This window comes from Pinus tabuliformis, chromosome 6, assembly GCF_031772625.1.
Source record: "Pinus tabuliformis cultivar Carrire ecotype Pingquan chromosome 6, CPIR1, whole genome shotgun sequence".
NCBI lineage: Eukaryota > Viridiplantae > Streptophyta > Pinopsida > Pinales > Pinaceae > Pinus > Pinus tabuliformis.
This window is the reverse complement of record NC_142292.1, coordinates 766,224,666-766,368,844: the sequence shown is the minus strand read 5'-3', so window position 1 is coordinate 766,368,844 and position 144,179 is coordinate 766,224,666.

The window sequence follows — 144,179 nt, the reverse complement described above, 5'->3', positions numbered from 1 at the left end:
GGGAGTACGTGGTGTTAGATATACCACTAGGCATTCATGTCTTTTAACAATCGTTCTTCAACATCCTTCCACCAATTTCTCTGCCAAATTTGGCTATATGCCAAAAATAACTATAGCTAAGACCACCACTCTATTTTTTGTTGTAACCTTTAACCATAGGATCTCTATCCTTTTACTATGAATATTTTATGATACCGAAGGCCATTTTCTGACTTCCATATACCACTGGAAAGCTATTTTAGAAATATTTCCATCTAGGTGAGTTTCACTTGACTTTAAGGTGCTATTTTGTACTAGAAATTCCTTCAAAGTCACTGCACCTTCTCCATCGATGATTTTCTCATCTTGCAATAATCTTGTATTTTTCCATCATCTATCAACACCTTTGACATCCTTTGCCATCAATGACAACACATTTCTAACATTCTCACCCTGTGGAATTGATGACAACATTGTGTTCAAACAAAACATCATCATGAAAAAATAGTAGGCTATCAAATTTTGCGTGTGCTTCTTATTTCTCCTTTGTATGCATGCATCATCAGTTTTTCACCGCATGGATGTTGCACCCTCTTGGGATGGGGTCCCATAGGGTCAATTTTGGGGCAAAAGCCCAAGTTTTGTTGTATAAAGATGAAAATTCCCCGCAAATTGTGGTTGCGGAGTGCATAGATACTTAAAGAGTCATAAAGGGTTTTATCCTTCTTTATGTAAGTTGAGTCAGCTTGTTGAGGATCTACCCATGGTCCACGGACCATGGGATTGTATAAATAGGTGTGTCTTAGAATGTCTAAGGAAAAATTTATGAAGTTTGGTCTATGGGAGAAATCTAGAGAGTTAGCACAGAAGAGTAGGAAGAAAGGCTCTGCAACTGTGTGCGCAGAGGCCTAGAGTAGAGTCTATAGCTGAGTGCGTGGACCCCTGCAGCTGAGTGTGTAAGGAGGTCTTGAGTCTATAAACTTGAACTGATTATCAATAAAGAAGATTATTGTAGAAATTATTGTGTTTTGTCTATTTACTTTTGTTATGAATGAATGCGCTTATGCTGTGACGAATGATGGGTTTATGAAATAATATTGTATTGATGTGTGACTTGGCTTAATTTATATTGTTATATGAGTGCAATTAATGTTAAATATTTACGCGAAGATTATCTTGTTGTATGTTGAAGTTATCAAACACTTAAGCCGATTTGAGTAATTACTAGGTTAAATATAATTCCTGAGGCGCGTAAGTATTAGATTAGCCTATTCAAGGTCCACGAAAGACAATCGTAGACCTTCGTGGAGGTCTAGAGGCTGAGTTATATCGATAATCCTTTAAGGCTTATCATTTTGTGTGAAGGCAGATTTAGGGCATAAAACGACATAACGCTAATCTTTCGGTGCGAAAACTTGGTCCCGGCATCTCCCCATACCGGATCAGGTGAGACTTCAGTCTGCGCTCCCCGAATTGATGCCGAAAGGGCCACTAGTGTAGGGATTTTTTTGGTGCAACTAACTCTGAGCCTGGGTTAGGACCCACTAATCCAAAAAATGGTTCCATTGCCAGGATCGGGATCTGCATAAAGAGATGTGTGATGTTTCATCACTGGAAACCAACAAAGAAATAAATTGAGAAGTGATTGGATAGAAAGATCCATGAATTTGCAGTGCAAGAAAAAAGAAATCCACACCTAACTAAAGAATAGTGGTTGGATAGGTATCTATACACAGAAATACATGAAATGTTCTTTTGCACCTTCCCGATCGAACTGTACGAGTTGATCGCTAAATTGGCAGACGGCCAAGAAAGGTGGAGGCTTGACGGTCCAATAGTGTGGACCTCGGAGCTAGTGCAAAGGTTGGAAGCTTCTAAAGATAAGAACACACGGGATATCGATCACTGGCTTGATCGAGTCATAGGAGGATTTGTGACAGAATTCATGGTTGATACGTCAGTCAGCTACAGTGAAGCAAAATGGCATTTTTTCAAGGGACCACAAGGTAAGTATTTGAAATCTTTGAATACTTTGATTAAAATGATTTTGTGTGAAAAGCAGGTTATGCCATTGCCTTGATGTTTGGATCTACGCGAAGTGGATGAATCTTTAGAAATAAGGAAAGAGTGGGTCTTGAATATAGTCCATTGATAGATCCTCCTTAGAGTGACAACAAGGGAGTGGTACAGGCCTCACCGTGAAGCGCTATACAGTTGATAAATTAGGGTTTTCTAAGAATACCTCATCCACTCACACCACCTCCACCTTCACCTCCACAACATACAACTTCACCCACACCACCACCACCTCCGCCACCGTTCAACATGTCGAATACCATGAAGTTTCCCATTTTCAAGGGCTTGGGAAGTGACAACTCGAACCAGTTTTGATTCATTGCGAAGGCTGTATGGATGACACAAAATATTACAGATGATCATATAAAGAAGGTGCAGTTGGTTACTACTCTACAAGATCGTGTGTTGACATGGTACATTAAGTACTGCACTGATAACCCATTGGCATCATTAGCGAACACTCAGACTGCTCTGAATAAGGAATTCGGTAGGCCCAAGTCTGAATTGCAATAATTCATTGGATTCAGGGAAATCATGATGAGGCTTGGAAAAACACCTTGGGAGATGGATCAGAGACTGAAGTGCCAGATCTGCGAAGCTAACATGAATCTCACAGAAAAACAACACCGCGAATGGTTTGTAGCTTCACTCCTACCCCACCTAAGGGTTTCTTTATCGCAATTAAAGATAGGGACCCAGGAAGAAGCATTGGAGATTGCGATGATATTGCATGAAACACCTATTCAGGACACTGATTTTGGAGTTCAGCAGATTCATGCGGAGTTGCAGAACCTCTTCTTGGAGTTGTAGAGCCTGAAGAAGGAAAAATTGGCTCAGTGAGAGGTGCATGAAGAAGTTTGGTGCCTAAAATGTAAAAGCTAAGGGCATGATAAAGATCATTGCCCTATTTTTGCGAATTCTATTACAGGGAGAGGGCTAATGCCCTTGAGACGGGAGGCTGCTGTGGGACCAAGTACAAGGCCCGTGCTATGGTGCACTATCTATTAGGTAGCTGGAAAACATTTAATGGACAATTGTCACTTGTTGCAAAAATTTGTACAGACACCGCAACAGTGATTTTGCAATTTCTGTAAATCAGTGGGGCACGATGAGCGTAAATTCTGTAGCTATGAATTAATGATGGAAAGAACACTCGCGTATCGAATGAAAATAGAAACTCAGCCTCCGGATCAAGTCACAGGGGGAGTGCAGGAAGGATATCAAAGGTGTGGACGAGGCTGAGGAGGAGGAGGACTTGGTAGAGGTTGAGGACAAGTTATTTGCTACAATTGTGGAGTGTCAGGACACTACGCGTGGGAATGTACGATCCAGATGTGACCTTCGTTTCGGTACTGCACTTAGTTTTACCATGCGATAGAATAATGCCCTATACTGATAGCTAAGATGCAGGAGAAGAAGGCGCAACCTCAGCAGCCTACCCAAAATCTACAAATGATGAGGGTTGAGCCCCGTGAAGAGGATCCCAATGAGAATATTGTGTTGCAAATTGGAATGATGACTGGTGATGATAAGGGAAAGCAACCTGAAGAAAGTGAGTGGGTTCACAAGGCTCCAAAAAAGGAGGTTGGGTTTTATCTGGAGCACACGAAGGAAACGTTCATGGAAGAAAAGAAAAGCTTCGCTGAGGCCTCTACCTCAGGAAGTCAGGACAAGCTATCTGAAGAAGTTGACCCCTCCATGCTTACCACTTTCTTGGAGACATGTATGAAGTTGTTGAATGATAGTAAGGCTATGAAAGGGCTTCAAGAATTGATAAATAAGTGTGCTAGTAAGGAAGGTGATCTTGAAGGACACCACGCAGTTAGAAAGATAGATAAACACAAGACAAGAATAGGGCTCAAGATGAGGCTTACCACGCAAATAAGAGAGTATGAGATGGATCAAGTGATTTTGGATCTGGGGTCGGATGCGAATGTTTCGCCTAAACAGACATGGGAAATAATGGGAAGACTTGCACTGCAATGGTCTCCAATTCAATTGAGAATGGAAAATCAACAGAAGATTATCCCTATGGGGAGATTGCATGGAGTGACCGTAGATATAGAAGGTGTGAGCACATTGGCTGATTTTGAAGTGATAGAGATTGTTGATGACAACAATCCATACCTTGCGCTCCTAGGAATTGATTGGGCTATCGACATGAATGGGGTAATCAATTTGAAGAAGCAGACAATGTCGTTTGAAAGGAAATCACTCTGTGTAGTAGTACCATTGGACCCTGCAGAAGGACCACGCTATACTGAACCAGTTTGTGACTATGAGGAAAGCGATGATGATTTGGACCAGATCTATAAAATAACAGCGTGAAACCAAGATTGGGTTAATCCAACAACTGATGGACGAATTGCATGGGAGCGTGGAAGCTACTGCACCTCAGATTCAGACGAAGAATTAGAGCACTAACAGAATAGGTTGCACGAAGTATCTACGTTGCGATGTAATATGATGACTAAATCGTTGCACTGTGTATCATCTGAGGTAATAAGTTTTCCTTATTATGATGGTCTAAATGATGTAGATAAATTTCTAGATGCATTTGAAATGGAAGTGCTTGAGAAACATCGCTTCCAAGCACTAGATTTGGCGTTGCGCGCTACGCCTGCACAATGGTGGGGTGCGCATAAAGGAAGTTTTGATGAATGGCATGAGTACAGAAGAATGATGAGATTATGGTTTGGTCACCCGAAAGTTCAACTAACTGAGAAATATGATGGAAGAAATGATCTACGCAATCATTTAGCAAAATGGACTAAGTTTATGGAACGGAGCCACAGCCAGAGTGGGTGCATATTTTTTGTCACACTTTGGACATCATTCCTATGAATTGGTACTTGGAAATAGAGCTCCTCCATGATACCCGCGGAGTGGGACATCCTAAGAGAAGGATTTTTAATGACCTTTATCTTTGAGGATGGGTTCAAAATCATCGACGAAGTGGTGCAGGAGGTTAAGGCAGCAATCTTCAAAATACCATAGGATCCTTTAGAATTGATTCAACCGGATTGGAGCACCCAGCTGTGCCATGTGCTGGAGTGCTATAATGTGACCGTTGAAGGAGATGATGAGGATCCAAGGAATATTAACATCCCAAAGACCGAAGGCCACCACAAAGTTGAGGGACTACAGATAGAGAATCTAGACATCACCACACCATTGAATACTAGACAAGTGAACATTAGCACAGAGGCAAAGCCAAAATTTGCAAATATTGGGGATTACTAAGATGATGATATAGTAGATAAAGTCGCTAAATGGCTTCGCGAATATTAGGATTTGTTCCCTACCAAATTTTCAAACTTGAAAGGTATCATAGGACATTTGAGAGTTATGAAAAGTACTTTCAAACTAGATGCGAAGCTCGTTAAGCAAAGGCCATATCGCCTTAATCCCAAATACAAGGAAAATGTCCACTTGGAGTTGGATAAGATGCATGCAATGGGTATTATTGAACCGGTGGAGGAATCTGATTGGATAAGCCCAATGGTAGTTTAGGAAAAGAAGCAGAAGGATGAAATAAGGATTTGTGTCGATATCAGGAAGTTTAACGATGCTTGTGTTCATTATCCTTTTCCAACTTTGTTCATAGATGAAGTACTAGATAATGTTGGTGGGAAGGAGGCCTATTCATTCAATGATGGGTTCTCTGGATACCATCAGATTAAGATTGTGCCAAAAGATAGGAGTAAGACCACCTTCATGACAGAGTGGGAGTGTTTCTAGTATACAATGATTCTTTTTGGACTTAAGAATGTGTCGGTGATATTCTCGCGCATAGTCATTGCGACATTCAAATAATTAATTCACAAGTTCTTGGAGGTATATTTAGATGATTGGACAGTGTTTGGGCTAGTAAAGCTTGATGTTGGATACATGTTGAAGGTATCATATTGCGCTAAACCTAAAGAAATTCTTGTTTTGCATCCCTTTTGGAATCTTACTGGGTCATGTGGTATGCAGGCAAGGACTTATGGTGGACCCTGGTAAAATCGCGGTAATAATTAATTTGGAGGCACCAAGAAGTGTTAAACAACTGCGCCCAACACTGGGCCACACTCGGTACTATTAGAAGTTCATCAAAATTTATGCTCAAATTATGCACCTATGGAAAAGCTACTAAAGAAGCATGCTACATTCTATTGGGGATGAAGAATGTCAGTGTAGCCTGGATGTACTAAAGGAAAAAATGGTCATTGCATTGATCCTAGTCTTCTCAAATTGGAAGAAGGAATTTCATGTGCATGTGGATGCCTGTTGTATTGTGCTAGGAGCAGTGCTGACACAGGCTGGCGAAGAAGAAATGGACCATCCTATAGTGTTTGCGAGCAGGAAGTTGTCTAAGGCTGAAAAGAATTATTTGACGATAGAGTGCGAAGGCTTGTTTATGGTGTACATGCTCTAGAAGTTCAGAAATTACCTGCTAGGTGGACATTTCAACATGTACACAGACCATTATACATTAAAATATCTGGTTAATAAGCCTGTGTTTTGGGGGGGGGGGGAATATGGATATTGTTGCTGTTGTTTCAAGAATATGATTTTGAAGTAATTATGAAGCCAGGAAGATTGAATGTGGGACTAGACCATCTGGCGTGGATTGAAACAAGAGAGGAGCCTACTAAGTTGGAGGAAGGGCTACCTGACACACAACTCTTTGCAGTGCGCATAGCAGATAATCACTTCGCGGATATTATCCATTTCTTGACCACAGGAACGACTCCCGAGGGATATATCAGTCATCAAATGAAATAATTGGTGGTGCGCATGGAAGATTTCTCTGTAAATGTAGGGCATTTGTATAATATAGGATCGAATGAGATACTTCAACATTATGTGCCTGATTTTGAATGCAATAGTATCCTTGTTGAAGTTCATGGAGGAGCTGCGGGAGGGCCTTATGCAGGAAAAACAACAACGCAAAAGAATTTGCACGCTAGGTTGTGGTGGCTGACACTGCATAAGGATTCTAAAGCCTATTTTAGGGCATGTGATGAATGTCAGAGAATGAGCAGGCCATCATGGAGGGATAAGCTACCTTTGAATCCATAGATGTCATTGCAGGCATTTGAGAAATGGGCAATTAACTTTTTAGGACCGATTCAGCCTCCAGGCAAGAAAACAGGTGCGCGGTATATCATCACCGCGACTGAATATTTGACCAGATGGGTGGAGGCACAACCTGTGAAAGACTATACGAGGGAAATAACAACAAAGTTCTTGTTTGAATATGTGTTGATTAGGTTCGATTACTCGAAGGTTCTGATGAGTGATCGTGGCACGCATTTTCTCAATGAAATGATCAACTCACTGATAGATGAATTCCACGTTTACCATTAGAAGAGTAGGCGATATCATCCTCAAGCCAATGGGATTGTTGAGGCTTTTAATAAGATATTGGAGAATGCGTTGATGAAGGTTTGCAATGCACAGCGGAATGATTGGGATGTGCACGTACAAGCAGTGCCATGGGCTTAAAAAACTACTTGTCAGACACATTTTAGGTTGGTCTATGGCATGGAAGCTATCATGCCTATGGAGTATATCATGCTTAGTCTATGCATCATGGATTTCATAGGAATGGCGAACCATGGAGCCTTAGAAGTAAGGCTCCCGTAGCTAACAGAGCTCGAGGAAGATAAATTTTTTCCTAGAATCCATCAGTAGGTTCAGAAGGAACATGAAAAAGCTTGGCACAGTCGACACACCAAACTGCGCACCTTCAAGGTAAATGATTTGGTTTTATTATACCACAGTAGCAAGTTTGATAAATTTCTAGGAAAATTTCAGATGCACTAGCTAGGGCCATATGTTATCAAAGAGATTACAGATGGTGGAGAAGTTCAGCTTGCGAAGCTAAATGGAGATCCATTTCCTAGAAGGATAAATGGAAGTCGATTGAAGCCATACACCGGGGATACAACCCGATGACGACGTGATGGTAGCATAGTCTTAGTGCTCCAGGAAGTTGCAAGGAGGTGCGGGACCATAAATTACACTACCCAGTATGTAGAGCTATGTGAAAGAGGGGCTACGTGAAATGGAATGATGTCACAGTACCAAAGGAAGCGTGAAGGGAGCTGTGCTATAAAGGGAGAGACCACGCAACATAGCCATAAAGTAATCGTTATAGTCACTATTCATGATTTGATTGTCAGGAGACGGTTAAGAGGAGAAGAGGGGCAGCATTTAAGGCTGAATTTAAGAGTGAAATCTTTAGAAATTTGCCGCCAAATCAAAATTTATAGATGGATTTTGGGGGGAACAGTTGAATTTGAATTTGAATTCACCTATAAGTTACGTGTGGCCATCTAGCGAAAAACACTTTGCATCCTTAGAATTTCTATGTTGAGCTGTCAACTATTTATGAATCCTCAATCTTTTGCTGATTTAGTTGCCACTTCTGTATTTGATAAGTTACCCAAGGATACCCAATGGTTTATTCTCAGCATGATGTCTAGACTAGGAGAGAATGTTAGTATTAGATTAGTTTTCAACTCTGAGGGATTTACTCCACATGTAGTGAGGAGGGAAGCTCCCTCTGCTGTGCCTATGGCTTTGAGGCCACCTAGGCGGAAGCCTACACCAGTGAGAGAAGTGCCCAAACCTAAGAAGGACAAATAGAAGAAGCCCATGCTAGTGCGCGAGTTGCCGAGGAAGCATGCTACTACATAGGCCCAGAAGAAAGAAGAACTGAGTGCTAAGGATAAGGGGAGGCATAGACACTGAGGGGGTGGATACTATCTCCAAGTTACCAAATTATATCCCTCCACACAAGAGAAAAGTGAAGGTGCCTAAGGACCTAGATGCATGACAATTCCTCCTCAATACACCCCTGTTACTAGAGAACCTCACTTTTGAAGGTCCATGCTTGGTGCGGATTCTTCGTCTCAAGCTGGAAGATTGGGATTTGGCAGCCCACAAGAGGTTCCCCCACTTGGCAGCAGAGAACTATATGAAGAGGGTATTTTACAAAGAATCAGGTGTCACCGCGTTGGAGCCTATGGAGTGGATTCGTGGAGTGAATCAGTCAGGGTTGTTGAACCTATTGTGGGTACCCCACTACCAACGCTCCAACATCAACTTGATAGTTATCAAAGAGTTGTTTACCCTAGTGCATGACGGATGCTTGTGGCTGAGCGTGTTTATCCCTATTAGCGATGTGCTGATCCATAGGATCACGCTGTTGCCACACTCAGCGTTGAATTCAGCTAAGGAGTTTGGTAGAAAGATGGGCGAGCATGACCTCGGTGAAAATATGAAGGACAACTTCAAATTAGTAAAGAATCCATGCGAGTACTCAATCACCTCTATCACCAGTCCCGTGGTGAATATTTCCATGTAGATCCTTGTAGGCAAAGTCATGAAGAAATTATGCACGGACGAGGTTTGGTGCCAGTGATTTCTTTGGCTACATAGTCCACGGAGGGCGCGCAACCTTTGTAGTGAGTTCCTTGTGAACCGTCGAGAGGCGTAGGACGAGAGTAAAACATTCCACTATTTATGGTTGTTTCTCTCCATTGTGATCGTCACCTAGGATCTACCAGAGGACAATCAGTTTCCTCCCGTGGAGAAATATTTGCCAGAGGCTGCACAGTTTGCATCCCTCTTGGCAACAAAGGACGTCGTGTGCGTTACAGAAAAGTCTTCTGCGTGATAATGGAGGTGAGCATTCACATGGCCATCAACCAGAAGCTACGGTTTTCACCAGTCGTGTTTGAGAACCTTTTAGAGTACGTCGAGTTTAAAGCTGACTTCCACCGCGTATACATCTAAGCGCGGAAGGATCCACAACAAAAATGGTTTGACCTACCTTACCTCACTACAGAAGACGCTATTTAGGAGGTCATTAAGCACTGGCTGACAAATTGGCATACTCGATTTGATCTAGCTGCAGGCACCAACAAATCTGCAAAAAAGAAGAAGGAGGCAGCAAAGCAAAAGGTCCAACAGTTGGCTGAGAAGCAGAGAAAAGAGGCCAAGGAGAATGCCCAGGTGGAAGCAGAGCATGCCACAAAGCAGCAGGCAAAACAACAATAGCACGGCTTCGAGTGTAGTGGTAAGTATCCTTCTCCCCAAACAGAGGAGGAGGAGTAGTCAGAGCAGGGCGACGGTGGTTAGGAGGAGCAGAGCGCCCCCTTATATATCAAAAGGTATAGGTAACAAGGAAAGTAAGGGTTGCAGAATAAATCGAAAGTGACCAAGCCATTGATGGACCCAGTCACTCTGATAGATGATGACCTTAATGAGATTGGAGACAAGGTGCGCGATACCATCGTAGAATTGTTGCAGCAGTTCAAGCAGCAACAACAACAGGTGCTAAGTACCATTCAAAAGGATTTGTGCAAGCTGTAAATTCAAGCGACTAGATCTAGGTAGGTGCAGGGCAGATCAGTGCTGCATTGACGAGTTTGGCATCGGGGACCACTCAGGCAGTAGAGATGGTTCAATCAATGGATCTCCGGGAAGTCGCACTGCTAGATGGATCCTTGAGTGTGGAGGCAACCGATGACAAGTTCATCATAAGTTCTTTGAAGAATATCGGCTTCAACCTAGTTGTGCTCCCTAATGATTACCTTCACACACTTTAGGTAGGTGTGACAACAAAGTTTAGAGCTCGGGAGTAGCGCGTGCTTAGCCTCATCAGTGAGTATCATGTGAACAATGAACAAATTTTTGTTGAGAAGACAAAGGTGTTGAAGGCCGAGGAAAAAATCTAGGGGCAGAGCACCTAGATAGCAGTTGCAATGGTAGAAGCATGTAGAAAGGTGTCAGAATTGCATATCTTGGAGGACGTACCATTGGAGGAAAAGATCAGAAAACTTGTTACGGGAATGTGCGATGCCAAGGCAGAGGTGGCTAGAGTCCAGTTTGAGCTGAACTTGAAGATAACAGAACTGGAGCTCAATTTGCAGCCTTCAATTCCACAAGAGGTAAGGGAAAATCGTGAAGCCACTGTGAAAGATGGAGTTGCAATGGTGGATGTCACGGTGGTGGACTGCACCGCACTGTTTAAGTAGGATAATGAGGTAGTCACGACCCTGCAAGAAGATCCCACCCTGTAGGTCTTACATACAGAATTTTGCGAGCTCTAGTAGAAATATGATGAAGTGAGGGCGACGATGTGTACCATTGCTACAACATAACACCTTGCCAAGTTGAAGGAGGAAAAGCAACTGCTTACACAGGTGGAAGCATCGTAAAAGAAAGAGGTCATTCTTAAGGCTAGATTTTGGCCCTAATTGGATGAGGCCTACATTGTCTCCACCAATATTCAAGAGAAATTGGTGAAATTTTAGAGTACGCAGCAGAAAATAAAGTAGGACAGTACATGAGTAGCCACAGATCAGCTAGTGGAACAGATCAAGCAGGCAGCCAAGTAGAGCGTGGCTGAGGTAGCAGTTGCCCAAGTAGAGCTGGGGGATCTTCACAGTAAGATCTCCATGCTAGTTGAGTGACTCGAGGACAAGTCACGATCTTTGTGTTAGGTGCCTATTGGGATGGGGTCCCCTAGGGTCAATTTTGGGGCAAAAGCCCAACTTTTGTTGTACAAAGATGAAAAATCTCCACAAATTGTGGTCGCGGAGCGCGTAGATAGTTAAAGTGTCATAAAGGGTTTTACCTTTCTTTATGTAAGTTGAATCAACTTGTTGAGGATCTAACTATGGTATGTAGACCATGTGATTGTTTAAATAGGTGTGTCGTAGGATGTCTAAGGAAAAAGTAATGAAGTTTGGTCTAGGGGAGAATTCTAGAGAGTTAGCATAGAAGTGTAGGAAGAAAGGCTCTCCAGCTGTGTGCACAGAGGCCTAGAGTAGAGTCCACAACTGAGTGCTTGTGGAGGTCTTGAGTCTGTAAACTTGAACTGATTATAAATAAAGAAGATTATTGTAGAAATTCCTCTATTTCATCTATTTACTTCTGTTATGAATGAATTCTCTTATGATGTGACGATTGATGGGTCTATGAAATAATATTGTATTGATGAGCGACTTGGCTTTATCTATATTTTTATATGAACACAATTAATGTTAACTGTTTACGCAAAGATTATCTTGTTGTATGTTGAAGTTATCAAACACTTAAGTTAATCTGAGTAATTACTGGGTTAAGGATAATTCTTGAGGCAAGTAAGTAACAGATTAGGCTATTCAAGGTCCGTGAAAGACAGTCATAGATCTTCGTGGAGGTCTAGAGGCCGAGTTATATCGATAAGCCTTTAAGGCTTATATATCTATGTGAAGGAAGATTTAGGGCATTAAACAACATCACGCTGATCTCTAGGTGCAGATACTTGGTTCCAGCTTCCCCCCATATGGCTTCAGGCGAGACTTCAGTCCACGCTTCGTGGATTGATGCCGAAAGGGCCAGTAGTGTAGGGATTTGTTTGCCGCAACTAACTCTGAACCTGGGTCAGGACCCACTAAGCCAACACACCCCCTGCGATGTACTTTTCTTATACTATTCTATTTCTATGAAGTATTCTCACCTCACCACCAATACTACTCCCCCATTTTATTTTTTTGGTTGGAGATACTTCTGTATTTTTTTTATCACCAAGACTTATCCCCCTTTAACATCAAAGGAAAGGACACCAACTTTCTCCCCTTATCATCAATCTCCCTCTTTCATGTTGATCCTATGGGCTTGACAGATTTATCTGATATGTTGAATTTATATTTCCTACCTTACTTCCTCTTGAGGGAAGATATAGTGGAGGGAGGAAAGAGGAACAACTCCTAATCTCTACCTTAAGTACTCAAACTCATCCCTTGGGAGTGGTTTGGTAAAAATATTAGCAACCTACTTATTTGTAGGAACATACTCCAGTTTCACAAACTAATTTTCAACTTGCTCTCTCAAGGAATGGTACTTGATTGGAATATGATTTGTCTTTAAGTGAAAAACAAGATTCTTTGACATGTTGATGACACTTGTATTGTCACAAATAATAGGAATAGGTTGATCATAAAAAAATAGTACATCTTGTAAAGTATGCTTCATCCACAATAGTTAGTGCAACAAGAAGTTGTTGCAATATGTTTTTCTCTGGATGTAGACAAATAGATTGAAGCTTGCTTCTTTCTCAACCATGAAACTAGACATTCTCCAAGAAAGAAATCACCACCACTAGTGCTCTTTCAATCATCTACATCACCTACCCAATCAACATCAATATAAACAATTTGTGAAAAATATTTACTACCACAATCCATAATCCATTGTGGCTCTAAGATATCTGAGAATCCTCTTGAATACTAGAAGATGGCTCTATCTAGGGGCTACTTGAAATCTTCCAACGATACCAACTACATGCATAATTTCTAGTCTTGAAGCTTTCAAATATAATAGGTTGTTGATGATAGTTCTGTATAAATTTTGTTCCACTTTTGGTGATTCATTAGTCTTGATAAGTTTGCATCCTGTAACCATTAGTGTGCTCACTAAAGAACACTCCTTCATGCCAGATTTATTCAATACTTCCTTGAGATACTTGCTTTGTTAAATGAAAACCTCTTTGGTATTCTTTACAATTTGTAATCCAAGGAAATAAGAAAATTCTCCAAGCATATATATCTCAAGCTCGACCTTCATATCAACTACAAATTGGCATGTTAATGAATTTGAATTACTGGAAAAAATAATCCCATCAACATAAACAACCACCACTATTAGTTTTCCATCATTAGATTTAATATATAAATTGTTATCAATTTCACCTCTTTCGAAACCAAATTTCAGAAAATAATTTCCCATCTTGGAATACGAAGCTCGAGGGGCTTGTTTAAGACCATACAAGGCCTTCTTAAGCTTGCAAACATAATTAGGATTATCTGTCAGCTAAAAACCTTCCGGTTGTTCTATGTAAACTTCTTCCTGCAACTATCAATTTAGAAAGGAATATTTGGCATCCATTTGATATATCTTAAATTTCTTAAAATGGGAAAATGTGAAAAGCATTCTAATTGCCTCTAATTGAGTAACATGAGAAAAATTTTCATCAAAATCCAAAACTTCAATTCGAGCATAACCTTTGCATACCAAACTTGCCTTATTTCTGATTACTTCACCATGGTCATTCAAATTATTCCTGAAGACCCACTTAGTTCCAATGAAATTCTTGTTTTTTGATCTAGGAACAAGTTCCCATGTGTGATTTTTCTCAATTTGGTCCAATTCTTCATGCATATATTTTAAGCAATTTTCCTCTTGACTAGATTGTGCAATATCCCTAGGTTTCTCCCTAGATAGCAGAGCTACATGTGCTTGCATAGGGGGATTGAGAAACTTCCTTCTTATCTACACACATGTATTTAAATCACCTACAATTTGATCAGGTGGGTGGAATTTTTTCACATACCTTGAAGGGTCTTTGGCTTGAGGACTGGAGGGCTCTTCATTGTCTTCTTATGGATGTGGCTCTTCAACCTTTTCATCATAATTGATTGGATCAGGGAAGCTTGTATTTGTTGGATGATTGAATTCAAGTTCAACATATTCATCCACTTTGACATCAATACAATCAACAATCCTCTTTGTGTTCTTATTATAACATCTATATCCTTTGTTGTTTTTAAAATATCCAAGAAAAATACCTTCATTATCCCTTGCATAGAAATTACCAAGCTTGTCATCATTCCTCTTTATGTAACACTTACTTCAAAAAACTCTAAAATGATTGATTATTGCATGTTTGCCATACCAAAGCTCATTGGGAGTTTTATCACTATTTGGTCTGAAGTGAGCCTTGTTAAGTATAGACATTGTTGTGTGAATGGCTTCAACACAAAATATATGTTGAACTTTCCTTTTAGCCATCATAGCTCTAGCTAGTTGTTCAACAAATCTATTTGCTCTTTCTACTAAACCATTTTGGTGTAGAGTCTATGCTATTGTGAATTGCCACTTAATGCCATTCTTCTTACAACAGTCATCAAACACTTTTGAAGTAAATTCACCTCCGTTTTCATATTGTATGCTCTTTATTTTACAATCAGTTTCGTTTTCATCCATAGCTTTGAAATATTGTAACTTCTCAAAAGTTTCAGATTTTTCTATGAGAAAACCAACCCATACCATACTACTGAAATCATTAATAACAAGCATGAAGTAAATTTACCTGTGAGTGATTGGGTTATTTATGGTCCACATATGTCCATATGTATTAGCAGAAGTGGATTTGATGATGATCTCTCCTTAGGATTGAATGGTACTCTAGTTTTCTTAATTGGCAAGACTTACAAATCATATTCTTTGGTTTTGAAAACCTTGATAAATCCTTTACAACATTGTTCTTGCTCAATCTTACTATCTCATCAAAATTCAGATGTCCAAGTCTCCTATGCCACAACCAAATTTCAACAATATTTGACGAGAAACACCTCTTTGTTTTCTCTTTCAGACCATAACCATTATTATATGTTTTCACAAGTTCAACCACTATTTCACCTGTGCCTACAGACTTGATTTGACAATTTTTGTAGTTAAAAATCACAACATAGGCTTGATCACACATTTGAGACACACTAAGTAGATTGTGCTTCATCCCATCAACTTAAGATGCATTATTAGCTTTACCTTTTCCATTTGAAAGACTGGAAACTCCTTTACCAACAATCTTACCAAGTGAATTATTACTAAAGGCTACATTATCGTTTTCAAATGGTTTCCATGTCAAGAAATTAATTCTATATCCGAACATGTTTCTAGAACAAACACTTTTCACATACCAGTAACTACCTTCATTATGAGCATACAAAATAATATCGCATTGCTTTTTGTTCTCCTTTTTCTTTCCAAACCTTGAGCTCTTGTCTATTTTTCTCAATAACTAGTTCAACCCTATTATCCTTAAGTCTACAAACAACTGCTCTATGCCCAAAATTTTGACATTTAAAATAATTAATCAAATTATTCAAAGGAGAAAAAGAATCGTTGTACCTAGATCTTCTATTCCTTTTCTTGATTAATTGATTTTTTTTTTTTTTTATTTCTTCTTCTTGCTCTAAGTTTCCTGTAAGATAAATTCACTTTTCAATTTGCTTCTTTATGTCCACAATTAGTGCAAATGAAGGAATAGCTCGGAAATATATCAGCATGCCTAGAAAACTATCTTCTGATAATTGGCTGGCTGATTTTTATTTATTTTTATTTTCCTCTCCAACTCTATTCTTTTGTTGTGAAAAATTTATCCCTTTAATTTATTGGTGTTGATCATTATGTGATTGGGTAGTGTGTTGTGTGTTGTATTTGTATTTTTTATATTATTGTTGGCTTAGTGGGTCTTGACCCGGGTTTAGAGTTAAGTTTTCCAAACAAATCCCTACACTACTAGCCCTTTCGGCATCAACCCATGGAGTGCAGACTGAAGTCTCACCCGAAGTAGTATGGGGGGATGCTGGAACCAATTTTCCACACCTAGAGATGAGCGTGATGTGTTTTTATGCCCTAAACCTACCTTTGCGCAGACCGATAAGCCTTATCGATATAACTTTCATTAATCAACCTTTAGACATTCGTGAAGGTCTATGACTGTATTTTGTGGACCCTAAACAGGTGAATCAACCATTTATGCGCCTCTGTGATTACTCCTAACTCTGCATTTACCAAAATCAGCTTAATTGTTCAATAACTTTAACATGAAACAAGATATTCTTTGTGTAAACAGTTATTATTACTTGCGTTCATATGACAATATAAATCATGTAAAATCGCGCATTAATACAATATTAACTCATAAACCCATCATACATCAAACATAATAGTGCCTTCATTCATAACAGAAATAAATAGACAAAACACAAGAATCACTGGAATAATCTCTTTATTAATACTTCAGTTCTGCTTACATACTCAAGACTTCCCTGTGCACTTAGCTGTAGGGGTCCACGCACTCAATTGCAGACTCTACGCTAGGCCTCTGCGCAGACAGTTATGGAGCCTCTCTTCTACTCTAAGACTTCTTCTCTTTTTCTTCTATTGACCCATTACATTCATCTTCATTCCTCGTTATATACTTAGACTCTATAAGAATCTCATTTTTATACAATCCCATGGTCTGTAGGTCTATACAAGCCGACAAAACTTACATAAAAGAAGGGTAAAACCCTTTATGACACTTTACTATCTATGCACTTCTTGAACACAACTTGCGTAGACTTTACATTCTTTACAACAAAACTTGGGCTTTTTGCCCCAAAACTTGGGCTTTTGCCCCAAAATTGACCCTGGGGGACCTCGTCCCAACAGGCCCCCAACACAAATATCATGACTCACACTTGAGTCACTCTGCTGGCGTGGAGATCCTATTGCAAAGACTTCCCATCTCTACTTGAGCCACTGCTACCTTAGTCGTGCTCTGCGTGGTTTCCTGTTTGATCTGCTCCACCAGCTGCTCTGTTGCTGGTCCTGCACTATCTTCCTTTATCTGCTACTGTGTTCTTTGCAAGCTTGCCAACTTTTCCTCAATGGTGGCAGAGATAACATAGGCCTCATCTAGCCAAGGCCCCAATCTAGCCTTGAGGACTGCCTCTTTCCTTTGCGCTTCCTCCACCTATTCGAGCAACTGTTTTGCCTCATGCATCTTGGCCAATCATTGTGCTATAGTGACGGTGCGTGTCATCTCTCTTGCTTCATCATACCACTGTTGTAATTCACGGGCTTCTATGTTTAACCTCTGCAGGTTAGGATCTTCTTGCAGCGTCACAACTACCTCCATGGATTTCTCAAAAAGCACCATGCAATCCACCACCATGGCATCCACTGCTGCAACTCTATCCTTCACAATGACTTCACACTATTCTTTGACCTCTGGTAGAGTTGAAGGCTGTGAATTCAACTCTAACTTTGTAATCTTCAAGTTCAGTTCAAACTAAACCTTGGCCACTTCCATCTTTGTGTCATGCACAACTACAACCAACTTCCTAATCTTCACATCCACCGGTGCTTCCTCCGGGATATACAATTCAAGGATTGTTTTGCATGCCTTAGCCACCATGGCTATAGTTTGTTCATTTTGTGCCTGAAATTTATTCTATTCTTCCAGTGTTGTTGTTTTCTCCACGAACATCTATTCATTGTTGACCTTGTACTCGCTAATCATGCTCAGCACGCGCTGCTCCTGGCCCTTAATCTCTATGATCACACCTGCTTGTAGTGTGTGAAGGAACTCACTTGGGAGGACAACTAAGTTGAGGCCCACATTATTCAAAGTACTAACAATAGCCTTGTTAGTGGCCACCTCTGCACTCAAAGCTCCATCAGGCAACTTGACTTCCTGGAGATCCATTGGCCAAACCATCTCCACTGCTTGAGTAGTCCTCAGTGCCAAATTGGTTGATGTAGTGTTGCTCTGTCATGCACCTACCTAGAGTCTAGTCATTTGGATCCGCAGCTCACTTAGACCCATTTGTATGGCGATTAGTGCTTGATTTTTTTTCTGCTCAAAATTCTGCAACAGTTTTGCTATTGTATCCCACACCTTATCTCCAATATCATCCAAGTTGCCCTCTGTCAAGGTAATTGGATCTAGCGATGAATTAGTGGCTTTTTTCTTTTTGCACAGTAGTTCCTTTTCCTACTCCCTGTACCGCTTCACTCAGAAGGGAGTGCTTTCCTGTTGGTCTCTGCCACCCTGCTCTGACCGTTCTTCTTCCTTTGTTTGGGGCGAAGGAAACTTCTGACTTATGTCGGAGCCGCGCTCTTCCTGCTCTGCCTGTTCCTTTGCGGCGCACTTCACTTCTATCGAGGCCTTCTCCTTGACCTCTTTGTTCCTCTTCTCAGCCAACAACTGAACCTTCAGTCTGGCCACTTCCTTTTTATTTTTCTCTGCGAATTGGCTAGTTCAGGTGGCCACATCAGATGTAGAATGCCACTCTATTGGCCAACGCTTGATGACTTCTACAATAGCATCATCTGTAGCCAGGTAGGGTAAGTCGAACCATTTCTGCTCGAGGTCCTTTGCGCCCAGATGTAAACATGGTGGAAGTCTTCTTTGAGCTCCACGTACCTCGAGAGTTTCTCAAAAATGGTTGGTGACAATTGTAGCTTCTAGTTGATGGCCATGTGAATACTAACCTCCATTAGTACCCAAAATATTTTTATCTTTGTGACCCGCACAACATCTTTGGTGGCCCAAAGAGATTCAAACTTTGCTGCTTCTAGTAAATCCTTCTCCGCAGGAGGAAATTGGCTATCCTCTGGAAAATCCCATGCGACCAACACAATTTAGAGCAACAACCACGAATAGTGAAAGGCCTTACTATTTTTTTGTGCCTCTCTACAGTTTGCGAGGAACTCGCTACACAGGTAGCGCCCCCAGTTGAACTGTACGCCCTCTACGCGCTGGGCCACCAATGAAACCACTGGTGCAGACACCTTGTCCGTGCGACACTTTCTCATAACTTTACCAGCCATAATCTACATGGAAATCTTGACTGCGGGGTCAATAATGTTGGTAATCAAATACCCACACATCTTTTTAACAAGTTTAAACTTGTCCTTCATCTTCTCAGTGAGGTCACACTTGCTCGTCTTTTTGCCAAACACCTTGGTTAGATTTAGTCCTGAATGGGATAATAATATGATCTGATGGATCAGTGTATCTATGATAGGGATTGACTCATTTAACCACAAGCACCCATCATGCCCCCGGCACAATAGTTTCTTAATGACAATTAGTTTGATATTTGACTGACGATAGTGCGGCACCCATAACAGGTTTAGAAACCTTGACTTGTTGACTTTGTGAATCCATTCCAATGACTCTAACATAGTAACACCAGACTCCTTGTAGAAAACCCTCTGCATGAAGGTGTCAGTAGCAAGGTGGGGGAACCACTCGTGGTCTGCCAAATCCCAGTCTTCGAGCAAGTGCGGGACCCGTGCCAAGCGTAGACCTTCAAAGGTGATGTTATCCGGTAATAGAGGTGTGTTGAGGGAGAACTAAACTGTCTGGCATTTGGGTCCTTTGGGACCTTCACCTTGCCCTTCACAGAGGGATATACTATGGTAGCTTAGAAATAGGGTCCACACCCTCAATGTCGATACCTTCTGTGCCGTCCTTTTCCTCCAGATCGACCACCTTCCTCTTCTCCTTCGCACTCGACTTTTCTTTTCTTTGAGCCTACGTAGCTGCATGCTTCCTTGGTGACTCGCGACCCGCATCAACTTCTTTTGTTTATCCTTCTTCAGCTTGGGGACCTCTCCCGTCAGTGTAGGCTTTGGCCTAGGTGACCTTAGTGTCGTAGGCATGGTTGTTGGAACATCCATACTCATCACTTTAGGAGTAGCTCCCTCACAGGTGATAGCTCCCCCAGTACTAGCAGTTTCTGTTGGTCTTGGTCCTAACATGATATCATGAATAAAATTTCTGTCTAACTCGGGATACTGATCAAACACTGGGCTTGCGAGCAAATCCTCAAAGAATTCACAGTTCATGTGCAACAGACAGCACAACACATAATTTCTCATAATACAAAGTGTTTCTTGTTGGATGGCCACACGTATTATATAGGCGGATTTAATTCAAATTCGACCATTCCCCCCAAAATCCATCCATAAATTCTTGATTGGCGGTAGATTTCCAAAGATTTCACTCTTAATTTCAGCCTTAAATGCCTTAAATGTTGGCTACCCGCACCTCTTAATCGTCTTCTAGCAGTCAAATGATGAACAATGATGGTAATGGTCACTTTCTGGCTACGCTGTGTGGTCTCTCCTTCTATAGTGTAGCTCCCTTCGCACTTATTTTGGTACTATGCACCCTCCTGTTTCACACAGACCCCTTGTCATGCATATCTACAAATTGACATTCCTCTAGATCCTCGATGCATGGCTTCAATCAGCTACCATTTACCTTTCCCGGAAATGGATCTCCATTCAATTTCACGAGTTGAACTGCTCCACCATTGGTAATCTCTTTGATCACATATGGCCCCAGCCAGTGCATCTGAAATTTTCCTAGAAAATTATCAAACTTACTATCATATAATAAAACTAAATTGTTTACCTTGAAGGTGTGTAGTTTGATTTTCCGATCGTGCCATGCCTTTCGTGTTCCTTCTAAACCTGCTGATGGAATCCAAAAAAAATCTATCTTCCTCGGGCTCTGTCAGTTGCACGAGTTGTTCTTCTAATGCTCTGCGGTCTGCCATCCATGTGAATGCCACTATGCATAGACTAGGCACTATATACTCCATAGGCGTCACAACCTTTATGCCATAGACCAACCTAAACGGTGTCTGACCGGTAAGCTTCTTATAGGTAGTTCTATAAGCCCACAACATAGATGGTACATGCACATCCCAATCATTCCTTTGCGCATTGAAAACCGTTTTCAGTGAATTCTCCAATATCTTATTAAATGCCTCAACCGTCCCGTTGGCCTGAGGATGATATGGCGTACTCTTCTAATGATAAGCTTGGAATTCTTTTGTCAGCACGTTGATTGTTTCATTAAGGAAATGCGTTTCGTGATCGCTCATTAAAATCTCCAGGTAACCAAACCTGGTCAACACATACTCAAACATAAATTTTGTTGTTGTTGCCTGTGTATAGTCCTTTACAGATTGTGCCTCCACCCATCTATTCAAATAATCAGTCGCAGTGATGATATACTGCGCACCTATCTTCTTTCCTCCAGGCTAAATCGGTCCTACAAAATCAATTTCCCATTTCGCAAATGGCTACAACGATACCTGCAGATTCAAAGGAAGCTCATCCCTCCACGATCGAATTTCGGTTCCCTGACATACATTGCACACCCTACAATATGCTTTGGAATCCTTATGTAATGTTGGCCACCACAACCCAGCCCGTAAAATCTTCTGCACTGTTGCTTTTCCTACATAATGGCCTCTTGCAGCCCCTCCATGAGCTTCAGCTAGGATACTGCTTTGTTCAAAATCAGGCACATAGCATCGTAGTATCTCATCCAATCCCATCTTATACAAGTGACCTGCAATAACAGAAAAATTTGCCATGCACACCACCAATTCCTTCTTCTGTTGATTGGTGTATCCTTCTGGAGTCCTTCTCGTAGTTAGGAAGTGGATAAAGTCTACAAAGTGATTGTTTGCTACTCGCACCGCCAAGAGTTGTGCATAAGGAAACCCCTGCTCTAAATTGGTAGGATCCTCTCCTATTTCAATGTGCGATAGATGATCTGGCCCTACATTCAATCACCCGGGCTTCACAATTACTTCGAAATCATACTCCTGAAACAACAATAGCCATATGCATATTTTCAACCCCAACACATGCTTGTTCACTAGGCACTTTAATGCAGAATGGTTTGTATACATCTTAAAGTTTATACCTAGCATGTAATGCCTGAAATTCTGGAGTGTACATCATAGCAAACCCTTCGCACTCAGTCATCAAGTAATTCTTTTCAGCCTTAGACAACTTCGTGCTTGCAAATTCTATCGGGCGATCCAATTCTGCTTCACCGGTCTGTGAGAGCACTACTCCCAACACAATACATGAAGCATCCACATGCACATGAAATTCCTTCTTGCAATCCGAGAAGACTAGGATTGGCGTGGTGACCATTTTTTTGTTCAATACATCCAGACTCTGCTGACATTCTTCATCCCAATAGAATATAGCATCCTTCTTTAATAGCTTTTCCATCGATGTGGTAATCTAGGCATAGCTCTTGATGAACTTTTGATAGTATCAAGTATGACCCAACATTGCGCACCATTGTTTAACACTCATTGGCACCTCCAAATTAATTATGACCACAATTTTAGCAAGGTCCACCATTAAGCCTTTCCTGCACATTACATGACCTAGAAAGATTCCGAAAGGGACACAAAATAAGCACTTCTTCAAGTTTAGTGCGATCTGATACCTCCAACATGTATCTAGCATCAAGCGCAAATTAGCTACATGTCTTTTTACTAGTCCAAACACTATCCAATCATCAAAATATACCTCCAAAAACTTGTGAATGAAATCTTTGAATGCCGCAATGACTACGCGTGAGAAGATTTTCGGTGCATTCTTAAGTCCAAAAGGAATTACCGTATACTGAAAGCATCCCCACTTAGTTGTGAAGTTAGTCTTACTCCTGTCTTTTGGTGTGATCTTTATTTGATGGTATCCAAATAACTCATCAGTGAACGAATATGCTTCCTGTCTGCCAACATTATCCAATACCTCATTTGTGAACATAGTCGGAAAAGGATCATGAACGCAAGCATTGTTCAACTTCCTAAGATCTACGCAAATCCTTATCTCATTCTTCTGCTTCTTTTACTGAACTACCATTCGACTCACCCAATCAGATTCCTACACTAGTTCAATAATACACGTTGCCAACATCTTGTCCAACTCCAAGCAGACCTTTTCCTTGTACTTAGGATTAAGGAGATATGGCATCTGCTTAAGAGGCTTCGCATCTAGTTTCAACATTATTTTCATCACTCCCAAATCGCCTATTATTCCCTTCAAGTATGAAAACTTTGTAAGGAAAAAAAATTTATACTCAAGGAGAAACTCTTCTACCTTATTGACTGTAGCATCATCCCAGTAGTCCCCTATCTTTGCAAACTTTGGCTTCGCCTCTGTTCCAATGTTCACTTGTCTAGTTTTCAGTGACACAGTGATATCTGGATTCTCTATCTATGGTTCTTCAACTTCGTGGTGACCTTCTACCTCTGGGATATTAATGTTCCTTGGATCCTCCTCTTCTTCTTTAGCAGTCACATTGTAACACTCCAGTGCATGGCGCAGATGGGTGGTCCAATCTGGTTGAATAAAATCCAAGGGATCTTGCAGTATTTTGAAGATCGCTACCTTGACCTCCTGCAATGATTCATCAATGCATTCTAATCCATCCTCAAATCTGAATGTCAGCAAAAATCCCTGTCTCAAAATGTCCCACTCTTCAGTGCCATGGAAGAGCTCAATTTTCAGGTACCAATTCATTGGTATTACATCTAAAGTATGACAAAGTAAATGTACCCAGTCAAGTTGTAGCTCCACTCCATAAACTCAGTCCATTTAGCTAAATAATTCGTGTGAATCACTCCTTCCATCATATCTCTCAGTTATTCACACTTTTGGGTGACCAAATCACAACCTCATCATTCTTCTGTATTCATGCCATCCATCAAAACTGTCTTTGTGTGTACCCGACCATCTTTTAGGCATAACGAGAAATGCCAAATCTAGTGCTTGGAAGTGATGCTTCTTAGGAACTTCCCTTTCATATGCATCAAAAAATTTATCTACGTCAATTAGACCATCATAATAAGGAAAAATTCTTACCTCCGATGATACATAGTGAAACGATTCAGTCATCATGTTACAACGTGATGTAGATACTTCATTCAACCTATTCTTCTAGTGTTCCAACTCCTCATCTAAATCTGATGTACAAGAACTTTTGTGGTCCCATGCAATGTGCCCATCTACTGTCGGATTCATCCAATCCTGGTCTCACACTGTTATTTTGTAGATCTGGTCCAAATCATTGTCACTTTCATAATCACAGACCAGTTCAGTATAACCCGGTCCTTCTGCATAGTCCAAAGGTACTACTACACAAAGCGATTTCCTCTCAAATGACATCGATTGCTTCTTCAAATTGATCACCCCATTCATGTTAATAGCCCAGTCAATCCCAAGGAGTGCGGGGTAGGGATTACTGTCATCGATAATCTCTATCACTTCGAAATCAGCCAACGCACTTGCACCTTCAATATCTACTGTCACTCCCTGCAATCTTCCCATGGGGATAATCTTCTGTTGATTTTCCATCCTCAATTGAATCAGAGACCACTACAGTGCAGGTCTCCCCATTATTTCCCATGTCTATTTAGGAAAAAAATTCACATCCAACCCAAGATCCAGAATAGCTTGGTCCATTTCATATTCGCCTATTTGTGAAGTGAGCCTCATCTCTCGCCTTGTTCTTGCCTTATGCTTGACGATTTTTCTGACTACGCGAGGTCCTTCAAGAGAATTTTATTTACTGGCACATTTATTTATCAACTCCTCTAATCCTTTCATGGCCTTGCTATCGCAAAGCAGCTTCATACATGTCTCCAAGAACGTGGTAAGCATGGAGGGGTCCATTTCTTCAGATAGCTTATCCTGACTTCCTGAGGTAGAGGCCTCAGCGAAGCTTTTCTTCGCTTCCATGAATGTTTCTTTTGCACACTCTAAAACAAATCCAACCTCATTTTCTAGAGCTTTGTAGACCCACTCATTTTCTTCAGGATTCTTTCCTTTATCCTCGCCAGTCTTCATTCCACTTCATAGCACGATATTCACATTAGGATCTTCTTCATGGGGTTCAACCCTCATCATCTGGCTGTTCTGGGTAGGTTGTTGAGGCTACACCCTTTTCTCCTACATTTTAGCTATCAATATGGGGTAGTGTCCTGTCATGTGGTCAAACTGAGTATAGTATCGGCACGACAGGCATGTTAGGTTCATACACTCCTGTGCATAGTGTCTTGGTACTCCACAATTATAGCAAATAACTTGTCCTTGGCCTCTTAGAGGTCCTCCTCCACCTTGGCCTTGTCCACGTGCCTGATATCCTCCTTGCACTCCCCCAACACCTTGATCCGGAGGTCGAGTTTCTGTCTGCATTCAATATGTGAGTGTTATTTCCATCATCAACTCATAGCTATGGAAATTATGCTCATCATGGCCCACTAATTTTCAGAAGTTGCAGACGAGCTATTGTGGTGTCTATACAAATTTCTGCAGCAAGTGACAATTTTTTGTTACATGTTTTCCAGCTACCTGACAGATAACGCACCATAGCACGAACCCTGTACTTGGCCCTGCTTGAGCTTCCAGCCTCAGAGGCATCGTCCCTCCTCCTGCCACATAGTTCGCAAAGATAGGGCAGTGATCTTTATCATGCCCCTGACTCTTACATTTCAGACACCAAACTTCTTTGTGCACCTATGGACGAGCCGCTCTATCCTTCTTTAGACTTTGAAACTCTAGGCAAAGATTCTACAACTCCACGTGAATCTGCTAAACTCCCAAAGTAGCATATTGAATCAGTGTCTCATGCAATCTCAACTCAATCTCCAGGGCTTCCGCCTGGGTCCCAATATTTTGCTGTGATAAATAAACCCTTAGGTGAGGCAAGAGCGAAGCTACAAACCATTCGTGGTGTTGCCAATTCGTAAGATTCATGTTAGCTTTGCGGATATGGAATTTCAATCTCTGGTCTAGCTCCCAAGGTTTTTTTCGAGGCCTTGTCATGATTTCCTTGAATCCAATGATTAATTGTGATTCATACTTGGACCTATTGAATTCCTTATTCAACGCAATCTGAATTTTGCCAACAGAGTCGTTGGGTTATCGGTACAGTACTTAATGTGCCATGTTAATGCATGATCCTATAGAGGAGTAATCAACATTGCTTTCCTCATTTGATTGTCTATAATATTCTGGGTTGTCCACATGGCCTTTGCAATGAACAAAAACTGGTGTGCGAAAAGGTGTATGTTGTAGAGGTGTAGATGGAGGTGGTGTGGGCAAAGGTGTATGTTGTATAGGTGTAGATGGAGGTGGTGTGGGTGGATGGGGTATTCATAGGAACCTTTACCTTATTAACTGGACAACGCTCTACAGTGAAGCCTATGCTACTCCTTCATCGTCACTCATAGGAGGCTCAATCAGTGGGCTATATTCAGGGCATGTTCTCCCTCTATCCCTTAATAACTTTCCACTTCATGTAGCTCTAAAAATCAAAGTAATGGCATAACCTGCTTTTCACACAAGATCATTTTAATCCAAGTATTCAAAGATCTAAAATACTTACCTCGTGGTCCCTTGAAGAAGTGTCGCTCTACTTCGGTGTAGTTGACTGAGGTATCGACCATGAATTCTATCACAAATCCTCCGATGACACAATCAAGCCAGTGATTGATAGTGTGTGCGATCTTATCTTCAGAGGCTTCCAATCTCCACACTAACTCCGGGATCCACAATATTAGACCGTCAATCCTCCACCTTCCTTGGTTGTATGCCAATTTAGCGATCCACTCGTATAGCTCTATTGGGAAGGAACAAAAGAAATTTTTGTGTATCTTTGTGTACAGATACCTGTCCAACCACTGTTATTTTGTCAATCACAGATTTCCGTTTTCTTGCACCGCAAATTTGTGGATCTTTCTATCCAATCACTCCTTAATTTATTTCTTTATTGGATTCTAGTGATGCAACATCACACATCTCTTTACGCAGATCCTAGTCCCAGCAACACAACCATTTGTTAGCTTAGTGGGTCCTGACCCAGGTTGAGAGTTAAGTTTGCCAAACAATTCCTTACACTATTGGCCCTTTCGTCATCAACCCACGGAGTGCAGACTGAAGTCTCACCCGAAGTAGTATGTGAGGATGCTGGAACCAAGTTTCTACATCCAGACATGAGCGTGATGTTGTTTTATGCCCTAAACTTGCCTTCTCGCAAATCAATAAGACTTAAGGCTTATTGATATAACTTTCATTAATGAACCTCTAGACCTTCGTGAAGGTCTACGACTGTCTTTCGCGGACCCTAAATAGGTGAATCAACCACTTATGCGCCTCGGTGATTACTTCTAACTCCGTATTTACCCAGATCGGCTTAAGTGTTCAATAACTTTAACATGCAACAGGATATTCTTTGCGTAAACAATTGTTATTTCCTGCGTTCATACGACAATATAAATCATGTAAAATTACACATTAATATAATATTAACTCATAAACTCGTCATTCATCATAACATAATAGTGCATTCATTCATAACATAAATAAATAGCCAAAACACAGGAATTGCTAGAATAATATCTTTATTAATACTTGAGTTCTGCTTATATACTCAAGAGGGGTCCGCACACTCAGCTGCAAACTCTACTCTAGGCCCCTGTACACACAGTTGCAAAGCCTCTCTTCTACTCTAAGACTTCTTCACTCTTTCTTCTACTAGCCCATTACATTCGTCTTCATTCTTTGTTATCTACTTAGACTCTCTAAGACTCTCCTTTTTATACAATCCCATGGTCCACAGACCATGGGTAGGTCTATACAAGCCGACACAACTTACATAAAAGAAGGGTAAACCCCTTTATGACACTTTACTATCTACATGCTCTGCAACCACAACTTGCGGGGACTTTACATTCTTTACAACAAAACTTGGGCTTTTTGCCCCAAAAATTGGGCTTTTATCCCAAAATTGACCCTAGGGGACCCTGTCCCAACAATTATGTAGACCCTTCTTTTGTTTCACATACAAAGGTGATTACTGTTTTACCTTTTAATTATGTCGTTGAGGTAGATTTAGTTGCAAATCCAAGAACAATTTGATCTTTGGAGACTCTATGTGCTTCCAAAAGCTCATTTAGATTAACAGTCATGTTACTGCTCAATCTAGTAGGGGCCCTAAGAGGAGTGTTGTTGTAGTGGCTACAACCACCCTCCAAAATTTTTCCTTAGCCTGTTTTGGAGCCTCCCTGCCAACCTTCACAATAGCTTGCCTTTCCTTGTCAAGTCCTCAAGCTTCAGTGTCTTTCTTGCTCAAAGGAAGCTTGTCGATCACAGTTTGATATTTTCTCTTCACAGGTTGCTCACTCGGACTTGGTCCAGCTATAGCCTAAGTAGCTTCCCCTTGAAAATTGTGTATTTTTGGAGGGAAGCCAACCTTCCCTCCAGAAATTGCGCAATCCTCTCTCACAGCCTGCTGGGCTCTAGGATTGCGCAATCCTGCCAACCAACCCTCCCAATATGATTTGTGAAAATTTTCCTAGCAGCAGGCTGCTAAACCCAAGATTTCCACAAATTTGGGCAGCAGTTAGCAACTCAGCCTAGAAATTGTGCAAATCTCCTGGGCAGCCAACCTAGCTCCCAAACAGAAATGCACATTTTTCTCCAGCAGTCAAGCAATCTATTGCATGTGCAACTGAGTTGACCAGTTCCCTCTCGGACTAAGCAAAATAGAATTACATGCATGGGTTGCTTCTCACAAGGCAACATGCAAAGGTATCCCTTGTTTTAGGGATCTATTTTTAGCAATTGGAGGTTACATGCAAGGAACAATTCAGAAACCTCCCTCCAAGCGTCACTTCCCCTAGATTTATGGCATGCACATCACAACCTCGATGTTATCAAAAGTAATAAACCGGATGCTGCAGAGTTCATTCCTCACATCAACCTTATAGCTCTAGCATCCCACATCACATCTAGGAGAATTTGGCACATTCATCCCAGCTGTTTTGGGGTAAGCTCGCTTCCCATGCCTTGTGGTGCATTCTGTCGCTTTTTGTGTATTCTCTTGTGTGAGTGTTGTTTTCTTGATTTCTTTGAATGACTACTGTCGTTTACATGTATTCTAGCTTGTCCTAGCTCTGTTTCATTTTTCGTTGCTATCTCACTGTTGTCGCATCCATGAAACTGTTTTGCACAGACATTTGTCCAATTGATGAACTGCCTCACCCACATGCATGTTGATATGTTTGTTGAATATTTCATTCATGTTTTTCATGCGCTATCAATCACCTCTGCTATCACTTATTGTCACCATGCATTTATTGTCTTAGTTTCTTTCAGTTCCCTATCGGCGAGTCAGGCCAACCTTGGCCCAGACTCTACCTTCACTAAGGCTGCATTGCGCAATTTAGGGAAGGAAGGCTCACCTTCCTCTCCAGATTTTCACATTCTTGCCCAACACTGGACTCTAGTACTACTTTGCGCATTTATAGAGGACAACGACTACTTGGCTCAAGAAATTGCGCAAATCTATCCCTGGGCCAACAGTCCTTCCCAGCTAGAATTGTGCAATGCGCAATCCTGGTAGTAAGTAGCCAAAATGGAGTGTGCATTGCACAGTTCCAGTAGTCAGATAGTCTCTCAATAGCTTGGATGGTGCCTTGTGTAGTCTTGGTAGTCGGTTTCCCGACCTTCGGGCCGAAATTGCGCAACCTTCATGATCATTCACCCAGGTATGTTGCAAGTCAGTTCTCATGTTCATTCTGTTTTTTGATTGACATATTTCTTTCTATGAGTGTTGCAATGTCTCTAGGTATCACAAGTGTTCATCTGCCTTTCAGCAGTGCAAGTATAATGGTTTCCAAGAGAGCAGAGACGAAGACACTGTTCAGAGCATGCTTGGGGATGAAGTCAATCAAGTTCCTATTAGCTTGCCTACTCACAAAGACATCAGGTTGGTCGTGGACAAGGACATCAAGCAACAACATCACAACGAGCAACATCATGAACAACAGCTGAAGGTAGCATACCGAATGCAGAGAATGAAGAAAACGCAGCGAATGCAAGAGGAAGTTTGTTGACAACATAGAGGCAGAGCAAAGTTGCAAGATCAAGCAGATCCAATGATAATGAAACCAAATTTGGAGACTCAAGCTATGAAGTGATGGTGTGAAATGAAGATCACACAAAGCTAGAATATGGAACAAAGAAGGAGTTACATGTGCTAAAGTAGCAACTCAGGAAGAACATGTAGCTGCACAGACAATCCAATGAGTTGCAGTAGGAATAGGAACAATAGTGGGAGAAACATTCACTCACGGATGAAACTGTGCCAACACAAGCCAAGGATCCATCCCAGTAACTGACACAATGCAAATATGGTGAGAAGTGTTGTTGATCACACGGAAAGGATCCAATAGCATGCATTTCATTGGGCACATGCATGCAATCCAACCCATTCAACACACTCACAAAGGCAAAGACAAGAAACAAGTCCAAATGGGGCTGAAAATGCACTTCGGCAAGTTGACACGCATGACCATGAGCACACACTTGAATATCGACATGGACACTATGCATCAGTGTGTTGCCAGTTCAACCGTACCCAAGGAGACCATGCGCATGTGAGCAGACGAGTTGGATGAAGGGGCCTAACCAATGCACCGGTTGCAGCAGAGGCAAGAGTTTGCTTCAGGAAGATGTCACCATGAGGTACATGCACACCATCATAGACAACCAAGCTTGGCATCAACTCACTAGCTTCACTATCACAAGCATGTCAAAGAGTTAGTCTCACCACAGTGGACCAAGTGTCAGTGATGTCTTGCAAGGCTTGCTTAAGCCATATTGTCTCACATGAGTACATGTGCAATGTAATGTTGAGTCATGTCAAGTTTAAGTCGAGTGTCAATGGTTGGGTGTAACAGTCATAGAGTAGGTGAAGAGTCATGAGGGTATTTGAACTATCACAAAGGGGAATGTCAAGGGTCACCCCACCCTTTGATATAAATAGCCCCTCATAACTCATTGTTAGGGATTTTGGTCAACCAAGATTCTACTAAGACTATCTTGAAGAAGACTTGGACAATATTGTAATGCGCATTGGATTCTCTACTGCACGGAGCTAGTACATCTCTTTGGAGAAGGCAGATGTGGTTGTAACGTTCCGCTGTTGGGGCTAGCAGGTTTAAATGGTGTATTGTATGATTATGACTTGCACTTCTTTAATAATAAGAGCTAGCACATTTCCATGCATATGTTGTTATTATATTTGGACTGCTCTGGTTTCCTTAATGATATATGTTGTTTAACTTACGTACTTGTGTATGAACTAATTCACATGAAATTATATGAATCTTGTTGTTAATGTGTTGCATATGTTGTTAATGTTTTCACCGTCCATGTTGACTGCTCTGTCAGACATCAAACAGACCTTTCACTTGAACCTTGCTATATTAAACGTCACACTTGTCTCAGACTGATCCATGAGTGTTGTTCGTGTTATCTTACCTTGTATGTTGTGATTGTCGCATCTGAGTGGATTGCTTTACCGAAAGCTGTGCATGTCCTTTGTGTGGTCTGTTCCTAGTCAGGTTAGAACTGATCCCTTTCAACTTGGAACTCACCTTCACCTTCCTCTCCCTTCGAAGTGTTGGAACCTCTCATACACATTCCTTGACTCTCTGCATCAGTCACACCCTTGATACTAACATAGTTATATTACTTGCCTCTTTGCGACATCGCGGTCCAGGCATTATCTTACGACCCACTGCTGGGACTCCTACACCAAATGGTCCGAGGTCTAATCGGGACTTCTTACCGGGGAGATCCCCTTGACATGTTGGCAGGTCCAGTACCGTCAACATTTATGGTGCTAGAAGGAGGGCCTGATGGCAAGCAGTGTCCTCTCATCCAATTTTGAACCTTTTCATATCTTTCATGGAGTCTTGCATTCTTCTTCCCCCGAGGTGTTTTTCGAATCATGAAGATGTCTCCATCTCGGGGAATCGTTTCAATCTCTTGTCCAGTCACACATATGATGGTGAAGGCGAAGTGGCCTAGCCTGAGCACTTACATAACTTTATTTCCATGATTCATGAGGAAGATGAGTTTACTGACAAACAAACCAGTTGGCTACTTGCATTCACACTTCACGAATCTCCATTTCATTGGGTGCTCAGCCTATCGGCTGACACCGTGCACTCATGTGAGAACTTCTCTGATATTATTGAAGGCGCATTCTATCATTTTGATCCAGTCCATCTTGACTGGAAACTATTATAGCAACAGAGGGTTCTGCATGAATCCGTTATTGATTTTTGGCAACGCTTCCGTGACTTGCAGTTTCAAGCTCCGAGGAGCTCGATGAAGTTTGCTTATCTCGAGGACCAGTTTGAGTACTTCCTTAAGAAATCTACCCTTCCCAAGAGGAATTTTGATGTCAAGCCTAGCTCAACCTTCTTTGCTGATGGAATTGCACATTCTCATGTGGGAGAAGGCACTGTCTCAATGGATTGTCCGCCTCCCTCTCATTCAACAATTCCACCATCACCCAGTGATGTTGAGGATCATGTTTGTACACTTGTTTAACCTTCACACCCTCCCAACATCACTCCACTCAATTTTCGCATATATTTGGTTGTGAGTCCTTCGAGTTCTCACATGCATTATTTTTTTCGACCTCCGTCTTTGCACTTGGGTGTTCCTCCGAATGATGTTGTCTTGTGTTCATCCATTCCGGACTTTTCACTTGTTGTGAACGAGGAACAACCCATTGATGGAGTTGGTGTTGCACAACCAACATACGCTATCATTCATGGAGAGTATGAGTGGGATATTTAACATTAACACTCGGCGAAGGTGACTCCCCTCCGTCCGTGCCCCCTCCATACTTTCCTAGCCTCTTTGGTGAACCTACCATCCATGATTTTGCATGTGTGTCTTCGTCCACAAATGCACCCATTGTTTATCACTCGTAGGACTCACCAGATGTTTGTCCATCATTTGATAATTGATAGGATAAGTTATTCATTGAAAATCCACTTCATCCTTCATATGTCTGTTCTGGAAACAAAGAGGGTGAGTTTGTTCGCTTTTCATCAACCCCTGTATTCGATTCATCTGATCATGAGGATGCTGAAGAATTCATTGTTTTTTCTAATCATGGTGGTCGTGATCCATTTGCTTCCATTTTTTATCACGATCATGAATCTATCATAGTTGATCTTTCAAAGCCACCGGTTTATGATGATCTACCTGATGATGAAGTTTGAGATACCCAAGACTGTCGAGGCACTTCAGCCCAAGTTGATGGTTATGTCAGGTCCTCGTTGTCTTGGGGTTAGTATCACTTCCGATCTTGAAACTGTTCAATCACCCAAGGCTCCTCATCACTCATCTGTATGCATTGAAGATCCATCTCACACACAGATCACACTTCCTCCACTCAAACTCCATGATCCCATTTCCCATGCATTGGAGGAATCTTACATTGCAAGCACTCGTGCATGATGCAAGTTATCTTTTTTTCTTTTTTTTTGCTTTCATGTCACAGTGAAGAGTGTGCTTTTGCTTCAAAGTTGCATGTAGTGTCACACAACACCACGATAAGTCCACGGACTACTCGTCATGCACATGCACTCACTTATGTCCTGTGAGAACTTTGAAACACGGAGTGTGGTTGTCTTCACTGTTATATCTTTTTTGTTTTCCAGTCCGCACAACTGGGTTACTTGCAGACCAAGCCTTCACCAACAAGGTTTTACCAATGTGCTAGTGGTTGCATTGGAAGTATCACTTCACGTGATCAGGCCCATGCATCGTTAGTGTAGGAATATGAATAGTGTTTGCTTTCAGTTGTTTGCTTGCATGCTTGTTTTCTTACATGCTTTGTTTTCTTGGTTTTTTGCTTTCTTGTTTGTTTACTTGCTTCACTTTCATTTTTGCTTCTGCTCTTGCATTTCTTTTTTGATTGCTAATTCGTTCACTTGTTTCGTTCGTAGGTTAGTTTGCATGAATCCATTTGTGACTCATGAAATGAGCTAGGTAAAGTACAAGAGGGATTTTACAGCTATGACTACTTGGTTATTTTTCATCTTGCCTCTGTATGATGAGCTTGTTAATTTTAGTCCATGATACGTCGAAGGAAAATATGTATTGTTCAAAGTGAACCTTAGTAAAAACACAATGCTTGCGCCCTAACTAGTGTCACCTGCTCTAGTCGGTTGTTTTTGGGTTAACCCTTGTCAGCTCAGTCAAGTAGAGTAATGTGAGGGGGAAAACCTTAACAAGCACATCAGAGATACAGTAAACTACTTCTCTGCTGGAACAACCTCTGCTTCTCTCAATAAGTCGGGATCCCTCTTCTGCCTCTGAAATGAATAAGTTCTATGCATAGTGAAAATTCAAAATGAAAAATGAATAAGGTGAAAGAAGATAAAGGATTCCTGTGTAGGGAGGTGATGCAAGTAACTCTATCGAGGTATTGACCAGGCTTGCTGGTAGCGGGGCCATGCTTGTGTTCCAATGTGACTCCACCGGGGTACTGTCCAGGTCTGCCAGTAGTGGAGCAACACCAGAGATGAAACTTAGACTCTGATGACTATACTGCTTGTGCACTTATATACCCCTAGCACCAATTAAAACAATTGTGTTTCCTTAGCTTGGAATGTGTGTCAATCGACCAAGAGTCTAGCAGATGCTACATCTTACAATCAAGCTAGTTTGAAGCCAATATGAGCTAAGAGTTGAACAATACTTCTAGAAGTGTTAGACTTGATTTTCACGAACAAGGTCCATTCAGAGAGTTAGAGTTCTATCAATGTGTTGCCAAGTGTTGTAGTGGCTACAACCACCCTCCAAATTTTTTCCTTAGACTGTTTTGGAGCCTCTCTACCAACCTTCACAAAAACTTTCCTTGCTTTGTTAAGTACTCAAGATTTAGTGTCTTTCTTGCTCAAAGGCATCCTATCTATCACAATTTGATTTCTTCAATTCAATGGCTGCTCACCTAGACTTGTTCTAGTTGTACGCTGAGCAACTTCCCCTTGAAAATTGTGCATTTCTGGAGGGAAACTAGTGTTACCTCTAGAAATTGCATAATCCTCTCTAACAGCCTGCTGGGCTCTAGGATTGCGCAATCCTACCAGCCAACCCTCCCAGAAATATTTGTGCAAAGTTCCCCAGCAGCAGGCTGTTCAGCCCAGAATTTGCACAAATCTGGGCAACAGTCAGCTACTCAACCTAGAAATTGAGCAAATCTCCTCGGCAACCAGCCTAGCTCCCAACCAGAAATACAAATTTTTCTGCAACAGTCAAGCAGTCTCTTGCATGTGCAGTTGAGTTGGCCAGTTCCCTCCAGGACTGAGAAAAAAAGACTTGCATCAATGGGCTGTCTCTCCCAAGGCAGCATGTAAAGGCATCCATTTTTTCAAGGATCTATGTTTAGCAGTTGGAGGTTACATGTAAGGAACAATTCAGAAACCTTCCTCCAAGTGTCGCTTCCCCTAGATTTGTGGCATGCACGTCACAGCCTTGATGTTATCAAAACTCATCAACCAGACACTACAAAGCTCATTCCTCACATCAACCTTGTATGTCTAGCATCCCACATCACATCTAGGAGCAACCGACACATTCTTCTTAGTTGTTTTGGGGTAAGATTGCTTCCCATGCCTTGTGCTGCATTTCTGTTTATTTTTGTGTATTCCCTTGTGTGAGTGTTGTTTGCTTGATTTCATTGAATGACTGTTGTCTTTTACATGTCTTCTAGCTTTTCCTAGCTTTGTTTCATTTTTTGTTGCTATTTCACTGTTGTTGCATACATGAAATTGTTTTGCACGGATGTTTGCCCAACCGGCGAACTGCCTCACCCACATGCATGTTGATCTGTTTGCTGAATATTTCATTAATGTTTTGCATGCATTTTCAATCACTTATAATGTCACTTAGTGTCTCCATGAATTTACTGGCTTAGTTGCTTTTAGTTGCCCGTCGGTGAGTCGGGCCAACCTTGGCCCGAACTCTACCTTCACCAAGGCTACATTGCACAATCTGGGGAAGGAACGCTCACCTTCCTCTCCAAATTTGTGCATAACTGCCCAACGCTGGCCTCCAAGGCTATTTTGCACATTTCTAGAGGACAGTGGTTGCTTGCCTCAAGAAATTGTGCAAATTTGTCCCTGGGCCAGCAGTCCTTCCCATCTGGAATTGCATAATGCGTAATCCCAACAGTTAGCAGCCAAGATGGACTATGCATTGCATATTTCTAGTAGTCATTCAGTCTCTAAGCAGCCCGGACTATGCCTTGTGCAGTCTTGGAAGTCGGTTTCCTGACCTCGTGGCCGAAATTGTGCAACCTTCATGATCATTCACCTAGGTATGTTGCAAGTCAGTTCTCATGTTCATTCTGGTTTTCGACTAATAGATTGCTTGCTATGAGTGTTTCCATGTCTCTAGGTATCGCAGGTATTCATCTGCCTCTCAATAGTGCAAGTATAATGGCTTCCAGGAGAGCGGAGACGAAGACACCGTTCAGAGAATGCTTGGGGATGTAATCGATCAAGTGTCTATGAGCTTGCCTACTCACGAAGACATCAAGTTGTTAGTGGATGAGGACATCAAGTAACAGCATCATGAACAATATCTGAAGGAAGCATATCGAATGCAGTGAACACAAGGAATGAGGAAAATGGAGTGAATGCAAGAGGAAGGTTGTTGACAACATAGAGGTAGAGCAAATTTTCAAGATCAAGCAGATCCACTGATAATGAAAGAAACTTTGGAGACTCAGGCTATGAAGTGACAACACGAAATGAAGATCACGTGAAGGTAGAAGATGGAACAAAGAAGGATTTTCATGTGCTGAAGCAACAACTCAGGAATAACATGAAGTTGCACAGATATTCCAATGAGTTGCAAGAGGAACAGGAACAATAGTGGGCGCAACATGCACTCACGGATGAAAATGCGCTAGCACAAGTCAAGGATCCATCCCAACGGCTGAAACAATGCAAAGATGGTGAGAAATGTTTTTGATCGCATGCAAAGGATCCAACATCATGCATGTCATTGAGCAAGCACATGAAATCCAACTGATTCAACACACTCACTAGGGTGAATACAAGAAGCAAGTCCAACTGCGGCTGAACATGCACTTCGGCAAGTTGATGTGCATGACCACCAACACACACTTGAAGATCATCATGGACACTATGCATCAAATTGTTACCGGTTCAACCATACCAAAGTAGACCATGCGCATCTTAGCGGATGAGTTGGATGAAGGGGCCGAACCAATGCATCGGTTGCAGTGGAGGCAAGAGTTTTCTTTAGAAAGATGTCACCATGAGGTACATGCAAACCATCACGAACGACCAAGCTTGGCATCAACTCACTAGCTTCACCATCACAATCATGTCAAATAGTTGGTCTCACCACAGCGGACCGAGTGTCAGTGATGTCTTGCAAGGCTTGCTCAAGCCATGTTGTCTCACATGAGTACATGTGCATTGTAATGTTGAGTCATGTCAAGTGTAAGTCAAGTGTCAATGGTTGGATGTAACAGTCATAGAGTAGGTGAAGAGTCATGAGGGTAGTTGAACTGTCACAAAGGGTAATGTCAAGGGTCACACCACCCTTTGCTATAAATAGTCCATCATAACTCATTGTAAGGGCTTTTGGTCAGCCAAGCTTCTACTAAGACTATCTTGAAAAAGACTTGGACAGTATTGTAATGCGCCTTGGCTTCTCCACTGTATGAAGCTAGTACATCTCTTTGGAGGAGAAGGCAGATGTGGCTGTAACGTTCTACTGTTGGGGTTAGCAGGTTTACATGGTGTATTATATGATTGTGACTTACACTTCTTTAATAATAAGAGCCAACACATTTTCATGCATATGTTGTTATTGTAGTTGGATTGCTCTGGTTTCCTTAATGATATATGTTTTTTAACTTACGTACTTGTGTATGAATTGATTCACATGCAATTATATGAATCTTGTTGTTAATGTGTTGCATATATTGTTAATGTTGTCATTGTCCGTGTCGACTGCTCTGTCGGAAATCATACAGACCTTTCACTTGAACCTTTATATATCAATCGTCACACTTGTCTTGGACTGATTCGTGAGTGTTTTTCATGTTATCTTACCTTGTATGTTGTGACTACCACATCCGAGTGGACTTCTCTACTAGAAGTTGTGCATTTCCTTTGTGTGGCATGTTCCTAGCCGAGTTGGGACTGTTCCCTTTCAACCTGGAACTCGCCTTCACCTTCCTCTCCCTTCGAAGTGTTGGAACCTCTCGTACACATTCCTTGAATCTCTACATCAGTCACACCCTTGCTACCGACAGAGTTATCTTACTTGCCTTTGTGCGACATCACAGTTAAGGCATTACCTTACAATCCACTGTTGGAACTCCTACACCAAACGATCTGAGGTCTAATTGAGACTTCTTATCAAGGAGATCCCCTTGACATGTTGGCGGGTCCAGCACCATCAAGAAGTACCTATTGGAAAACTACTAGAAGAAATGGAAACAACAAGACATGGACCCACTGTCACCCCAGTCGATGTCCCCTTCTCTTTACAGGCTTTGACTGATGGAAGGAGTCTTTGTATGGAGAAAATCACTTGAAAGATAGGATCAATGCCAATGTATAATGTGATTTCCAAGGCCCATTAAAAGGAGAGGCTCAATTAATGGTTTAAATGCTTAAATAAAATATGAAAGGAACAATGACCTCGGGCTTAGGAATATTCAATAATGATGAATGCCTGTCAAAACTTCCAAAAATACCTCACTTGTGATTGATGTGTTTATACTAGGGTTCAGTGTGAGGTAAGGATGGCTCATTCAATGGAAAGATTCAAGTAAAGTGTGAGCTTTGGGAGAATCTAGGTTGACTTTCCATGAAAAACCCCTTGAGAGAAATACTATAAGAGACCAAGGGTTGAGAGATATATTGTGATAAAGGCTCATCCAATGATCACCTATAGTTAAGAGAGAAGGTTTTGAATGATGAACTACAAAGTGAAAACCTTCAAGAAATCCCCAAGTCAAAGTAGCTTCAAGGGTTCCCTCTTGGTGTGATAGTTGTTGCATCAATTTATTTGAAATTCCATAGTTGGAATTGTTTCAAAACTAGAGGATGCCTAGAGGAGACATAAATGGAGAAACTTGTTAGGACGAAATCCTATAATTCCTCCTCCCTAAAATTTCACACCAAGCCCTAGAAAATCTCCTTATCCTTAGAGGACGAAGAAAAGATGGATAAAATAGGTGAAAGAATGATATTTCTTTAATTTAATGTGATCACCAAGGATTTAGGACCAGTGCCTAGCTATTGGGAAGATTGGAGTCAAAATGATCAAGATTTGGTAATTTTTCTCTTCAAGGAGGTCTAAAGAAGAAAGTTCACTGATGAGGGATGCAACTACATGACAAAATTATACTTTTATACTTTGATATGCAATCTTTTATGGAGTTTAAAGGTAAAATGTGCACAACCTACTCCTAGGAAAATTCTTTCTCCTTACCAGTATGAATAACATATGCAACAATCCATGATTAAAAGTGTCTCATAAATTTGTATTAATTTTTAAGTCACAAGAAAAATCAAAGCATAGTATTCCATGCATTAGACATAAATTATCAAGAAATTTGCATGAAAAAATAATTTACATGAAAAGAGAGTATATCCATCCATCACATTTGCAAAATAGAAGCTCCAAGAAAGATAGCGAAAATATTCCACACATAAAAATGCATTTAATCATCCAAATCATTCCACAAATTGCAGGTCTGAAATATTTATAAATATATATCCCAAATCCAAGTGATGATGAATGAGAGAAAATCTCTCTTATATTTATACAGTCCTGTAAGGGGTTTGAATAGCCTAATTTAGCCTAATGATGCATCTATAATAAAATAATGTGAAAAATAACAATACTTTTGGTGACAAGCCTAACAAATAGATCCATAATAAGAATAATTAGCCTCTCAGGAGGGCCAAAATGATAGAAAGATATCTACAAGGGTTGTTAGAAGGCCAAATGAAGTCCCTCATGTGTGGAAATTAGTAGGATGGATCCAATAACGATGATGAAGGGGGTGGCCCCTTGATCTCCAAGCAAATGACCCGTGTTGCTCTCAAGTGGTTGTGGGGGAACAAAGAACATCCTCATGGGTCTTGAACTGAATTAATCGAGAATGTGATCCATCTGTAAGGTTTGGAATAATGATGAAAGCCCTCCCTTATCTCCTTATGAGAGACAAAACCCCATCTTGGCCTTGGAACAACTACCAAGTGTGTGGTGCAAGTGTGTAGCAGACTAGGATAGGTGGTCCAGTTTCATCATCATCATTAGACAAGTGGTCCATGAGAAAGAAATAAGTAGTGTTGAGTGAACCCATGGCGTGGCTATCTTCTCTCTACTATAGTAGAGGCCCATGAATCTCAACACTCACCCTATAAATTCCATTAATACCCTCTAGAGGGATTAGATCCCATATAGGGAGACCAAACCCCAAGATGAAGACCCATTTGCAATCCTGTATAAGATCCAATGTTTCTTATCGCCTTCCAATACAACAATTCATTAGTGCAAATAAGAAAATGAGCTTACAAATCATGGAACCAAGTGGGCACTTCATAGTGGCATGTTCTTCCATAATGGGATTTATAATGTACATGTGTGCCTAGGTTCAAGAGGTAGGTTAATCAAGGACCCTATTATGTGGTTTCAACCTCTAAGGGAATGACAAGTCCATGGTATGTCCATTATATGGTAGGTATCACATGAAATAATGATGGAATAGAGTGGGACAATAGGGAAGGCTCAAAGCCACAAGTCATGGTACAAGGGTAGCTATAGCAAGGGAATCCCACACATGGGTGTATAGATGTAGGAGGGAAAATTCATGGTACACGATTCAACCTGGCCTTTATTTTTCCACCCTTCCTCATATGCCTTTTGCCTTTTGTTGAATTTTCTTTTATAACAACTTAGGGCTCTAGGGAATGAGAGCATGATGTGAATGATATAGTAGAGAATACCCCCTTAAGGTTGGGTAGTTCATCTCCCACCAGGGGTTGGGACAATCATGGGTTCCTTAATGATGTATGGGGCTCACATAGGGTCCCTAGGAACCAGGGTCATGGCCATGATAAAGGGGTAGAACTCATGTTTGGATTTTCCCCACGTGCTAATTTTTTATATCCCGGCCATATTTTGCATTTTATGGTGAATTTCTTATTTTAAGTGGCCAAATTATGTTTTTAACTTTATTTTTAGCTGCATCAACCTCTAGGGCAATGTTTCAAGCCCGATCCAAAGTGTGGACAAGGGAAGGGAATGCTAACCCCATGTGGACCTAATGGACAAATGTGGACCTAGATGGGAAATATGCAAAAAAGGGTTATAATGAGTGGAGGGGAGTGATGTATGTGATTTCGGGAAGTGGGACCACACAACCAAAATCAGTTTTTCCCATGTAATGCCATTCCTAAGGCTAGTAGCATATAGAGGAGATCCCTCAGGACTAGTATACAAGGTTAACCACCAAGTTGGACAAGGGGATAAGAGTACATAACAAGCCCATTATTTTCTCCAAACCCCCCACTAATCCATGCCCAGAAGTGTCCATGATAAGAAATCAAAAATACCCATTTACATAATGAAATCCATACCTTCGGGGTTGGAAGGCCTAGCTTCAAATATACAATCATGAAATATGTGTGAGGGTGCATAATGGTTGGATCAAGTGGAGGGGATGATGGCACATTGAGCTATCTGGTGGTTGTAAGGGGTTGCTAGTTGCCAGTTGAAGACAATGTAGGAGAAAAAATTATCCTATGGGTGTCACCAGCAAGTGGTGGGTAAGAAGCCCATTTTCCAAAATTTTTATTAAGTATCAATTGGGATTTTTCCTTTTCTAATTCTTTTCTCAACAAAACAATTTCACCCTCTAGCCTTTCACAAGCTTGATTCTTCTCAATCAGCCGCTGATTTAAATATTCTTGAATCTTCTTACCTTCCTAAATTTTCAAGAGAAATGGTTCAACAAATTTATCCTTTTACTTGATCGGTAACTCCTTTTAGTATTTATTTTTCTTTCTCAACCTTTCAATCTCTTCAAGTACACTTAACAACTCTCCTTCTAGGTCAACTTCAACCTCTTCACCATCAAAATTGATAGCTTCAAATTTGAGATTTTCTATGGCCATGAGCATGAATTATTTTGTACTTTCATCATCTCTATACTAATATGAAGATTGGCTTACTTCACTTTCAGAGGAGGTGGCTTCTTAGATATAGACACTCCTCTTCTTAGCCATATTTATTTCCTTTTGAATTTTCCTAAATTTTTCTTTTGGATCATAATCCTTCTTCTTCTTTTCAAGATACTTTGAAGAATAATGACCAATTTTTCCATAGTTAAAGAACTTAAAAGGTAACTTACCTTTATAATTTCCTAAGCCTCTCTTAAGCTTCATCAAAAACTTGGATTCTTATTCATCTAATTCACAACATGAATCATCATTCTCTTTCTTCGTTGTTCATCATTCTTCATCTAATTTTGTTGTTGGCTTGCCATTTGAAATTCTCATCTCATAGGAAGTAAGGATGCTAAGTAATTGATCTAGACTGAGAGTGTTGATATTTGTCATCTCTTCAATGGATGAAACCTTGGGATTAAATCTCTCAGGAAGAGATCTCAACTCCTTTTTAACTACTATTGGTTCTTCTAATTTCTCATCAAGACTTCTTATAGTGTTCACAACTTCATCAACTCTAAATAAGTAATTTGTAACATCTTCATCATCATGCATCTTCAAAGACTCAAATTGCATCCTAAATCCATGAAGTTTAGCTTGTTTTACCTCACTTTCACCTTCATAGTAGCTACTCAACTTGTCGTAGATAACTTTGGCAGATGTGCAGTTAATTACTTTGACAAGTTCTAATATAGGTGGGTCAACAAGCAAGGCATTCATGGCTTTATCATTGCATATAAACTCCATCTTCTGATCTTTCGTAATCATTGTTGGAGGATTTTTCCATATTAATATTCTGCTACATCCTGTTATCACTCAGGTTGTCCTTAAAGCTCCTTAAAGGATACGGCCGAGGTAACCACAAACCAATCTTCGGACTGCCTTGTTGAAGATAATATTAGGCTAGCTAATGAGTTCAAGGGGGTTTTGTTTATGTTTGGTGGGATGGGGGATTTCTTTCAAACAGAGTTGGGATGCATAGTGTGAGAAGTTCAAACCATTGGGCACAGAGTCATGGATTAGGCTTGTTGTTGTGTTTTCTTGGTCACAAGAGGAATACAGAGCAGGATAGCTACACATAAAACAATATCAAGCTGGAATAAGGATGGAATGAAGGTCAATGAATGAAAGGCCACTAAGTAGCTCTCATTATGCTAACAGAGGGAAGGTGAATGAACATTTATATAGGAGAAATCAAGGATTCCTAAACAACATTCATATATGAAGGAACTAGTGTAAATATGAGCAAATTGTAGGAATTTACAGGGTAAGTTCCACAGAAAGAATACCAAAAGGACACCGCTCACAACCAGATCTCAAATAAATACACCAGTATTTTGACGTGGTTAAAACCCTCAGAGTGCAAGGAGGGAAACAGTCCACGACCTGTCCCAACGTGGGTACTACAGGCAATTTATTAATCAAAGAATGAAAATTTACATAAGCTTCTCTCATGCACGGATTACCCGAACAATGACCCTCCATGCGCTTTAAATAGAACTCATGGACCAATCGGGTGTCAAGCCACGGATCAAGTGTCGGTAATACCGAGGTGAGAGTGAACCGTCAGATCACTACATATCGTGACCGTCGGATTGTAAGTTACAAAATGTACAATGGTAAAGAAACACACTTTACCTAACTCTAACCTAACTCTATACTAGACCAAGTTGAACTTAACTATATCCTATGTGTCGGAATATCCTAACATCCCCCCTTAAGAACAACTTGGGATAGGATTGAAGGATTTACAAATATGACACAATAGGAGAAGGAAGGAGGCACTAGAGCCTATCCCCCCTTAGTGACAACTTCCTGAACTCCAAGCATATATCGAAGTTTAGTGAACTTCGCCTCTGTGAGAGCCTTTGTGAAGATGTCTGCAACCTGATCATCTGTTGGACAATATAGCACTTCAAGAACATGGTCATGAATGAGCTTTCTGATGAAGTTCATGTGTAGTTCAATGTGTTTGCTGCGCTGATGCTGGACTGGATCTTTGCATAGCTGAATGGCACTTTGATTATCACACCAAAGTGTGGTTGGATGATGCTACTCAAATCCAAACTCTGATAGGATCTGACGAAGCCACAAGGCTTCCTTACTAGCTTCCACGGCACCACGATACTCTGCTTCTACTGACGAAAGAGAAATGGCAGCCTGTTTCTTACAAGCCCATGTAATAGGTCCTGAACCAAGAGTGAAGACATAACCGGCAGTAGACTTCCGATCATCAGGCTCACCAGCCCAATCAGAATCAGTGAAACCAACTAACAGAGGAGCTGCTTTGGCACTGTAATGAATCCCAAACTGTACTGTACCTCGAACATAACGAAGTATTCTTTTAGCTGCTTTCCAATGACTTTCACGGGGGTTTTGGATAAAACGAGCAACAAGGCCAACAACAAAGGAAAGATCAGGACGAGTATGGGTTAAATACAAGAGTTTTCTGACAAGTTGACGGTATAAGGTAGCATCAACTTCAGGAGAAGTACAAGAGACTGAAAGTTTGACTCCAGACTGAAAGGGAGAAGGGGCTGGCTTACAGTCTTCCATGTGAAAATGACGAAGAATATCACAAGCATACTTGGACTGGGAAAGGAAAATACCCTCTTGGGATTGCAAGACTTGAAGACCGAGAAAATAGTGTAAATGTCCTAAGTCTGTCATTTCAAATTTCTTTTTAAGGCTAGACTTCACATGGTTTATAAGGTTGGGATCACTACCAGTAAGAATAAGATCATCAACATAAAGAAAAAGGATGATAAGAAAGTTGCCCACTTTCTTGGTGTAGACAGTATTGTCAGAATGACACCTAGAAAAGCCAGATTCTAAAAGAAAGTTATCCATTTTGGCATACCAAGCCCGAGGAGCTTGCTTGAGGCCATAAAGGGATTTCTTAAGTCGAAAAACAAGGCTGGAGTCTGTTTGTATGAAGCCAATGGGTTGTTCCATATAGATTTCTTCCTGCAAGTCCCCATGCAAGAAGGCAGATTTAACATCCATCTGATGGACTTCCCATTTTAAAGAGGCAGCAAGGGAAAGAACAAGGCAGATAGAGTTCATTTTGGCAACAGGGGAGAAGGTTTCAGTGTAGTCAATGCCTTCAACCTGTGAAAAGCCCTTAGCAACGAGACGAGCTTTATGTTTATCAACTTTCCCATCTGGTCCATACTTGGTTCTGTAAACCCATTTACATCTAACAAGTTTGCGTCCCTTTGGTAGAGGAACAAGATCCCATGTATCATTTGTCATTAATGAATGATATTCTTCATTCATAGCTGCTTCCCAATGTGGATGGCCTGAAGCTTCTGCAAAAGTGTCAGGATCATGATTTACTGGAGCTTGAGCCAGTAAAGAAGAGGCTCTTTCAAATTGAGAACGTGTATGTCGTTGATCTGTAGGATCACCGGCAAGATCACCTGCTGCATCCCGAGTAGCACGGACCCATCTTGGAAGTTGAGGATCCTGAGAAGGTGGGGGAGGATTATCATCCTCGCTTTCAGCATCTGAAGAAGAAATGTTTTCAAAAGTAGAAGAGATAGGAAGAGGTGGCACATCCGCCGGACTAGGAATTTACAGGGTAAGTTCCATAGAAAGAATACCAAAAGGACACTGATCACAACCAGATCTCAAATCAATACACCAGTATTTTGACGTGGTTAAAACCCTCAGAGTGCAAGGAGGGAAACAGTCCACGGCCTGTCCCAACGTGGGTATTACAGGCAATTTATTAATCAAAGAATGAAAATTTACATAAGCTTCTCTCATGCACGGATTACCCGAACAATGACCCTCCATGCGCTTTAAATAGAACTCATGGACCAATCGGGTGTCAAGCCACGGATCAAGTGTCGGTAATACCGAGGTGAGAGTGAACCTTCGGATCACTACATATCGTGACCGTCGGATTGTAAGTTACAAAATGTACAACGGTAAAGAAACACACTTTACCTAACTCTAACCTAACTCTATACTAGACCAAGTTGAACTTAACTATATCCTATGTGTCGAAATATCCTAACACAAATCAGTATTCATATTTAGAACTAATTTAGATGAAAACATAGATAAATCACAGAAATTCAGAACATAATACAACTAAGTGATCTCTGAACTATTCTTTCTTTCTGCTATTTAGATAGTGAAACAATGATGGCATAAACACATATAAACTGTAAACATAGATAAGAAACACTTATTGGGCTATGTAGAAGCGTTAGGATTCCATAATCACTCTTCAGTCATTAAAACACAACAGTCAGTTCATCTCCCAAACATTCCAGCGATCTTTGATTATAGAGACTCTCAGAAAATACAGTGCAAGTCTAGAGAGGAAATTATCCACCAACCAACCCTTTGAACAGTGCAGAGGGTGGTATATATAGAAGAAATAGCTACAGACTTCCCTTGAACCGGTGTCAAGGGGAAAAATATCCCAAAAAATATCTCTGGAAACAGATCAAAAGAGATCTGTGCAATCACTATCTTTGAACCTAATCTATGCTGGAAATAAATGCATGAAACATCAGAAATAGTTGCGTTGGGGCAGCTGGCATCTCAAGTCATGTAGACCAGGACTGCGCATGAGGTAGCAGCCTCAAAAATGAGTGGAGAGAGGTCCTCGAGCTGTGCGTTAGCCTCATGGCCATAATTGTGCATGGGCTGAGCAGCGCCGCCCCAAAATGTGGCCTCATACAATGTTTTTGCAATAAATCTGCTTTGAAATCCTTTATATGTGCCTTCAAGTGGTCCTACTACCTTAAATGGAAAAAATTGCAAGCTGGTGAGACATTATAGCTCAATAATGCTTTGTTGAATCTATTGGGGCCCCTTTTCCTTCATCTACCTTGGAAAATCTTCACTGATACACTCTGCCACTCCCTGATATTCTTTGGCACACACCTGGGCTATCTTGGCTTCAAAAATGCACTTAAACTGTCAAATCAACACTTACTGGACACTGATCGGCCCAAATATCTGCTGTGAGGCCTTCTGCCGCTTTTGGGTGGTTTTCGGCCCTTGGCCGACTCAATATGATTTAGCAACACTTAAAATCATGAACTGGATGAGTAAAGGGTCATTGAAGGCCTGCTGCGGTGAAAACCTGCTATTTGGGGCAATTTGGGCCTGGAGCGATCCAAGAATGGCCTGAGAAAACCATGTTTTCTTTATACCTGGGCGGGCACGGGCACCGCACACAAAACCTTTGAAAATGGCCCATTTCCGAATAACACAGAAAATGTGCCCAAAACATGAAATTTTAATGAAAAATTGGCTTTTGGCGGGCACTGTAGCAGCCTTTAAATCCTGGCCGTTGGATCTGGTGCGGGTCGATCCAACGGCTATCGCTAAATCGCATCGGGGCGGACAGCGGGGCAGCACACAAACAATTGTCGAAAGCGCGGACCTGAAATGCTTATAGGCCCTTTCCTTATTTGAATCGGGTTCGGCCCATCGGCGATGTCAATCGATGGATTTAATAAAAAAGAGTTAGCGGACCCGAAATGCTTATATGCTGCAGTTTATTATATTTCGGCTCCGCCCCATCGGAGCCTTCCCTTTTTGCTGTGCAACGCCCCCTTACGGACCCGAAATCCTTTATACGTCGTGCCATAATTTTATTTCGGCTCCGCTGGTCGGAGCCATATACATGGGGTGACCGCCGATTACATATGGGCCGTTGATTTGGGGCCCAAAAATGGATGGCTGTGATTAATTCGGCAATTCGCCATCGGCGGGGTCATGGGGCTGCCACATAGAAACGCCGAAATGTGGCAGACCTGATATGCTTTTACCAGTCCAGTTTATATGTTTTCGGGTCCGGCCCATCGGCATTATGCCCCATGCCTTGAGACTTAGCCATTTCGCTTATATATGCCACTACCCCCTCCCGATAGCGATATCGCATCGGAGGGGGATCAAATAGATCCTTTTCTCATCGGGGCATGCATTTTATTAAAATGCAAAGGAAACATGAATTCAGAGGAGTTATATATGGTGTTTGAACATATGATTGCCCCCTCCCGATAGCGATATCGCATCGAAGGGGGACCCAAAGGACCCATTTCTCATCGGAGCCATTATTTATTCAAAAATGCAAGTCTTTTGAATTCGGAGGGGGTAACCTTTATGCTTTTTATTGGATTCTAAGGCATCGAAAGGGGTCCGATGGCCAAAAAGGGAGGATTTTATCATTTTTTGAAGGTTTTTCATGGTTTTTGCATGGTTTGCATATTCTTATGCCTTGGAAGGAGTCCAAAGGCACTTAGGAGGAAAGTGATGTGGTTTTGAGAGGGGTTTAGTGGCCAAAGAGGGTTTCATGCCTTATAAAGTCAAACCAAGGTCAAAGGGGTGATTTTTAAACATGTGAAGGGGAATTATGCAAAGGAATGAGTCCTTATGCACTTGGGAGATAGTTAGGGGGGATGAAGGGTTCTATGCATTGGAAAGTGTCCAAAATGCATGAGAAGATGGTCTGAGGGGGCAATGAGGGTTCTTGCTGAGTTTCAGATAAACTTAGCAATCCCAAAGGATGCATATGGTTATTTTTCAACCAGGGGGAGGGATAAGTATATAGGGGAGTTATATACATAGTTTTAGTAGGGGAAGGGGAAATAGATAGGGACCTACATAATAAAGTTAGTAGTTAACATGAAAAAGATGAGAACAAGCACTAAGTATTATGTCTTAGGCTATCAATGGGGGAAAATGACTGATAGAAGAAGTGTAAGCATTCCTTGAGTGAAGCAGATCTCCACCAAGGCAAATGATATGGAGAATGATGAATCTAAGAGGTATCAAGCAGATCTTGACCTCTTTGGGGGAAGTTAGTGAGTGATTTGGGGAAAAAGGAAGAAGGGGAGTTAGACATGCCTCGCTTGAAGTCCTCCTAATGGAAAACTGCCTCAAACTTGTGATATGATAGATATAACACTTGACAATATGAAATGGATCACAAGCCATGATTCTGCAACCACAAAGCTACCTACCCGACCTACTTGCCTAGAATTTTCTCTTCTTTTTGGTTTGGATGCACTTGAACTAGCATACCCAGCTTTTCATTCTTTTCTTCTTGCTTGTGCTCATATCTACAACTACACTTATTGCATCCAGGGGCTCAGATTAAGCTGTTGAGCACCCTTGTTTCTCTACCTATCTACAAATCTGCCAAGATTAAGCTGTTTGGACAAATGTTCATTCTCTATATTCTACAACAGGAAATTGAAACCTAGGGAAGCGAAGATTAAGCTGTTTGGACCTCCCTTAGCTGAAAACTCATCAAAAATGGATCAACCCATAAAAAATGGAACACAGCAGTGGCATTTAGACTAGCACAATCTCATGGATACTTCTCCGGCCATCTGTAGCAAATATGGAGCATTGCAGCAAGCAAAGTATGACATGTTTGGCATGTAAAAATGTCGATCATGAAAGATGATTAACCTGCTGCAGCAGGAGGCTAACAGTGGCTCCACTTGGGGATGGCTTTTCCTTGTGACAAGCCAAGAATAGCAGGTCAGAATGCCTTGATCCTCTGTAGTTGCTGTTAATTGAAAATTTCTTCTGTGCTAACTGCTGAATGACTAGAACATTGACTTCTGAATGAAGCACTCCTCCTTAACTGAAACACTGCAAAAATAAAGCATCACCTGTGTTAGTTTCAGTCTTTCCAGCCTTCCTCCAGTGATCAAATATGCTCTTACAAAGTGATCTCAGAGTGTCGAGGTCAAATTTTGTCATTTCAGTGAGTCTTCAAGCAAAATTTGGTCACTAGGCATTAGGTCTAGGGTTTTCTTTCACTCTGGTCAAAGTTTCCCAAATGTTAGTCCATGTCATCATTCAGCTGAGCCTATCATCATTCAGAGGGTTTTCATTATCATGTCAGTGTCGAATGAGTCATTTCACACCTTATTCATGCTTCAGTTGTGCCTAGGTAAGGTCATTTCCCTCTCCTAGGGTTTTGAAAGCTAATTTCTCTTGGGCGGCTAAATAATCGGCAAAACTCATATCTTGATGTTCACACACCTTCCCCTATCCTTAAAGTACCTTATAAAACACTTCCCATCCCTTAGATCCGCCAAATTCCTCATTTTTCCACAAACCCTAGTTTCTAGCTACAACCTGGCAATTTTCTAGGTTGGGCTTGTGTTTTGCCCTTTTGGACCCCTTTCTCCCACTCAATAACTGAGATTCCACTTTCCCCTGCTTCCTAACATCCCTCCCCACTCCCACAAATTTCCCCAAGAATTTAGAAGCCCCCTATCCCCTTCATCTCGCTCCATTTTGACAAAATTCCTTGCTTCACACATCGGGACAAGTCGCACTCAAATGATGTTCCAGAGCAATCAAAGATGAATTTTGGGAAACTGAGAGAGGGTTTTGTCCAAAACATTCCAAGGAAGAAAAAAATCCTTCGCTTTTTGCACAGGTGTTGTGGTTTGAGAGAAATTTCAAGAATTCCATTGCCTCAGGAGAATCAAAGACACTTCTGAAGTGACCTTGGGAAAATCAAGTTTTCTCCTAGCTTGGTTGGCCAAATGATTTTCTTGATGGGTAAAATGATAACTAGATACAAAGATATTTCCAATGAGCTATCATGGGCTCAATTTGGGGTTGCGAAAGGCATTCAAAAGTTGACTGCAACATCACTCTTCCTTGAGGCAGCCTCATTTGGCACTTTTTGACCAGTCTTGGGAGATTTGATTTTTAGCAGGTCAAATCAACTCCAAATTGAAAAATTTCACTTTTTTAGGAAAGTAGACTCAAAGACCTTTCTAACGAGCCATCCTACGCCCAATTCCGACACCGGGAAGGCCTCCAAAAGCCTCCTGCAAAAGCGCGACCCGTTGGGAGGTGCGCGACCCGTTGAGAGCCCTCCTGCAGTGTAAAAAATCAACGTGCGCGACCCGTTGGGAGGGGCGCGACCCGTTGAGGATTTCTCCACAAAAACTTGCCAGTGAGCTACCAAGTGACCAAAAAATTGCTCAATCTTCCTCCAAATCATCAAATTTGTTTGAGGTAGGCCTTCTACACTTCAGTTGGTGGTTTGTCATGATTGATGGCTCTCGTGTGCAAAAGTTGAATTGGGCAAGTGGATGAAATTTTAAATGGCTCCTCAAACATGTCAGACACTGAAACATATGAGCAGAGTGATGACCATTCATCATCTTCAGAGGTTTAGGTACAGAGGAGGCCACATAGAGGTGGAAAAGGTGGCCATCACAGGAGAGAGGAGCCTACTTCTTTGGCAGGTCTACAAGCTTGTCCTTTGGCAGTTTCTTGCTTTCAGTACATGTCCTGTTATGAGTTTTTTGTCTTGCACTTGCATGAAGGACATGTCAACCTTGCCAGGGTGGATTTCAATTTGACACCCGAGGTGATTGCACAGGCTACAGGGATTCCAAATGTTGGGGAGATATGAGAAAGTCCTTGATGAGCTATGGAGCATTCGAGGAGACCGAATCTTGAAAAGAAGGAGGCCCGGTGACCTATTGCTTACGGAACGAGAGTCCATGCTCATCCAGGTGAATGCACACTTAGAAAGGCTGTTGGCTAAGGCCAACCAAGAGAAAAAACTGCTAAGGAACATGAAAAATCACTATTGGGCAAGGATGCATGTTTGCAAGGCTAAAATGAAAGTTTTTCAAAGGAGGTTGACCGAGGCACTAAAACAGAGAAAAAGGCCAAATCCAATCCATATCTTGGCTGAGGCATCCCTCAAGGAGTATGGCACTCACTAGCATCATCTTCAGCAAAAATCCCAAAAATTTTGGAGAATTTTGGGTAATTTTGGTATTTTTGGGAAATTTACAGGTTTTGACTTCTCAACGGGTCTCACCCCCGGTGAGACCCTTTGTCATCGTAGCTCCGTTTTGCAAAAAATCAACATTTTTGGATTTTTCATGCAATGTTACACATGCCTATGGATGGACTTGAGTTTTTATGGAGTTTTGGGCCTCCAAAAGGTCAAAATACAAGCAAAATTTGACTTTCTGCCCCTTTTTTGAGCTGCAGAAGTAGTCTTGGGAGAATTGACTTTTGACTGGGCAAATGACCTCCAAATCCAACAATTCTAGTTGGGATGGAAATTAGACTCAGATACCTTTCCAACGAGCTATCCTGCACCTCATTCTGACATCAGGAAGGCCTCCAAACGGGGCTCCAAAATGCGCGACCCGTTGAGGAAGATGTGTGCGACCCGTTGAGGGAACTTTGCCAGATTTGACCAGTTCAGCCCAGAAAACGCAGTTTAGCTCCAGTTTGACTTTTTGAGGTGGATGGTGATCCTCTTGGATGTAATTGTGACACTTTTTGGATATTTTTACTCTTGTTTAACTCTTCTAGAAGTTTCTTGAATGTAAATGGTAAATATTTAATGTATGGATAGGTTTCCTAGCTTATAGAGGCAAGTTGTTATGACTGCCTATTATCTAGTGCTCAGTTTAGAAGTAGTTGAAATAGCTCCTAGGAAAGGGAGCTCGACCCCTAGAGGTGGGGAAAGAGGTTAGATCATCTATATTATGCACTCTTTTGCTCATTTTCATGGTTGGACTCTTGAGGGAGGAGCTATCATTGTATATTTCACTTGTATCTCTGCAATTTTTGGCTAAGGAAGACCAGGGTTTTGCAGTCATCTTTGGGATTCTTGTGGACTCATGTGTTGATGGTGTGTTTCTTCATGTTCTTGTAAGCTTTGTTATGTGATTCATTTCCTTTCTTTACTGCTGCACATTAAACAAATGAAGTGTTAAAGTATGAATTCATGCTAGCCATGCTTTGCTTTTAAATTTGTTTAATTTCAATGTTTTCTACTGTCTAAAGGGAATTCAAAGTCATTGTTTGCTCTCTTTAGCTCCTCCTCTTTCATTCCTGATCATCCATCTCAGTTTAAGGCATCAATACAGGCTCCTACCTCGCCCCAAAGACCCCCTTGCAGAAACTGTGTCAAATCCTCGCACCCTAAATTGCAGCTCCTCAATTTGCCAACAAAAAACCCCAAAAATCCCCAAATCAACCTTTATAATCAGTTTACTAGCCTAATATCAGTGTTACCTTGTTGGTCATCTCATCCCATTGAAGATCTACCGAGATTGACCGGAGAGAGCCTTCTCCTGCCCCGTAGGGCTAGCTACGTGGCTGAATGGTTTGATGTAGCTTTGAGGTTTGCCTTTTCAGCCTGAGGTGAAATTTCAAGTGCTAACAACCTGATTTCTTTTGCGTGCTTGATATTGCATACACTTTTGCTTGAGCACTGCCTTGTGAAATAAACACAAAAAGGGAATAAAACTGGAGCTCTTCTTTTCTTGTCTTTGAAAAGGTGCTGAAGTAAACTGAAAATCCTCCTTTCTTTTTGATACTGTTGACTTGAAGACTACAAGATGCAAACAGTTTCTTTTTAACATAAATCACTGTGATATGACAGTGCTGCTCTTGCTGTTTTGCTGAGATTACTGCAGAGACAGAGATTAAAAATAGAGGACTTGCATTGGCTGTGTCTTCACAAACTTTGTTGCTACTCCTCTAATAATCGCACTGTTTATAAAAATAAAAACAAAAGTGTTGATATATACAAATATCAATGTACAAAGAGATATTTACAAAGCTGCATTATGTTTAACAAAAGGGATCATGATAATGCTTCAGCATACGACCATTTACAGGGCCTTCTTCAGTAGTGCTGCCCTCTACAGATTTGAGGAAATATGTGTTATTTCCCTGAACAGCAGAAATAAAAAATGGCCCTGTCCAAAGGAAATCGAATTTTGCATGTTTTCCTTTGTCTTCTCTTCGTGATTCCCACCTTAGAACTTTGTTGCCAACACAGAAATTCTCGGCCTTAGTTCTCTTATCAAACATCCTTTTGAGCTTTTCTTGCACAATTTGAGCTATGTCATAGACCTGCTGTCTTGTCTGCTGCAAATGGATTGTTTGGTTTATCCTCCTTTGTATATCATTTGGCTCAGCTTGAATCTCTTGCAGCAGCTTGATAATAGGAATGCCCAGTGATGAAGGAATTCTGGCTTCCATACCATATACTAGCTCATAAGGGCTCATCCCAATGGATTTCTTGGTTGACAATCTGTCTGCCCATAGGGCATTTGTGAGCTTTCTATGCCAATTCTTCTTGTTTTCTTCTAAGGTCTTCTTGATAATACTGATCAGGCTCTTGTTAGATGACTCGGCTAAGCCATTACCTTGAGGGTAATAGGCTGTGGAATGGCCTAAAGTGATAAGGAATTTATGGCAAAAATTGATCATCTTTTTGGATTTGAAAGCAGCGGCATTGTCAGTGATGATCTTCTCAGGGCAGCCAAATCTAGAAAGGATATTTCACTCAAGGAATTGGATAATGGTGGTGTCATTATCCTGCCTGCATGGAATGGCTTCAATCCACTTGGTGAAATAGTCGGTGGCAGTTAGAATCCACTTATGCTGGCCTGAGGAAGAGGGATTGATTTCTCCAATGAAGTCAAGACCCCATTGTTGAAAAGGCTTTTCGGTTGAGATGGGCTTAAGAGGCAAGGGCAACAGCTTTCTTTTGCCTTCAAATATTTGGCAATTGGGGCATGAGGTGGCAAACTTCTTTATATCTGCAAACAAAGAAGGCCAATAGAAACCAGCCCTTAAAATTTTATCAGCAGTGGACTTCCAATATAGATGTCCTCCACAGTCCCCTGCATGGAATTCTTTCATGACATTATTAGTTTCATTCATGGTCAAACAATTAAGAAATATGCCTTCATGATTCTTCCAAAATAAAGCACCATCTAAGACACAAAATTTCAAAGCCTTCATTCTTAAAAATCTCTTCTTGGTCCTGGACAATCCTGGGGGAGCAAACAGGTTTAACAATACAAAGCAAATATCAGCATACCATGGGGATTGCAAAAAGGTGTCACAGATCTGTGGAGTCGCCAGCTCCTGTTCATTTTCCAGTTGGTTGATGTCTAAGGCTTGAAAGTTTGTTTCGGACATCAGTTTGGCTAAACCTTGCCCCTTTATTAGCTTGGTTGGTTTTATTTCTATGTCATACTCAAGAATGCAATCCACTTGCCTCTTTTGCCTTCTAATCCTTCTTGGGTTAATATGTCTTTTACAATAGCATTTGGGACATAGGCAATCATGTGTGAATATAAAATGTAAATTCTGAAGTCTTTGATTGCTTTAACAAGGGAATAGGCCTGCTTCTCCATGATTTGGTACTTTAGGGGTGCATCTCTTAAGGCTTGGCTGAAAAAAGAAATTGGCTTTTCATTTCCTTGGTCATCCTTTTGCAATAGGACAACAGCTATGGTATTATCAGATGCAAATGAAAATATGATAAAGTCCCTATCAAATTGAGGACTTGTGAGGATTGGGGCTTGAGTTAAGGCAACTTTGATACTCTCAAATGCTTGTTTGGTTTCAAGAGACCATTTTACCTTGGCATCCTTCTTTAACATGTTTCTCAACAGTCTTATCAGCTCGGCTAGATTTGAAATAAATCTCCTTAGGAAATTGATCTTTCCTATGAATACTTACAACTCTTTTATGTTTCTTGGATATGGGATTTGAAATATGGCTTGGATCCTTTCCGGATCAATTCTAATCCCATTTTTTGAAATGATATGTCCAAGTAATTTGCCTTCTTCAAGGCCAAATAAAGACTTCTTGGGGTTCAAGGAAATGCCATATTTCCTACATGTCAGGAACACTTGTCTTAAATGTCTTAGGTGCTCTTGATCAGATTTAGAGAAAGGGGTAAGATCATCAAGATAGACAACCAAGAAATCATGGATTTCCTTGGCAAATGCAATGTCCATGGCCCTTTGAATGGTGGCAGCTGCGTTTTTTAGGCCGAAAGGCATTTTCACATATTTAAATGTTCCCCACGATGTTGTAAAGGTTGTCTTGTCTTGATCATCTGGGTGAACCAGTATTTGATTAAAACCTGAAAAGCCATCTAGCAAAGAGATTCTAGATGACCCTACTACTCTTTGTAGGATGTGGTCCATTTTGGGCAATGGGTAGTGGTCTTTAAGGGAGACTTGGTTTAAGTTTCTCAAATCTACACAAAGCCTAATCTCACGTGTTTTCTTTCTTGTGGGAACAAGATTGGATACCCATTCAGAAAATCTAATGGGTGCTATGATACCTGCTTCAAACATTCTTTTCACTTCTTTCTCAATTAAAGGGAGAAGAACATGATTGATTCTCCTCAGTTTCTGTTTGAAGGGCTTCTGATTTGGCTTTAAGGGAATGGTATGTTGAATAATTGAGGTGTCATAGGACTTCAAGTCCTCATAACTCCAGGAAAATACATCTTGGAATTCTTTGAACAAATCCACATACTTTGGTTTTTGATAAGGAGGCAAAGATTTAGACATTTTGATCATTTTGGGCTTCTTTGTTGTTCCAATGTTGTATTCTTCTATGGCAGTTTTATAGGTTGCATTTTTGGCTTTTTGGGCACATCATTTGCATCAAACATGTCTTCTAGTGGAGTGAGGCCAACTGGGAGAAAATTGTCCTTTAGATCAATGATTTCGGCCTCTGTTTTGGCTATTTCCTCCAAATGCATCTGTTTCAGCTCTTCTATGTTTTCTTCATCAAAGATGGTTGGCTGTAGCAATTTTCTAGCTATTTCAGCTGTTACAGTTTGCTAGATTTGGTTTATTGTTTGCAGGGGATCATCCATGGCATCCATATCAATGTTTAGGCCTGAAAACTCATGTTGTAAGGTAAGAAAATTGTTGATCTGAGCATCATCCTCAAACACTTTCCAATCTTTGACATTGTTAGGGACAACAGGCCTATGTTTTATTTCAGCAGTGAAATGATGATTTGGCTCAAAGGGAAGCTTGCATGTACAAGCGAAAGTGGCTAGGCTGTGAGCATGAATGTTATGATTTCTTGAAATTTTGGCAAGCTTGGATTCAGTAAATGTATCAAGTATTGCAGTGGCAGCAGTCCTATAAGCTCTTAGCCTTCTATCATTGGTAGCAAAGTTGCCTTTCATTTGTTGGATTACTAGGTCTGAGTCACCTAGAATGGAAACTTTGGCAACTCCTAAAGCTTTGAACAGCTTAAGGCCTAAGAGGAGTGCCTCATACTCAGCCATGTTGTTGGTGCATTTGAAATTCAATCTATAAGCATGAGCCTCTGCATGGTTGTTATGTGTATTTTGAATCCATATTCCTTCCCCTGCTCCTAACTTGTTAACAGAGCCATCAAACTCTAAATACCATCTGATTTCTTGCTTGTGGTTAGTATTAAGAGTTTCAGTCATTTTAGGATTGGGCAGACCCGAGTCTTGTGTTTCGGGAGGTTTTTCTTGTGTGCTGGTTGCATTGGCTGTTGTAACAGCCTCATGGGTATGTGCAACCGATTCTTCATTGATGTGAGCTTGTTGTACTAAATCCATAGGCTTATCATCAGTTGGAGGACTTGTTTCATCATTAAACAAAATAAAAGAATCCATATCAGAATGGATTGAATAGATAGGGAAATTCTGGGGCTTTTCCTCACTACTTACCACATACTTCATCAGTGTTTCTCTATATAGTCTCTTTGGTTGCCCAAAGACTGAAATAGTGGCATAGGAGAGGTCTAATTGGAGAGATCCTTGGAGTTTTGCCCCCCAAGATCTTGACAACATCATGCCATACTTTGGTGGTATATCAGCAACCACCACATCCATTAGGATTGTCTTGTTGGGAAATTGGACTAAGGAGACACATAAGTCTTTGATTAAGCCTAAACACTTGACCTGACTTGAGTCAAAGGAGAATAGATCTTTGTAGGGTCTTGTTACATCAAGGTTTAGCTTCTCCATTACATCTTTGGGCATAAGGTTGTGTGAGGCACCTGAGTCAAACATTGCATTATTTAAAACTTTATCATGTATGTGCAGACTGACATAAAAGGGTAGAACAGATCCATATGTTGATTTTCCATTAACTTCAAGACCGAACAACAGCTCAGGGGTATCATCTAAAACATTCACATCATCCTTGACCTCTGGCATTTGAAGTGATCTTTGAATTTGTTGCCTGTACACATCATGTTTGGTAAGTTCTAATAAGGGGATGGAAATCTTAAGTTTGCTTATTTCTGCTTCTAAGTTGAATGGTTACTCCAATGGAGTCTTTGTGTTGGCAATAGCAGATTTCCCCTTTTCAAGTGTATTTTCTACGTTTTCCTCTTGATTATCAGTGTTATGGTGAGTGATACCTTGCGGTATTTCTATTTTGGGAAGGCTTTTAGGAGTGTTGTTCAAGTTCTCTTTCGAGGAAGAAGGTGGCAGAGGCTGATCAATAGAAGGTTGTATGTCTTTTATGTCCTCTACAGTCACTTGGTGTGGGTTTGGGACAGTTATATCAGCTGTTTCTGTTATAATAGCCTTGCCTCTAATCTGGTTGGGTTGTTTTCCCTCCTTTGTTTAACTTTTTTGGGCACATCTATGGTTCTTGTCCTTAGCTTATACTATTTGTGGACTTCATAAATAGCTAAATCATAACCTTGTTTAAAGTCAAAAGACTCACCAGACTTAGTCTGAAATTGACTTATCTCATGGTCATCTTGGTCTTCTTGAGTTAGGAAAATTTGTTGCTCATCCTTCAAATCCACCAAGTTCATGTGAGTGTCCTCTATAGCATCACTAGATGTGGATGCTTCTGTATAATTTTCTTGGAAAGGAGGCCTTATATCATGGTCTGGGCTAGATCTACCAGCGTTTGAGTTCTGAGTGTTCCTGAAATTTGGGTTCCTTATGGTATTGGGCTGTTGTCCTTCCCATGATGATTTCCTCTCAACACTCTCTACTCTGTCTCCCAGCCTGTGCATGCCATTGATAATAGCATCTAGCTTTTGATCTAAGGCTGAGGGCTCTTCCTTGAAGGTGGTTCTTCTCTCAGTTCTAGCTCTGTTCCTTTTGGCAATTAAATTTGCCTCCACAGTGACAGCCACATTTTGCATGTCTCCAAGGTTGTTAGGGGCTCTTTCTTTTAATTGGTAGGCCATATTTGGGTCGAATCCATCAGGGAATTTATATAAGGCAAGGTCAGGTGGGGGCCTTAAGTTTTGTGGGATAGCATTTTAAACGCTATTGAACCTTGCACAATAGTCCAAGACTGTTTCTTGTGGACCTCTTTTGATTGTATCATATTCAGCTAGTATGTGCAAAGAGTCTTTCTTTTTCTCCCATCTGTTGATAAATGACTGGTATAAGGCTTCTGAGTCTGCTATGGAATTGGCTGGAAGTGCTCTAAACCAAGTCCTGACATCACCTGACAAGCTTTGGACAAAAATCTTCATTCTCACACCATCATCGTCAATATCATAGCTTTCAAAGTAATCATGCATTTTCTTTGTATGTTGAAGGGCTGTGCAGGCACTTGTGCCATCAAAATATGTGATTTTAGTTTGGTAATCCTGAGGCATAGCCCCGGGATTTGCAGGCAGCTGTAAAGGTGCATATCTATTCGCCATGTTGGTAGGGATAAATGGAACAACAGGATAACAAGGATTACAGGAGTAGTAGTGGTAGTATGTGTAGTGAATGGAGGTGTGGAAGGAGTGCTTTGAGAGGTGGATGAAGAACAAGGGGAACTAGGGTTTGAACGAAATAAAACTTTGACAGGGGTTGGGCCACAGCGTGGGTGAACTGCTTCAGGACTATTATCAGCAAAATCCTCTCTTCGCTCTAGCTTCCTGAGGTTCCTTGGGATTATATTGGGATTTTCAAAAGCTATTGGGGGATTTGGGGCTGGATTTGACCTTGTATAACGTGAATTCTTTTTGGGAGCCACCTTCTAGATTGTTTTTTGGGGATTTTTCTAAGAATATAAGGGTTAGAAAGAAACTTTTGAAGGTCTGGTTCCTTCCCAGTGGAGCTTTCCAACTTGATTTGTGAAATTAACTGAGGATTTTCCCCAGTGGAGTCTTCTTACCTTCTTTGTGAAACTTTATGAAATTATCTGAGGAAAGTCCCCAATGGAGTCGCCATTATGTTATCACTCAGGTTGTCCTTAAAGCTCCTTAAAGGATACGGCCGAGGTAACCACAAACCAATCTTTGTACTGCATGTCCTAGCCTACCTGCAATCAGAGAGGGCTCTCTCTTTATAATTTAGCTTTGTTGAAGATGATATTAGGCTATCTAATGAGTTCAAGGGGGTTTTGTTTATGTTTGGTGGGATGGGGGATTTCTTTCAAACAGAGTTGGGATGCATAGTGTGAGAAGTTCAAACCGTTGGGCATGGAGTCGTGGATTAGGCTTGCTGTTGTGTTTTCTTGGTCACAAGAGGAATACAGAGCAGGATAGCTACACATAAAACAATATCAAGCTGGAATAAGGATGGAATGAAGGTCAATGAATGAAAGGCCACTAAGTAGCTCTCATTATGCTAACAAAGGGAAGGTGAATGAACATTTATATAGGAGCAATCAAGGATTCCTAAACAACATTCATATATGAAGGAACTAGTGTAAATATGAGCAAATCAGTATTCATATTTAGAACTAATTCAGAGGAAAACATAGATAAATCACAGAAATTGAGAACAGAATACAACTAAGTGAGCTCTGAACTATTCTTTCTTTCTGCTATTTAGATAGTGAAACAATGATGGCATAAACACATATAGACTGTAAACAGAGATAAGAAACACTTAGTGGGCTATGTAGAAGTGTTAGGATTCCATAATCACTCTTCAGTCATTAAAACACAACAGTCAGTTCATCTCCCAAACATTCCAACGATCTTTGATTATAGAGACTCTCAGAAAATACAGTGCAAGTCTAGAGAGGAAGTTATTGACCAACCAACCCTTTGAACAGTGCAGAGGGTGGTATATATAGAAGAAATAGCTACAGACTTCCCTTGAACTAGTGTCAAGGGGAAAAATATCCCAAAAAATATCTCTGGAAACAAATCAAAAGAGATCTGTGCAGTCACTATCCTTGAACCTAATCTATGCTGGAAATAGATGCATGAAACATCAGAAATAGCTGCGATGGGGCAGCTGGCATCTCAAGTCATGTAGACCAAGACTACGCATGAGGTAGCAGCCTCAAAAATGAATGGAGAGAGGTCCTCGAGCTGTGTGCTAGCCTCATGGCCATAACTGTGCATGGGCTGAGCAGCGCCGCCCAAAATGTGGCCTCATACAATGTTTTTGCAATAAATCTGCTTTGAAATCCTTTATTTGTGCCTTCAAGTGGTCCTGCTGCCTTAAATGGCAAAAATTGCAAGCTGGTGAGCCATTACAACTCAATAATGCTTTGCTGAATCTGCTGGGGCCCCTTTTCCTTCATTTGCCTTGGAAAATCTTCACTGATACACTCTGTCGCTTCCTGATATTTTTGGCATGCACCTGGGCTATCTTGGCTTCAAAAATGCACTTAAACTATCAAATAAACACTTACTGACCACTGATCGGCCCAAATATATGCTGTGAGGCCTTCTGCCGCTTTTGCGTGGTTGTTGGCCCTTGGCCGACTCAATATGTTTTAGCAACACTTAAAATCACGAACTGGATGAGTAAAGGGTCATTGAAGGCCTGCTGTGGTGAAAACCTGCTATTTGGGGCAATTTGGGCCTGGAGCGATCCAAGAATGGCCTGAGAAAACCATGTTTTCTTTATACCTGGGCGGGCATGGGCGTCGCACACAAAACCTTTGAAAACGGCCCATTTCTGAATAACACAGAAAATGTGCCCAAAACATGAAATTTTAATGAAAAATTGGCTTTTGGCGGGCACTGTAGCAGCCTTTAAATCCTAGCCGTTGGATCCGGCGCGGGCTGATCCAACGGCTATCGCTAAATCGCATCGGGGCGGACCGGGGGGCGGCACACAAACAATCACCGAAAGCGCGGACCCGAAATGCTTATAGGCCCTTTCCTTATTTGAATCGGGTCCGGCCCATCGGCGATGTCAATCGGCGGATTTAATAAAAAAGAGTTAGCGGTCCCGAAATGCTTATATGCTGCAGTTTATTATATTTCGGCTCCCCCCGTCAGAGCCTTCCCTTTTCGCTGTGCAACGCCCCCTTACGGACCCAAAATCCTTTATACGCCGCGCCTTAATTTTATTTCGGCTTTGCTGGTTAGAGCCATATACATGGGGTGACCACCGATTACATATGGGTCATTGATTTGGGGCCCAAAAATGGATGGTTGTGATTAATTCAGCAATTCGCCATCGGCGGGGTCATGGGGCTGCCACATAGAAACGCCGAAATGTGGCAGACCCGATATGCTTTTACTAGTCCACTTTATATGTTTTCGGGTCTGGCCCATCGGCATTATGCCCCATGCCTTGAGACTTAGCCATTTTGCTTATATATGCCATTGCCCCCTCCCGATAGCGATATCACATCGGATGGGGATCAAATAGATCCTTTTCTCATCGGGGCATGCATTTTATTAAAATGCAAAGGAAACATGAATTCAGAGGAGTTATATATGGTGTTTGAACATATGATTGCCCCCTCCCGATAGCGATATCGCATCGGAGGGGGACCCAAAGGACCCATTTCTCATCGGAGCCATTATTTATTCAAAAATGCAAGTCTTTTGAATTCGGAGGGGGTAACCTTTATGCTTTTTCTTGGATTCTAAGGCATCGGATGGGGTCCGATGGCCAAAAAGGGAGGATTTTATCATTTTTTGAAGGAGTTTCATGGTTTTTGCATGATTTGCATATTCTTATGCCTTGGAAGGAGTCCAAAGGCACTTAGGAGGAAAGTGATGTGGTTTTGAGAGGGGTTTAGTGGCCAAAGATGGTTTCATGCCTTATAAAGGCAAACCAAGGTCAAAGGGGTTATTTTTAAACATGTGAAGGGGAATTATGCAAAGGAATGAGTCCTTATGCACTTGGGAGATAGTTAGGGGGATGAAGGGTTCTATGCATTGGAAAGTGTCCAAAATGCATGAGAAGATGGTCTGAGGGGGCAATGAGGGTTCTTGCTGAGTTTCAGATAAACTTAGCAATCCTCAAGGATGCATATGGTTATTTTTCAACTAGGGGGAGGGATAAGTATATAGGGGAGTTATATACATAGTTTTAGTAGGGGAAGGGGAAATAGATAGGGAGCTACATAATAAAGTTAGTAGTTAACATGACAAAGATGAGAACAAGCGCTAAGTATGATGTCTTAGGCTATCAATGGGGGAAAATGACTGATAGAAGAAGTGTAAGCATTCCTTGAGTGAAGCAGATCTCCACCAAGGCAAATGATATGGAGAATGATGAATCTAAGAGGTATCAAGCAGATCTTGACCTCTTTGGGGGAAATTAGTGAGTGATTTGGGGAAAGAGGAAGAAGGGGAGTTAGACATGCCTCGCTTGAAGTCCTCCAAATGGAAAACTGCCTCAAACTTGTGATATGATAGATATAACACTTGACAATATGAAATGGATCACAAGCCATGATTCTACAACCACAAAGCTACCTACCCGACCTACTTGCCTAGCATTTTCTCTTCTTTTTGGTTTGGGTGCACTTGAACTAGCATACCCAGCTTTTCATTCTTTTCTTCTTGCTTGTGCTCCTATCTACAACTACACTTATTGCAGCCAGGGGCTCAGATTAAGTTGTTGAGCACCCTTGTTTCTCTACCTATCTACAAATCTGCCAAGATTAAGCTGTTTGGATAGATGTCCATTCTCTATATTCTACAACAAGAAATTGAAACCTAGGGAAGCCAAGATTAAGCTGTTTGGACCTCCCTTAGCTGAAAACTCATCAAAAATGGATCAACCCATAAAAAATGGAACACAGCAGTGGCATTTAGACTAGCACACTCTCATGGATACTTCTCTGGCCATCTGTAGAAAATATGGAGCATTGCATCAAGCAAAGTATGACATATTTGGCATGTAAAAATGTCGATCATGAAAGATGATTAACTTGCTGCAGCAGGAGGCTAACACATCCCATACATCAGCTCCAAGTAATTGAATGTATATTTTCATCCTTACTTTCCAAAACACATAGTTCGCTCCATTGAACATAAGCACCCTATTGGTAAATCATCCTTCCTAGTTTTCCATGGTCCTCAATATTTGTTCTAGTTTTTAAATTGATTTGAAGCAATCAAAGTCTAACACCAAGTGTTAGAAACTGGGAAAATACTGAGAGGGAGGGTGAATCAGTATTTTAGGAATTTTATAATTCTTTCACTTGTGCAAGGATATTCAGACACCATGAAATACTTTAGCAATTAATTCATATGAGCATGACAAGAAGTAACATAAAGGAACGCACAAATTCTTCATTTTTTTCTTCAAATTACTCACAAAGTCAAGATACTACATGTGGTTACGAATTTTTCTGGCTACAACCCCTGAATATTTACTAACATCTACTGGAATGATGTACAGCCCTTGAACTATAAGCTACAACTTGCTTGACCTTAATGATTCACATTTCATATAATTTCCATACTCAAACCATGAAGGCCATTTCTTTACATAAATAATTATATCCATCTCTTAAAAAACTCACCAAAACTTTAACAATCTCTTATTACTGAGAAGTCCACTGTTTACACCAACAATAATTCAATTCGTACTCTTCAAAGAAAGCTACATAATCTTCGTCAATTGACTCTGCTTATATGTTTTATTCTTGCTAAATTTATGCTTCTTCATATTTCAGTTAACTTCAGATCTCTTCTTGTATGGATATCTTATTTAGGTCTTGCTTAAGTCTTCAGTCACTCATCTGCAGTCTCTCAGAAAATATCTGAGCTTAAACTCTTAAATTTTCTATTTAGAACTCCAAATAAGTTTAGTTCTTTGCTTTTTAACCTGTTAATATTGAGTTCTACATATGTGAAACTAAAATTCCATCTTTCCATGAGGTTTTAAACTCGATCTCTAAGTTAATCTACTAAATTTGGGCAATCTGTGAGTTTAATTTGACTTCTTGCTACAATTCCAAATTTGGTTAACTGCTAAATATAGAAAAATGTCAAATATGGCATAATAACGCCAAAATTCCTAAGCATCTTGTACATTGGCCCCTTAGCCCATATAACCACGGGCCATTACCTCAACTTTAATCCTTGAATGCTTAGCCAACCTACACCTCATCTGAATGACATCATGCTAATGTCATATTTTTCATGTGACCTCTCGTGAGTGGTCCACACATCACCTAGGAATGACCCACTTGATCACCTGAAAGGTCCAAAAATATCCGTTATGTGTCCCTAGTATGGTGTTCCACATCACCAATGTTGATGTTATCATCGATGTCTTGTGTTTGCCACCTATGTGTCCATGTCTTATGCCATGTTTTCAATGGGCCCCTTGTTGTTTATCTTTCAATCCTGTATATGTCTTTCATGTGTCATCGTATAACCTTGGGTGTCATGTTGTATGGCCCACTAGATGTCACATCTTATGTCTGACGGGTATCAGGAAAACCCACTGGTGGCTTTTGGACCCCACCCACATGTTGTTTGTGGTTTAGAGGGGGAAGGGTCTATAATCATCCTCCATCATCAATCTTGTGATCGATGATCTGAGAATTACCACCCATTGTGAAACCCCATTGGGTGTATGCCAAAAATATCTACAGCTACAACCACTAGTTTATTTTTGGCTTCAACCTTTGACCATAGGATTTCTAACCTTCGTTTGTGAATATTTTCTAATCCTAGAGGCCATTTTTTGACTTCCACATACCATTGGAAAGATTTTTTAAAGTTGTTTCCTTCTATGTGGGTTCCACTTGAATTTAAGGTGTTCTTCTATACTAGAAAGTCCTTCAAAGTCGTTGCATATTCTCCATCCATGCTCTACTCATCTTGAAATCGTCTTGTCTTTTCCCATCATCTATTAACACCTTTGACATCCTATAACATCAATTACAACACGTTTCTAACACTATTTAATCATGATCAATTTCCAAGATCAAATGGATTAAATAATCAAGGTGAAATTTAAGAGTTTTACATGAGTTCTAGCAAATTCTTCAAAATATTCAAAGTTTCAAATGAGAGCTTAATTAAAAATTTCAAGGGAAATAAAAGCGTTAATAGGAACGCCAAATTTGAAAATTAGGACCAATTTCCAAATCATGGAAATGATGAAAAACATCAAAATGAAAAAGGGGCTTGATTATAGTGTTGGCATTGATGTGAACAGGTTCATGGTGTTTCTTGTCATGCGCATGTGTGATGGATGTTTGGCTTGATGGTCTTGTTAGTTAGCATTGATGTCAACATACTTATGACTAGACCTAGTGGAGATGATGTTGGGGCTATTGAGTAGAGATGGATTTCACATGTGATGATTGGATTGATGTTGGCATGCTATTGTTGGTTGGAGATGTTGCTACCGTAGATGGTTTGGGTACTGCTATAGGTTTTGCATATGTTTCTATATGTCTTGGAGAGATGGGATATGTTGCTATATGTGTTGAGTTGTAGTTGCTTGTGTTGGAGGTGCCTCTATCAGTGTTGGATAGAGTTGGATGACTTGATGCTACTGCTGCAGAAGTTGGAGATGCTGCTACAGGTGCAGGAGGTGTTTAGACATATTATGGTTGTTTCTTAAGGAGTTGGAGGTGTTGGTGTTGGTGATAAGGTTGGCAAACTAGGCCTTGCATGTCACTGATTTTTTGCAGAGGTTCTTGGCCTATGTCATCAGTTTCAGACTTGTCATAGAGGCTTAGAGGAGCGTTCAGATGCTGAAGATGGTGTTCCATCAACTGATAGAGGTTTTGGACTGAAGTTCCATGGTTTTTCTTCATCCTTAGCCCTAATCGCATGGATAAAAGCCCATGGGAGCTTCTAAAAAGCTCCGATCGTTAGAATTTGCATGAGTTTTTCTCTGGATTTCGTGCATTGGTTAGCTAATTTTTTTGTTGTAGCAACATTCTTGTTTGAAACATTTCAGTTTATGGTCGGACAAGTTCGTGGGACCTCAAGAAGTTAATTAAAGTTGAACATATCAAAATGGAAGTGGAGTTAGCTATTTGATAGAGTCAATGAGTTGAATGCATATCAAATCTAGCATATGAACAGAGTTGTGAAGCCCATTAGTTCTTTGTAATTATTGAGTTGAGCACTTGAGTTCATTCATTGATTAGAGGAAGCTCGATGATAATTTAGTTAGATGAGTGATGTATTGAGTGAGTGTGTGTGTGGAGAATATTTTTCAATCTATGTGAGGATTGTATTGGAGAATTTCTGAAGCAGTTTGCAGTTGTAGCAACAGATAGCTGAAGTATGTTTTAACCATCATATTTGTGTAGTGAGTGAGAAGATGTAGTTTGGATTGGTGTAGTGTTGAGTGAGATTGTATTGCTACTTGTGGATTATTTGGAGTTTGGAGATTTATTTTCTATTGTGTGCTTTGAGGTTATGTTGTTGTAGTGCTCATGTTGAGCAGTTCTCAGTTCTAGTATGAAAATGTATGAAACGAGAACCACATAGAGAAGTGGAGTTGGGTAACTCAAGTGAAATAAATACAAGTGAGAATATTTCTTAATCCAATGGCGATTGGATAGTTTGACATAAATTGGGTGAGGATCGTTGGTCATGGTGGCTTCTAACAGATCAATTTTTGTAGAGTTGATTGATAGTTCAAGAGTAATTGGATGAGGATCATTGATCATGGCAGACTTTATTGGATGATAGTCCATAGATTCACATGAGAAAGAGCCTTCATATAATTGTAGCCTTGTATATCTCCATGTAAATAATTTTCTTGACTAGTAGAATATTTGAGCAGAAGAGCAGTAGCGGGTGGTTTTTTCCCCTAGAGAGGGTTTTCCACTAAGCATACTTTTGTTCATTGTTTTTATGATTGCTTGTCTATTTTGATGCTCTGATCTATGGTTTTGTGTTTCATTTTGTGCATGATTAAAGAGAATAATAATTTGGAGAAAAATTTATAATTTCCCTCACTACTAATTCACCACACCCCCCCGCCACCCACCCCCCAATAGTGATCTAGTTTACAACATCTAGAAATCATGTCAATTTGGAAATCAAAGGGAGGAAATCAAAGAGTTCAAACTTGAGTTTAAAAGAAATATGCAAGACTCAAAAGAAAACTTCAAAAGGAAATATCAAAGTTCAAAAAAGAAACTCAAGGTTCAGAAGACAAGTTAATAGAAAAATATTGAAACCTTAGCCCAAACAAATCTCAATAAAGACAATTCAAGGATTGGGTAAGATCTTCAAAAAAATAGTATAATAAGAGGTTTGATTTAAGGATGACATCCAATCTACAAATATGGGGACAAAAGAGTTTGAACAAACAATATTAAGGAATAAAATGTTGAGGAAGGAAAGAAAATAAATCTCAATTATGAATAAAGCTCGAGAAAGGAAAGAAAATAATTCAATTAAGGACAAAGTTTAAGGAAGAAAATAAAATAACTCAAAACCAAGCAAGTGAAACATGAAGGACCATATGACTTAACCATCTAAAACTAATGAAAAATGCAACGAGAAAGTGAGAAAATAAGGTCAATATATGTTTAAAAGAAGAAGGCATAGTAAAAGTGAATTGAAAGAAGGCCCCCAAGTTTTACCCAAAAAGTTGGGGTGGTTGTTGAGGGAACAAATGATAACACATTAGGTGAATCCATAATTTTTTGAATTATTAAATTATTCAACCATACCTTTTAATATCATAATAAAAATTCTAGAAAACGTATTAGCTTTAGGATTCAAACAAATAGTTTCTTTAGGTATTTTTCTTGTAAAATGAACCCAATGTATCACAATCATGTAGCTTTAGTGTTTTACTATCTTTTTGTAAATATGGAAAGATTGGATTTGATTTCCTTTAAATATTCACCTAATGTTTCAAGTAATAATCATAATCACAGGTTTATACTTTGAATGGGGTTGAATATTTTGAGTATACAAGTTGTTTCACTTGCTCGCCTTGCTGTTGCATTACCTATAACCATTCATTGCCCCAGAAGAGGCACCCAAACATCACAAAATGTGTTCCACTATTAGCAAGTGCCCATTGCCTTGGTTGGTGGAAATATCTAGATTTCCCCATGAATGACTTAATTTATTTCCCCAATCCTTTTACCAACCTAAAATTACATTTTTATAAATGGTGGATGGGATATATAGGAGGTATTTACAACTAGGTGGGGATGATGCCTATTTTTAGGAAAGAAATTATTAATTTATAATTAATAAAAATATTCCCTGAAATATGTTTAACCTTGGATGTCTCACTAAAAACCATCCATGGGTCACGCTTGTTTAATGTCAATGGACTATATCTTGAAGTTATCCACATTATTAGATAACTACTTTTTCAAGATATTTTGGAGTTTATTATTTTAACTTCTTTAGGTAGCATGGAATAATTTCATTCACAACATCATTTTTTAGGACACAGATGAGAAGTAACATGAAATATTACAATGATTAACAAGTGTGCACTCATTTTAAAAGGCCTTTCACTTAAGGGAACTATTGAACAAGTTAGCAAGTAGATAAGCCATGCAAGGTTAACATTGTTACAAAAAGAAAATACATGTAAACTAAAACCTCAACAAATATAAAGCAATGAAATAAAGTTAGGAAATAGCTTTGAAAAGAAAGAGGGATGATGTTTGATTCAAGGGGCTCAATATGCATGCTTGGGAAATTTTATCAAGTTTTCAATGTTGCTAAGTTTCTTCTTCTATCACAAACAACTCAATATTTTATTGGCTTCATTGAGTCATACGAAAAAGGTCAACAGGATTGAATACAAAGAGAATATGAAAGTGTAAATTACACAAATATGAAGCAATTCTCAAGCTAAGTCTATTTTTTTCTTAAAAAATAAGTGTGCTAGAGGACGACCAACCAAAATATCACAAATCAAGGTGAAGAAACCAAAAGTAATCTTATACTTTTAGCATATTTATGAGGAATATAGCAGGAGATGGAAATTTTATAATAATAAAATCAAGTCTGAGTAGACCATAGAATCATAGGATGTAAACCACTAATGGTTAATGAGAAAAAAATAATTGTAAGAAAATAAATTATCCAAAAATAAAGAATTAAAATAAATATTTTATGTACATTTAACATCAATTTGGAAGAAAACATGAATCATTAGAAAATCAATGCTCAATTTCTTTTTAGAGGGAAAACTAATTTCTACCGAAAACTAGTTGTATGAGTTTTCCATTAGATGCACATACCCAATATAATATATTTTATTCTTAGTGTTGTAAGGGTTGTTCAGTTTAAGAGGGTGATTTCTTGCTCTAGCCAAGTTTTCCTTGTGTACATGTGGTCCTGATCTCTTTAGCTACAGGAATTAGCCAAGATCTTTTAATTCTGTGATTTTAGTAGAATTGCGTATGAAAGAGTATAAAACAACCACATGCACATACTGAAAGAAGAGGAAACATAATGACCAACCATCAAATCAAATAACACAAAAACATTGATAACAGAGTTCAACCAATGTGGGTTATGTCTCTGGGCTCGATGTCAAGAGTGGGGAGGTTGCTTCATTAAATATTGCAAGATGATTAGTACATAGTACATTTTTTTTATCATTACAAGGATACATTCCCTCAACCAAAGTGGCATGTCTCTCCGTGAGACGTTCTCGTATAGGAACTCTCACTCAAATGGGCCCTCCTTCAGCATGAAAAGCTAATAAATTCTCACATGACGTGGCATAAATTCATCCTTTCAACATAATAGTAACAAGGATCTCAACAACAAAACATCATCTCAACAAATCAGAAGAAAGACATGGCATCACTATATTATTTACCTCCTCTTATGATGATGGCTTGAAATTAGAGACCTCAGCTGGAGAAACAGACTGAAAAGTTGGATTCCTGGCATGAAAACATGTAAAAATGACTATAAACTTGTCAAATTCTAACATTGGCACCTCTTGCCGTCTAAGGGAATCTTTTCATCATCTAGCAAGATTTCTGGCTCATGGTTCCAACCCTCCTGTCTACTCAGTGTTTTGCGCTCCGCTCCTCCGCCAGTTTCCCCATCAAATGGAAAATGTGAGGTTATAAGTAATAAGCGCAGAATATTTTACAAAGTATGGGCCATCGACCCATTGGTTTCCACTATCTGAATTAGGGCGGTGGTTCAGGAGGTCCCGGGGTCAAACCTCGTGGGACCCCTGTGCTTGGTGGTATGCATTAACAGTTTCAATTTTGGTTAATTTTTTGATGCGTTCGTTTTTATATTTGGTGACTAGGCCACCCATTTGGTGGGCTGGACCACTCAGCCGGGCGGGTTCAAATCTTGTCGGCCTCACATTAACCTCCAAGTGACATTATCTGTTGGTATTTGGCTGTGGGTGGGGTTCGGGTCACCCATGGCCCTGACCCTTAATTTTTTTTTATTACATATATATAATATGTTCGTTGGTTCCATTGGGGGGTGGCAGGGGTGGTAGCCCATCCCCCCAAACATATATATTTTTTACTTTTTTAACCATAAAAGTTAATTTTTTCTCACCGAAAATTAAGGGTCACTGGGTGAATTAAAGAGGCAACAAATTTTCCCATTCTAGTGGCTAGATTTGGGAGTCTGCAAAATGGTTGCCTCACTAGTGACTGCCACTTGGCCAAGTTTGACCAGAACATTGACCAGCTATAACTTGAGCATATGAACTTAGATTTGAGTGTTGTTCACATTGTTGGAATCAGGGTGATGAGAACTAAGATCTAGTCCTAGTTTGGGTGAAATCCAAGAACTTTGATTTTTCAACTTTTCCATAGTTACTATTGAGTTATGAGCGTGTCTAGAGCCACTTGGATCATTCCTCCCCACTGAGGAGCTTTTGGTCCTCCAAAATCATGGACATAATCTGCAACTGTTGTGTTACATTATCTGCACCACAAGTGTCCTGACAGGTCACACTTCCCTCTCCTTCATGCTTGTTTTTCGGAGCCATAAGTGATGAGTCGACACCTGCATCCTCTACAAACTTGTAGTACAATATTTTCAAACAACATGCTCAATTGCATGACCAACCATGACCCAAGCATCCCCATACTTGCCAAGAGCTTATAAGACACACTCTTTGGTCAAGTGTACATCATAATAAAAATCGATACCCCATGTATCAATAGAAGGCCAAAACATCATCATTGCTTTAATAAGTGATGGAAAACACATCATCACTTTCACAATTATATTGTGACACATGATTTAGAAAATGCAGCCATGACAAGCTACCATATCTAGTAAAACCATCTCTCACTTATCAAAGTGAATGGGTCATCTCCCGGTAGAAGATTCACTTGTTGAACAAATTTTTAAACTAGTTCCTACATGGGCACTTTGTCCTTGTGACACTATTCTAGATGGAGCCTCCAACATGTGGCTCTTTGATGTCCACCTTTGTTGCAATCACTACAAAAAGTCTTCTTCCTCCATACCTGCTTTGTTGAAAAAATACTGAGAGTGGGGTGAGGGGTGAATCAATATTTTCAAACCATTAAACTTTTCAATTTCATATCTTGATTTCTGTACGCGACTTTACTGAAGGGAACCTACATGTGTACGCGATTGTTATTCATACAACTATAATATATCCAGTAAAACATATTTATCAGTCAATTCATCTTCTATTTATCTTGAATCAATGCATCAGTACTTCATTAAGCATTAAATAAATAGTAACCATGTGCAGTAAGAAAAAAATAAACCATCACACATAATCATCACAAATGAACACTTGGATTTAAAGTGGAAAACCAATGTGGGAAAAAACCACCTTTATTGTCATCTCTATCTTCTTTTTAATATAAATAAAATATTGTTATAATATTGTACTGACGTAGACTCATACTAGCACCCAAGCACCCACCTGTAGAAGGATACAACCTTCACTTGTTCTCTAGCTTCTACTGGAATGGAACTCCAACCCCCTGATATCATTTAGCAGAACCCACTGAAAGGGAGTTGCAACCCCCTAATCTGATTTACCGGCTACCACTGGAAGGAAGCTTCAATTCCCTCATTAAAGGCTCCAACCCTCAACACCTCTGGGGACCACGTTTCATAAATTTTCATACTGGATCCACCTACTGCACCATCTCAACTTGTAGACCATGTTTCATCAAATTTTCAGACTAGACCCACTACCAACATTTAAGCCCAAAACCAATTATTAAAACTAAAACTTATCACTGCAACAAATCACTCAATCATCATCTGAAATAACCAATATTTGACCCACCTAAAGTAAACAATCACTGAATAAACAAAAACTCAACCAATCAACTGAAAAAATAAAATAAAATAAACCAGAATAGTCTAATCACTGTAACCAGAATACCAATCAACATACTGCACATCATAGAAACCTAAGTTTGTAACTGCAAACCCTGATCAACCATATATCAAAATATATATAAACTACTTTACAGTATCAAACTCACGTGGGTATGTGCTTTTCATGAAGCATAACCACGTACAAATATTGAACCACTGAGATCTGAAATCTAAACCACTGTCACTTTGAAACAAATACTGAATCATACACAGATTCACTGCATCATTATGAAACAACCACAGAACCTTAACTGATCTTCTATCACAAAAAAAGTATCTTCATCATTCTTCAACCAGTCAATCCTTAATCAAAACATCACTATTAATCCCATATCATTAAGAAAAACTTCATTAATAGACAATAGAAATACAACAAGACTAATTAAACTGACTAGACATTATTTTCATCAAAACCCTAGTTTCTGTATATGCTTTCCTTAAAACAAACCCATGTGTATACTTGCTTTTCAGAAAACAAACCCGCATATAGATCAAGAAATACATGTGACTTACCAGTATCACACCTGCATGTGTACACGCCTTACAGGCCATAAAAATCGTGTACATATCTGAAATTTCTGACTCAAACCTTCGCTGCAACACAGAACTCTACACATACCTAGATCTCGGTATACACAAAAAAATCATGCGTCAATTCATTATTAACATAGATCAAATCTCCTCATAAACAAGATTGTAATTTCATATCTATTGGATCTGATCCATCATCAAATTCTCGGGTGCATACTTAGTTTTAGATCAACAAAAACATTAACAACCCATTACATGCATATTTAATTCAGATCTACCTACTCATAAAATATTCATCACTTGCACACCTGCTACCACGTTGATCTTCATCTCCTTATATAGCTTAGTCCTTATCCAATACCACAAGTCAAAGCCATACTCCAGTTGATGGTTTCTTAAATGGGATCAAAGCATTCGTTGTTGGGCTCAATACCACAGGGCAATACCATGGCAAGGACCCTTGGTATTTAGAATACCATGGTGCGGAAACTGTATGTGCCTTTGCTTTCTTCATACTCACATGTGTACGCAACCTTTCTTAACAGAATTGGCATATACTTCTTGAAATTTTAACTTTATCATTCTTCTACCTTTGGACTCAGTTATCCCTTTATCCAAACACTTTGTCACATGCATACACATCCTGTTGACATATTCATCAAGTAGGTTTCCATCAAAGGACAACTCATCAAGTAGGTTTCCATCAAGGACAACACATATTGCCATACATTATTCATAATGCCAACATGCTTAACCTTCTTCCTTCCCTGATGTGGAGAAGGCCTTTCATGCCTCATCCTCTTTCTTGCTTCCATTCTCTTCCAACACTTAGCAACCACATGGTTATGCAAAGCAAAAAAACTACATGGTTTTCTACGCCATGATTTTTGCTCAACATTAACAATATTATTTTAATCAAAATGAACTCTAGAATACCGAGACTTGTTATACCTCTCTTTGCTATGTCTATTGAAATCCTAGCGATGAGAACTTTCCTCAACTCTTACTCTGCAATTTTCACTATCGTGGCGATTGTGACATGTTGCAATCGTCCTCTTTCCTTAATGGCTTTGACAATGTATTGGAATCTTTTTTTGCCTTCGATCACTCTCCTTCAGTGTATCCCAAACCTACAAATCGAGGTCTTTGTACAACCTCCAATGGTTGAGTCCTTCATTGGCCATTAACACCAAGTCCTCCTCCTTTATACCCCATATTGGTAAGGATTCTCATGTCAGTTCCGAAAATGGGTACCTCCATGTTTCCAACAGAAATAACAACATGTGAAAATGAAGCTAAAGAATGATCAACATTGTTTACCTTAGTTGTCGATTCTGAAACAAGTGATGATAGATTTGCTAAGCCTATGTTGCACTTCAATTTTTCCAAGGCCTCTTGAGTGGCTTGTAACCGAAGCTGCGATCTCTGATTCTCCTCTTTTTCTTCTTATAGAATTCTCCTGAATTGAACATTCTCTACTTGAAGGCTCTAATTGATCTCCTCATTTGAATGATGAGAAGATGATGAAGAATAAGAATGTTCACTCGAGGGAGTAGATGGAGCATCATCCTCTTCTCTTTCTTTCTCCCCTTCCTCTCTTTCCATCTTCTCCTCATAATCTTCATACATTATATCCACCATGGGTGCCATCCTAAGGAGGTCCTCGTAGAGATCTCATTTTTATCCATTTCCCTTCTTATTGCACATTTAATCATTCACACTCGCAATTCACATCAGTGAGAATACCGCTCTGATACCAAACTTGATTCGGATCTCTTTAGCTACGAGAATTAACCAAGATATTTTACTTCTGTGATGTTAGCAAAATTTCATATGAAAGAGTATAAAACAACCACATGTGCATACTGAAATAAGAGGAAACATAATGACCAACCATCAAATCAAAGAACACAAACACAGTGATAACAAAGTTCACCCAGTGTGGGTTACGTCTCTAGGTCATGTGTCAAGTGGGGAGGTCACTTCCGTAAATGCTGTAAGATGATGATGAGTACATAGTACACTTTTTTTTTTCATTACAAGGATAAATTCCCTAAACTAGAGTGGCATGTCTCTCCACGAGACGTTCTCCTATAGGAACTCTCATTCAAATGGGCCCTCCTTTAGCATGAAAAGCTAATAAATTCTCACATGACGTGGCATAAAAGCATCCTTTCAACATAATAGTAACAAGTATCTCAACAACAAAACATCATCTCATCAAATCAGAAGAAATACATGGCATCACTGCATCATTTACCACCCCTTTTTATGATGACCTAAAATTAGAGGCCTTAACTGGAGAAACGAATTGCACAGTCGGATTCTTGGTGTGAAAACGTGAAAAAAAGACTATATTCTGACATTGGCAACTCTGGCCCTCTAAGGGAATCTTTTGAGCATCTAGCAAGATTCCTCGTTCACGGTTTCAACCCTCCTAGCCGATCAGGGTTTTGTGTTCTGCTCCTTCGCTGGTCCCCCTGTCGAATGGAAAATGTGAGGTTATAAGTAATAGGAATGAAAAACAAAGTATGGGCCATCGACCTGTTGGTTGGTGGTGTCCAAATTAGTGTGGTGGTTCGCGTGGTCTCGAGATCAAACCTTGCTGGACCCCCGTGCTTGGCGGTATGTGTTAACAGTTTGGATTTTGTTTAATTTTTTGGTGCATTCATAGTTATATTTTGTGACGAGGCCACCCATTTAGCAGACCGACCCATCAGGCTGAGCAGGTTCAAATCCCGTCGCCCTCACATTAACATCCAAGTGGTGTTATCCATTGGAATTTCCCTGTGGGTGAGGTACGGGTCACCCGTGGCCCCGACCTTTAATGTTTTATTTTACTATATATATAATATGTTGTTTGGATCCATTTGGGGGTGGCGGGTGTGGTAGCCCACCCCCCCCAAACATATATTTTTAAAATTTACTTTAAACCATAGAAGTTGATTTTTTTCCACCAAAAATTTAGGGTCCTTGGGCGAATTAAAGAGGCAACAAATTCACCCATTTTGGTGGCTGGATTTCATGTGCCTAGGCTTTTCTAAATTGTTGCCTCATTAGTGATTTCCACTTGGCAAAAGTTGAACAGAACTTTGACCAGCCATAACTTGAGCATATGAACTTTGATTTGAGTGTCGTTTATACCATTAGAATCAAGTGAGAAGCACTACGATTTGGTTCTGGTTTGGGTGAAATTCGAGAACCCTGATTTTTGAGCTTTTCCATAGCCACTATTGAGTTATGACCATGTTTGGAGCCATCTAGATCAACATGTGATGCAACGATCCCAAAAAACTTCTAATATTTTGATCCATGTCTCCTTTACCACCCATTGCCTAGTGGTGCATTATATCTCTACATAATCACATCATTCAACAAGTCTTGGTTTTGCTTATTCAAAAGGAAATGAATGAGAGTAGAGCTTAAAATAGATATGAAAAAAATAATTCATTATTCATTAAAAATATATATAATTGAATGAATGAAATTCTCAAATTGTTGTGCTATGGACATATATCATTTTTTTTTTAAATAGGCTCTTCAATGCTACCAAGGATATTTCTTCTCTTGATAATCCATACATAAGTTATGTGTTCGTTCCTCGAATATGTAATTTTTTCTACAATACATGTCTACATATAAGACCTTCATAGAATAATTCCAAGACCTATAAAAAATGACAATAATAGCTAAAAAAATTAATCAAACATCATCGAAATTTTTATGGATTACTCTATCAACATGATCATTTCATTTTTGTTTATACCAACTAGATTTGATAAACTTTGTAATAATTGAAAAAAATCTAAGTTAAAGAGAAAAATTTGGGCTAAAACATCTATCACGCATGCACTTTTCTTATAACATAATTTTATGATAAGATTCATTGATTGACTTCACTACCTAATATGTGTTCCACATCAAACATATTAGGGTTTTTCCTGTAAATTTAGGATTATAAGACTCGAAAATATATCCATTTCTTTAATTTAATGAGCCTTAATCTATTTGGATGTTTATAATATGATTTTCCATATTAACAACCTCATCTTGCAGGGATCCTCAACAAAATTAAAGAATCTCCTTTATCAAACATACTTTTCCTCATGTTTTATATTTCAAATTAAGAGAAGTCCCATACTTAAACGAGACATTAGATTTGGATTTAGAGAAAATTGGATCCTTTGTTACTATAATTGGTTCATTTGGTAAAGAAATTAAAACATTTTATTATAAAGAAAAATTGAAATAAATAAATGGATAATAAAAATTATATATCTAGGGCCTCACGACCTTAAGGATAAACCACATAAATTCATTAATAGAATAAAACCAAATAGAACCTGTGTGTTGTAGTGTTTTCTTCTCAATGATGTATGAAAAGAACCCACTTAAGATTGTGGATGACAAAAAATATCAACAATAGAAATGACTGCTAAACATTGTAGATCTGCAGCTATTGATAGAAACAAAACCTGCCAAAATTCTGATCTATGCTACAATCATAGTTAAACAATGAAAGAAAGAGTAATAACCCCAAACATCCAATGGAAACTATATATGTAAATAATATCTTAGACTTTAAGCTTCTATGGTGGTTATTTGGAGTAGTATGATCCGGATTATCCATAATATTTGTTCATTATGTCAACGTTTCGAATCCCAAAGGGGGTCCATCATCAGGACCGAAAATGATAGATTATGGATGATAGTTTGAGAGAAGAATCCTACGACCAGAATAATTTAATAATAACACCTGTGAAGAGAACAGATAATTGTTACCAATCCCCCTCTATGGGATGGGTTCTTGGCTATCCTCAAATGTCTTCAGCTTCTGTAGAGTCTCTTTCCTCTATAATGCATAAAACCAAAAAAAATATGGTGTGCAGAAATGAAAATAATCAGAGTTGCAAGAGTGAGTGCAACAATGAAAATAATCAAAAGGGAATAATGAATGGAAAACCCTCCTATTTACAACAAAATATTCAGTTATCCTCCAATAATGAACAATAATAAAATATTATTGATCCCATTCTTGGAATTTCCACTTGGAATATTTTATTATACTTGTTTTTGAGGAAAAAAGTATTTAAACTTTTATTTAGAAATAATAAATAAATAAATGATTTATTTATTATCTCAAGGAATTAGTTAAGGAATAATAAATAAATAATGATTTATTTAATTATTCCTAAGGGATTTAATCAAATTTAACAAAGAATAGTAATTAATTAATGATTAATTAGTTATTCTTAGAGAAAAATAAGATAAATAATGATTTATCTGTTTAATTTTCATGATTGGGTCAAATTTAACAAGGAATAATAATAAAACAAATGTTTAATTAATTATTCCTAGAAGAAAATCAAGTAAATAGTGATTTATTTAATTATTCTTCATGGGTTTGACTATAAATTACTTAATAAAGGTGGTTTATTAGGTAATTTCTCATAGCGAAAGCAATTTTACTAGGGTAAAATTGGCTTTACATGGTATACTTCGATCCATCTAGTAAATTTGGTTAGATGATCAATTTTTTGGTGATAACAGATTGCCCCCCAACTTATGAGTGTTAGGAGAAAAGCGTATGACCGAAGTATGTTGTAAAGACACAATCACTTAGACAAAATAGGGGAGTCAAGGAGAGAGATAGAGACCAATGAAGTTGAAGTTGAGAGAGGATAGTAACAAAGGGGGCGAGACTAATGCAAGTCTCTTTTATGTTGTGGTACCGGACCTCAATGAGGCGGGGGAGGCATACCCATACCCGCCGAGATAACCTAGTACAAAAATAATGGTTCACCCAGAAATATAAAACTGAGCAATGAAGTACATGTTGAATGGTACATGACTTGTCGGCATAACAAAGCCATAAAATAATACAATGTGTCCCATATACATAACAAACTTGGTAAAAACATGAGCCATGATTGAATACAATAATATCTGAGTACATGAGATACAATGCCCCTTCCCTCAAAAATGGGTGGGAGGGAGGGTAGAACAACTAGAGAAGCCTCGATGAACAAGAAAGGGCTCTGCAAAACTAAATAGATCATCTAGAGGAGGTGTGCATGCTATGAACACTGTAATCAGTAGGAACCAAATCCATCAACTCTGCGAACTGCATATGAGGTTGTAGCATAGTAGGTATGCATCCAGGCATGTGGGGGGATACCTGAAGGGCCACCCCCTCATGAGGTCTGAAATGTCTCACACACACTCGGGAATCAATGGTACAATCTACTGCCTCATTGGACCATCAAGTGTATGGATCACGAACATGAAATGACCAAGTCAAAGGGTAATAATGAGACCCTTTGCTTGATCCAAGGCACCGAACAAGAATGGAAGCTGAACCGAGACACACCGCCCTCTAGGCCATTCTTATGGAATAAATGAGCTGATGTCGATAAAATAGGGCTCGTGATAGATGAGGTAATGAGGATCCTCAACTAAAGCACGAGGGAAAATAGTAATGTGACTGATGGACTGACACCAAGGATAATGGGGAAAAGGGAATGAGGGACAATAAAATGGCTACCCTTTTCAAAGCATAAAGTGCATGGTTGACCTGGCAGCAACTGACTCAACTCTGAAGGGGATGGGGACAAGATGACTGGAGGCCAAAATAGGTAACACAGGATGAATGGCATGCAAATATGGATGGAATATTGTGACATGGTATGATGGGGCATGAAATAGACTCCAAGACTACAAGGGTGACTCATCGCGGATGCTCTGAACAAGGGTGAATCGGTGACGTTGCAACATAGACTAGGCCCGGTGGGGACCATCAAAACATGAGTAAGTGATGGTTACTCATGACGAAAATCGACACATGGTACGACAAGTATTCATAGGAGGAGAACCTCAAAGTAAAAGTGTCACTTTGTGAAGAAATTCGATTTTGAGAGGCGACAAAGTGACCCTTCTTGGAAAAATGACGTCTTGGTGAAGTGTCAAATCATGAAAAACTGAGGAAGACCCATTATAATGCTTGGTGAGAGCTGTACAACAGTGTTGATATTTCATCAAATAGAGCTACGGTCTGGTTACAATGTGTGACATAAAAACTATGGGGTTTTCCTATAAAAGGGCATGTTCCCTCCAATTTGAGAGGAGGAGAAGGCCCTAAATCTTGTGGATATCGTAGGGGACAAATTGACCATTAGAATTAGGATCTACAAATTTTAGGAAAGTGGCATTACTTGTCTAAAGATGGCCTAAATGCTTCTTGGAACGATGGTTCCTGGTGAATAATTAAAGGAAGGAAAACAAGAATGAACTACTAGAGGAGGTCTCGAATCACCCTCACCCTCTAAGTAAAACATGGTGACTAGGTGGTATAGAGTATAATATTTGAATATATGGTATAAAATGTCTACAATATGCAATGTGCATATGGCTCTCCAGATAATCTAGTAGGAAAAACTATCCAAGGAATGGGAGGATAATCGACCATACGTAGATCCAGTGGGATTTAGGCTGAGACTTATGTGAGAGGATGGCCAGGGGAAAAACATCATGCCCTCGAGCATGGGATATTGATCTGGTATGCAAAGGTGGGAATGATGCCCCCTAGCAAGAGGAGCTTATGGAGTGCCATTGTGTTTCGAGTGCTCGAAAAAGGGATTCAAGCATCTTAGCCCAACTTGGCACAAAATCCTCCAAAGGAGATGTAGGGGTATATGTGCTCCCCCCAGTATGCTATGGGAGTACCAGATGTATTTAGAGGTAAGGGCGCCAAACACTTATATGACACATAATATGATTATGCATTTTATATGACGATGATGGTTCGCCATTTATTTTTTTATGGTTGTCTTTTGTGGTATACATGTGATAAATGCCAATCTAAAATGTTGTTTTCAATGGTATCTACATATTGATTTTAGGGTATAGGCACATGATTGAAAGTAATGGTTTCAAATTCACGTGCCAATAGCTTCACTCGTAGATATTTTCTAAATAGGACTTGGTTATGCACATTATACACACCATCCAATTGCATGACAAGTAGCAAGGAATCTAAATGAACTTGAAGATGAAGGATGTGATGATAAAGGGCATCGACTAGCAAACCTATCACTACATCATATTCAGCCTAATTATTGGTGGCAGATCCAATGCACACATCGTTTGAAAGGACTAATGTATGCAAGGGGGTAAAAATGGCCTAAGCCATGGAGGCTAGGTTCCGGGAAAATCGACTTGGGTCCATCTGAAAGGTGAAAAAGACAACAGATGAGATGATGTAATATACCTAATTTCATGGCAGAAATAAAGACACACACATCAAATGGATGTGCTATGAGTGAACTTTCTTGAGGTAGAGTGCATTGGGAAAATTAGGAAGGAGATGGCCTTTAAAATCCTCTAAATAAATGTCCCCTTACTTAAGGGTAGGGGTAATCAGGGGTAGACATAACTTCCATGGTGTCCTCATTAGGTTGATAGATGGGTAGACGGGAGGAAGAATGACTACATGATGGAATGGAATTACCTGGTGCATCAACCTGAGAAATAAGGTTCACATATGCATCATCTTGAATGGCAGACGATAGACTAGTAGATGGAGGATCTATGGATGTTGAGACCTGGGATTTTGTCGAAAGAGGTTCGATAGAAGCGTGCACAAAACCTTAGAAAGGTTTGCCTTTGAGGAACTCAAGGATGATCATAGGTAAATGATATGGACCATGGTGTCCATCATCTTGAAATCGGGGGGAGGGATAAATAACAGATAATAAATAGCAAAACAATTAACTAAACCCCATCCAAACTGGGTTTGCAAACACTGTACTGCTTGGTGGCTAAACTGATGGAAAATACACTGAAGTGGTCAAGAGATCTAAATGTCAGTGTGTTTGGGATCAAGTGACTCCAAGTTTCTGGAAAGTGGTGCAACAACAACAAAAACCCAGAGGGGAAGAGTGCTACAAAAAGATAGGGAGATGGGTGAAACACCTAGGGCAATCAATGGGACCCTAAGGGAATGACCAAACAAGTCTAAATGTGAAAATATGGATGGTATAAACCTATCTTATCATATCTAAAACAAAAGATTACAAATCTGGAAAATGTGGTTGAGAGTGCTGCAGAAACTCAGAGTTCTCACTCAGTTAAACTTCTCCTAAAAAGGCGGAAGTGTACTAGAAGCCCTAGGGGAGGCTAAATTAGACTTCGACGAGTAAAACATAATGGATCAAGGCCTAAGTAGGATTAGATAAAGGTCAGATACCCAACAGACAACTCTCAACAAAACTCAGAAACAAATCTAAGAAAAACCATAAAACCCAAAAATCGTAGGTTTTGACCCGTTTTTTGATGAAATCACACTTTTTGGGCTGAAATCTGCGTTTTGAATCCCAGATCACACCTTTTGGGCTGAAAAATGTGATTTTTGTTCTGAGACTCCCAGTCTGCAAATTTCAGAAAAAAAGTGTCACCTTTGTAGCGGTTGGTTCGTGTGACTTGCAGAAACGACTAGAAACCTTGCAGAGTCATAAATTTATCAGATCTTGGGTTAAAACACTAGGAAATGTTAATAGAATTGAAAAATAAGAAACCCTAATTGAAAACCAAAGGTCACCCAGGTTTCTGGATATGAAGTATAAAACCCAGTGGAGTTGCTAATGTTGTTGTAGTGTTTTCTTCTCAATGATGTACGAAAAGAACCCACTTAATATTGTGGATGACAAACAATCTTAACAAAAAAAATGAATGCTAAAAATTGTAGATCTGCAACTATTGATAGAAACAAAACCTACCAAATTTTTGATCTATGCTACGATCATAGTTAAACAGTGAAACAAAGAGTTATAACCCCAAACATCCAATGGAAACAAGATATGTAAAGAATAATTTAAAAATAACACCTGTGAAGAGAACAAATAAATGTTACCAGTCCCCCTCTATATGATGGGTTCTTGGCTATCCTCAAACGTCTTCAGCTTCTATAGAGTATCTCTCCTCTATAATGCATAAACCTAGTAAAAATATGGTGTGCGACAATGAAAATAATTAGAGTTACAAGAGTGAGTGCAACAATGAAAATAATCAAAAGGGAATAATGAATGGAAAACCCTCCTATTTACAAGAAAATATCGAGTTATCCTCGAATAATGAGCAATAATAAAATATTATTGATTCCATTCTTGGAATTACCACTTGGAATATTTTATTATATTTGTTTAGGAGGGAAAAAATATTTAAACTTTTTTTAGAAATAATAAATAAATAAATGATTTATTTATTATCTCAAGGAATGAGTTAAGGAATAATAAATAAATAATGATTTATTTAATTATTCCTAATGGATTTAGTCAAATTTAACAAAGAATAGTAATTAATTAATGATTAATTAGTAATTTTTAGAGAAAAATAAGATAAATAATTATTTATCCGTTTATTTTTCATGATTGGGTCAAATTTAACAAGGAATAATAATAAAACAAATGTTTAATTAATTATTCCTAGAAGAAAATCAAATAAATAGTGATTTATTTAATTATTCTTCATGGGTTTAACTATAAATTACTTAATAAAGCTGGTTTATTAGGTAATTTCTCACAGTGAAAGCAATTTTACTAGGGTAAAATTGGCTTTACATGGTATACTTCAATCCATCTAGTAAATTAGGCTAGATGATCAATTTTTTGGTGATAACACTGTGTTTTATACAATAATAGGTAAAACAAAACTAACCATGCTACCATGTCCTAACCTATACTTGCCATTGACATATGTATGTCGAGTAAAATCATAATGTCATTGTAGCCAACCAAGGATTTCAAAAAATAAAGAAAAGTTAGAACTCCATATCTATTTAAATGGATAAAATGTTGTTATCAAAATAATTATAGTATTAAGAAAGTAATTCATAGAAAGGAGTAGCAAACTTACCCCTTTGCGGAAAATGTTGAGAAACTTAATCCAAGTTCCAATCATACATAAACACGTTAATAATTATGGAATGATTAAAAGGAATTTAAGGCTGAGTTACATGCTTATGAGAATTGATTTGAAGTTTCAAAATAATGCTTGATAGAAATGACTCTTCATCCACATCATTATGTCCTTTTTTATGCATGATGAGGGTTGGTATATTTTTTGTTGTTTCTTCCGAGATTTTAAAAAGTTAGTATGTGTAGCTTAATCTACTCCCGTTGCAATCAAATACTAAATTCTGTGATTGATAATTCTATTCTACATATGTTGAAGGAGTGAACCATCCCTACATGAGTCTACTTTTGACAAATAAGTGTCATCATATTAAAAAATATAGGGATACCATAAGCAATTGTTACTTCATTTTGGTCTTGGATCTCAAATTGTAAGTTTTATCTTAATAAGTAATTTATCCCAAGTGGACTAACTCCATGAGTATATATTTCATTAAGTATAAGTTGAACTATTAGGAACAAAAAAGAAAGTGAAAATAAAAAATTACAACACAGAAATGACAACACTATTTTACCCCGGAAACCCAAATCAAGAAAAAACTTACATCAATATATCTATTAATATCCTTTACCAAACCCACCAAACCTAACCAATATAGCCAAAGGAGCCTTTACCACTCACCTCTAGGTCCATTATAATGGAATATCTCAAGCCTTGTAAAGAATTCATTTCATGGAAGCCACGAGCATAATAGCATGAGTTTGGAAACCAACATTATTGACCTTAACATAATAACTCATTTACTAAGTCATGTTTAACCTAAAATTCCCTCCTTAAACTTGAAGCTATATATGTACTATCCCCCTCAAAGTTTATAACTATCATATCAAGGAATCCAACATTCTCTCCTATCACCTAGGTCTACCTCAAACTTTACTAGTAATTTACCAGGGGTACACATTCTTAACTAGGTCTTATAATCATATGCCCATTTACATGTAATTAAAAATTTCAACTACATTATAAACTTTTAAAGTGTTGTCATTTTCTTTAGGACTCCATGAGCATACACTCACCATGTCCATTTTTTCTTTTAATAGAATTTTTGTAGCTATGACTTAATAAAACCTCATTCTCCCTTCAAACTAATCCATTCTATGAATACCTTGCAATAATAATAGTCACAACACATCATTTCATTTAGAAATTATATTAAACACTTTTCATGCATCCTCCAAGTTGTCAAAATTTTCATATATATCCACAACGGAAATCTCCACAAATATGCCCCAATACATGGATAAAAATCATGACTCTCACACTAGTTATTAGAAATTCATATATTACTAATATATATAGGCACAAAATAAAAATATCAAGCATAGAAGATACCATGATATATCTTGAAAACATTAAACCAAGAAAACTAGCACTTAATATATCTATTAGCCTTGGCCAAAATAACCAAACTAGGTTAAAACTATCTGATCAATTCATATTATAATGGAGTATATCAACCCTTTAAATAGTCTTGATTACATATAGTACCATGGTAAAAATCACAAGTTTCCAAAACAATGGGTTCAAAAAATCCATTGGTAAACCTATAAATGATTGTTGTTCTACTATGATGACCAAGTCAATATTTAACGTGGCTTTAACCCATCATTTCCCTTTTTAAACTTGACTTTAGATATCCACCAACCCATCACAAAGTTTATTTACTGACTATAAAAAATACAACATGCCCCACTATCAGTTAGGTCTATCTTTAGAATTTATTGGTGAAACTTCACACGCTGGTTATGCTTGCCTAAATAAGTGTTACATCCATATTTAAATTTGCATGTGAATATTAAAATTAAATCCATAAAAAATATTACAATTATGTCATTTCAAGAGGGATATATGGTGCAGGGAAATACCCCCACACATACCCACAGATTTCATAAGAATGTATAACACAACTGTCCTAGGCAATTGACTCACAAAGGAGTCAAAATTTCATATTTATATATGGTTAAGGCCCTTCACCACCAGTTCCTTTATATCGGAACCCAATCACCCCACCTGAATCACCTACCGGGACTTTTAAACTGGCCTCAAGCCTTTGTTTAAGCCTTCGTTAAAGTCTTCCTTCCTTATCCTTCTATCGGGAATTAAAAACCCTTCAACACCTTTACATAACCCCTTAACCGCATATATATATATATATATATATATATATATATATATATATATATATATATATATATATATATATAACCACCCTCTCATAACCTTGGTTAATACATATTAACACACAAATTACATATCGGCGCTAAATCCCTTTAAATCCATTTACAAAGGGAAACGTATGCAAATCATACCTTTCCACCTACCGTATAGCCTTGTCATGGTTTCTGAGGCTAAATCTCATCGCAATTGGCATTCACTTCCATCGCAGGCACACCACATAATGGTTACATCACCCCTCCGACTCTGATATGTGACTATCGGAGTCATACACCTATGTTCTAGCCTTTAAACACTCGACACAATTGTTTTAATACAATACAAAGGAATACCTTAACTTTCCGCCCGAACCACTATAAAGCGGACTTCAAAGCTTATACATTGTAGCTCAAAGCAACGTCGGGTCCATTCCTCCATTGGGCCTTTGCATTATCGCAAGCCTCTTTCCAATGCCGATTCCTAATCTTCCAATGCCTCTGCTCCGACTAGTTCTTTGGATCGATAAGGCTATAAACCAGCTCTTATAATAATTGAAGTCCAGAACTCAGTTCTGACTGTGTTTTTCACTAATTTGTAGTGTAAACTGGATTTTGGGTTGCGAGACTTAATCTCCATAAAAAAATGTTTTGCCTTCCTCTTCAACGAAATCATTTGGACTGTTGATCCATGTGATCAAATAACTCCTGTGGACTTGATAACTTACTACCTCACTCTTTTGTTTACTTATTTTTTTTTTCCACTAAGTCTTCAATATCCCAAGGTTTAGCTTCTCCTCAAAGGGTTTCTTCAAAGGTTCCAGATCTTCTGTTTCCACGGCTCAACTATTCTTTTGAACTCAACTCCTCGAGCTATTAACTTCTCTTCCTCTCCAGAGCTCTGCTCTGCTGCTTCAATTGGACTCAATGGAGCATTACAATTCCTCTAAATCGATCTCCTCTCTCTGCGTGTTCTTCACCAAAATTTTGCCTGCAATCATAGTTACAAAACCTATGGGTTCACACCATAATCAATCATAAAACACGCGTTTCATAAACTCTAACATAGTCAGGAAAAACTCTGCATATATTAATGTAAAAGCAAAGATTACATTTGAGGCACCTTGGTCTCACATAGGCCCGATTCTCAACATTTGTGTCCTCCTTTCGACTCTGCCCATAGGCTTACATATATTCTATCTTTCTCGATATCTATTAATTGAATGCACAGGTTCACTATTTATAAGAATACATTGGATCAGATCACTGAAGGGATCTGATCAATCCTTTCCTTGAATCACTCAAATGAAGCCCTAAAGCTCACTACAGAATACATATATGGAAAATTATAATTAATAAGTCTTCGAGAGACTTATCCATTCCATCTTTTTCTCCATTTTAAAACAGAAAAGTCCCCTTATTCAGCTCGATGGTCCATGTCCTCTCTTTTCTCTACTTTTGAATCTTCGTTCAATTAAGAGTGCCAGATTCTCTTGCATTAAACTCCCAAAGTAGAAAATATTCATGATCTCCTGATCATGTGTCTTCTGGTCTTGGTCTTCTTGGATCCCACACTTTGTTCTGTAACTGTCCACATGCTTTGTTCTCTTGTTGCTGTTGCAATTTTGCTATCTTTTGCTCCATTTTCTTCTTCTTGTCAATCAGATTCAAACTCTGATTAATCTTGCTTCCTGTTACTATCATTTTCTTCCATTTGAACTGCTTTATCATCAGTTTCCATATTTCTTCAATCTCTGTCTCCAATGCATCTTTGGACTGGTCCATATTCTGCTTCATATTTCTGCCTCCTTTCTCTTTTAGGTTGTTGTTGTTGTCTTCTATGCTGACTTTTTCTTTGCTTGCTCCAACTTTTGGTTTTCTTGCTCTTGCTTCAACACTTGTTGTGACTCCTATACTAACTTTAACTTTTCTTGCTGCCTCCCTATCGTCCTTACCCTCTTTCACTAAATCATGACTATTCAGCACTCTCTCCAGCAATTTAACATCCCTGCTCCATGGATTGAATTCTTCCACAGAATCTCCTTCTTCCATATTTAAGTGGCTTAGCTGTGCCAAATCTCCTCCAGCATTTGCAACAAAACCTGCACTCACAAAACACTTGTTAAAATTAAAAACACAAGGCTACTATGCCTTGTTTTCCTTTGGCAACAATTTAGTTTGCTGCACTGTTTCTTTCTCCTCTATCAGTACATCAGTATTCTGATTTGAACTCTCAACCGAATTCATGAGACTGTCCATTAGTCTCTCTTTCATACCATCTTCTTCAATGATATCTCTCTGCTTTTGTCCACTGTAGTGAACTCCTTCTTTTGCAGTGTCAATCTGCTGAATTCTCATTACCACCTCCTTTCACTTGTGACTGTCATTCATGACAATTCTTTTGTCTTCCTTCTTCAACAATCTCTCTTGAACATCTATCCTTTGTCTTTCCAACTCCCTTATTTGAAAATCTAATTTTCTATATAACTCAACAACTTCAACTGGAGTAGATTTTGGAAATTTTACACAATTCTCCATACCTTCCTTTGTTATGGATAGATCATCAGATGTCCTTTCTCCTTTTGCTGAGTCTTTCTCATAGACTTCTTCTTCCTTAACATCTTTCAGTAGATTTTCTTCTTCTTCACTAATTGTCTCAACAGCTTTCATGGCTATTTCAACTGTGCCTATCATCATGGTGAATTTCTGGTCCTTTACTATGTTTTTAGCTAACATAGTTTCTTCTTCTTCAGTACATTTTGCCTTGATGTCCCTCTGTAACTCTTCTCCAAGAGCTCTCCTTGTCTCATCATCTGCATTAACATTCTCCTGCATTTTCTTTTCATCAATAACATTAATCAAACTTATTTTATTACCTTTCTGAGACAGTATTCCTTCATTCTTCATCAGAATACAATCCTGATTCCTCATCTCCATGACAACTTCTTTAGACTCCTCCATAGACTTTCTCTTTTGTATGTAGTCAAATTTCTCCTCTTCTGAAAAGTTTTCTTTGTCACCTTTTTCTTCTATATCTTCATCTCCTCTGAAGATATCTTCAAAAGGTTGCTTTTCTCCTGTAATACCCATCATCATATACAAACTATCAGTTTTAAAAAAATAAGACCCTGTGGTCTCACTTGATGGTTCAACCATCATATCTCCTTGCTGTTCTAAATCCTTCATATGATTTAGAAATTCTTTGATAGTCTCCTCTTCAATTTCTTCAAGCTCTTCACTTGGTTGCTTGACATCTTTCCCCAACTGCATATGAGACCTATCCATATTATCCTCTTCCAAAACAGAATTTAGATTCTACAGGTCTTCTTCCTCCTTTATGACAATATCAACCAATTGTCCTTCTTTACATGTTTCACCTGCATACATACGCAAATTGTCAGTTTAAACCCATGTGACCCTTTGGCCTCACTTGAAGTTTCAATCTTCAAGTTTTCATCTTCAGTCTCTCCCAGAATTTCTCCTTGTTCGGGTTCACAAATGTACTCTTCCATTTCCATTTCCAACTTATCTTCCTTGAGTTTTTCCATCAACCACTTCACTTGCTTTTGTTGTAGCCTTCTCTATATTTCGTGCCATTTTACTGGCTTCTTCCTCAAGACCCAACCTATTCTCTAGATTTTCTCAAGCATTCTCCTTAATGCATTGAGTTGTTCTTTTAATTCAGCAACCTCTTTGTCAAATTCTTCTTGACTCATCTTCTAACCATTTGCTTTGGCATCCTATTTCTTCTCATATCTTCTGCTGTGGCTTCTCTTTGAACCTCTGCTATGACTATCAGTAGTCATCTTCTTCTCCTCTATCTTCATGAGCTTCTCACTTATCTGCAACAAGCCTCTGCTATAGCTATTCCTCCTAGTTGCAATCTTACCTCACTAAACTCTCCTCACTTAGTCTTTTGGTTAGCATAGGTCCTCTGTCTAGAACCTCTTCTTAAGCAACACCTTTGCTCCTTCTAGGCTTCTGCAATCTCTCACTCTCTCTTGAGAACACTTCAACTGTCCTCTCTATCCAATCTCTTGTTGGATTCTTAGATTCATTGCCACTTCTCCTTTTAGAGTATTTCGTTACTCTGTCTTCAAGATCACATCTCTCTTCTCACAGCTTCTCTTGCTGTCACCTGTGCATTAATATATAAGCGAACATTCTCAATTTATAACAGAACATATTACCTCACGTTCAAGATCTTAGCATGATATTGTTTCACCATTTCACCTGTGCTTTGAATGTATTGCTCTCTGCTTTGTCTCTAAGTCCTCTTTCCTTCAGAACTTGCATTAAGCAATCTTGCTTTTTCTTTCCTTTAATGAATCCTCTGTTCCTACCTATTCCAAGCCTCTACTAGAACTGCTACCCATCATCTCTGCGTATCCTCTCCTATTAGATTAGAATATGATTCTCCTCTTGCCTGCATAAACATCTTTACACATAACTCTGCTTTTAATTCTTTCAAATAGAATTTTTCTATTCTGTATAACCCCAACTGTTTCACTTACAATTCTTCTCTAACCTCAGTTCTGTTATGATACAAATCTATTGTCATTACAGATCTGCTCTGATACCACTCATGGTGCAGGGCGATACCCCCACACATACCCATAGATTTCATAAGAATGTATAACACAACTGTCCCAGGCAATTGACTCACAAAGGAGTCAAAAGTTCATATTTATATATGGTTAAGGCCCTTCACCACTAGTTCCTTTATATCAAAACCCAATCACCCTGCCTGAATCACCTACGGGACTTTTAAACTGGCCTCAAGCCTTTGTTTAAGCCTTCATTAAAGTCTTCCTTCCTTATCCTTCTATCGGGAATTAAAAACCCTTCAACACCTTTACATAACCCCTTAACTGCATATATATATATATATATATATATATATATATATATATATATATATATATATATATATATATATATATATATATATATATATATATATAACCACCATCTCATAATCTTGGTTAATACATATTTAACACACAAATTACATATCGGTGCTAAATCCCTTTAAATCCATTTACAATGGGAAACTTATGTGTATCATACCTTTCTGCCTATCGTACAACGTTGTCATGGTTTTCGAGGCTAAATCTCATCGCAATCGGCATTCACTTCCATCGCGGGCACACCACATAATGGTTACATCACCCCTCTGACTCCGATATGTGACTATCAGAGTCGTAAATCTATGTTCTAGCCTTTAAACACTCAGCGCAATTCTTTTAACACAATACAAAGGAATACCTTAACTTTCCGCTCGAACCACTATAAAGCGGACTTCAAAGCTTATACATTGTAGCTCAAAGCGACGTCGGGTCCGTTCCTCCATCGAGCCTTTGAATTATCGCAAGCCTCTTTCCAACGCTGATTCCTAATCTTTCGATGCCTCCAATTCGACCAGTTCTCCAGACCGATAAGGCTATAAACTACCCCTATAATAATTCAAGTCTGGAACTCAGTTTCGACTGAGTTTTGCACTATTTTTCAATGTAAACTGGATTTTGGATTGCGAGACTTAATCTCCATAAATAAATGTTTCACCTTCCTCTTCAGCGAAATCATTTGGACCGTTGATCCATGTGATCAAACAACTCTTGTGCACTTGATACCTTACTGCCTCGCTCTTCTGTTTACTTAGTTTTTTTTGCTAAGTCTTCAGTATCCCAAGGTTTAGCTTCTCCTCAAAGGGTTTCTTCAAAGGTTCTGGGTCTTTTGTTTCCACGACTCAACTATTCTTTTGAACTCAATTCCTCGAGCTCTCAACTTCTCTTCCTCTCCAGAGCTCCGCTCTGCTGCTTTAATTGGACTCAATGGACCATTATGATTCCTCTGAATCGATCTCCTCTCTCTCCGTGTTCTTCACCAAAATTCTGCCTGCAATCATAGTTACAAAACCTATGGGTTCACACCATAATCAATCATAAAACACGCGTTTCATACACTCTGACACAGTCAGGAAAAACTCTGCATATATTAATGTAAAAGCAAAGATTACATTCGAGACACCTCGGTCTCACACAGGCCTGATTCTCAACATTTGTGGCCTCCTTTCGACTCTGCCCGTAGGCTTACATATATTCTATCTATCTCACTATCTATTAATTGAATGCGTAGGTTCACTATTTATAAGAATACATTGGATCAGATCACTGAAGGGATCCAATCAATCCTTTCCTTGAATCACTCAACTGAAGCCCTAAAGCTTGCTACAGAATACATAAGTGGCAGATTATAATTAATAAGTATTCGAGAAACTTATCCATTCCATCTTTTTCTCTGTTCTAAAACAGAAAAGTCCCGTTATTCAGCTCAATGGTCCACATCCTCTCTTTGCTCTGCTTTGGACTCTTCATTCAATTAAGAGTGTCAGATTCTCCTGCATCAATATATGTATGTATCTCTTGCATTATTCTATGTTCATTGACCTTCACAATTTCATGCAAACATTTATGTTTCACAAAGAATGATCTATCTCTCACATAATGCATCATCAACCATATATACTTCCTACAACATCGTGTTGCAAAGGCCAAAATAATTTTTTTTCTTTACACACATGTTTTACTTTGGTCATGTACCACTTTATCTATCCCTTTATGGATTTCACAACATACCACTCTCGTTGAAAATTATAAATATGTCTAACTTTGATCCACCAACCTAATCCTAGATCTAATACCAAATGTTATATATTGAGAGAGATTAATAATAGTTATAGACAAAAAAAAATAGCACACAAGACTCCATAATTTATCTTGGAAACCCTAATCAAGGAAAACTAACACCTAATAGATCTAGTAGCCTTGGCCAAACTAACCAAGATAGTCCAAAACAAATCAATCAAGAATATTACAATGTAGTATCTCAAGGCTTAAAATAGACATCATTACATCTAATACCATGGAAAAACCATGGGTTTCCAAAACCATGGCCCTCATAAACCACCATTGGTAAACCCATAAATGACTATTGTCTTTTACTCTATCATAGAGTTAATATTTAACCTAACATTCCCCCCTTTAAACTTGACTTGAGATATTAACCTAACCCCCTAAAATTTAATTTACTAGGTTCTAATGCATTCAACTTTCCAACCCCTATCACATAGGTATATGCCTATAATTTACTAGTAAAACTTCAAATTTGGGGTATGCGTGCATAAATATGTCTTACATCCATATGCTCATTTACATATGAAAAATAAAATCAACTCCATAAAAATATTAAAAAAATTTGGTTCAAGGAGCATGTACCTACTTCTTTTCTTTCATCTCTTTCTATTCTAAATAGAGTGATACAAATCAAGCACTCGTTCACCAAGTACTTCTTCTTCCTTTTCCACTCGATGTAAATGTGTTTCCGCAAATCATCCATGTCAATCATTGTATGTATTTTTCTTTTCCATTCACCATGGTTCATAAACCCATGAACCATTAATCCACATGTCATTTACATATTTAAATGGAATTACATTCACCATGTTCAACTGCCATCTCTTCTTTCCATAGCGTGGACCTAATTTTTATTTGCTTGTACATGGCTTTGATAGAATACAAAACACCCAAGCCAATCTTATTAGAGAGTCTACGACAACTTTTCTTTGGTACCACATGTTAGAGATTGATAGATACACATAAATAATTTAAGAACCTCTTGTTGGTTCTCTTTGTGGTCCGACACCTCTTAAAAAATTGTTTTCTTTCTCAAGGGTGTTGTGTTAGACAGAAGATGATATCCATAAAGTGCAATAAATGGGCAGATTCTTTATGAAGTTTGGAAGGATATGTTGTACCAACATTTTTCCAATGGAAACCACATGACCCATCATGTTTTTTTATCAAATTAAAATCAGTGAATATACCCTTCTAGACGCTATTCATAATCATTATTTTCCCATCAAATTGATGATGGTAAGAGGAATCATGAGCCAATTGAGTTCCCAAACAAGAAGATAATTTAGTCCAAAAGTTACTACTAGAAATTAGATATTTATCACTTATATTAATATTTGGGATCCCATGTAGCTTCTCAACTATTTCCATGAATTTTGTGTATATTGTACTTTCTTTAAAAGAATGATAAAGAGAGAGAAAATGGGAATAGTTTATGATTTGATCCATTACTACCATGATGCCATTCTTTCCATTGAACTTGAGTAAACTTGTAATAAAATCCATTGAAACCACTTCCCAATGTTGACTTCATATGGATAATTTTTGTGGGAGACATATGATCTTCATTATTCTTTGGTTTTAAGCACAAGAACAAGACTTGTTATGTATAAGATACTACACTAGCAATTGCATAACAAAAAATAAGAGAGAATAAAATTGCACTAAAAAAGACTAAGCAACTCAAGAGATCAATTTGAATTACTTCATAATTATTATGTGTACTATTTCTTGAGATGAATACAATCAAATAAACCTTCTTAAGAGGGAACCAATGCACACTAAGTTGGGGTTTCGTAGTGCATTATCAGCACACAAGGGTGACCAAACATTTGGAGTTAAGCCAAAAAAACCACCTCATACACCAAAATTTTCATCACCTATGAGGAGGTAAGGTATCAATCGAGGTATATTGATTGGGTTAAAGGAATATTCGAAGGTTATACAAGGGAAAAGTGGAAATAAAGACGATGTTGGTTCAAAATAACCCACCTTGAACTAATATATTTTCCATATGTCATTGTTATACCCATTAAACATAATTATAGTTGAACACCTCTACAAAATGAGTTGAAAAATTCATAGTAAACTATGACATACATCAATCAAGTGAAAAGACATTGTTTGACTAGCAAAGCAACTATTCAAAAGGAATTCATTATATGAGTGAAAAAGCTATCTCCAATGCAAAATAGGGAAACAAATCTTCATTCATACATAGACATTGTCATTAGAATTATGTTTCAACTACAACATCTCAACAAAGGACATTTTCCAATAACTCTTTGTCAAAACTCTATCATTCATTCATTTATCCATCCATTGGTAAAAAAACAAAAATACAACATAACCATAAGAACTAGCATAGAACCTCCAGAAACTTCATGTTAAAGAAAATAACAATAATACACATTATAGTAGGGATCATACACCTGAATGAAAGAAATAAGACAATAATTGTCCATGTTGTATTAACCATCCAACCCAAGTACAATAAGTGTTCAAGAAGCATCAAAGAGAACCAACATAATAAGACATATGATCCAGTCAAACATACTAGGAAGAGAACTATCATCAAATTAATAACTTATTAACAAAACGCTAATAGTGGAACAATAAAATTAGAACAATAATAGATTGGAAAAAAAATATAATGGAACCATATACAATTGAAAACAACTCTTTCTATAATGTTCAGTCTTTATCATCATGCTCATAGGAATATTAGGCTAGCTCACCTAGCTAGCTCACCCTAATGAGTTGTTCTCATACATGTTGATCCCAACCGATTACTTGGCCATATTAGGTGAAATCACAACCAAATGTTGCCCAAAAATAACTAACCCACACTTCTAGAGAGTGCATTATCGACCATAGAGTATTTATATTATGCCATGGCCTTCATGACTTTTTTCGCACATTTGTGCAGTCTGTCAGACATCTACATGGTATGTTTGCCTACTTCTATGTCACGCACAATATACACTAGCCCTTGTTGCACACAGTATTCCCTATTTCCTCTTTATCATTAGTTTTCTCCATACTCAAAATTTCATAATTTTCCCCTTTTTCCCCTTGGCCCCAGTAGAAACATAACACTATTCATGGCTCGCCCCTAAGCCAGTTTGCTCTAAATGCATGCCAAGTGAAGGGAATACATGCTTGGTATTTAACAAAAAATGTTCTAAAGTTTCCTTTTTTGTTTCCAATTGTTATTTTGCTTCCTCTACCCAACTAAGGATCTATTTTGCAACTTTGACAAACATGATGTTCAATTTTTTTTTTGGTTATGTTCAATTATTTCCTTTGTTATATTCTACACCACAATAATGATTTTAGTGACCTAAAGTGCTTCATCTTGCATCTAATCCATTCCTTGTGCTAGATCCTACTAACATTCCGTTAATTGATTAATTTTTTTACTCAAAGTTACACTCTCTTCCCTAGTTAGTCAATGTTCAGGCAGTGACAGAGTGGTAAAACGACTATGAATTAATTTTCTCCTCTACTACATAGAATGAATTTGATTTCCAAATTCCTTTAAATTGGAACTGTACTACAACGTATTCTATTTATAAGCCTACCTCACACAACCAAGTGCATATTTTGTTAAAGCCTCAAATAATCTCGAAATATGTAGTAGTTTCATTCTCCTTTTCTCTTCTTTTCATCTCTTCTGGTGGAGTGGTTGATTTGACCTCTAGTTGTGATTCTTCCATCTATGCTTTTAGGACTTGAAGACCTCAATTTTACATTTTACCTACACAAGAGTGTCGATATCATTGGAATACATAGTATTTTATTATATACTTCCTCCGCCACTTGTCTCAATGTTCCCTCTCTCTCTTCAACCTTTTATCACACTCCTACTAGCTACGTGTGTGTCGCTGACAGAGTCTTATGCTCATTTTTGAGTTGGACTAGGTCTATCAAGTTTTTTTATACTAAATTGTACGTCATGTGCAATATAATATTGTAATAAATGTAAAACATTCATAGGTAATTACAATATAACTAAGTCTACATGGGGAAACACCTGAGGCCACTATTGAATATTGTGTCAACATAGTACACTACGACTGTGGGAACAACTAGGATACAACATTTCATCTAAGTAGAAGATGCCCGCAACTACTCTAGCTAGTTCTTTGGTACAAGAGGTGCATTGGTTTATTCTATTTCACTTGGTGTAAGAGTGGTCATCCTTGATGACCCAATTAGGAGATCCAATTGTTCCAACTATTATTTCATCTAATACTACAATTCCCTTTTCCCTTATTCTACTTTTTGAATAGTTTTAATTAGAGTGGTAGTTCCCTACTCCATCATCCATTTGATTTTCTTGGCCAAATTTTCTAATTCCTCTGACAATGAAGGTGGTTATTCTCCCATTGGTTTTGTATCCTTTTGCTTCTTTTCTTACACCATGTTGTTGACCCTTGAGTGGTCTCTTTTCACCTCCTAAAACTACGTCATCTTCTTCAAGTTCCTGCTATGGTGTGTTAGGAAGCTCTTCTTCAATACCTTAATGTGTGGTTTGTGGGCACTCTTCTTATTATGGGGTAGATGGCCCTTCCTATTGTGAATTTTGGTTCTATTCCTTCTTACCACTATTAATGGTTTGCACCTATAGCTGTTTTTCAATGGATGGTGTGCACCATTCTATTAGATAGTCATTTATGATCTATGACACTGTCATCTTATCAAGCTTATCTTGGGTTGTCTTATATTCTTTCCACGACTAGCCCCAGTAGTTAAACAAGGGGTTAGAGGCGAAGGTCCCCCTTTGTTGTGCCGATGCGCAGAGAGGGGGTCATAGGGGGGTTTGAGGGGGGCAATAGCCCCCTCTACAGGGTCCGGAGTAGTGCCCCAAGATTTTTTTTTTGGACCCTATATTAGGTGGGTGAACCTACCTATGGTTTTCGCACATGGTTTTGCGCATGATGGTTTTCGATCCATGGTGTTTTGTAGATCCAGTGAAGGGAACTACGGTTATGTTCTAATCCAAGGTTAATGGATTGGGATTTATGGATGCTTCGACATGTATATATATGTATTGTAACATTGAAAGGAATACAATGAAAAATCAATTTGGAAGTCCCAGTTTTGGGATCCAGGGGAAAATATCTGTGTATATTTGTTTTATGTGTTATGCTCTCACCTTTGTTTATTTTCTATTTTTAGAATTCGTATGCAGGTAATATCTGTATGGGATTAAAACCTACAGTTTCGACACCCTAGCCACTTCTTATCTAGATCTGCACAGGCTTGAATGTACATGAAATGTGGTGTGGAACGAAACCACACCACAACATTTTATGCTTCAACATTTTGGATGGGGATACAAGGTATATTTTTAATAACATGGTTGATGACCTCCTTCTAAATGTAAAATGTGAGATTGTTGTCTTGTTGTCGCTTCTTGTTCATGGTATACCAGAGAGATCCAAACTTTGGTGTGATAAATACTAGCTTCTCTAACAATAGAAACTGAGTGTCCATAAAAAATTTCTAGGCCATGATGGTTATCAAATTCAAAATATCAGATTAGTAAAACTTGACATTCTTGTCTTAGGCTTTAAGAAAATCTTGCATGAACTAGTTAAGCAACAAAGTCACCCACTTCATCTGCACACCTTTGACACACTTTGTAGCTTCCATGAATACACCTATAAGTCATTAATCATTCCTACATTTCCTCTATAATTAAAAGACATGAGCTACTTGGTGAACCTCACACCATCATTCCCTATAATGGATATTTTCACTGAACATTGTCTGCAAAGAGTCAAGTATTTCTCTGCAACTTTGTTTGCCACTGCCCTATCATTTTAGGCTTGTCAAATAGACGCTCTAGATATTTATCATCGATGGGGAGCCCTATGATCTACAGGATTAGGTGGATGTTGATCTCAATTGGCTCATCAATCCATAATAATATTCCATGCACACAACTCAACAACAATTTGAGACAAAAGTTGACCTTTGAGCTCTTGCTAAAGTGTGAGATATCTAGGAGATTTAGTATGCAAAAATTCTCTAATCCTACAACCCACTATTGAACGTTAATGGCCATTGGTTGGCCTAGTTTCTCAATCCTATTCACATATTTATCTTTGACAAATTCAAGGAATTTCTCCAGGTCCTGCACATCATGGTCATTGTACTTAAATTTATCTACCATCGCTAGCATGTCCCCTTATTGTATAACTCCCTATGGAATGTGTGTTGTTAGTATCCGGTACTTTAGCTCTTTAGGTGGACGAGGCTTGGGTTTTTTTTTTTTCTATGGAGGTGGTGCAACACAAGTTCCCATCCACACCTTTTTGGGTACTAATGATGAAGCCATGGTTTAGGTATCTAGAAGTTGAAGGTCTTTCTGCAATTCTTACTACTCTTTGGTATCTCAACTTGATAGTTTCTTTGGTTTGTGCTAAGCCTTCAACTCTACAATTGCAAATACAACACAAGAAAGTTCAAACTGGATGGAATAGTAGATACTAACATGTTGTATGTGTCTTTCCCCTATAATAACTTGGGTTGATTTTGGAATAATCCCACAATAATTTTGTCGATCTTACATGGGATGGCTCTCTAGGAAAGAACTTCATTTTGTTGACCTGGACACGCTAGAATTCATGTAATCACCTTTCTTTTAGAGTCACTAATCTAGAATATATTTTTCCTTTAATAATTTTAATTCTATTTTTAGTAAAGTTCCATGGTGTCCAATCCATGTGGGTGGCACACAATTTTTCCAACACCTTTTTCTATGTTATCTGATTTTTGTTGTCATTTCTATTTATCGACCATATTCCACCTTTCATCTCATCTCTGATACTGCACACTCCATTAAACTACCTATTCACTTGATTGTGTGGTGCTCTTTATGCACAGTATATAAACTTCTCACCACAATGGGAAAGCTTCACTATGTCAAATATGTTGTGTATTTTCCCATGATCACAAGTTCTTAAAGGTTCTCTCCTTCACAACGCCTTCCCACAAACAAAAATAAAGTTATAATTTTTTTTTTCCTACAAATAGATCAACTTTGAGAGGTGGTTTGATTGTCTTTGTACAACTTTATCTAACTCCCATTAACAAGTCATTGGAGGGGCTCCCATTCATTTTCTCTCATTAGACAACCCCTGCATTTGTAACATACAACATCTTTACCAGTGCAAAGACAAGCCCGTTGCTGGTTTACAATCACAAGACAAGTCCGTTGCTGGTATACCATTAACAGGGTTTACAAAACCCAAGATCAAACAATATCTCATGAGGTTACTATATCTCGCAGGGTTACATTAACTCTACAGCAAAAGACTAAGGAACAAGTTCCTTTCTAATCACTGTTTTCTCATACAAACATAGAAGACCATTGAACTTCAAAAAATTCCAAAATCGCACTAATCATTCTTCTCCAATCTGCTCCCCAAGCTCGAACCTAAATGCACAATCCCCACCATCGAAAAAAACTTCCCATCTGACGGTCCACAAATCCTACGAAAAAAAAGAGTTACGCGGAGAATTAGCACTGTTAATCAAAGTCTATTTAATCTAACAGTCCACCATGATTTCGGCCTAAATATTAGCATGATGAATAACACAAATCCAGACCCGAAAAAGATTAGAGCTCCTCAACCTATAGGATTTCGGGTCTGTCCAAGTGGTTAACGGTCAATTCCTTTCCAGAATGAAATCCGTCAGATGACTAAGGCTAAAAGAAACTCTGTACTGCGGCCATTCAAATGGTGAACGGGTTAAGCAGCGTTTTACTCCCGCAGTTCTCCTGAGCACCATCGGTCCATCTTGTCGATCCATCGTTCATGATCATTCCAAATCATTTCCTTTGTTCCTGATCTTCTCGTGTTTAGACTGAGATCCGCTATTCATTTTTGAAACCCTCTTGAAGTAGCTCATCCAGAACAAACCACAACCTCTATTCCACTAGGAACTATATAACTGCTTCACTTCTTCGATCTTTTTTTCCTTGAGTTTTAATGATCGGGAGAGACCGCAGACCAAGTACCTCCTCTCTTCTTGCCTTTCTCTAGTCTTCCTCCTTCTCTCTATTGAAGGTTTGGAAGTGTTCCTTATCTTTGGCAACCTGACAGAGACAATCATCACGTAGTTTGCCTAGGGGTATCGACTCCCAAATGTTTTGAGTACCACTTCCATTACTAATCACTCCTTTATTTGCCAGATGATCAGCCAACATGTTTGCTTTTCTTTTCACATGGACAAGGTTGATGGTTCTTACGGTTTGCAGGTGGGTGTGAATATGGTGAAAGACCTGCAATAGCCTCCAATGTTTCGACACTTTTTCCAGTGTCGTTCCATTGCACATTTTCTTGGCCGCTTTGATAATCAATTCCAAATCTTCTTCAATGATGACATTTTCTGAATTTAAATTCACTAGGGTTTCGAGGCATTGCTCTAAGGCCATGAGTTCCGCCATGTTATTAGTGGCTTTCCCCAAGTGACTTTGAAATATCTCCATTATGTGTCCCTGCTCATCTCTTGTAACACCCCCAAAACTAGCTAACCCTGGGTTGCCCTTGGATGCTCCATCTATATTGAATTTTAAGAAGCCTTGTGGAGGAGGCTTCCAAATGTCCAAACTTGCATTTGTTTGTTTCACACCCTTGTTTATGCCCTGTGGGACTATTGACTGGAGACCCAACTGCAGTAGTATACAAGCTTCCTAGGGCAATGGAGGATTCTTCGAAAGTTTCCACAACAAGCCTTTGACTGTTTCCTTGAGCTTTCATAGAATTTGTGCAATTATGTGTTGGGGCATGCTTGTCTTGCTCTTGAAAATCCTTGCATTGCATTCTTTCCAAACATCCCAGATGACAAAGCCTAGAACCAAAGGCCAAGATTTATTGACAATTTCATTGCCTGAGAAGTTTTTCCTCCAATTCTTCAAAGTGTTGGTGATGCTCAGTTTGTCCTGATTAGTATTCCTGAAGACTGAAGCCACCCAATCCCACACGGTAGAGATGAAAGGGCAGAGGTTGAGTAGGTGATTCATCGTCTCCTCCTACAAGCCACATAAAGGGCATTTGGATGGGCCAACGAAACCCCTTTTCAGCAGATTCTCCCAAGTTAGAATTTTCTTTTGTTGAATAAGCCAAATGAACAAATTTATTTTCATCCAGTGAGGGTTCTCCCAAAGGTTCTTCTGTACCTAATTAGGGTTTTGGTCGTTAAACCCTGTGACTATTCTTTTAGCTTCTTTGAGGTTAAATTTTCCTTCGGTGTTCCTTCCCCATCTTAGTTGGTCAGACAAGGAGGACACCAAAATATTCCTTTGCTCCAAATCCCAAGCAATAGAATCTACCTGGGCCTTCAAAGGGCTATCTTCACTGTGGCCTAAGTTCTTCCAAATTATCCATTTACAATTGTTCCTTACCTGATCCAAAAGTCACTTACCATAAGTAAACCTTTGTTGTCAGTATCAATTTTGAGAGTGCCTAATTCGTCCTTAAACAAATTGGGTTCCTGTTGCCAATTATCCTCCCAAAATCGTGCTAGATTCCCAGCTCGGATCTCCCAGAAACTATGTTGCTGGACAATACCTCTATTCTCCCAAGCAAGATTCCAAATGTGGGAGCCCTTAATGCACCCTGAAATTTGGATGTGATCCCTCTCCTGCCAGTTTTTTTCATATTTTTGTTTCCAGAGCGTAGCCCAAGGGGTTGCTGATTCCTTGAGCCACCTCCACCAAAGTTTAGCTCCCGAAACTCTGCTGAGGATTTTAGGGTCATGAAGCCCCAAACCACCACAGGACTTGGTTTTGCTTATCTTGTCCCAAGCTACTAAAGCCCTTTTCTTTTTCTCTTCCCCTCTCCCCCATAGAAAATCCCTTTGAATGCTCCTAATATGTTTCAAAACTCCTTCAGGAGCCGGAAGAGATGAGAACATGAAAAAGGGAATAGCCTGCAAGATAGCTTGTGTGATCACAAGGCATCCCGCCAAATTTAAATACTAGCATGTCCAGTTCCTGATCTTGTCCTGAAGCTTATTCATTATCAGCTCCCACACTCCCTTTCTTAGAGGTTTGTTTGTAAGAGGCATTCCTAGGTACTTGGAAGGTAACTGGTCCCTTTGAAACCCAAGAATTTTGGTGATGTTCCTCTGAATAGCAATGTTAGTGTTAAAGAAGAAAACTTTTGGTTTGTTGAGGATTACCTTTGTGACAACTGCCATAGCAAAGTCGTTTAATGTTTGATCGCTCTGGCTTCCTTGACTGTGGGTATATCCTGCAGCATCGTGTCATACACAAATTGTTGGTGAGTATTTGCCTCTCCATCCAGGGTAAGTTTGAGGCCCTAGATTCTTCCTTTAGCATTTGTTGTTTTGATCACTCTACCTAGCCCTTCCATCATAAGAACAAAGAGGAAGGGAGAGAGCGAATCCCCTTGCCTGAGACCTCTAGCGGGCATTAAGGTTCTTGAAGGAGCACCATTAATGGATACTAGTGCCATAACCCATATTATCCAGTTGTGGTCAAAGCCATAAGCTCTTAGTACTGCCTTTATATAATACCAACTTATCTTATCATAAGATTTCACTAGGTCCAGCTGGATGATCATACCAGCTTTTTTATTTCTTTTGAGAGAGTGTACCACCTCGTGAGCTTGTGTGATGTTATTGAGAATCTGTCTTCCCTCCACATAGCTAGTTTGCTCCTCTAAGGTGAGAGCTGGAAGAAGGAGCTTGTGTCTGTTGGAGATAACTTTGGAAATAATTTTGTACACCACATTACATAAAGCTATGGGTCTGAAACCATCTGGAGTCATGGCTTTTTCCCGTTTTGGGATTAAAGCTATGAAGGAGGCATTAAGGGCCTTCAGAACCGATTTGGATCTTCTTGATTCTTCCACCACCTCAAGGATATCTTGTTTGACTATTCTCCACCAAGCTTTGAAGAAGTCCACATTGAAACCATCCGGGCTTGGAGCTTTGCCATTTTGCATTTCATTGATCACATCACTGACCTCCTCTTCCGACACTGGCCTGTTAAGATTATGGTTGTCTTCTTTGGTGACCATCTGAGGGATGTACTTTGTGAAGTTACTGATGAACCTAGATCTATCAACCAGAGGCTCCTCTACTATGTTGAGGAAGTGTTGAACAAGGACAAATTCCATTTCTTTGTGAGAGATGAGCTCGATCCCTTGAGAATCCTTGAGTTTTGTGATTCTGTTGTGTGCCCTATGATCTATGGTAGATTTATGAAAGAACTTTGTGTTTCTTTCTCCCTCTCTAATCCACTGCACCCTCGATTTCTGTCTCCAGAAAATCTCCTCTTGCATGCATCTATCTTCCCATACTTTCTGCAGATAATCTGCTAGATTTTTCCGCTCCTCAGTGAAACCATCTGTGATGATGCTCTGATTTATCTCCTGGAATTTTTTCTCAACTTCTTTTTTAGCTTTGAAAATATTACCAAACTCCTTTTTGTTCCAATCTTTAAGCTTGGATTTGATGTGTTTAAGTTTCTACTGGAGCAAGAACATTTTAGTGCCTTGAATGTTTAGATCCTCCTTCCACCATGTTTCAATATTGGTGGTGAAATCGGGGTGAGAGAGCCATGAATTTTCAAACTTTAAAGGTCTGTTTCTAGGTGTGCCCATAAAAGTGGCCTCAAGCTGTACAGGCCAATGGTCTAAGCTTCCAAAGGGAAGGATAGAAGCTGACATGGTAGGGCCTGACAGAAAGAGGTCCTCTGAGATGAGAAATCTATCCAACTTAGAGGTGACTTGAGAAGCCCCTCCTCTCTTATTGTTCCAGGTGAAGGTTCCATTTAAATCTTCAGTGTCCACTAACCCCATGTTCATTATGAAGTTTTGGAAGGCAATGGAGTCTCTTCCTAGTTGTTTGTTACACCCTTTTTCTCTGTAAGAGATATGATCATATTGAAATCTCCTGCAACAATCTAGGGCACATCAGGGTGTCTCGCTCTTAGCTCCTAAAGGGTTGTGAGAAGCTTGAGCTTATCTTCTTGCTTTTGAGGCCCGTAGACATTTGTGATCATGTAACTCTCCTGATCCCCTAAAGGTTGACACACCAATGATAAAGCGTCCAGGATTCCAAATTTTTGGGTATCCCAGAGCATAAGAATCCCACCCTGTTCAAAAATTATATATTACAGAGCAATGGAACACATAAAATATTGTAGAAATAAAAACACATAAAACAAGAGAGACACAGATATACGTGGTTCACCCAGTTTGGGCTACATCCACGAAGAAATAGCCAGTCCTTCTTTTATTATATTATCCAGCAAACTGAAGAGGTACAACCTACAACAGATCCACTGTAGCACTCTCTTCGCCCTCAATCTCCTCTCTCTTCCTCACTCAGAATACAGATATACATAGACGCAATACAATTCCCTCATATATAGTGAGGGGTTTCCTTCTAGGGCAAAAAACCCTAAATTAAACATAACTTCTACTGTCAAATCGTCCGCCTAATGAATGGCCCAGATTGACTAGAAATTACTAGACTTTTACAAGGCAATTTTACATCGATTTTTAGCTTTGGGGGCGCTGCCCCCAAACCCTCACCGGGGGACCGCTGGCCCACGAACCCCCTGGCTGGGGGGGATTAGCCCCCCTGAACCCTCGTGGGGGGGGACAAGTCCCCCCCACATGGAGGGGTGTACAATCTTCCTGGGGTATACATCTGGCTGAAACCTTTGAATACAGAAGATAACCAGGCTCCACACCCAACAATCTCCCACTTGGAGACTGATTATAGCAACTCCATCGCTGCTTCATTTGCTTGAAAATGACTCCACTTTGGACTTGGTTGTTTCTTATCTTCTTCATCATACTTGAAGACCAATTGAAATTGAGCAGATTCTCAATTTCTCCCTGGTTACAACTTTTGTTAGCATATCTGCAAGATTCTGGCTAGTGTGTTCTTTTCCAGCATCAACTGTCCATCTTCCAATGCTGACCGTATGAAATGGTACTTGAGTTGTATATGTTTAGTATTGAAATGAAATGTAGAGTTCGTTGCAAGATGTATGGCACTCTGGTTGTCGCTGTATAACCTGCCCAACTCCTGCTTCTTACCCAATTCATCGAGAAACCTTTATAACCAAATCATTTCTTTACTAGCCTCCGTAGTAGCAACATACTCTACTTCTGTTGTTGAAAGTGCAACAACACTTTGGATTTTTGAAACCCAACTGATAGTTGTTCCACCTACAGTAAATACATATCTTGTAGTTCTCCTCCTGTTATCTCTGTCACCTGCCATATCTGCATCAACATATCCTTGTAGAGCAATGTTTGAACCACCAAAGCATAATGCTTGATTTGTGGTACCTCTCAAATACCTAAGAATCCACTTCACTGCCATCCAATGTTATTTTCCTAGATTGATCATGTACCTACTTACAATTGCCATTGCATGTGCAATATCAGGTCTTGTGCAAACCATTGCATACATTAAGCTTCCAACTGCTGATGCATATGGAACTTTAGTCATATGAGCCATTTCTTCTTGAGTCTTGGGACATGCCTCCTTACTTAATTTGAAATGGCTAGCCAAAGGTATACTAACTGGTTTTACATTCTGCATATTAAACCTTTTCAACAACTTTTCTATGTACTCACTTTGAGACAATGTTAATTTGCGATTATTCCTGTCTCTAGTTATTCTCATACCAAGGATTTGTTTTGCAACACCCAAATCCTTCATTACAAATGAGTTTTCCAATTTCCTTTTGAGCACATTTATTTCCTGCATGTTAGAACCTGCAACAAGCATGTCATCTACATACAATAACAATATAATATAGTTGCCATCATTTTGCCTTTTGAGATAAACACAATGATCAAAGTGACATTTAGTATAACCTTGTTTAGACATAAATCTGTCAAATTTTAGATACCACTGCCTTGGAGCCTATTTTAAGCCATACAAACTCTTCTTCAACCTGCACACTAGTTTCTCCTTCCCTTTTACCTCATATACTTGTGGCTGCTACATATATATCTCTTCCTCCAAATCCCCATGGAGAAAGGTTGTCTTTACATCTAACTGCTCAAGATGCAAATCTTCAACTGCTACTAGACTTAAAATAGTTCTGATTGAAGTCATTTTAACAACAGGAGAAAATATTTCATCAAAATCAATACCTTTCTTCTATGCAAACCTCTTCACCACAAGTCTAGCTCTGTACCTTTGTTTTCCTCCATCTTCTTCCTTAATCCTGTAAACCCATTTATTCTGCAATGCTATTTTACCTGCAGGAAACCTGACTAAGTCCCAAGTCTGGTTATGTGCTAAGGAGTCCATCTCTTCTTTCATGGCTTGCTCCCACTTCTTCCTAGTTTCTACCTACACTGCTTCTTCATAACATTCTTGTTCACCAAAATCAGTCAACAATACATAATATAATGAAGGAGAGTATCGTTCAGGGGGTCTACTTATCCCGGTGGATATTCCAACACCACTTTCAGGTGTTTGAAGGGATTTTTGCTATTGTGGTTGTTGTTCTGGATGTTGATCATTATGATTTTCAGGCACCATCACTTTTCCTGTGATATCGTCAAGCACTGTGTATTCTCTGTTTTCTTTTTCCTGTTTCTTTTCCTGCAACTGATTCTTATACAAGACCTTTTCATTGAATATTACATCTTTGCTCCTAATGATTTTGTAATTTTCATAATAATATAAGCAATAACCAAAATCATTAACACGATATCCAATAAAGGTACATTTCTTTGATTTTGCCTCAAGACTTGTTCTATTTTCTTCTCTCTGCGAATTCCATTCTCTGAACAGTACCTATCAAACTCTTTGCTGCAATATTCACCTCCATTTTTTATCTGAGACACTTCAACCTTTTCCCTGTCTCATTTTCAACCAAAGCTTTCCATTTCTTAAAAGTATCAAATACATCAGATTTATTTTGAATACAATAAATCTAGGTTTTTCTAGTTGCATCATCAATAAAAGTAACATAATAATGAAAGCCACCAAGAGATGATACCTGAGCAGGTCCCCATACATTTGTATGCACAAGCTCTAATTTTTCGCTCTTCTTTTCTTTCCCAACTCTAAGGAATCTGACTCTCTTCTATTTTCCATAAACACAATTCTCACAGAATTTTAAATCAACATGCTTCAAACCTGACAACAAATTTCTTGAGTGAAGAATTTACGTCCCCTTCTCACTCATGTGCCCGAGCTTATGATGCCACAATGCTGTATCTTCTCCTGTAGAGGTTAAAGCATTAACATAATTAGAAATACCATTGCATAAATACAATGTACCAACCTTTTCTCCTTTCGCTATTACCAGTGATCCTTTAGTGACCTTCCAGGTTTTATCTGTGAAAGTACTTACGCAACCTTCACCTCCCAACTGCCCTGTTGAAATCAGAGTTTTCTTTAGATCTGGAACATGCCTTACCTTCTTCAATAGCCACTGATTTTCATTTTTCTGTTTTATGAAAACTGTACCCATTCCAACGATTTTACAAGGTTTATCATCACCCAATCGAACCTGTCCAAAATCTCCTTGAACATAATCATGAAAATGTTTCTTATTAGGTGTGGCATGGAATGAGGCCCCTGAATCTACCACCCATGCATCAATAACATTTTCTAGTGAAAGAACAAAGCATATTGCAACACATCACCTGTTACATTCGCTTTATGATTAGTTTCTTGCTGCACGTCTCCTTCTTTTCCCTTCCGAGACTTGCAATCTTTCTTCAGGTGTCCTTTCTTCCCGCATTTCCAGCACACTATCACTGATCTGGACTTGGATTTGCCTTTTCTTGACTTATCGCGATATCTTGGGCTCTTTCCTCTTTCCATTTTTCTTCCCCTAGTCTCTGCATTCCAAGCATTACCTGAAAGACATTACACATTTTGAGGAGCATTTAGATAATAAATCATTTGGCTCACTAAGGATTGCACTGACAACATCATCAAACTTTAAAGTACTAGATCTAGAGATAGAGTTACTAATGGCCATAACTAAACCATTCCAACTTTCCAGCAATGAGCACAGAAATGACAGAGCCCTAACTTCATCATCAAAATTTACCCCTACGGAACTTAACTGACTTGTAACTGTATTAAAATCATTTAAATGGTCTAGAACAGATCCACCTTCTGACATCTTCATATTAAATAAACGCTTCATAAGAAATACCTTATTTGAGGCCGAGGGTTTTTCATATAGTTTGGCCAGTGTCGACATTAAAACCTCTGTTGTCGTTTCCTTTGAAATATTAAATGCTACCGACGCCGCTAGGCATAGCCGTATTGTTCCAAGTGCCTTTCTGTCGAGAATATCCCATTCTGTGTCTGTCATACTCATTGAATTCTTTGTCTTTCCACTCAATGGTAGGTACATATCTCTTTGATATAGATAATCTTCCATCTACATCTTCCACAGCTAGTAGTTTTGGTCGTTGAATTTTTCAACCCTAAACCTACCATCTTCCGCCATTGCTCCCACTCAAACCAGGAACCCTTCTCTCCTGCGAGTTTATCAGCCAAATAGACCTTTGGCTCTAATACCAGTTGTTATAAAATTATATATTACAGAGCAATGGAACACATAAAATATTGCAGAAATATAAACACATAAAACAAGAGAGACACAGATATACATGGTTCACCTAGTTTTTGCTACATCCACAGAGAAACAGCCAGTCCTTCTTTTATTATATTATCCAACAAATTGAAGAGGTACAACCTACAACAAATCCGTTGTAACACCCTCTTCGCTTTCAATCTCCTCTCTCTTCCTCACTCAGAATACAGATATACATAGACGCAATACAATTCCCTCATATATAGTGAGGGGTTGCCTTCTAGGGAAAAAAACCCTAAATTAAACATAACTTCTATCGCCAGATCATCCACCTAATGAATGGCCTAGATTGACTAGAAATTACTAGACTTTTACAAGGAAATTTTACATCTATTTTTAGCCTGCTGGCGGACCGCTGGCCCCCATACCCCCTAGCCAAGGGGGATTAGCCCCCTTGGACCCCCGCGGGGGGGACAAGTCCCCCCTGTGTGGAGAGGCCTATAGTCTTCTTGGGGTAGACATTTGATTGAAACCTTTGAATACAGAAGATAATCAGGATCCACACCCGTTGAGTTTTTTGCTTTGACCTCTAGATATTCATACTTTATTTACCATTTTTTATGTATTTCTCTGATCTTGTCCATCGAGCATTTTGTTTCCTAAATAAAAACCATATCTGGTTTTTCTTCTTTTATTCTACTGCTTAGATTTCTTTGTTTCCTTCTACTTCCTATACCTCTAGTGTTCCAGGTTGTAAGCTTCAGTAAGAAAGATTTGTAAAGGAATAACTAATCAGATCTCTCATCTTACCTGAGTTAATCATGAGTTTCCCACATTCGTTCAATATCTCATTCTGTCTTTTTCTTCCTCTCTTCCTACCCAGGTTCTTGGGAGATCGTATCTGCGAGTCCTCCATTGTTTAGACCCCCTTATGATCCTAGATTTCATGATTTATTTTGACTCCAGAGCCCTTCGATTGTGATCTCCAGAGGAAGAGCTATTGAACCCTATCAAATTCCTATTTTGGCAGGGAATCCACTCCTTGGTGATATCTTGTTCTAGAAACTTCTCTAGATCTAAATTCTCCCTTTCTAGAATCTCCTGCAGTTCATGGTCCTCTGTTCCAGCCTCACTTGGGGTCATCTCATGGTCCCTACTTATCTTCATACTGCTTGGAAGATCCTCCTTTTGCTGGTTGTTCTTTCTCATATTTTCCATGCTCGCATCCCTTTCCTTCTCATTAGGAGTGATCTCCGATTCCTAGTTTGTTCCTTTGTTTTCAACGTCTTCTTTTAGCACCTTGAAACCATTTTGGCTCGGTTGCCTGTCCTCATCAATCTTCTTTTGTTGCTACTTCCCACCTTTCCCTTTGCCCCCGATCTTGGTGAAACCCTCAGGATTTTTATCTGTTGTGATTTTGACGTTTCTTTCCATTTTGTTTGTTGGGAAGTATCTATATAGATTCCCATGTTCATGGAATTTACAGCTCCTAAAAGGGACATGTTCATAGTCCACTGCCTGCACCCATTCTTCATCATACACTTCTAAAATGATTGTGTCTATAAGTGCCCCAGGTAAGTCCATTTCCACACAAATCCGGCGAAAGAGGTATATTTTCCTTTCAGAGTTGCATCTGAGATCTTTATAAAATGCCCTAGTTTGTTGCATATTGTCTTCAGAGACTCTGGAAACTAATAATCTAGAGGAAGGAAGTAGAGTCTTATCCATACCGGTACCGATGTGAATATTTCGTGTTTTAGGACAAAGTTCATCATCCATGGTCTCATGTAGAGGCTTACAGTAGCGTAGAAATAAGGTCATCCTTCAAACACTCTATCTTTGTCCTCTAGGCTAGTGAAAACCACTGTGAAGAAGCCCTTGGATCCCAGGTGAAGGTTTATTTCCCCCTTGGGTTTCCAGTGGCTCCTTATCCATACGTGCAACGCCTTCTTCGTCGGCCATATCCCCATGAATTTGCATATAACCCATATTCTGTCATGTGATCTTTGTGTGCTTGCAGCACTGGGTCGCTTAAAATGACTCGAGGAATTATGGTCGACTTGGGTTTTCAAACCCCAGTTGTCCTCATGGAAGCAGTTTTCTTATTGCTACCTCCTATCCTCTTCTCCATACTGGCTTCCTGCTGATCCCTTTCCTATTCATGAGGTTTGTTTTTTCCTAGTTTTTCCGTATTGATAGCCTATGTTTCCATCTCCATAGGTTTCTTGAAACGATGCGTTCCAGCATCCTTGCTTATGTTCGCCACTATTTGACTATAGGAGGGAGTGGCACTCCCCCTTGCGCGTCCCGCCATGGTACCCAATGAAACAACCCTAACGTCAATCCCAACTTAGATTGTAGAGCAGCTTCCACTTTTTCCAGAAAACTTGCCAGGTCCATCTATAACATACTTAATGATACATTGTTCCAACCAATTCATATGAAATTTATTGCGGTGCTTGAGAAATTTATTTTCATATAGGAGCGTGATATCGCCAATGTGGAATTGATTTTTCTTGATATGACGATCATGCCATGCCTTTTCATTGGTTTTCTATACATTTTGGTGGAACCATGCCATGAATCTATCTTATTCCAACTATAGTAACTTTGCTAGTCTTTGTTCTATTGTTCTAGAATCCATCGACTTTTTTTCTGTAGTAATGCAAAGTCTAGGGACTACAAATTCCATAAGCATCATTGTCTTCTGCCCATATACCAACTAAAATGGTCTTTGGCATGTAATTTTCTTTGATGTAGTCTAGCAAGACTAGAGTATTATGGTAATTCTCACCCATTCATCTTTCATGTTTTAGAGTTTCTTCAATGTGTTCTCCACAATCTTATTTAAGGTCTCAACTATGCCATTAGCTTATAGATGGTATGGTGTGCTCTTCTAATTGTGCACCTAGAACTCTTCAGCCAATGCTTTAATAGTTTTTTATAGAAAGTGAGTTCCTTTCTTACTCATCAAAACTTTAGTACATCCAAAGTGGGTGACAACATTCTCAAATAAAAACAATGTTGTGATCTCTACACTAAAATATTTGACGGGCACCTGCTTATCCCATTAGATTAGATAATCCATCACAATTATAATATTGCATGCTCCGCTTCTTTTCAATACTGGATTAATTGGCTCAATGAAATTAACTACCCACTTTTCAAATGACTATAGAGTTATCTGTAGATGGAGTGTCATTTCATCTTGACATCATGGTTTTCCAACTCTTTGACAAACATCACAATTGTAATAAAAATCCTTCATTTCAAGGTGAAAATTCTGCCACCAAATACATATGCAAACAAAAATTTGTGCAGTCGCTTTCCTTGCGTAGTGGCCTTTGAACATCCCTTCATGAGCCTCCTCTTCAAGATGGTTGGTCTTCCATGTTCTGATATGAAATGACGAAGTATCCCATCCACTCCCAACTTATATAGGAAACTTGCAATTAGTTGAGAGTCCATTTCCTTAACCACCATTTTTTTCTTTTGTGAAATTGTATAGTCCTATGACATTCTTATTGTCTTAATGAATTGAAAAATATTTGTAAAGTGACCATCTACAATATTGACACTGAATAGTTGTGCATTTGGTAAGATATCATTCACATTCCTTGCATCTTCACCAAAAAAATCCTAGACAAGTGGTCTAGCCCGACATTTATCCTACTAATATTCACTATCACCTCAAAATCATATTCTTGGAACAACAACAACCACCTACATATTCTCCTCCACAACATTGGCTTGTTGATTAGGTAGAGTAATGTAGAATGGTTACTTTACAACTCAAAGTTTGATCCCAATAAGTATTGCCTGAACTTCTGCAGAGCATACACCATTACCAATCCTTCATGCTCAATTGTGGTGTATTTATTCTCTACCAAAGATAATTTCCTTTTGGAAAAAAATATTGGGTGGTCTATCTCAACCTCTCCTAATTGTACTAGCACTACTCTCAATGTAATTGATGATGCATCCACATGGACATGAAACACTTTTCTCTAGTTAGGGAATACTAGGATCAACATAGATTTCAATTTCTCCATTAATGTATCTATGGCTTGTTAGCACTCTTTAGTCCATTGTAACCTCATGTCCTTCTTTAGCAATGTTTCCATTAATGTATTAAACTATGCATGGCTATGCATAAACCTTTTGTAGTATCGAGTATTCCCCAATGTAGTTAGGAGTTGCCAAACTAAAGTTGGAGGTGGAATATTCATGATTACCACAATGTTCCTTGAATCCACCAACAATCCTTGTTTACACCCAAAATGTCCTAGCATAATCCCCATGGGAAAACAAAAAATGCATCTCTATAGATTCACGGAAATATAGATGTTTATGCATGTCCATCATTAGTTGTAGTACTTTGATGTGTTTCTTTAACAAGTTAAACATAATCTAATAATCTAAATAAACTTCCAAAAACTTATGTATAAAATCCTTAAATTTTGCAACCACCAATCGAAAGAATATTGTTAGTGCACTATTCAATCCAAAGGGCATGAAAATATATTGGAATGATCTCCTTTGTGGTAAACATCATCTTATGGTATTCCTCCATGGAAATTTTAATTTGGTGATATCCTGAGAAACCAAGTGAAGGAATAAGCCTCTTTTCCTTCGACGGTTTCCAAAAATTCATTTGTGAAAGGTGTGGGGAAGGGGTTATGAACAAAAGCATAATTTGATTTCCTCAAATCTACACATATCTGAATCTCATCTATTTTCTTCATTCACACAACCATTAGACTAACCCATTCGAACTCCTCAATAAGTTCTATTATGCTTGCCTCAACATCGTGTCGAGCTCTTCCCTAAATTTCTATTTATATATTGGGCTTAGCATGTAGTGTCTTTGTTGCAATGGTTTGGCATCAGATTCAAAAAAATATTCATTTGCCCTAGCTCACCAACTATTCCCTTCATCTCTGAAAAAGTGTTGGGGAATAAATCCCAGTATTCTTATAGTAAGTCAGATATTTTTCTAACAATTTCCTAATCCCAGTAATATCCAATTAATGTGAAAATTGGGTGTTTGTTTATTCCAATATTCATTTTGTGCATCTTGATTGGATTCATGTAATCCAATGCAATGGAGTCCATCTATGGCCCAATTACCTTGTGTTCTCCTTCAAACTATGGAATATGTAGATATCTAGGATTGTCATCATCATCGATCTCTTCTGCCACAATGTAACACTCTTCTAGCTTCTTAGTAGTCTAACAATTTTGGTGAAATGTGGAAAATGGTACCTCCTTTTGCGTAGACCCGGGTCATTGTGAAAATATCTTGTCTTTGATATTTGGAAATTATTCATCTATCAACTAGTCATCAAACTAAAAATGAAAATTTAACATTAATTTTTTTTCATTAGGGTCCAATCAATTGCACCCCATTATAATTATAATTGTGTATACTAGTTTCAAGACATAGTACCTGAGGTATGTCTCCTCTCTCTAGCCTACAATGAAAGTCTATAGGTAAGTGGTTGGTGATTCCTTACCATTATATCTTTCATTCTAATCCCCAACATACAATCCAAATAGAATCTACAATAAGTGTTTTCACTTCTACCAATGCTTTGTCTATTCCTTGTGTGTTTCCCACTAGTGAAATGGAGTGGATTTTTAAAGAAATGTTTAGCACTGGTAGGTTGAGGTGATCTAGCAGATGTATTTCAAATTATTCAACAAAAGTAGAAACATTCATCATTCTGTCGAATTGGGGAGGATCCTATACTTCTATGCCAATCCACCATACTACGCAGGTTATATTCACACATATCCTTATAGAAACCTCATGAAGGAATTGTTGCCAATTCTCCAATGCCTCATATGAATCCAAAGAACAAGAATTAATAGTATGCCAAATCATCATGCAGTCCACTGTAGGAATGAGATAGTCATCACGTTGGTCCATTACATTGTAAATATTGTTAAGGAACTCTCTCACAAGCTTGACATAGTTTCCTGTTCTTTAGAATTAAGGGGTGAAACTACTTGTAAATCAGTAGACTTGAATATCATATTCCTTTTCTTCAAATTGATAATATTTTTATTATCAAAATCCCACTCGATGCCAAAAAATGTTGGATAAGTATCTGTTTCATTCACAATCTCAATGACTTCAAGAAATTTCAGACTCCTTACTCCATTGATGTTGACTTTGACATTTGTTAGTATTCTAATAGGAAATATCCTATATTGATTGGAAAGGCGTAGCTAAATTGAAAACCATATGAGTTTTTTCTTACCCATCAATTTCCATGTCTTATTTTGTATTATATTCACATTAGATCCCAAATTCAATATGATGTTGTCCATGTCATACTCTACACTCTGGGCCTTGAACTGAAATTCTATATTTCTACACTTCCTATGCAACACTTGCTTCATTGTTCTCTGGGGTGCCTATGCAGGAATGACTTCTTTATCCTATGCACAGTGTTCAATCATCCTGCATAGTTTCTCTAGAGCATGTTCATCCTTTATCAAGTCCAAAAAACTTTTAAGAAATTTTTTAATGGGCCTTACCTCCCTTAGAGTCACTTCTAGTGGAGGCTCATCATAGATGAATGGAGGTTGATCATAGAATTTTGGTTACCATATTGAGCTCAACCTACCCTAACTTGTTGCAAAAAATCCTTCCCCTCCTCTTGATATGTTTTTCTTTCTCTAGCATGGTCAAACTTTGGAGGAGGTTCCATGACCTTTTGAACAGATTGGTGAGGTTGTTCTAGTGGATTCATAACATCCATGCTTTTTCACGTCCTTCTTCTCATTATTTCACACACATAAGGGTGGTCATTTTGAGATTAAACTATGACTTTACACATTTTACATCAATTTCTCTTGGAACCATGTCAATAGCTACGAGAAATCTATGTAACATGGTCTAGCTTCCTCAAATACGTATAAATAATGTAGGGGTTCTTACAGTATCAGGTCATGTGTTTCATTTTATCATAATTGTAGTAGATAATAGGTCCTTTTCCATGCCCATAGCTTCCTCATCCTCTTGGAGGCGGGCCTTATCCTCTCCCAAGAAAACATTTTCCTCAAGTTGGTGCATGGTTAGTCCCTGGTTTTCTATTGTTGTGCACCACCATCACCTCATTCTATCTCCTACACGCTATAATAATCGAAGGTCATCTCGTATATCAATTACAGTGTGTGACATTAATGAATATAATGTACAACAAACTTACAAAATCCATAGAAGGGGGTCCATGCCTAACTCTAGTATTTTTGCGTCATGGGGAATGTAGTAGGAAAGTGGCCCCATACTTGACAAATCTCACACCATAATCCTCTCCCTTGGGTTAAGGAATTTGTTTTCATGTGTCCACATCATATTTCATTATCATGCACTTTTTCTAGCGGTGACCTTCCCTCCTACATATTGTGCACAAGATGTGATTGCACCTATGTTATGCCTACACTACTTTCTCCACCTACAAGCATAGCTTCCAATCACATCTCTATCTCCAAGTCTTCTCGCTGGGAGGTTGCCTTATGCTATGTCAACATAATTCTAATATGTGGCAAGAAATTTTCTATAAGCTATTCTAAATTTTGTGTGTCAAGAATATGAAACGTCATTATATCCATCAATAATTTAAATCATTGTTCATAATCCCATAAAGACTCATCAATGTTCTACTTTATCCCCTTGATCTTCATGATGCGTTGTGACTCAAAATTTGGATTTAGGAATTATTTCAACAACGTTTTCTTAATGTCCACTAACATCCTAATTTGTCTTATGGGCGTTGTAGCCTTATACTTCATAAAAAACGCCAATGCATGGTCCTGAAAAGGTGTCTCTAATTGCACAATCTTTGTCTTCTCATTTGGAATTTGCTTAATGGTCCAAAATACCTCATAGAAAGACCAATGCTCTTTGGGATCCTCTGTCTTTGTGTTGAGAAAAGTGTTTTGTTTGATGTTAAGTCTAGTCATTGATGTCAATTGAACAAGTGAATACAAGTTCAAGGAAAGTTTGTTGATGATTATTATTATAGAGATGTATCATATATTTGAAGGCATTTTGTATATAGGTAAATTGTTCAAAACCATATGCAAATTTTTTAGTTGGATATCCCTCTTAGATACCTTTACAATGGTATATGGAACTTGGTATAACTACAAAGGGATCAATAGTTATTGTGTATTTAAAATTTAGTAGGGTTCCAATGTGCATGGTTTCGCTTGGACTTATCAATGTACAATCAACAATTGATGTGGAAGTGGGATGAGGCATAGTTGAGTTCACAAAATGTAAGTGGTCAATAGGTATATTCTAGCATTGACAAGTGATGGCATGGATAACAGGTAGACTTTGGCATGGACAAGTAAATGTGACAAGGTTCAGGCTTCCAGTTTTTGGCTTTGGTTCCATGTGTAGAAAACACTAAATTATGGACCCCCCCTTCCATTAACCATCATGCATATAGAGGGGCCCTTGATGGATATATACTATTGAATCCAAGTGGTAGGAGGTATGTTCATGGTTCACTTTGAGGGATATGCATGGGAGTGAGTCACATAAGCACAAATCATGAACCCCCCTATTAACCAATGCATGGGTGGGGGGGAGGGGGTGCGGGGGATGGGGCACAATGAACCTTAGTCATTGATCGAGTGGAGATAAATTAGATCTATAACCAATTGAATTTGAAGGTGTGTATGAATAAGTTAGGTGGTGTGACACCCCTGGTACATTTTCCCATGATTTTGTAATGTAATGATACTCTAAAAATATAAGTGAGTATGTTTTTATCTATTGGCTTGAAGTATGGGACCACAGATCCATGATCTAAGAAAAGAGGAAAAATAAACCAAGTGGGGCTAGTTCGCACCTTAAATTAATTTTATGGTGTGAATAATGAGAAAAAGAAGAGGAATATGAAGAGACCCCTAAGGAAATGATAAAAAGGTAAATGCACAATAATGTGGGGTTGGACCGCTTCTTGGTGAAACTCATGAATAATGCTAGAAGGAGCTATGAGATGAGGGATCACAATTCCATAAAGGAGATAGTTGTGACCAAAAGAGTAACAAGATAAAAAGGGAAATATGATGGGTTCTTTCTATGCATTGATAAACCACTTAGTGAGTGATTGGAACATTTGATAAACCACCCATTACTATGAATTTTGTTGCTCTTGACCAAATGACAAACCACCCATTGTCATATGTATTTCCTATCCTCTGTGTATATGAATATGTCTTATTGCTGAGGTTTATAAAAGGAAAATTTCCCCTTTGATCGTGGATCTATCTTGGGGGTGATTGGTGTAAGTAATTCTGGCTACAATAGGTCTACGATTGGGTGGAAAATTGAAGTCTCTCCTTCAACTTTTCTTTCTAAATTGTACATGAAATGCTCTAAGATGAGAGTTATGGAATTTAAGAAGTTCTCTATAAATGTATGTAAATATGAATAATAGTGCATGATAGTGTGATGTTGGAGCATGGATGTTATTGAATGACTTCTTGACTATTTTATGGTTCTATTGATGAATTTATGTAACGAAATTGTAAGCTCAATACATAGGAATTTCTTTTTTATTATATATAGAAAGTATTTTGTGTTTGTTGCATTGAGAGATGGTCTGAGTGAAGATAAGTGCCTTTGACTAAAAGTTTTGATATTAAGGGCTGTGTCTTGCCAAAGTTAATATATATAGTTCTGTGGAATATTGCATGGTTATAGAAATTGGTACATGATCATTTGTTTGAATTTTAATTAAAATGATCTATGGATTTCATAAATATTTATTAGTGATCTATAAGTTAAATGCTTTTAATTCCTACATAAGTTTATCGTGTTATATGAATTCATGTAGGTTCCATGACTCATATTTTTTTCATACTCGAATTGTATGTCAAATGCAAGATTCTTGGTCTTGTTAAATGTTGAATACATAGGGCATAAATATGCTTTGAGTCTTAGTGAATTTATAGGCCTAGTTTAAGCATGTTGAGATTGTTAAAAATTTATTGACATAAAAGATTAAATTCCTTTACATTGTTTTCCTTTGTAAGCGTTGTGTTGCAATTCTTGTGTGATATATGATAATTAGAGTAATTTTCCCCTTTTTAGTGTTATGTAGGAGAAAACCTTTAAATCGAGTTGGACAGGGGTGTGGCCTTGGGTTTTTATTTGTGCTCTTAAGCCCTAAGAGAATCATGTATAAACTAGATATTTTGTAACAGATTGAAGGAATGTTAAAATCGAAAAATCAACCAAGTGTTAACAATCAAGGCTTTTTGGGGTCGAAACCCTTCAGGGTTATGTTATGAACATAAGTTCTCGACTAGCTGTGGACTAGGCCTGACCTTTCTTAGAGTTGGGAAGGTCAAGAAGTCGTGATGGTCATAACCTTTTTGTTCAATACTTTTTGAGGTTGAGTAGACTCATAAGATTTTGCTAGCCATGAGTCCCAACCAATTTTCAGGATCGACCTTAGTCAAGGGTCAGGACCGTGGGGAGATCCTAGGTCAGGGCTCAGGACCTAAACCTTAGTCAAGGGTAAGGAAGGTTGGTTAATGCCTATTGAAAAATATTAAAAGAGTCTCGACTAATGGGTGAGGGCCAACCTCTTTAGCATAACTAGGTGGAAAATTCCACATAGTAGTTATTTGGACCACTAAATGAGGCATAGTGCCACACCAGTGCCATGTGGTAGCATTATTGCTGACATGGTTAGGGTTTTTTGGGCTAGAATGTAAATGGCCATAACTTGTGATCTCGGAGTTGGATTTTGATAAAACTCATATCATCAGAAAGCTCATGATGAGATAGTTGTGATGGTCGTGTTGTCTCTAGAGAATTTTAAAACATAAGGGATTTTATGAATCCATTTCCATAACTAAACATTGGAGGTTGGGTCATCATAGTAAATGCTTCCTTATACCCTTAGTGTGGGCTATGTGTGGAAAGGGGTTATATTACAAAGTGGTATCAGAGCAACTAGTTTAGATACTAGACATGAAGAGACTCACATGCACACACTAGATGATTGATTGATATGCATGATATCTTGATCCAATTATTATTCCCTTTATGATAATTGCAAATTACTATAATGGGTGGTTGTATAGAATTGTTGATTGAATATGATTACATGTTAACTGGGATTTAATACTTAAAGGTATACATAGACTAAGGGGATAAGTACCTAGGTTAATTTCATGTTCTTTTTGGTTGGATAGCATCATTGTGTGTGTAACAAGTAGAAAGACAGACATAAAAATACAACAAGGAAGGGAAGGAATGAGTAGCAGATTTGAATAGTATGGTATGAACAGGACCCTGAAAGGTCCCGAAGAGGATTCAATTGGAAATATGAAAGAAGAAGATACTAATGAACTCATGGACACTCTTAGAAGTCTACGAGATGAGATAATAAGCTTTAAGGAAGATAATGAGAAGGTTTTCAGAGACCAAGTAGAATTAAATGCTCTATTTTTGCAAAGTCTATCAAAATTACAAAGACAAAGACAATAGGAGGTTGGTGCTATCTACCATGACAAGGATGGGCCTAATAATATCCAATCATAGATCTAAAAGCACAAAATGGATGATAAGAAAGCAGATGGAAACCAATCAAGAAAAAGGATAAGACATGCAGAAGGAAGAACATAATTGCTCTACTCTCTAGAAAGAGGATTAAGCAGCCTTAGCCAATCATTGGACAATGAGGCACTAGATATCATTATCAAAGGAAGAGTAGAAATACTCCTGTGTAAGAAGAATTCAAGAAATAAAAACATCTAACCTTTGATGGAGAGGTAAAGAAAGAAGAAGATGAAGAGCCTTGAATTTTGGTAATTAAATAGTACTTAGATGCATGACTATACTGAGAACATGAAGGTCAAGGTGGTTGTTTTTATTCTAAAAGGAAAGGTTGATATATGGTGGGAGGATTTAAATAACATAAAAGGCATCGGGGAAAGAGAGCTAACATGGAGAAAGTTTGAAAAATACTTCCAAGCAAAGTACCTATCTAAAAAATATTATGATAGAAGAGACAAGGAGTTTTATGAACATAAACTAGGGTATATGACACTTGAAGAATACACCAGCAAATTCTTGGAGCTACTAAGGTATGTACCTTACATCAAGGATGAGAAGACCAAGATCTAGAGGTGTGTCAGTGGGTTACCGCGAGTATACTGAGATGGAATAGAATTTGATGAACCTAAGACTCTGGAGGAGGTTATAAAGAAGAACAAACATTGTATGAATAATCTAAGCATAAGACTAAAAGTTTGGGTTAACTAGAAGAATATGTTCAAAAAAGGAGGGAAGAGAACCTCACAATATAAGGAAGGAGGAAAAGATCCTATGAGTGTTAGGAGTGTGGAGAAAACCATTTGAGAGATTAACCCAAGCTACATAAATATCATGAAAATTTGCATACCATACAAGAGGCATCAACTATGAACGGTGTGGCCAAGAGAATCCCTAGAATATACATTGCATTGGACTATAGGAAGGCAAAGCAACAAGCAGTAATCATTCAATTGGAAGGTATCGTAAAAAAGTCTCCAGTTTCAATATTAATTGACCCAAGATCTAATTTCAGCTATATTTTCCCTAAGATTGTGGAAAATGTGAATTTCCAAAGAAATCCCATGAAGAATCATGGCTTGTGAAATTGGCCACTAGGATAAAGAAGAGGATATTAGAGATGATTGAGTCTTTCCTAGTACAAATTGGGGTAATCATGATAACTGTTGAATTGAAGTTGTTTCCATTAGGATCATATGACATTCTGATTGGCATGGATTGGATAGCATTCTAAAGAACCAAGCTTGATTTCTATAATAAAGTGTTGGAATGTCTCAATGATGAAGGTGACCCAATATCGTTCAAGGGAATCAAAAGGCCAATAACACTCAGAGTGATATTAATAGTGCATATAAAGTTTTTAGCATGAAAGGTTGTGCCATTTAAATCTCAAAGGAGAAAGAGGCCAACATAGATCGCTTTGCAAATTATACATTATTGAAACAATATAGTGATGTATTTCCAAAATAATTTCCAAGACTCACGTGTAGGTTTTAACCCTATACAGAAATTACCTGCATACGAATTCTTAAACAAAGAAAATAAACAATGCAAGCGCATAACCCATAAAACACATATGCACAGAGTTTTTTTTTTTTTTTTTTTTTTTTTTTTGCTGGATCCCAAAACCGGGACTACCAGCTTGATTTTTCATTATGTTCCTTTCAATGTTACAATACATATTTATACATGCCGAAGCATCCAATACCATGGACCAAAAAACCATCGCGTCCAATACCATGTGCGAAAATCATGCACAAAACCATAGGTAGGTTCGCCCAACCTAATATAGGGTCCAAAAAAAAAAATTCTCGGGGCGTTGCCCCGGACCCCGTAGAGGGGGGCTACCCGCCCCCCTCAAACCCCCCGGACAGGGGGGGCTGCCGCCCCCCCTGTGACCCCCCCGCTGCGCAATCGGCGCAAAGAAAGGGGGCTCCCGCCCCCCTCTAACCCCCCATTTAACTACGTGGGTTAGTCGTGGAAAGAATATAACACAACCCAACAATCTCCCACTTGTTGTTTTCTTTCCACAAGGGGCCACAGGAGAGCTTAGTCATTTTTCCAACCCTGAAACACCCATTGTTTCTCTACACCAAGAGAACTTCTCAGAGCTCACAGATTTTGTCAATGCATCTGCAGTATTCTTCAAAGTGTCCACCTTTACCAGCAACACCTTTTTGTCTTCTATCATATCCCTCACAAAGTGATACTGAACATCAATGTGCTTTGTCTTTGAATGATAAGCAGGGTTCTTTGCCAAGAAAATTGCACTTTGGCTGTCACAGTCTATTCTTATAGCTCCCTATACTAACCCCATACTTGAACACAATCTCTGCAACCAAACTGCTTCCTTGCTTGCATGAGTGGCTGCCATGTATTCTGCCTCTGTAGTTGATAGTGCCACTACAGATTGTTTCTTACTCATCCAACTGACTGCATCTCCAAATAGGTTAAACACATACCCACTTGCAGATCTTCTCTGATCCAGATCTCCAGCCCAGTCTGCATCAACAAAACCATGAATATCCAACACTCTGTCCAATCCTGGTCTTCCTTGGTAGCACAAACCATAATCACTAGTGCCACGCAAATACCTGAAAACCCGCTTCACTGTTGTCCAGTGCTCCTTCCCAGGTTTTGACATAAACCTGCTCAATACTCCCACTGCATGTGCAATGTCTGGTCTAGTACAGACCATTGCATACATCAGGCTACCGACTGCACTTGCATATGGAACACGGGACATGTCCTCTTCCTCTTCTTGTGTCTTGGGACACTGTTCAGCAGATAACCTCACACCTACAGGAATAGGAACCTTCACCGGTTTACTATCCTGCATATTAAACCTCTGCAGTATTATCTCGACATACTTCCTCTGGTTTAACCAGATCCCAAGCCTCATTTTTGTGCAAAGATGCCATTTCATCAACCATGGCCTCTTTCCAAAGTTTTCCATCCTCTGAATCCACTGCTTCCTTCACAGTTCTGGGATCATCATCAGTAACAGACAAAGCAAAATTTGAACTGAAAGCAGATGGACTATACCTTTCTGGCTGCCTTATTTCTCGACCTGATCTTCTCACAGCCGGAGTTAGTGGCTCTTCATCTTCTGATTCCTCCTCTGCTGCAGAGTTTGATTCTTCCTCCTTTGGCTCAAACTCTATCTTCTCAGGTTCCTTTGGTTGGACTTCATGTTGAATAACATCTTTTACCTCTCTGAACACCACATCTCGGCTGTACACAACCTTCCGTGTGACTGGGTTCCAAAGCTTATAACCCTTTAAACCATCCTTATACCCAATAAAGATGCACTTTTCAGATTTACTATCCAACTTGGTTCGTTTCTCCTTTGGAACATGTACATATGCAACACATCCAAATACCCTCAGATGTGAAAGAGAGGGTTTCTTACCAGTCCATACTTCTTGTGGAGTCTTATCCTCCAACGCTGATGAAGGTGATCTGTTGATCAGGTAACATGCAGTATCCACCGCCTCTGCCCAGAATTCTTGTCCTAACCCAGCACCACTAAGCATGCTTCTTGCCCTTTCCATCAACGTCTTGTTCATTCTTTCTGCGACTCCATTTTGCTGAGGTGTATATGGAGTAGTCTTCTGCCGTGCTATACCACACTTCTTACAAAATTCTTCAAATTCCTTGCTGCAAAATTCTCCACCATTATCTGTCCTCAGCACCTTTATCTTCTTCTCTATCTGATTTTCCACCAGAGCCTTAAATTCTTTAAACCTGTCAAAGACTTCAGATTTCTTCTTAAGGAAATATATCCATGTATTCCTTGAGAAGTCATCTATGAATGATACATAGTACACAGACTTACCTAGTGATGGAACCTTCACAGGTCCAAACACATCACTATGCACAAGCTCTAATATCTGTTTCGTCCTCTTACCACCAGAGGGGAAACTCACTCGATTCTTCTTCCCATACACACAATTTTCACAGAAATCAAAATCTAGAGAGCTATCATTCATACCTTTACTATGAAGTATTCGAAGGTCCTTCTCTCCAATATGTCCAAGCCTTTGATTCCACAACATGGTCTTCTCTCTAGAGACCACTAGATTTTCTACTCCATTTTCAGGAACCATAGAACTACTGCACCCATCAACAACAGTGCTACCTTGCAGTTTGTACAGAGTTCCAGTCCGACCTCCCCGCATCAATATCAGTGCTCCTCGAACCATCTTGAAGGTATCTTTCTCGAACACCGTCTTTACACCTGCATCATCCAGCTTGCTTACAGAAATCAGATTTCTGGCCAATGCAGGAATATGTAGAACACCCGGAAGTGTTCTAACCCTTCCACCTTACAACTTCAGCTTTAATTTTCCCCGACCAATGATTCTAGCCTTCCTATCATCTCCTAAGAAGACATCACCACCATCGTATTTCTCATACTCGCAGAACCACTCTCTATGGGGAGTGAAGTGAAAGGATGCACCTGAGTCAATCAACCATGCCTCATGATCTACATGTGTACTTGAAGAAGCCAAGTACACATCCCCACCTTCATCTGAGGTGGTTTTCGCCTCTGCAGAAGGAGCATCATCAGATCCCTTTCCTTTATCAGGAGCTTTAGATTTACAATCCCTTCTGAAGTGTCCTTCCTTTCCACATTTCTAGCACACCACCTTTGTAGGTTTTCCTGGAGATTTAGATCTCCCTCTTGATTTAGATCTCCCACTCGATGACTTATTTTTGTTTCTGTTCTGGGACCGTCCTCGTACAGACAAGGCATCACCATTCTGGTTGTCCATATTCTTCCGTCTCATCTCCTCCGTCAGCAAGGCTGAGACTATTTCATCAAACTGCAAAGCAGTTGCATTGCTACCTATTGCAATAACCAGACTATCCCACGAATCTGGTAGAGAACACAATAGACTGATGCACTTATCTTCATCTGAAATTTTAATATCAACAGATAATAACTGACTTACCACAATATTAAACGCATTCAGATGCTCTGTCACCGAGTCTCCATCTTTCATCCTCAGGTTATACAACTTTTTCCGCAGGAACAATTTATTCACCAAAGACTTAGATTGGTACAAAGTCCCTAACTTGACCCACAAAGCCTTCACCGTAGCTTCCCCTGATACATTCAACAATACTGAATCTGAGACACACAATCGTATTGTGCTCTTTGCCTTCCGATCCAACTTCTTCCATTCTTCATCGATCACTCCCGATGGTTTAGTACCCGGATCTACCGCGATCCACTGATCTTTATCCTCCAACAGATCCTCCATCTTGAGTTTCCACAACTCAAAATTCTAACCATTGAACTTCTCAATCTCGATCTTTCCACTGCTCTCCATCTTCTTTCACCACCAGAATCGATCTCGCAGATCTCCCACTGAACAGGGTCTACCACAGGCCCGAGCGAAACCCCTCAGCAACAAAGGCATCCCCTTGAATCCAAAACAACTCTGATACCAAATGTAGGTTTTAACCCTATACAGAAATTACCTGCATACGAATTCTTAAACAAAGAAAATAAACAATGCGAGAGCATAACCCATAAAACACATATGCACAGAGTTTTTTTTTTTTTTTTTTTTTTTTTTTTTTTTTTTTTTTTTTGGATCCCAAAACCGGGACTACCAGCTTGATTTTTCATTATGTTCCTTTCAATGTTACAATACATATTTATACATGCCAAAGCATCCAATACCATGGACCGAAAAACCATCGCGTCCAATACCATGTGCGAAAATCATGCACAAAACCATAAGTAGGTTCGCCCAACCTAATATAGGGTCCAAAAAAAAAATTTCCCGGGCCGCTGCCCCAGACCCCGTAGAGGGGGGCTACCCGCCCCCCTCAAACCCCCCGGACAGGGGGGTTGCCGCCCCCCCACTGTGCAATCGGCGCAACGAAGGGGGGCTACCACCCCCCTCTAACCCCCCGTTTAACTACGTGGGTTAGTCGTGGAAAGAATATAACACAGCCCAACATCACGCCCAACCAAGAGATTGACTTCACAATTGAGTTAATTCCAGGAATAACACCAACATCAAATGCCCCTTATCACATGAGCATGCCTTATATCATAGATTTAAAGTTGCAATTCAAGGAATTAATGGAAAAGGGGTATATTTGGCCTAATCTTTCACCATGGGTAGCCCTTGCACTTTTTGTCAAGAAGAAGGATGGAACATTGTGTTTGTGCATTAACTAAAGGTATTTAAACAAATCCATTGTGAAGAATTAGTACCCATTGCCTAGGATTGATGATATATTTGATCAATTGAGAGGGGTTATTGTGCTTTCCAAAATCTATTTAAGGACTGGATACCATCAACTTGGAATCAAAGAGGAATACATTCACAAGACTACATTTAGGATGAAGTATTACCACTATGAAATAAATGTAGTTCCATTCGGGCTTACAAATTCCCCAACAACCTTTATGTGTCTAATGAACAATGTGCTCGAGCCATACTTGGACAAATTTGTATTGGTATTTGTGGATGAAATTCTGGTGTATTTAAAGAATGAAAGGAACACAAGGACCACCTAAGATTTGTTATACAACTACTCAGAGAGCATAAATTATATGCCAATCTCAGTAAATTTGAGTTCTTTCAAACTTAGGTTCATTATTTGGGTCACACAATCTTAAAAAAGGGAGTGGTTGTGGACTCATACAAGGTTAAAGAAATAATGGATTAGTCCACACCCCGAAATGTGAGAGAAGTAAAATTATTTATGGGGTTGGTTAGTTACTATCGAAGATTCATTTGAAATTTCTAAAAGATTGGGCATCCCATCACTGTGTTGAAAAGAAAAGGAGTGAAGTTTCAGTGGACTCTTGAATGTGTAGCTAGTTTTGACCAACTTAAAAAGTTACTCACTTATGCACCTATCTTAAGAATAACTGACCTAGAAAAGGATTTTGTTGTTTGCATTGATGCCTGTAACGAAGGAATTGGTGGAGTCTTGATATAGGAAGACCATGTAATCTACTATGAATCCAAGAAGTTGAATAAGCATGAAAGGACTTATGTCACTAACGACCTTAAGCTGACAACAATTGTGAATGCATTAAAAATGTGGAGGTATTACCTATTGGGAAGGAGGTTTATGTTAATGACTAATCACAGTCTTGGAAATACTTATTTAAACAACCCAAGTTGAATGCCATAAAATCCAAGTGGATATATTTTATCAATAAAATTGATTTCAAAACTAAGTAGGAAAAAAGAATAGGGTGGTGGTCAAACTAAGTATAAGTTTACAAGAGGTTCACCTAATAGCCATATAAAATTGCTCCTCTAACATCCAAAAAACAATTAAATAAGGGATGATAAAAGATGAAAATTACCAAAATGTGAAGAAGTGTGGGAAGGAGAAACCAAATGGGTCATTAAGTAGAAGCTACCAGCTCAATGATGATGGAATGATCATATTGAAGAAGAAATATGTTCCCAATACCAAGGATTTAAGGAAGCTTATCATGAATGAATTCCATAAAATATCTTACTCGAGTCACACTCGATATCAAAATATGATGATAGCCATAAAAACGACATATTTCTAGCTTGGAATGAATAAAGATATTGTTGAATACCTTGCAAAGTGTTTGGAATGTCAATAAGTAAAGGTAGAATGTAGGCACCCATTGTTACTACTGCAAACAATCCCAAATCCAGAATGGAAATGGGAGGTCATATCCATGGACTTCATTACAAGTCTACCCAAAGAAACTAGACAACATGATGTCATCATGGTGGTAGTGGATAAGTTGAGAAAGTTGGCTCACTTTATAACAATTAAAAGTACTCATAAAGAAATTGTTATAGCCCAAATTTTCCTGAGAGAAATATTTAGATTGCATGGCATACCTAAAAATATAATATCTGATGGAATGCTACGTTAACTTCAAACTTATGGAAATCCTTGTTTGTTGATTTTGGAGCATAGTTTGCCTTTGGCACTACATACCACCCTCATACTGATGGTCAAAAAAAGAGAGTAAGTATAATCTTGGAAGACATGTTGAGGATGTATGTGATGCATCAACAAAGAAAGTGGCAAGACTACCTACCATTAGTGGAATTTGCATACAATAATGGTTATCAAGAGTCATTGGGAAATAGTTCCTTTGAGGAACTTTATGGTAGAAAACACAATACCCCTATCATTTGGGATGATCCAATAAGTAGATTAAGTGTTGGGCCATACTCGGTGAAATAATTGGAGAAGGAAATAATAAATACCAGGTGAAATTTAAAGGTAGCCCAAGGTAGGTAGAAAAGTTATGTAGAATAGAAGAGATCTCACAAAGTGTTTCAAGTGGGAGAACATGTTTATCTATGTATGTTGACACTGTGATCAACACCCTCCAAAAAAATTCCTAAACTAGAATTTTGGAGCCTACTGAGGATCTAATGATTTTTCATTCATGGTCACTTCATCATCGATTGATGATGCATTAAGTGTCTAAGTCTTCTTCTTGGATTCTAATGGTCAAAGCCACTTGCTCGCACATCCTTATTCTTTGTTGAATCTATAAGTGCACTTATTTTATGCAAGCTTGAAAAAACATAGCAAAATCCATCAAGAAAGTGTTAGTGTAATTTTCAACCCCTTTCAATAGTCAGTGTGCTCTTTCATTGGCAGTTTCCCTCACTTTGGTTGCATTCGTACTTCTATTCAGGTGATTTTTCCCAACTATTTCTTTTGGCACACCTTTTCTTTCACAAGTGTCACTTTCACATTCTCGAATGTCTCTGTTTCTCTCTTCCACTTCAATAAGTTTATTTTTCATGTTATATTCGCTTTGTCATGTTTCACTTTCAACGTCGTTCACATTTTACAAGTGTCATCTTCATGTTTTCCTCTTGTTGCAAGTGTCACTTTTGTCATTTTCACTTTTCACACCTTTATGAATCACCAAATTTAGTTTTGGCATACTATTATGAATTACATGGTCCTACATATCATTAGAATATGTGCTATACACATTCCTACACCTTAGCACACCTTTTTCTCACAGTCATCACTTTTGTCGTAACTTGTGTTCTAAGTGTTGTAATGTGTCATTTCAATTATCTCACTTAGAAATGAGTTTCACTTTGTTGTTGTTGTTGTAAGGTGTGACTAGTTTTTGTGAGTCATTTTTATCTCCCTGGCTTGTATTGATGGCATTTATCCGTGTGATCCATGTTTCAGTCTTGTTAAGATGCATTTCTTTCTCTTACGTTGTTGGTCTCACACTTAGCCATTTTGGGAGCTCTCAGTGGTCCTCCTGCTCAGTGTAATTTTTTAAATTATTAATCCTCTAACCAAGTGATGAGCTTAACATATTCATGATCCTCAATGATTCAACCTTACTCTCCAAGATTTATGCAATAAGTCCTACTCAAGATCACCTCAAAACTATTGTGCATTAAGGACCTTCCAAGGATAGTCACATAACCCTTATTGTTCTTACTAACTCACTTCACTAAGTTTTGATCTCCTCTGGCTTCAAAGACACATAGATCACTCCTACCTAACAAAATTGACTACTTACACCCTCTTTCAGAGGAAAAGTATGCATTGCAATGACCCTCTTATCCTCACAATTTAGTGAAAACCCTCCTAAGAAAGGTGGCTTCCTTCCTCTGGCCTCTCTCAATGAAAATTGAATTTCAAATGGCCAAAAAATCAATGTTGGGTCAAAATTCACTAGCCTAGAAGGAAAAGTGCATTATAAATCAACAGGTACCCCTTTTTCAGTAAATCTGCGTTGTCGCTTAAGCTTCATTATCCTCCCAACGCATGTCGCAAAATTAAGCATCATTGAGTCCCCTTCCCTCTTCCCAATGTGCTCTATGCTCAAGCCTCATCCTTGAAAATTATCCCTAAATGCATGGTGTTGTATGAAGAGATAGTGATACTTTGACCAATAAAACTGTGATTTCCTAAAGGCCTCCTCCTTTCAAGCAACACATAGTACAGTCTTAATCCTCAAGCCTTCATCCTTCACTTTCCCCCTTGCACTCTACATTGAACACTTTCCTAAGCCTCTCTTATTCATCACATGGTGTAGTAACAAGGCTCAAGAATGCTCTCTCTCAGCCTTTTGCCATTCAAAATACGCTTTCCATGTCTTTCTCTATTTCCTTCTTAGCACATGGCAAAGTCCTAAGCAATAAGCTCACCATCTTGTCCCTCCAGCTTACCGACTGCGTTGGACCAATGAGAGTTCCTCTTCATAGCACATGGCATAGTAATAATTAATATTAGGGACTTCCTAATCCATTGTTTATTTTGACTACATCCTCTTAATCAAGCCTCCTCCTTTCAACCCTTTGATAGGTCTATCATAAGAAGTTCATTCCTTAAGCTAGGTAGTGATATAATATATGATCTTAGGACTTATTTTGCTTTGTCATGGATAATTTTCATTGGTAGGAGTACCTTCCTAGCATGAAAAGGTAATTATCAAAGAAGCACCTGCAAATAAGAAGCACATTGGAGAACCATCATGAAAAAATTAAGTAGATCATGGAACAAGAGAGAAAAAATACATTGCATGATGACTCAAAGGATTTTGATACTGACTCAAGACCCTTTTGAGGGTGATAATGAAGAACAAATCAGATCTTTCATGAAGATTAAGTATTAATCATATATTTCATCAAGATTGAATACATAGCAACAAGGAGAACAACTTAGCATTGCCACTTCATCATCAAGTCCATGACATCATTTTCCAAGTTGTGACTTGTACAAGTGTCATCACTATGTCATATCTGTCCATGTGTCTTGCCACATCATCTGGTGGAATGCAATGATGTATTTCTAAGGAAAAGGTAAAAATGTAATGTGTGGAATTCCAAAAGTCATATGTGGAATATGAAAAGTCACATAGCCATATATGGACAAAAGAGTCTTTAGGAGAAGTCCAAAAGTCTTTTAGAAGTTCATGAGTTGTTTAGAAGTCCAAAGGACACACTAGAAGTCCAAGACTCATGAGGGTAATTCAAGATTCAAGGGGAGATGAAAGGTCATTTCTCTTGTTATAAAAGCAACCTCATAACTCAAGCAAAAGGATTTTTGGAGGCTTAGGATTTGGAGAGCTAGTGTTGGCCTCTCCACTTGGCATAGGAGAGAAAACTATTATTTGATGAAGCAAGAAGTCACTCAATGTTCCACTACTAGAACTAGTGGCTCAACATTGTAACTATGTACTTGAATCTTTCATTCATTAATAAGAAGCTCAATGAGTCGACACATTTTCATGCATGTATCGTGAATGTTTTGAGACTATTCTTTGGATGTTTGTCGTATATTTTTTTCTCATTGATACTAAAGAAATTGAACTATTTCATTGGCTTTGGTACCTATCATATTGAATGTGTGTTGCTTTTCTTTAATTACCATTGTGTCTATGTGAAATAATTTTCTAGATAACCAACAAATATTTCTTTTCTCTCATGTATCTCTCTTAGGTTAGTACTATTACTTCCTTCCAGAGACTCACTATTGTCTCCCTTCGTGAAGGTATTCTTTTACACATTGCAATTAGTGTTTTAAAATGTCAACTTACTTTCTTGTTCAAGGGGTATGTATATAATCTCTTATGTTATCCATTGTAACCAATGTGAACCTTAAGTTATGGCAGTTGGGCCGATACTTCGGATGGGGATCTAACTCCAAATAGTGTGAGATCTAATTGGGACTTCACATCAGGGAGACCTGTTGTATGTTTGTGGTATCCAGCGCTATCAACATTTTAGCACTAGAAGGATGGCCAAATGACAAGATATTCCCATTGAGTCTATTTTTAATATTTTGTCTTTAATAGATCTATCCGAAATCATAATCCTGGAGTTTTTTTCTAGCCTATCCCCTGGTAAAATTTTCATCTCCGAAGAACAAATTTACGACTTGTCTCAATTCAAGTTTGATGGTGAGGGAAGTGCACTCATAACTAAACACATATCGGATTTTCTTGGTTTTTGTAAATATCATGAGATCAATGAGGAAGATGTTGTTTGTGTACAATTTAAACTCACCCTTGAAGGTTGTGTTATTCGATGGTGTCGTACCTTAACATCTACTTCCATCCATTCATTCGATCAATTCCTTAAGGATCCTAATCAATATTTTGATATGTATGAATACCAAGATGTTCTTAAAAGGATTAATCAGCAAATAATGTACCCTAATGAATCAATTAAATATCTTTCTAATCAATTCCTTCACTTATGTTATGTGTTTTGTTGAGAAGATACATATTGGGACTTAAAAGGAAGTTTGAAAATTTGGTTCAAATCTCTTTACATGATGAGTCTAAACGCCCTAATGATTCTGCTCTCCCAAGTTTTGTAAATCATGAGATACCTCTAATTTTAGAGGAGGAACCTACTATCCATTTTGTTCCTTGTCTCCTATTTTTCTAGTACCAATCAAGGTGCCTATATATATTAATGATTAGGTTGGGAAATATGAAAATAAAATTCCTAATCCATCTTCTCAACCATCATACACTTCCCATGATCTTGATCTGACCAAGAATAATTTCGAATGGCTCAAGGAACCTAAGGTGAAGGCCAATCCCATGATTTTTCAAGATGATACTATCACTCATAACTCCAATATTGATTCTAATTTGAATCCTTGTCATCCTTTATCATCTCTTTCTCATGATCCCTTGCCCCTTGATCCACTTGATCAACATATTCCAAATCCAAGTAGTGATCAGATGCAAGGAAGTCACATTTCACAGGTAGAGAAGCAAAAAGGTGAATATTCTTTCAATATTTATTCTCTTTTTCAAAATCCTTCATGTGAAGATGGTGTTTCTCCATTCTTGGTTGATATAGAATCTAGTAATATCAGTAATCAACAAAACAAATCGATTTGTCTAATCCATTTAAAGTCTCGGGAAACCATGATTCTGATGATGATGACTTTATTGATGTACATGGTGATGAATTCCCAAGTCCATCCACTAATATTTCAGTTTCTCAAGTTGATTTTTATTTGAAATATTTAGCTCTAAAATATAATTCGGTTAAAGAATATGTTATTATGAAAACTTCCTTTTCAACTCACCGTTCCTTGTGCCCTATTATTTGTAGTGCATTAAATTGTAATGATGATACTTTATGCTCATCAAATTCATCATCTAATGTGAATATTTTGGATCTGACACAAGGTACTGAGATCATCCATTATGAGGACAAAGGTCAGCAACTCATCAAGTATCCATTCCATTCCCTATTTTTCTAGTCTTGCATGAAGAAAATCCCTCAATTCAGGTTACTCATAAGATTTGTCTAATCCCTCCATCATTGGATGTTTAGCCAGAAGAATATTTTGACTTGAGTAATCTGTTTGTTGAATATGCACATTCCAATAAAATTAATGATGTATATGATTACCATCTTGATAGTAGTGGTCTTGTTGCAATTACTGTTGGAAATAATACTGAGAGGGGGGGGGGGGTGAATCAATATTATCAGATCAGATAAAACTTTTCAATTTCATACTCAGAAACATATACGCGACTTAAGATAAGTGAACCCGCGTGTACACGCGACTGTGTCTAATGCAACTAGCGTATACCCAAAGATCTTATAATTCAGTTAGCTTAATCTTCAGTAAATGCATCAGAACATTATTAAGCAATTTAACAGTAAACAGGTGCAGTATAACAGAACAGAACATCACACAAGAGCCACACACATAAACACCATGATATAAGGTGTAAACCCAATGTGGGTGAAAACCACCTGCTGCTATTCGTCTCTTCCTTCTTTAATGAGAAACTTCTTTTACAATATACTGGTGCAGTCCTTTACCAGTATGCAGGCTACAACCTGCAGAGGGCTACAACCCTCTCTCTCGTTTTCCAACTACTTCTGGAAGGGAGCTACAACCCCCTCAGCTCTTGTACTAGCTGATCCATTTACTAGTACGTAGGTGCTGACCCTACAACCTTCAGGGACCACGTTTCATCAATTTTCAGACTGGATCCAAGAGTACAAAGCAAACATTACCGCAATACAACCATCAACTTATACTTGCATCATAATTCATTAAACAACCCAATACCGAATCACTGAAACCTTGTCATCAAGAACACAGAACCCAAACCAGAATCTAGAACTCTGCAACAACTACCAGAATCAACAGCAACCTGAAATATCAACCCTTATCATGCATACGCTACTTCACTGTACCGAAACCGCGTGTATACGCGCTTTCTCCAAAGGCAACCCGCGTGCAGATCTAGAAATGATTACTTCTGCCTTTGCTGTCAGATCCGACCCTTGCCAAGCGTCCCGAACAGATAACCAGCAATACCAGATCCTCTCACTGCGTCAGACACACACACTTATCTTTGCCTAGTGATCTTCTCCTTATATAGCCTTAGGCCTTGTTCAATACCAAGAGCCAAAACCATAGAAACACAATACCATCAACTTCAAAACTAGGGATCGACACGCCCGTCGAGACACAATGGTCCGAAACCATAGGCACAACTTCCAAGGACTAACCGCCATGGACCAAAGGTACTTTTCCACATACACGCGCTTTTTCTGAAGCCAACCTGCATGTACACGCGACTTGGGCTTAACAAACCTACGTGTATGAACTTCCTTGGCAAGCTGTACAAGGATCTGTCTTCTGATTAAGTTGCCATCACATGTACCAACTTCTGAGCATCTGTACCAACCTCTGAGTGAGTTGCCATCAAGGACAACACTTGAATCATAATGCCAACAATCTCCCCCTTTGGACTTGATGGCAACCACCACACCAAGTCACTCTCCCCCTTTGACATCAAGGGCAAAGGGTGGACCAAGATATTCTCTTCTTTGGTATACCTTCTGCTGTCCATACTCCCCCTGAGTACCTGCTGAAATCTCCAACTGTGCTCCCCCTTTGTGTATGCCAAAGTGTACCAATTTATCCATCCGACTCTTGCTGAATTGTGCTGTTCATGCTCCCCTTGACTGTAGGCAAGATCTGCAAAAGATGTTCTTCAAGAAGAACAAAGACTTATACATCATAGAAGACCTTCCTATCACCAAAAGACTCAATACAATCATTCATCACCCAACCTAGTGGGGATATACCAATATTGACTCATCCACCTAACCATGTGGAGATACATAAGAGTTTACTCATGATAATACATGAACATTACATCATTCATCCCAGGCATAGTGGGGAAACCAACATAGGCCGTTACATGACCTTGACATCATAAAAGAGATACATGACATAGTGATGAAATATCTAGACCAAGACTTGTGAAAGCCACCAACAGCATCATGATCTGTACCATAAGCATCAGCCTGCAATATCATTCCTAAACAGTAATATGTATCATTTAGCTTCATAGACTTTATCAACAACTTCTAACCATAATGCCAACAATGCATTATTTGAAGAATATTCTCCCCCTGAGTGTGAGCCAACCATGTCTGAACCATTTCCTGAGTCTGTTCTGCTCCCCCTGAGCCTGAGCCAACCATGACTGAACCTGGGTCTGTTCTGCTGCCCTTTCTCCATATACGCGACTTTGCAGCCTGTAACTCGCGTATATACGCGACTTGTCTTCATTATATCAGCGTATGCAGGATGGAATACTGAATTTCATCACTTTCAGATTCCCCTGTGTCTGTTATGTCAGCTGACTGAGTTATCCCACACCTTTCTGTCTCTGTCTTCTTCAATTCCTGCAACTGTGATGATGTATGGTCCCCTTGTCTTGAATTTTGAAATCTGCTCCTGCATTCCCTTGCTTTATGCCCATAGTTGTTGCATGTATAACACCTTATATTTTTCATGTTCCTTCTATCACAATCAATTGCTTTGTGTCCATATGCATTGCAGGCAAAGCAATACCCTCTGAAATACCTGGGATGCGATGATCTTTCTTGAACCATTCTACTTCTGCAGCTGGCTGCAACATGTCCAAGATTATGACATACATAACATTCAACATTATTTAGCGGAGGAAATAATCGTCTATCACGTCCATAGTTAGGAGTAAAGGATCTTCCTTGAGGAATTTCTTTCCTTGGTTGTTCCTTGAGCATTTTAGATTTCTCATTAGAGTTTCTTGCCTCACCTTGTGAACTAGATTCACCTTCAACATATTCATGAAAACCAAGACCAGTCTTGATAGCAGGAGATCTTTGACTATTAAGAATATCATCCAAGACTTTAGAACTATCTTGAAATCGTAAAAGCTTATCCTTTTCTTCTAGTTTACCTTTCAAGATATTTACCTCAACTTGATGTTGTTCTTCCTTTTTCAGATATTGCTTCCTTAGGTCTTCTTCAACTTTTCTCCCTTCTTCCACTTGTCGCTTTAGTTTGATCACAATATGTTCTTGATCTTCAAGATCTTCTTTTAGAGAGAGGATCTTTGATTCAAGTCTCTGAATAGTTGTGCTCTGATCTTTTGCTATATCCTGCAATCTCTCCCTTACCCTAGTTTCTGTCTCCAATTGTTCTTTTAATTTGGCAACTTCTTCAGTTTCTGCATTCTTCTCTTCATGTGCCATGAGGCTTTTAATATCCTCGCTATTATTGGATGAAGCATTCTTCTTCTTATGTGCCATGAGACTTCTAATATCTTCACTATCATTTAATGAACTTTTAATATGGGTATAATAGCTTCTACCATCTTCTTCATATATCTTTCCTTTGTTATGAGGACATTTAGCAGCATAGTGACCAACTCTACCACATAGAAAACATTTGAAAGGTAGCTTATCTTTGAACCGTCCAGTTCCCCGTTCAAGATTCTTGACAAAATTTACCTCATCTTCTTCCTCTGACACTTCGAATGCGGCCTCTGGTGGTACCTCTTGTCGCATTTCAAAAGCAGTTAAGATCCCGTGAAGCTGTGACATGGTAATTTTCCGCACATTCTCCTTTTCTTCTATGGCAGATACTTTAGAATCAAATTTAGTAGACAGAGATCTCAAAACCTTTTGAACTAAGACAACTTCCTCAAATTCTTCACCCAGATCCCTCATACAATTCACAATCTCATCCATACGCAGGAAATAATTAGCTACGCTTTCATTACTTCGCATCTTAAGAGTTTCATACCGGATTCTGAGAGTTTGAAGCTTTGCTATTTTTACCTGATCATCTCCTTCGTAGCTTGTAACGATTTTGTCCCATATTTCCTTAGCTGATTTGAGATGCATGATCTTCATAAATTCTGATTGAGTCAAAGTACTTAATAGGACAGTAACTACTTTGGCATTGAGCTCATATTGCTTTTTCTCTGCTGGATCTGTAGGAGTTGCTGATGGGAATTTGTATCCTCCTTCTACGATTCCCCAAACTTCTGCTCCAAGAGACTGTAGATATGCAGTGGTTCTTATCTTCCAGTGAGTAAAATTATTCCCGTCGAAGACTGGTGGCCTGATGTGTGCCTCTCTTTCTGGATTAGCCATTTTGATGGATCTTTTCCTTCAAGCGATCAAGCTTCCTCTGAAGGACCTGGTCCGATACCAATTGTTGGAAATAATACTGAGAGGGGGGGTGAATCAGTATTATCAGATCAGATAAAACTTTTCAATTTCATACTCAGAAACATATACGCGACTTAAGATAAGTGAACCCGCGTGTACACGCGACTGTGTCTAATGCAACTAGCGTATACCCAGAGATCTTATAATTCAGTTAGCTTAATCTTCAGTAAATGCATCAGAACATTATTAAGCAATTTAACAGTAAACAGGTGCAGTATAACAGAACAGAACATCACACAAGAGCCACACACATGAACACCATGATATAAGGTGGAAACCCAATGTGGGTGAAAACCACCTGCTGCTATTCGTCTCTTCCTTCTTTAATGAGAAACTTCTTTTACAATATACTGGTGCAGTCCTTTACCAGTATGCAGGCTACAACCTGCAGAGGGCTACAACCCTCTCTCTCGTTTTCCAACTACTTCTGGAAGGGAGCTACAACCCCCTCAGCTCTTGTACTAGCTGATCCATTTACTAGTACGTAGGTGCTGACCCTACAACCTTCAGGGACCACGTTTCATCAATTTTCAGACTGGATCCAAGAGTACAAAGCAAACATTACCGCAATACAACCATCAACTTATACTTGCATCATAATTCATTAAACAACCCAATACCGAATCACTGAAACCTTGTCATCAAGAACACAGAACCCAAACCAGAATCTAGAACTCTGCAACAACTACCAGAATCAACAGCAACCTGAAATATCAACCCTTATCATGCATACGCTACTTCACTGTACCAAAACCGCGTGTATACGCGCTTTCTCCAAAGGCAACCCGCGTGCAGATCTAGAAATGATTACTTCTGCCTTTGCTATCAGATCCGACCCTTGCCAAGCGTCCCGAACAGATAACCAGCAATACCGGATCCTCTCACTGCGTCAGACACACACACTTATCTTTGCCTAGTGATCTTCTCCTTATATAGCCTTAGGCCTTGTTCAATACCAAGAGCCAAAACCATAGAAACACAATACCATCAACTTCAAAACTAGGGATCGACACGCCCGTTGAGACACAATGGTCCGAAACCATAGGCACAACTTCCAAGGACTAACCGCCATGGACCAAAGGTACTTTTCCACATACACGCGCTTTTTCTAAAGCCAACCTGCGTGTACACGCGACTTGGGCTTAACAAACCTGCGTGTATGAACTTCCTTGGCAAGCTGTACAAGGATCTGTCTTCTGATTAAGTTGCCATCACCTGTACCAACTTCTGAGCATCTGTACCAACCTCTGAGTGAGTTGCCATCAAGGACAACACTTGAATCATAATGCCAACAATTACCAGTAGTAGTTTTCTACACACCATGCATGATCTGATTCAATCTTTAAAATGTAATTCTACAATCCTAGAAATTCTCGAGACTTGTAAGGAAGTTGAGGCACTTTAACTCCCATCGATGGTTATTTCAAGTTCTCGTGACTCTAGTAAGTCAATCGAACTAAGTCAGGTTTGTATTTTTCAGCAAAATTATTTCCTTTGCATGGTTTCACTAGATGTAAATTCCTTCTTGAAATATGTTTGGTTATTGTGGATATAGTTTTTCTAACTTTCAAGATTCGGTTTTTAATCGGATTGAAGGATATTTTCCAGTTAGTTCAACTCCATGCAAATATCTTGTGTCAAACTCAATTTTGGAGTGTATACCTTTCATGGATGGACAAAGCTATGAAGCCAATCATTCTAAAGATTATCATTGGCCGAAACATTCATACCTGTTAGATTCTTTTGAAAATAATCAGCTCCTGGTTTTTCTTGTGAATGTTATAATCTTAATCATTTTCTTTAAGGAATAATATACACTCTTGAGTATTAATGAATGCTCAAGTTATATGGTGAATCAAAATCCTCTTTTTCATCCACTACATCCTGACTGGTTTCATGTGTTTACTATACAAGCATTCCATTTCAATTATTTCAACGATTGTGACGTCGATTCGATTTGTAACTAGGTACAAGGAAATGATTTGTCACATTCAATATGAGAGGAAGATTATTCTAGTATTCAAATAATTTGTAAAATTGTTCAAACTGATCTATCTTTGTTGTCTACTAATGGGGAACCTTATGCCTTAATTGGTCCATCTAATCATAATGTTGGTCCTAGTAATTGTCATTAAATTCACACCAGTATATCTCGTGACAGTTTTTTTTACATTGACCGATCTTTATGATTTCTCATCTCATTATTTCATAACTTGTCAAGAAGTTGAGGCACTTCATCCTTAACTGATGGTTATGATAGGCCCTCACTATTATGATAATCCTTATGAATACAATTAGATTTATTTTCCCTTGCAAAATTCTCATCTTGATTCCATGCCATTAATTGAAAAATTATCTTGTTAGACATTTCAAGATTTTCAAAACGATGATTTTGAATTTTGTGATCCAATATGTGATCAACTAGAAGCTTTTTACTTAGCAAGCCTTCTTACCAGAAGCAAGTATTTATCTTTCTTGATGTTTTCTAAGCAAGACAACACAGATGAAGATACATTCACAAGAAGTTTCATATGTTTGTTTGATTGTGATTTCAGTCAAAAAGGTAAGGTGGCAGGTTGTATAAGGTTAGTTTTTATTGCACATCTTTCTACATCTAACAAAGACCTTCTATGATATGTGCAATATATTCAAGTTCTTATCTTTTCTTTTTTCACATTATGATATGTTGGTTTTAATCGCTCTTATCTTTGTGTTTACAGGTTAGGAACAATTATGGCTACATTGGAAATTCCATTACACTTGACCCTAGCCTTCTAGCTGGTTAGGTTAGGAGTAGGTATAGTTGCATTCTAGCTCCCTTTTCCCTCATCCTGCACTTGATCCCAATATAGTCTCTGCATTTTTTTGTTTTATTGTTTCCCGTTGATGAAAACTTGACCAAACTAAGCAGGGGTGGATCAGTTTAGTATATTCATGGACATTAAAATTATTTTCATCAAACTTATTAACAGAAACATTACATGAGCATCATAACAATTAATGGCCAGCATATTGAATATGTGAACAAGTAATAGGAAAACCAAAACATCACATCAACACATAATAACAACACGTATTGACACCATATATATGTGGAAAGCCATAAATGGAGAAAAACATGATTTCATTATTGTTGTGAAGAAAAGGAAAGCTCCTACTCCTTATTACATCTGATTTTATGTAGGCTCCAACCTATAGGAGGTTGTTGCCTAAATTTTTTGCAAGCTGCAACATGCAAGGAAGCTCCAACTCCCATATGTTTACTACAAGTTACAACCCACAGGAGGGTCCTACCTCAACAAGCTCCAACTTGATGTTTATGAATCCACTACTTGAAAGGAGACTACAATCCCCTGATGAAAACAATAAATGACAATGCGTTGGTTTACGTAGTCATGAATTCTGCATATCTCCATCTTCATTTCTTCTTCTTCTTTCCTTCAAATCTACTTCACATTAGCTTCATATGTGCCAATAAATAATGCTATAAAGCCTCAATCATCTCTCACAAATTCTCCCACTCTCTAACAATTTAGCCTTGTAACCCCACACATTTTTATAAGCAAACGTTTATGGTTGTTAGTATTCCACATAAGAATATGAAGTGAACATGCTTATCTCTTTGCCTCCTTCCACTCATTCGTTTCCAAAATCCTCATATTTTTAATATTAGAACACAAAAATAAATGATATTCCCAATTTAATTATTAAATTCATCAACATAATGCCAACATCGTGCAACATTATAGGAATAACATATGACTATATAATGGAGCATTCATTCCTCATGATCAACAACAACAATTTCCATTAATGCCTCACAATAAACTCTGCAACAACTTTTCATTTTTCCTTGGGCTTGCATCATAACATCTTCATGCTAATGTCTTAGCAGCCTTTCCTTTGTTGTCATAGATTCTTTACTTTTCTTTGTTGTCATGGAGTCTTGCCTTGCATCACAACAATTTTCTTCCAACAAACTAGTCTTCAAATCCACCTTATACACAACACATACAAGCATCAATATCACATATGTTGCTACAAATTTATTGTTCCTTTTCCATCACCTTCATCTCTTGCTCCTACATTTTTGTTCCTTTGTCATCACATATTTGCCTTGTTGTTGCTACTCCTTTTCCATCACATCTTTTCCTTGTTGTTGCTGCTCCTTGCCTTGCTTCCTCTTTGTTGCTCCTTTTACATCACATATTTGCTTCTTTGTTGCCTCTTCAATTCCCTATTCACTACT